Source organism: Silurus aristotelis (genome assembly GCF_946808225.1).
Source record: "Silurus aristotelis genome assembly, chromosome: 6".
NCBI classification, from domain to species: Eukaryota; Metazoa; Chordata; class Actinopteri; order Siluriformes; family Siluridae; genus Silurus; species Silurus aristotelis.
In genome coordinates, this window is record NC_139579.1 from 22,740,701 (window position 1) to 22,884,879 (window position 144,179).

General features: G+C 37.0%; 4 protein-coding genes and 2 long non-coding RNA genes across 18 annotated transcripts in view; 3 read left to right on the top strand and 3 right to left on the bottom strand.

Moving 5' to 3' along the window:
* The window catches only part of plcb4a (phospholipase C, beta 4a), a 37,217-nt gene extending 15,995 nt beyond the window's left edge, over positions 1-21,222 (top strand). For 3 of the 9 annotated variants that reach the window (XM_083545488.1, XM_083545490.1, XM_083545489.1), the window contains exons 15-37: positions 702-786; positions 953-1,043; positions 1,220-1,309; positions 1,564-1,661; positions 2,077-2,221; positions 3,257-3,341; positions 6,065-6,189; positions 7,045-7,096; positions 8,314-8,416; positions 8,798-8,962; positions 9,366-9,570; positions 9,731-9,819; positions 12,523-12,667; positions 14,389-14,447; positions 14,565-14,630; positions 14,818-14,933; positions 15,121-15,193; positions 15,296-15,471; positions 18,666-18,767; positions 19,207-19,279; positions 19,376-19,462; positions 19,579-19,615; positions 20,312-21,222. In XM_083545488.1, the coding sequence (XP_083401614.1) occupies positions 702-786; positions 953-1,043; positions 1,220-1,309; positions 1,564-1,661; positions 2,077-2,221; positions 3,257-3,341; positions 6,065-6,189; positions 7,045-7,096; positions 8,314-8,416; positions 8,798-8,962; positions 9,366-9,570; positions 9,731-9,819; positions 12,523-12,667; positions 14,389-14,447; positions 14,565-14,630; positions 14,818-14,933; positions 15,121-15,193; positions 15,296-15,471; positions 18,666-18,767; positions 19,207-19,279; positions 19,376-19,462; positions 19,579-19,615; positions 20,312-20,394 (2,350 nt within the window). In that variant the 3' untranslated portion in view covers positions 20,395-21,222. Of the gene's footprint in view, positions 1-701; positions 787-952; positions 1,044-1,219; positions 1,310-1,563; positions 1,662-2,076; positions 2,222-3,256; positions 3,342-6,064; positions 6,190-7,044; positions 7,097-8,313; positions 8,417-8,797; positions 8,963-9,365; positions 9,571-9,730; positions 9,820-12,522; positions 12,668-14,388; positions 14,448-14,564; positions 14,631-14,817; positions 14,934-15,120; positions 15,194-15,295; positions 15,472-18,665; positions 18,780-19,206; positions 19,280-19,375; positions 19,463-19,578; positions 19,616-20,311 lie in introns of those variants that run through there. The other 6 variants (XM_083545491.1, XR_014534223.1, XR_014534224.1 and 3 more) reach the window with 6 other exon arrangements.
* A 28,367-nt stretch (positions 21,223-49,589) lies between these two features.
* On the bottom strand, positions 49,590-62,670 carry tpo (thyroid peroxidase). The gene is made up of 11 exons (XM_083545535.1): positions 62,230-62,670; positions 61,168-61,258; positions 60,926-61,083; positions 59,600-59,732; positions 58,594-58,723; positions 57,051-57,254; positions 54,727-55,239; positions 52,218-52,476; positions 50,521-50,691; positions 50,142-50,379; positions 49,590-49,849 (listed from the first exon to the last, which is right to left on the bottom strand). Exons 1-11 carry the CDS (start codon positions 62,306-62,308, stop codon positions 49,627-49,629), a joined length of 2,199 nt encoding a protein of 732 aa, XP_083401661.1. The 5' UTR covers positions 62,309-62,670; the 3' UTR covers positions 49,590-49,626.
* Positions 62,671-64,203: 1,533 nt separating this feature from the next.
* Positions 64,204-101,733, bottom strand: sntg2 (syntrophin, gamma 2). Of its 5 annotated transcripts, none has more exons than XM_083545564.1 (17): positions 100,921-101,733; positions 92,876-93,013; positions 91,911-91,967; positions 90,137-90,194; positions 89,159-89,202; positions 88,533-88,574; positions 85,144-85,231; positions 84,690-84,781; positions 80,654-80,781; positions 77,661-77,790; positions 75,795-75,833; positions 74,450-74,587; positions 73,616-73,687; positions 73,277-73,486; positions 67,263-67,355; positions 66,206-66,316; positions 64,204-65,167 (listed from the first exon to the last, which is right to left on the bottom strand). In XM_083545564.1, exons 1-17 carry the CDS (start codon positions 100,987-100,989, stop codon positions 65,036-65,038), a joined length of 1,641 nt encoding a protein of 546 aa, XP_083401690.1. In that variant the 5' UTR covers positions 100,990-101,733; the 3' UTR covers positions 64,204-65,035. The 5 variants fall into 5 exon arrangements, with proteins under 5 accessions (XP_083401690.1, XP_083401692.1, XP_083401691.1 ...); XM_083545566.1 differs by having other exon boundaries at positions 91,911-91,962; positions 100,921-101,605; XM_083545565.1 differs by having other exon boundaries at positions 74,471-74,587; positions 100,921-101,605.
* Positions 75,996-79,820, top strand: LOC310728301. The gene is made up of 2 exons (XR_014534233.1): positions 75,996-77,807; positions 77,899-79,820. It is a non-coding gene; the product is annotated as an uncharacterized lncRNA (long non-coding RNA).
* Positions 101,734-129,632: 27,899 nt separating the features above from the next.
* On the top strand, positions 129,633-133,883 carry tmem151bb (transmembrane protein 151Bb). Its single transcript, XM_083545636.1, has 2 exons — positions 129,633-130,349; positions 130,830-133,883. The coding sequence occupies exons 1-2, from the start codon at positions 130,263-130,265 to the stop codon at positions 132,225-132,227; spliced, it is 1,485 nt and encodes a 494-aa protein (XP_083401762.1). The 5' UTR covers positions 129,633-130,262; the 3' UTR covers positions 132,228-133,883.
* Positions 133,884-140,217: 6,334 nt separating this feature from the next.
* The window catches only part of LOC310728300, a 48,538-nt gene continuing 44,576 nt past the window's right edge, over positions 140,218-144,179 (bottom strand). Inside the window, exons 2-3 of the long non-coding RNA XR_014534232.1 lie at positions 141,730-141,774; positions 140,218-140,314 (exon numbers count right to left, since the gene is read on the bottom strand). This is a non-coding gene — a long non-coding RNA (uncharacterized lncRNA). The remainder of the gene's footprint in view (positions 140,315-141,729; positions 141,775-144,179) is intronic.

Sequence of the window (144,179 nt, forward strand, 5' to 3'; positions counted from 1 at the left end):
GTAGCAGCTCTGCAGGTGGACATGTTTTTTTGGTCATAGCTGACAACTAGGCTATGGTAACAAAAAACTACTGTTTACCACAAAAGTTGTCTGTTGATGAACGATGTCCAGTTTGGGTGATCTTGTGTTTAGGACTGCCTTAAATTCCTGTTTCTGGCTGACTAAAATATACCCTTATCCATTTGGTCTTACATTGTTATAGCCTATGCTCCTGGATGCTGATCACCACAGTTGTAAAGAGGAGTTATTTATGTTACCATAGCCTTCCTCTTTCATCATCAAGGTGTTTTTGCCCTCAGAATTGCCCTTTTACTGAATGTTTTTGGCATCTTTCTGTGTAAACACTAAAGATTCTATGTGTGAAAATCCCCCAGAGATCAACAGTTTCTGAAATGAAACATATTAAGTCAGTCATTAAGATCACATTCGAAACTTTGTGTTGATGTTTGAGCATAAACTCTTGACCTGCATCTGGATAATTTTTATGTGTTGCATTGCACTACTTCCACATTCTTGGCTGATTAGATAATTGCATGAATAAGCAGGTGTATAAGTGCTCCTATCAAAGAAAGTGTATATTTTAATCTATTTACATTTAGATACCAATGCATACCAAAATCTCATCATATCCACATGCATACTTTAAAAATAGTTTTGTCATGTTTGATTTATAATGCAAACTTTTCCTCCATGTTTCATAGGAGGCATCAACAATATAAGTTGGCCCGATACTGTGAGGATATTTTTGGAGATATACTCCTCAAGCAACCCTTAGAAGACTTCCCAGTATGTGTTTTAGAGTGAAGAGTGATGATTAGTAATTACAGCTAATAGCTTTCTTTAGAAGTGAATTTATATATATATATATATATATATATATATATATATATATATATATATATATATATATATATATATATATATATATACAATTATATAATCTATTTTTTAGATGGTGCCTGGACAGCCTTTGCCTTCACCGAATGATCTTAAAGGAAAAATCCTTATTAAGAACAGAAGGTTAAAGCCTGAAGTTGAAAAGAGTATGTTTTTGTTTTATGTTTTCAATATTTGGTTTTTATAAATTGCAGAAAATGCACTTAATAGTCTTATTTGATTGAATTATATTTTATTTATTTTGTATAATGTAATTATTTTTTTTTTTTTAACTGATGTCTTGCAACAATATTTCTAAATATGTATGATTGCTGTTTGGTAGAGCAACTGGAGCACTTCAAGAAGCATATGGAATCTGGAGAGACAAACACTGTTATGTCAGAGGATGAGAATGAGGAAGATCCTGCCTCTGGTCTGGAAACTGCTGGTTCTCCAGCTGTTTAAATGCACAGCACATACTCTCATTATAAAGTACACTAGACTACCCTAGATACAGTAAGACCATTAGCCAAATGCAGGGAAATATAATGGTATGTTGAAACTTTAAGTCTCTCTGTTGGTCCACTTTGAGAAAAATGAAGCCTCCTGTGTAGTGCTAATGAATAATAGTTTTTGATGGCTTTATTTACTGAAGAAAATATTTCTGTTATCTTTTTATGTGTGCAGCAGAGCTTGTGGATGAGGCTCATCCTGAACGGATATGTGGAAGTCTCGTCATTAACCAGACAAATAATAGTGAAGGAAATATGCTTGGGGCTAGAAAGGTTATTCTCTGTTTTTTACTGCATATTGTTTCTTCCAATTTGTGACTTACATAGAGCCAACTTCAGAATTTTTGCAAATAATGACTAAAGGTATTACATGTAATGAACATTACACACTATAAATCAAAATTTCCATGTAAACATTGTCATTGTCTAATATAATAGTTTTAAAATTGTTCATGATTTTCTCTCAATTCCACTTTTATTTTTATATATATATATATATATATATATATATATATATATATATATATATATATATATATATATATATATATCAATCAACATTTAATATGATTTGATATGCACTGAAGTCCAAATGTGCTTTGTTGGTGTCTTTTATGCTCTTATTTTGCCATTGAAATTATATATGATTTTTACTTGTCTGAAATCTGAATTCCATTCTCTCATGCAGGCTGGTGAAACAAATGTGGCTGATGAGCAAGCATTGATCCAATCATACACTTACGTTGCAGCGACCACAAATATTCACCCCTACCTGTCTAGTGTTATAAACTATGCTCAGGCTGTGAAATTCCTAGGTTTTGAGGAAGCTGAAGGCAAGTTTTGCGTTATTATACAAGAATATGCATATTTACTGCATTTTAGCAGGAACTTGTTTTTTGTTGTTTACAACCTGAAATTGAAATGGACTAAAATGCGAAACACACTATGTCTGTTAACATTTAAAGGTGCAAAATTGTTTTACCACCTTTGTGCTTAGCTTTGTGCTTGCACATCTGGATCCTGATCACTTTGTCCAATCTTATAGGCAAATTTGCCAAACACCTTCAGTTTGGTTCTGAACTTATCTAGTGAAGTTTTGACCATATGGTTAGTGTTATCATCATGTTAGAAGGAGCTCATTTAATCCAGACTGGAACAGTTTCCTTCTAGGATTGTTTTGTATTTGTCCGCCCACTCTAAATAGTTTCCTAGCTCCTGTTAACACAAAGTAGCCTTTGCAAGTTGCAATATTATGATACTACCACCATGCTTTACAGCAGGAATGGTGTACTTAGGATGATAAGTAGTGTTGGGTTTCTGCCAAATGTAGCACTTGGTGCCAGTGAAAAAAAGTTCAGTTTTCATCTTAAAAGACCAAAAATAGTTACACATATTTGCTAGGTCTCCAGCATGCTTTTAGCTCCAGGCAGCTCATTGCTTCCTTCTTGTTGCTCTTATAGAAATTCCAGCTTCAAAAGTGTTACTTTTGGTTACTTGTTTGACTAATGAAAACAAAATTATATATCATGAAATATTTTAAGGTTGCTTCTTAAGAGTAATCTGTGGAATGTTTTCCACAAAAAGAATTGTAATTATTGTGTGTATATGTATATATGTACTAATATATGATGTCTTAACATTTCAAGATAAATGTTATGAGCTTAATATGCATCATAGTTTATGACTTATTTCAGAATCGAAATGTGCATATTTGATAAATAGTTAAAGCTTGAAGAAAAGCCTCCGGTTATTCACTCATGAAACTGGTCGATAAGATGGCAAAAGTGGAATGTTTTTATTTCTTTAACACTGTTATTGGTATTTAAAGTGTACCCTAAAGCTATACTATTTCTTATCATTTTCTGCAGAGAAGAACATCTACTACAACATGTCTTCCTTCAATGAGTCAGTAGGACTGGGATACTTACGGACCAACGCTATTGAATTTGTCAAGTATCCTTGCCTTTTTTTTCCCCTGCTAACAGCTTGTCCACTAATGATAGTCTCTGGGTAATAATTTGTGGAAATTGTGGTTTCAAGTGTATAATGAAAACCCGTTTTCAATTAAAGCTCTTAAACCAAAATAGACAATCCCCCATGCCACATGAGATGAATTACCATTGGTCAGCTGCAAGCATGCTTATAAATTATTTATTTCAGGACTCACTTTAATATTCCGTTAGCAGGAGACAGTTTTGAGAATGTTTTATTTAAAAACATTCCTAAATAATCACTCGGTAAAACTAGACCACATAATTAGACCACATAGCTATTATTTTAATCAAAGAATTGCAACAAAAACATTTAGTTAATGACGACAACTACCTTCTGCATAACGAAGGTATCTTAATGATATACATTATCCAGTATTGCCAGTTGTGCAAATTCATTCAATAGAATTTAAATTTGAACAAATATGTGGTTACATTCTGTGCAACATTCCACTCATAACAAGGGTACATGTGTGTAAGTGCCAATATTGAAGATGTGGCATAGAATGTAACAGTCCAGTAGTGTCCATTTCAGCCTCTGGTACTGAGCAACAGAGCAGGAAAGTAGACTTGAGGAAGAGAGTCTTGGATTTCAAAACATGTATAGAATTTATTGAAAACTATTAATCAAAGAGAACTGTGTATAGCAATTGGTTTATTACAATGACAGCCATGTTAACTTACATTTTTCTAAATTATTGTGTGTCTTACATACGCCAGTATGGTGTTAGATTGATGTCCACACATGACAAGAAAACTAACCAGAACATTGACTATAATTGGCTCAGCAATTAATCAGAAAGTCAGTTCTCATTAGGCAAGTACTTTCAGTGATCAGCAGCATATTGCACTTTTCAGCAACTGAATAATTGAATTACTAATAGTAAAATATGAATTGCTGCTCACCAAATAATAAGTCAAGTTGAATCTGCTAAAGAGACAAAGAGCCTATCTTAGATATAATTTTTTTTTTCTTTCTGTAACACTGCAAAATACTCTTATTTAACATGTTTGGGGCATTTAATTACAGAGGAAAGTGTTGTATTCGAGAAAAACATGATAGTTTAGCTAGAAAACCATAATTTGTGCACATTTTAGCATATTTTTGTTGTATAAATGGTAGGTTTTTATATAAACTGTTATATATATTTAGTGTGTGTGTGTGTGTGTGTGTGTGTGTGTGTGTGTGTGTGTGTGTGTGTGTGTGTGTAATTATCAAATTACATTTTTTTTATTTTATTTATTAAATCATTAATAAACAAGGTTTGACAATGCACTTCAAATGAAATGGAAAATTATAAGTTAATATTTACTCTAGGAAAAATAAATTACTTACTTATTACTGCCTTGGGTATTAATTGTAGCCATCAGTTCTGTATTCATACATTTTCAGCAGAGATGTTGTGAATTAAGTAGAATTTTAACAGAATTAATGATAGAATGTTTGTTTTACATGCACCTACATAAATTTTTTGCTAACCATAATCAATCTAGCAGGGTGCTTGACACATAATCTGAATCACCCATAAGATTCACAAGCACTGTAATCACTGAATGTATGTTTTTCCAAACTGCCAGCTAGTTTGAGTCTATTATTTGCCAGTTTGTACTTCATACACTGAATTGCATGCTGGCATACATTTAGTTAGCATACATATGCAAGAGCTTAGCAGCACCCTCTACTCCCTGGTTCTTGCCAACTCTGCTTATACTCTTGTGAGTATTTTTTTAAGTCAACCCCATGCAGATGCTGGACTGTGTAGATTGTAGCACATCTGTTAGTGATGGTTGTTCTATACGAGTTTCTGTGTCATTCCTTTTACACAGGCTACAGCAAATTATGGTTTATTTGAGGAACAGCTTGTCATGGTTTGCTTGAAGATTGGCAACTTTAGAGATCTGTTGCCTGTTTCTCAAAAGACAGTTGTGTGCGACTGACTTATTGGTTTTGTCTGAACCTTGTGTTCCCATTACAGATTATGAAACTCAAGAAAGATATCATGTCCTATGGTGAATTGGTAGTTTTAATAAAAAAAAAAAAAAAAAAATAGTCAGAATGTTGAGCAAATTACTTTCTTATATTGATTAATATGACCTGTCCACATTGGGATTAGTGTACTGTGAAGAAAATATTCCTTTGGGTTTCCTTTGATTTAAATCTACTCATTGGTGTGTTTACAAAAGTTTGCTTGTGACTTAAAATATATTATCTTATCACCAAGAGGCACGAGTGCTCAATGAATGGTTGCTTGTTATATAAATGAGACAAGTCATTTACCTTAAGGGTTGTTTGTCTATCTAAAGCATTTAAAATTATTGAAGAGGAAATGAAAGACACAATGGATTTTTTTTTTTTTTTTCTTTTGGCCATTGGAGTAAAGAAATGTTATGACAATAAATGCCCATTGTCCTCTAAAACATGTAAGAATGGCTTACAAAAGAAAGACTGCATCAATTGGAAAAAGTATCACTAAAAAAAGTTCACAATAGTTCTTTCTACTCGTGTTCAAAAATAAGAATTTAAACTGAGGATACTTGTGGTCTATAAAACAAAAGCCTTTAGTGTGAATGTGCCCCGTGGCATTTACTCTTTTTTTCCAAAAGTGTTTTGATCTACAAACAATCCACAGATTCTACTTTAATTCTGCAAAACCTTCATGTTTTTCCCCTGACTGAGATCCACAGTTACAACAAGCGCCAGATGAGTCGGATCTACCCCAAAGGAGGCAGAGTGGACTCTAGTAATTATATGCCTCAGATATTTTGGAACGCCGGGTGCCAGATGGTTGCACTGAACTTCCAGACCCCAGGTAATGCGAATAGCACCACTGTCACTTGGTGTAACAACCCCCTCAGTACACATACTGTCAGAGATTTAAAACCACTTCCATTATTTTCCACAGCATGCCAGAATGGGCCTGACTGCTCCAGTGCCTTAAGCTTGCTGTAGTTGTACAACATTGTTATACCTTCTATTTCTAGAACCAGTGGCAAAGCAATTAACAGTCAGGTATATTTCCAATCATGAAGGTTTTTTCCAAAATGTGATTTTAGTTTAATCAGCTAAACCGCTATAGCAATATTTAGATGGTTGTTGTTTTGGTCAAATTTGTGCAACCAGAGTGCTTTTGCTGTGTACTTGTTTTTTAACATATCACTAGTCAGTGACTACAGTAGTTTGTGGAGAAGCCATGGTTTTGCATATTCACACATGCTCACAGTAGTCATTCCAAGACATCTGGAGCGGTCACATTTCCGAGTTACTTCAGAAGCCCAGTGCGGAGCTGAAGCCCAGATGAATGCCCTCTGCAATCAGAAACCTGTTTGTACTACTGTGGTCTTCTGAGACTTAATATGCCAGATTGTGTTTGAGAGTCAGGAAGTAATCGGGTTTGGGAAATCACTGGAAATGTCACGAAGCCTGAGCTAAACCAAATTTTGAAACTGTTGAGCTAAAGGAACCCAGTCCCATTGAGGCAATGTCTTGTGTCCAAATACATCATAGAAGACCACTGTTTTAAAGCATTGTATCAGATTTCAAGAGTTTAGCTTCGTATATTTTTATATATTTGCATTCAGTGCAATCTTCTAGCAACTAGGATATGAAGAAAATTATTTTACTGTTCTGTTAAGTTTCTGACAAAATTTCTGCCTTTCTTTTTTAGATTTGGCTATGCAGTTGAACCAAGGAAAGTTTGAGTACAATGGGTCATGTGGGTATGTGACAAAATCATTTGTCAAATTTAAAGAAAATTGTGTGGAAGTTAAAATAATTCTTCTTTTGTTTACTTTTAATTCCGGGCCTAAAATATTTACTTTACTTACTAATTGCATTAAGCCCTGTAAACCAAAAATGTTGGGTTTTCTGTCTAATTGTGAGGTATTTTATTTGCTGTGTTTTACTATCACAGTGCATTTATTAAAAACTCTGATGTCTGTAGACACCTGACCAATTGTACCCATATGTGCTTGCTGAACATCTCATTATACACTTTGTCCCAGAAGTCTTTGAAAAGTCTGAAAATGTTTACCAAAAAACTTGCTTCTCAACAAATTCAAGACTGAAAGTATTATGGAAACCTAAGTGAACCTCCACACACAACATATTTCCTTATGTATGATAATTTTTTTGGACACGTTGTATATTTATTGTCCTTCTGCTGTTAAAATTACCTCTATTTTCCTAGGAATGTTTTTTTTACAACATTGTAATGCACCTGAGTGAATTTGTACCAAGTCAGACATTAGCACATTGGCACTGATAGCTGGCCAGTAGGAAGAAGTTGCTGTTCCAATTTCTTTCAAAAGTCTTTAGGGCTCTGTGCTGGCAACTCCCATTCTTTCACACCAAACTTAGCAAATCATTTCATTATAAACCTCACTTTGTGCACAGGGGTATCATCCTGCATGAACATTTAGTTTGGGCCTTTAGTTTTAGTGAATATGAATTCTTTATAGTACTGCATAAAAATAAAAATGTTTACACAGTTGTAGGAATTGTTTGGGAAAGAATCGTGTGTGAATCCAGGCGTCCACATACTTTGGGATACTCTATATTTTGTGTAGTGGCCATTGGTTGTGTTTTTTTGTTTTGTTTTGTTTTTTTATCAGGCAAGTGATTAATGTGAATTAATTATTGTGCTATTAATATGTGAATACATGTTATAATATGATCATTACATAAAAGAATAGTATTACAAAAGTTTTAATGTCATGGTATTGTGTAACCTTCAACATTAAACACATTTATCAAGGCAAAGTAGTATAATATTGGTAAGTGTTTCACATCTGTATGCACTATATATTGAATATGAGACAAGGCTGAACTAATTAAAAGGCTCATTGCTTTAAGGGGACTAGAACTAATGGCTCAATTGAACTATAATGGAAATAAACTGGGTTTTGACAGGTTACTTAATGTTTTGTCCTTGCAGTTATTTGCTGAAACCAGATTTCATGCGTCGGCCAGATCGAACATTTGACCCTTTCTCTGAAACCCCTGTGGATGGAGTGATAGCAGCCACTTGCAGTGTCCAGGTTAATCTATTTAAAATATTGTGTTTTTAAATCTTAGTTTATTCAAGACCAGATTAACAAAACTCCAATAAAAGTTGGCAAAAAGTTTTGACTAGGCAAGACAAGACATCCTGAACATATTTGAGCTGAACTGCGTAGGTTCATGATGACAGAGTTTGAAGAAAAGACATGAAAGAGTCAGATTTTAGAGGAAAGGCATGAAAGAATCTGAATTTAGAGGAAAGACATAAAAGTACCAGCTCTCCTCAGGTTCTGCATCCAGGTGTCATGTTCTTTTAGATTCATTTATTAGATTATTTTGCTCCTGGTGTGAAGCCTGAACCATCTTCATTAAATGTCTGAGAATAATTCTTCCCTGTTTACCATTTATTTTTGATGTAGGTAATTTCAGGCCAGTTTTTGTCTGACAAAAAGATTGGCACATATGTGGAGGTGGATATGTATGGCCTGCCCACAGATACCATTCGCAAGGAGTTTCGCACGAGGATGGTCCTGAACAATGGCCTAAACCCTGTATACAATGAAGAACCATTCGTTTTTAGAAAGGTAATATCTGTTTATGTCCAGATTTATGAATTTAGATATCTGTAATATCTGGATTTATTTCAGCCATCTCTTTTCCACATACTGTAGTCTTGGGCTAGGCTTCAGGGCATTGCTTCATTTTAAAATCTTTACGGTATCATTAAACTTAATCTACAGAAAGCTTTAAGACTTCAGGCAGGAAAGCAACTGTGTGAGTTACTCTGCCACTCTGACTTGCTGTCCTCATATCTTTGCTCCACTGCATGTTGAATTTCTGCTTATCAGTGAAATTCCTCATGCGTCAACATACACACACACACACACACACACACACACACACACACACACACACACACACACACACACACACACACTACCCCATCACACCCACCCAGTGAATATTATACTTTCCACCAACCCAAAGGTAATCCTTCCGGACCTCGCAGTGCTCAGAATAGCGGTGTATGATGACAACAATAAGCTGATTGGTCAGAGGATTCTCCCCCTGGACGGTCTACAGGCTGGCTATAGACACATCTCCCTAAGAAATGAGGGCAACAATCCTCTTTCCTTACCCACCATCTTCTGCAACATTATCCTCAAAACATACGTACCTGATGGATTTGGAGGTAATTTGGGTTTGGTGTAGGAGGCATATTCAACACTTCTTGTTGCTAAAGTACAATTAACCATCCTCATATAATCCATATTTTGTTTGTTAGCTTTAATTATATTTTTTTTTATTAAATTGTCAGGTGTGCAGTTCCATTCATTCTTTTTCTTCTGTAGCTATTGTGGATGCCCTGTCTGACCCGAAAAAGTTCTTATCCATTTGTGAAAAGAGAACAGACCAAATGAGAGCTATGGGCATTGAGACGGTGAGCATCTTCATAAATACTGCATGAATTTCAGCCATGCTTATTAATTATTACTCTACATTTAGGGTGCACTTTTTGACTCTAAATTATAAGCATATATTTTCTCATTATTAATATATTTTGCAAATTTGTTATTATTTTTAAATATAGAAAAATAATTTAATTAATTAAATTAATACATTTAATTTAACTAAATAAATTAACATTGGACCAGAAGAAAATAAGACCAGGCGTTGTTGTTGTTGTTGTTGTTGTTTTTTTTTTTTTTTTTTTTTTTTTTTATTGTTTGTACTATAGAGGCAATTGGTGTGAGAATGAATTAAACAACCTAGATTTTTTTTTCACCGCAATGTTGTTTTTGCACATATCCATCCTAATCAAGGAGAAATAATTTATTTATCTGACAGTACACATTGTGCTTGAACATTATGAGTAAATAATTGAGCAACAATGCCATGCTCAATTATAAAATGATACTTGTTTGCTATTACCTCAATACTCTTGCACATTGGATTTAAAATGAAACAATAAGTGTCTGTAATATGATATATATAGTACAGACCAAAGGTTTGGACACACCTTCTCATTCAAAGAGTTTTCTTTATTTTCATGACTATGAAAATTGTAGATTCACACTGAAGGCATCAAAACTATGAATTAACACATGTGGAATTATATATGGATCTATATACATAACAAAAAAGTGTGAAACAACTGAAAAATATATATTCTAGGTTCTTCAAAGTAGCCACCTTTTGCTTTGATTACTGCTTTGCACACTCTTGGCATTCTCTTGATGAGCTTCAAGAGATAGTCACCTGAAATGGTCTTCCAACAGTCTTGAAGGAGTTCCCCGAGAGATGCTTGGCACTTGTTGGCCCTTTGGCCTTCACTCTGCGGTCCAGCTCACCCCTAAACCATCTCGATTGGGTTCAGGTCCGGTGACTGTGGAGGCCAGGTCATCTGGCGCAGCACCCCATCACTCTCCTTCTTGGTCAAATAGCCCTTGATGCCTTCAGTGTGACTCTACAATTTTCATAGTCATGAAAATAAAGAAAACTCTTTGAATGAGAAGGTGTGTCCAAACTTTTGGTCTGTACTGTGTGTGTGTGTGTGTGTGTGTATGTGTGTGTGTGTATATATATATATATATATATATATATATATACACACTATTGGCTGATACATTTTGGAATTATGGCACTGTTTACAAAAATGTATATATGACTATATATCTATAACCTACTCTCATCTGTTCTTTCCCTTTATTTGTATGTTCATATGTAGATAATAAAACCACAATCTGTATAAGCTCACATCCATTTCTATAGCAATAATAAATTTGGGTCATATTTTAGGCCATGTTTTTAAGATAGTTATTATTTGTTGCTGTTGAAGAACATTTGGTTAATAATGTTTGTATAGTGTCTAGACTGACCCCCATTTTAGGCACTGTGATACAGCAGCAACACTACTGTACAGTATGTACGTTTGTGGCATTTGGCAGAAGCCCGTATGCAGAGAGACTTACAAAGTCTCCATCATTAAATACATTCTAAAACTGGTTGATTAAGACACAGACTAAGAATACCATCTGTGTAAAACTTTGTTGGGAGAGAAAATGGTTGGAAAGCAAAGTTTAAAAAATGCTCATTTAAGAAACTCTGGAAGAGGAATGTATTTAGACATAATTTTGAGGATTGCAAGTGACTCAGCTTCACCACCTTGGTGCCAAAACAGAAAAGAGTATTGAAGCATTTTTCTTCTAGTACCTTGAGATATGGGGTAAGTGGAAGCTCAGTGGGTAAGGTGCTGGGTTACTGATCAGTATCACCAAGCTGCCACTCTTGGGCCCTTGAGCAAGGCCTTTAACCCTCTGTGCTCCAGGGCCACCGTATAATGACTGACCCTGCGCTTTGACCCCAGCTTCCAAGCATGCTGGGATATGCGAAGAAAATCATTTTGCTGTGTTGTAATGTATATGTGACAAATAAAGGCTGTTCTATTCTATTCAATTCTATGGAGGGACCAATTGAGCAGTGGTTATAGATCAGAGGGTGCGTGATGCTGGCCTGTTTTTGGCACATCCAGAAAGCTAATGTTGGGAACATAGCAGAGGGGTGGTTTTGCAGAACATAGGAAGGTTGAAAACTAATTTTGTGGCTGCATTCTGGATCAGTTGCATAGTCAAATGTTTTTTTAGTGGCAGACTTTTCCAGGAACAAGTTGCAGTAGGTCAGTCTTGAGACTGAACACTAGTTTGTGTGGACAGAAACAAACAATTTCTATTGTAAAGGAAATCGACATAAGCTTGTTAGATTAGTTTAAGTATTGCAAGTCTTCTTTGTTTGTTTTTCTTGTTTTTTATACATATTCTCTCTGTGTTGGTCTTCACTGACCACTAAAGAAGGTCATTACAAGGCCGAGGTGTTTTGTTCATTTCATTAGGTGTATGATCCTCTGTAAGAATAATACTATATAAGTATAAGAGCCATGGAGACTATATTATTCATAGTGCATTTATTTTAATCTCACTCAATTCATAAGCAGCATTTGTCATGCAAAAAATTATTTGTCACTGAATTCTGTTTAAGAAAATGCTCTGAATGAATTTAGTATATGTTGATGTGATAGACATTAAAAACTTTATTTGCTACAAAGTGTAATCATTGATGAGACTGATTCCTGTGCTTGTGTGTACAGTGGGAGATAGCTGAGGTGCCAAATGACAGCCCAAAAAAGTCTAAGAGAGGAAAGACAAATCATCCAAAGGCCATGTCACCTCAGAAAGTTTCTGAGCGACACCCAACATCATCAGGACAGAATCCGAGCATTCCCTCAAGAATGGGTAAAATTTATATTCATTTATTATAATTTTTTTTTTATCTATATTTCTTTAACTGCTTTTTATTATTATTACTTTCAGAATTACATGAACTGACTTTTATGTGTTTTACTCTGTAATGCACTAGGTGTTTGTTGGTGGTTCATTTGGTCCAAAAATACATTTTCCAGATTATGGGCAATAATATACAGTCATAAGCCACTTTATTAGGGACACCTGTACCCTTGCTCTTTCGTTCATTTATGTAAGAAGTCATTTATCTGGCAGTAGTGCAGGGCAACCCATAACATCATAACATCATGCAGGTACAAGTCAAAAGCTTCAGCTAATGCTCACATCAAACAGCAGTATGAGGAAAATGTGAATATCAGTGGCTTGTGGCATGGTTGTTGGTGCCAGATGGCTGGTTTGAGTATGTAAAAAAGAGTTGATCTCTTGGGAATTTTATACACAACAGGGTCGTTTTAAACAAACAAGAAAAAACTTCAAAGAGCCATGTGTGGTGAGCAAAAACATTTACATTTATGGCATTTGCCAGACGCACTTATCCAGACATACAAAAGTGGTTCGAAGTCTCTATCACTAAACACATTCTAAAACAGTTTTATTAGGACACAGACTAATAATACATCAGTCATTACATCTACATTAATTACATACATCAAGGAGAAGTGCTAATTTAAAAACCAATAAGGGAGGTTTAAAGTTTCTCAGCTGCTTGGACATCAAGTGAAAGTTTGTTCCACTACTTAGTTGCCAGGACAGACAAGAGTCTTGAAGCATGTCTCTTCTGTACATTGAGAAATGGTGAAAAATGGTGAGAACTATACTGGCTCCAATTCAACAGAATTGGAGCCAGTATAGTGTAGTGCAGGGTGCAGTAAGAGCTGTGAGGTGGGGGTGCTGGTATTGTTTTTTGGCTTTGTAGTTGAGAATCACCGTTTTGAATTTAATGCAGGCAGCTACAAGAAGCTAGTCGAGGAAATGTAGCTGTAGGGTTGAGGAGGATGAGCTTCAACAGCTAAAGACAATTTCGAATTCAACTCTTGACTACCAAGAACACCAAGGCTCACCTAATCCGGACAGTTGGAAATTGGAAAAACATTGCCTGATTTTTTTTTTCTTTCTTTTCAATATAATTAGTTTAAAAAAAAAAAAAAACATTGTCTGTCTCCTTTACTCATGTCCTTTCTCGGTCGTTGTTTTCTCTCTGTTTTCTCTCTAAAACACATATACACACAATCTCCCACCTCTTTCTTTTCTTCTATCTGTGTATTTTTTGTTATTGTTACAATTTGCATAATTATTTAGAAATCTAATCCATGACCTTACTATTATAGAGTTCTATCTAAGTTAAGGTTGAATGGCAGATTTAGAGCATTTAATGTGTTGAAGAAGTTTGACATGACAGCGCATACACAGAATAATCCAGGTCACTGACTCAAGGTCAGGTATCCATGCTAACCCAGGGACAGCTTTGCAGCTTGTAAATCCAGAGATACATTTCTGTGGGATAAAAGCTGGCTTCTTGATACCAAAGCTCACTTTTTATTTTATTCTCTACATTTACACAATTTAATGGGGTGTGAATTATGGGCTACATTTTAAGAGGAATAGTGAAGTAAATGTAAATGTATAGTAAATGTGAACTAAAGGTATTTGCTGACACATTGAGTGTACTTTTATGTAAAACTATTCACTTTTATTTACTTGTATCTTAACAGTGTCCTCTAAACCTTTAAACATGCCTCAAGTTACCATTGATGACCTGAAACAGATGAAGGTACAAAAAATTAACTTGCCGCTAGACAGTTTGCTTCTTGTTTGTGTTAATTATTGAATTAACTTAACTGAAACCTATGATTTATTTAATGTTTGCATTCCACCTTTTAAATTCCAGGCATATATGAAACTAGAAAAGAAACAGCTGAAGGAGGTGAATGCGTTGGAGAGAAAGCATGCAGAGGTGACTAAAGACCTTGGTTTCTTTTTCCAACACTTGTAGTAATTGGATTATGGGTTCTTTTACGGACACGTTTTACTTAAATTTGTAATATTTATTCACTAAATGTGCCATCAGGGACATGAGTACACAAAGTCCTGAATGTTTCAAATGTGATGATTCTTTTTTTTTTTTTTTTAACCTGTTTCAGGCATACACTGCCTTGCAGAGATCTCATTATACTCAGACGGAAAAGATGGCGACACAACATGAAAAAGAAAAGAGGGCCCTGGAAAAGCAATTAGAAAAAAGTAGCAAGAGAGTCAGGTAGATCTATATAAGCAGCAGCATCCTGCATTGGACAACACTATCCTAGATGCATATAGTTTGGGTTATATGATAATTACCAATCAGTCTGATTATTTATTATAATAGGACAGCACAGAATGTATTTTAATGATGGTATGTTCACAAAACAAAACTGCAGTCTTTTTCATTTTTCATACTCCCTTAGTGAATGTAACTGGGAAACCAGAGGGGAACTGGAGAAGAGGATAAAGATTGTGACCACAGACCACAAAACAAAGGTGCTGAATTCTGTTTGTTCCTGTCTTTCCAAAGCAGTTTGCTCTTCGCTTTGCAAAGCACTTGCCTGCTCAGTGAGCTAGTGGTTTGTCCTGCTGTGACAGGTGAAGAACATTATTGCTGCTCAAGCAGAGGAACTAGCTGAGATGACGAAAACCCACAATGCTGAGAACCAGGACCTCAGTGACCAGCATATGCTACAGCAGTGTGAACTGCTCAGAAAGTTGATGCTTATAACACAGGAAACGCAGACACAGCAGCTTGCGTACCTCCATGAGCGGTGAGCCATTCATGTCAATAAGTTTACCTGGATTGTGGATCCTTCTTCAAAAGAAGTACTATTCCAGGGTCATTATGATAACTTTAACATTTGAGATATTCTGTAATGAGATAAATGTGGATTTTTACTGAAGTTTCTCATGCAAGTTGAATATCAGTGCTGTGATGAACTAGAAAAAGTTCATCACAACAAACTTTGATGTTGGCTTAACAAAGTCAGCCTAAAAGTTAAAAACTGTTTTGTAAGCTTGGAGATTTGGAGCTTGAAGTTAAAAGACATCATAAAATAAAGGATGAGGAACAGACAGTTACTGGTGAAAAGAAAGGTGACGGAGTGATACAGCTAGAATGTCAGATGGTGTGAGAGAGTAGGTAGGTGGAGAGAGGGTTATTATTAGAATGATATGAGGACTGAAAAGTGATATAGGCATATAGAGTGATGGAAAGAAATGTGAAGAGAAAGTAAAAGAGTGTGTTTGTACTACTGGTAGGTTGATAGAGAGGTGAATGAAGAGATGGTTGAAGTGAGAGTCAATGTTACAGGTGCATTGACCGAGTAGGAGGGAGAGCAGAGGGGCTTCAGGAATTGTGGATGAAGGTGTGCAAGAGTTTTGACAGTTGGAGAGAAATCTTGCACATTCCAGTCAGGCTCTGATGTACGTTTATGGGTGTGTTGGGGGGATATTTGATTGTACACAATGGGAAACCCAAAAGTCTCTGTCTAGAAAAAAAATGTTCAAAGGTTGAGGCATTATAACAGCCTACAAATTAAGGTAAAGTTTTTACTTGTCACATGTAAATTAAAGCACAGTGAAATTCTTTTATCATATATACCAGGGATGTTAGGAATCTGGGGTCAAAGCACAGGTCAGCCATGATACAGCACCTCTGAAGCACAGAGGGACAAGGGCCTTGTGCAAGGGCCCAAGAATGGCAGCTTGGCAATGATTAGGATTGAACCTCTGACCTGGTCCTTAACCCAGAGTCTTAACCACTGAGCTACCACCTCCCTTGAGCTCCTGTAATGGGAAAACTGTCACTCTGATCAGCCAGAAAAGTCAAAGCACACGCCTGACTTTGGTTCATGTAGTTTAAAAACTCTAGGAGGAGTAGTGTTTAGACTTTCAAGGTATCAAAATAATAATAATAATAATAGTCAAGTCAAGTTTATTTTTATAGCACTTTTCACAACAGACATTCACAACACACAACACAACAGACAAGCAGCTTTACAAATTTTAAGAGTTAAGGTGAATGGTGTGCATTTATCCCTGATGGTGACTGTGGCAAGGAAAAACTCCTTTGTTATGAGGAAGAAACCGTGAGAGGAACCAGACTTAAAAGGGGAACCTATCCTCATTTGGGTGACATCAAGAGTGTGATTATAGTCTTTAAACAATACAGAACAATTAAGAGTGATAACTAACATGAGCACTGGAATGTAAGATTATGAGTGATGTAAAAGACTGTAGAACAGTCATTTGTACTTATAAAACTAGGAGCTACTGAGCAACTCATAAAATAGCTCAACATTTGCGATCATCATAGATCCAACACCAGCTTCTCCATGCCAGAGCCTTGAAACACTTAAGGAGGTCCAGTGTCCAAACTCCACATGAAGTGGGATCCAATTGGCGCTGCTACGTCTCTAGATGGTTCGGGATGTTTGTGAGTTCGGCATCTACTTCTTTAAACGTCCACAATCTTCATGAGGTGGGACGTGACTGGGGCTGGAGCAACCTCAGGATGCCTCAGGATGGTAGAGAAAGAGAAGCAGTGGAGAGGAATTAGCATAGCTGCTGTTCATGATATTAACAGCACAAGATGATAAGGTTGTACTGGAGCACAAGGTAATGATGTGATGTGTGCTAAAAAGATACGTTTTTAATCTGCAGTTAAACTGGGGGAGTGTGTCTGAGCCACGAACACTGTCAGGAAGACTATTCCAAAGTTTAGGAGCTAAATGTGAGAATGCTCTACAACCTTTAGTGGACTTTGCTATTCTAGGAACTACTAGAAGTCCAGAGTTTTGAGACCATGACGGATTGTAACGTTTTACAAGGCTGGAACGATACATGGGAGCCAAACCATTTAGTGTTTTGTAAGTAGCAGTAGTTTGTAGTTTATTTGAAACCTAACAGGTAGCCAGTGTAGGGATGATAAGTTGGGGTTATATGGTCATATTTTCTCGACCTTGTGAGAACTGTTGCTGCTCCTTCTGGACTAACTGTAGCTTGTTTTTTAAAGATGCAGGACAACCACCCAGTAATGCATTACAATAGTCCAGTCTGGAGGTCATGAATGCGTGGACGAGCTTCTCTGCATCAGATATAGACAACATGTTTCTTAGCTTAGCAATATTTTTAAAGTGGAAGAAGGCTGTTGTTGTAACATGGTTGATATGATTTTTAAAAGACAATTTGCTGTCTAAAAAAAACTCCCAGGTCTTTTACTGTTGAACTAGTAGTTACAGTACATCTTTCTAAATGCATGTTGAAATGCTAGAGCTTCTGTGTACTGGTTTTTGGGCCGATGAGCAAAATCCCTGTCTTATCAGAATTTATTAATAGAAAGTTATGTCATCCAATCTTTTAATTCTTTGACACACTCAGTTATCCATTCAACATTCCTCAGTTAATCAAAGTCTGAAGATACTGCAGATTTGTGCATGTACCTCATGTACAATGTGTCCCTGGGTTACTTCATTTATTCACAAACTTGGCGATGGCCTCATGCTTTCCTACAGTTCCAGATAATAGCCTCAGGTCAGCCTCTTTACTTTGAGTTCCTTTTCTGCTCATGCTGCCTGTAGGTGTTTTTTTCACAAATCAAGTCTGTCGTCTATAAGGTGACTCTAAACCTCAGGATTTTGCTATTCTCTCTCTCTAGGGATGTAGTTTATTAAAACATCACGCTGCAACACTGAAATAGATGGCAGCTCTGATTTATCATGTTGTATGAATCTTCTTAAGTTGTCTTGCCAATTTAATATATTAAGCTTTTATGGTCCGTACACCTCTTCCCCCTCACTGCAGACTTGTTTATTATGGGACAGGGTAGAAAATATTATCCATAAAACGCAGCATGGGATGTTAATGGAAACTGGATGTCCTGCAGCAAGTTGGTATTATATTTTGATATTACTCCTGATCTAACAAACGGCTCCATTTATTACTTGTTTATGTTTTCTTTCAGACAGAGTAAGGAGATGAGAGCTAACCAAGCAAAGTCATCAATGGAGAACAGTAAAGCTATCAGTCAAGACAAAAGCATCAAAAACAAGGCTGAAAGAGAACGGTAATGATCCTGGTAATGAGAAAGTCCAAGCAGCCACGTGTAGTCACAAAAAGTTCATTTGTGCCAAACTTGTGATTTAGTGCATTTCAGTGTCTATTAATGGTTAGCATTCAAGATGTCTGCTGCTTAAATGTATACATAGTGCATGTGTTAGGAATTGGATAGAAATAATCAGTTATAGAATAGATTATTTTCTTATAATATTGTATAATATAATGTCTGTTTTGCAAATGAGTTCCTGTTACTATAGTCTTTTTTAATTCATACTCTCTTTTTTCCCTCTTTCAAAAAATTTTCCATTATAGTTCTAATATTGGAGACTCCTTCTGTAAATTTCAAACATCTCTGGACAGCAATTCAACAATGACACATTTTTTAGCAATATATATTCTGTTTATTATCAGCCTTAGATTTGTTTTGGGGTATTTTGTGTCTGCAGGAGAGTTCGAGAACTGAACAGCAACAACACAAGAAAATTTCTAATAGAAAGGAAAAAGGTATATTTTAGCCTTGTGAGTCAAATGGATGAATCTTTAAAATAAAATATTAACATTTTTTAATGCTTGTTTTAAATGGTCTTACATGACATTTATAATGTGTATGAATAGCTCTCCTTGAGCCAGTCCAAAGAGCTTGATCAGCTCCAGACAGTCCAGCATGAACAGCTGGAGCAGCTGGATAAATATCATGCTAAGGTATTGCAGATTATGTTGATCATCCAAAATTAGCTGATCATTCCCAACTAATTGACACTATTATCTATTCACCAATTCTTTCATTGGTTTTATTACTGTTTTATTTTTCACCCTAGCTCTTGAAGTCTCACCTTTCAACATCTCCGTGCCACAGTAGGTACTTGCATTCACAAATCAATTTTACAATACTTCTCCTCGCTCATGATTCTTTTATTTCTGTCTATAAAAGTGCAATACATCATGCCTATGAAGTTTTTACTGCATCCCTCACACTCTCTCAGACTGCTGAACCAATCAAGCTGATCATAGAGAGAAAGCGGTTCTCCTGTAAATGTCGTGATTATTGAAGGTGTCAGAAATCATAAAATCAATCAGTAAAAGGCTCCCAGTGAATATATTGTGCAATGTGCAGCCATAAAGGAGTTCAGTAAGGAGGAGAGAATTACACAGGTTTTGTGTTTACACAGACATACCCGTCATGCTCATGCTAAATTGTTGCTAAGACAAACGTCTGTGATTCATTTGCATCTTTTAATGTGCTTTCTTTGAAGGAAAGTCATTTTGGCTTTAAGCAAATTGGCTAAAGTGTTTTTCACATTTTAGACATTTCAGCCCTAGTGTGAGCAGCCCCTGATTAAAAACTTGTGGAGAATTAAGTGTTAAGAAACTCACACTTTTAGGAATCTGATACTAATATAAATCAAAAGGCCAGTGACTTGGGTTCCTTTTGAATGCTTTAAATAAAAATTACATTTTGTCATATGAATGATGCAAAGGCTACTGAAACATTTTATAGGGTTATGTGCACATCTGTTGTTTGTGCTAATGCTGCATGATGTTCCTTTTTAGGCCAAAATTACACAGCACATGCACAAGAAGAACCGAGAAGTGAAAAAGGTCCCAGTAGTGCCCTAAACTCCCTTAACACATGAGACAACAGCAGCTCTGTAAACAAAAAAACATGACGCACAAACAGCTGCAGATGTGTAAAACAAATAAACATACAAATATTTTTTCTGTATTCTGCATTGTATTCTGCATATATTTTCTACATATAAGCATGTTTGTGGTGAGTGGGTCTTTTTACTTCATAAAACATTTTGTATACATTTTATATAAATATATTTTACTAATGTATATTATCTAAATGCATTTATATGTTTTTGTTGTGTACCATTTTATTAATATGCACCCCTTGTACTTGAAAGGTTGTTTTTATTTTCATTTCTGGATTTCTTGTTTTTTTTTATTTTGTATTTTTTTTTATAGGTGATCTGTAATTCTCTTAGGGTGAGGGATTGGTGACACTGGGCACAGTTTTTTTTTTTTGTTTGTTTCTTTTTAGCTGAATGTCTCATTTTATTATTGTATATAATACAATTAAAATATTATAAATATGAATGACGGAGAATCGGCCAGTAAAAAGTGGGGAAAAAAAACTATAAAGGAAAATCGAGTGACAGGCAGTAAAGTGATCTACTCTATTCTACTCAGAATTATAATTGTACATTAGAAAATGTAAAACAAATGAGAAAATATATTCCTGGTTCCGCATGTATTTTTTTAATAACAACCCAAATTTTCAGCCTACTCTTCTACCCTTACTCTTCTACATGCACTTCAGTTTTTCTTTAATAATACAGATTTTTTTTTTTTAGCCTTTAGAATCCTGTTTCCCCAGTTTTGCGTCTGGTGGGTTTCCATTGTTCGACATGTCATTGTCAATGTCTCATTCTTTAAATACAATGATTCAGCATGCACATCTGAAAATAAGTGTTTCGAAATGTGTGGGGGGGAGGGGGCACAGCAGTGATTTATGAATATTTATGAGAACACTTGCAGCATTTTAAGAGCTCTTGAAGAAAAATGTGTTCAGAAATACCCAAGATCTTTGAGGTACCAAGAGGTTTTTGGAGTTGAATTAATTGTTTTGGTCATTTAAGTTTGAATCTATTGCTGACCAACATCAGTTGCTGAAAGACTGAAACTGGAGAGTACCTAGAGTGTATTACAAAGTTTGCTGCCAGACCAGAGCAGGTAGTGATTATATTTTGTGTTGGAGAGCATTAATAAAAAATAGGTAATAAAAGAATAATAGCATAGTAGTCCTTATGCTATAGACTACTATCTAGTCGGCTATTTAGCCGGGTTTTCCAGTCATTTACACAAAGCGCCAGAGTTGGTGCAGGTTCTCATTCCAACCAAACAAGGACCACACCTGTTAGTCCATTTAAAGTGAAGATCTAAACAGGTGGAATCGGGTGTGACTTGCCTGGAATGAAAACCTGCACCCTCACCGGTCCTTTGTGGAAAATATTGGACACCCCTGATTTAGAGTAACCGTGTTTTAGGTTATTAGTTGACAACATAAAATCATTCAAAATGCACTTGTTTTGAGCAGTTTACACTGTTGGTTAACTGTGTTCACTAAAGCAAATGAAAAAACCTGAATTATGTGTGCATTGGCACAGGGAGCCACATTATTCTTTTTTCATCTGTGTGCTTTCTTTCTTTTTCTGTTTGGGGAAACAAAGTCACTGTGGTCCACACACATTTTTTTTTTTTTTTTTACATACGGACATTATCCATATAATTCCCCTTTGTCTTTCACAATCTCAGCAATGTACAGTATCTAGTAAAAATTGTACTGCACTGCATAGACACTGTACTTACACAAAGCCTTTTCTTTTAAGAAATGTATTAGATTTAACACTGCTTGCTTTAAAACAAGAGCTTGGTGGCCACAGACCCTGTTCACACCTGGTGTTAACATCCCCAGTGATCCGATCATGGAGCTTGTCTAGTGGACAGCTGAAACGCATAGCTATTTACACCTGGCATTTTGAATCTCTCTCCAGTGACCACTCGTAATCAGATCACATGCATGATTTATTACATCAGTCTTCTTTTGTTTTCAGGCAAAAATGTTCAGAGAAACCTTTCTCATGTCAGATACAGGCTGTTTCAAACATCCTTACCTTCCAACAAAACTTCTAAAAATAGATGAGGCGGTAGAAAAAAGCTACACAAACAAAAACAGCTTCCTTCGCTTCTATAGCATTGCCTTTAGCTATTAGTCTAGTGGTGAAAAAAGTTACCACCATTTTCAAACACTATTACAATGATGGCATTAACACATTGAAATGCTTTTGAATTTGCATTAATAATGTTACATGGACATGTGCATACCAAATCCCCAAGAGTCTGATAAAGCATTTTCTCCCATACTTAATGTAGTCCACTTAAAGATCGATCACCCAGGATGCATATTAATGCAAGATGTGAATTGGATCATGGGGTATTTTTAAACTAGCTTTATCTGGCACCCCAGTCATAAACTACCTTGTTTGTATCCATGTCTTAGTGAGTACTTGATGAAAATTTATATTTGTTGAACTGCTGATAATATATGTTCCTTCTCAGACAAACCACCGCTGCTTCCAGGCTAGTTTATATTCATGCAATCTTTTAATTAATTTGTTCACGTTTTTGATTTAGTTCATATGGCTGGAATGATTTCATCTTGTTATTGTTTAGCCCAATTTATTTGCTTTATCTATTGAAATATCCAAAAGCCACCAATAGATAAAGAAATATTTTCTGACCATACTGCTTTTTCTGCTTATGACAAAACCAAAATGATGTAGATGTTTATTTTGCTTTATAGCCTTGCCTATGCTTTCAGTCTAACTTGCCAGCCAAGCTTTTGATCATTTTTAAGTGTAATAGCTTCAGTTTGTAACTGATATAAATGCAAGCTATGAAATTACCCTTTTTTTCAGAAAGTGTGCTGTCTGTCAGTGGAACCGGAATTGAATATTTAAATGCAATTCTCCTATTTCACTTTCAAGGGACTTTATAATGCAGACTTTAAAAGCTACAAATGTACTCGTGATTGAGATACATCCAAAAGTAAAATGCTTCAGTTGAAGGAAATTGCACATAGTAGAAAATGTCATAATTTCAACATCTGAAGGTTTTTCCCAAGCAACCACATAACACAATGAACCCATAAGTAACCTTTTAAAATAATGTAACTACACTTATGAGGCATTATTAAAAAATTTTGTGAATATTTTCAATAGCATTTTTTTTATAAAAGTAATGTGCACTGTAATTGGGTGACAAAACATTGCAATAGTGAATCTGATTATGTCGTCTTGTGGATGATGAAACTACCATTGAATGAGTTAATGCATCTTTTCAGAAAGGCTGCTTTTATATCTTTCCATGATAGACAGAGTGTGATATTAGCATATATTTTTCAGATGTTTAAGTAATTAAAAAGTAGTTTTAAACCATATCACATTACAGGTAATTAAAAGCATGAAAAAAAAATTTTTTTGTTCTTTTATTTTTTGATTTTTAGATTTTTTTTCTTTCTATTTTTTGGACTCAACATTCTACGGTTGGTCTAATCAGCCTTCTGTCCCGAGGGCATTTCGTTTATTCTAATCAGCTGATTGCCTTCAATTTCATCATTCCTTTAGATCTGAATATATGCTTTTCTCTTCTTTATGATTCTTTTTTGTCGTTTCTCTGCTCATTTGTAAATGCGAATTCCCCTTGATTTTTCTTGTGTTCCGGTCAAATTTGTCTGATTTACTGTTTTTATTGGATAACATTCTTTTTTGTTTTTCAGTAACTCACATAAAGCTTAATAAGTTTGTCTAGACTGAGCATCTGAAGACACAAAATTTAACGATGTTGGATTTCTACATGTCATGTTCCAGGGTTAAGAGTATAAGGAAAAAAATAAAGTTGTCTCTCAACCACACACACTGTTTTCTTTTCTCTTGTTCTTCACTGTACTGTATGTTCTCCCTTACACACCATGTTCAACCTCAAAGGCCATGTTCTCCCTTACCCTGTTCTCCCTCACACTTCATACTGTACGCTCACTCACACCTTTCTCCCATAATCTCTTCTCCTTCAAGTCAAGAGGCTTTTATTGTCATTTCTACTATACACAGAACTATGAACAATGAGTATATGTGAACAAACACAAAGCAGTGCAAAAACAGCAGTAGCAGCAGTCGAGAGGCGCAAAAGAAACCAGCATGTAAACGGTATAATATGGTTAAGTATAAATAATAAATAAATACCGTAATTTCCGGACTATTAAGCACACCCACTGAATTTTACAAAGATGTTTATTTTGAACATAAATACGCCACACCTGTCTATAAGCCGCAGGTTCCTACTTTGAAACTAATGAACTTTACACAGGCTTTAATGAAAGACAGTGCCTGTTACACGGTTTGTATCTAAACAGTAGCCTACCAAGATAGTCATTTTTCACTGTCTTCCTCCTTCCTTTCACAACAATTTCTCTCGGAAGTTTATCTATTGGCATCGTCATGCGTTTAAAAATCACCATCGGTGAAGCTTTTCTCCCGATGCCGTGCAGCTTAGAACACAGGTGAAGTGTGTTTTTTCATGCCCGGTTGTTTTCAGCATGACGAATGATTCGCTTTGCCTGCTGACAGTCCGAGTGAGCGGCAGGTCAAACATCAGAGGAACCTCATCCATATTTATTTATGATGTGGTGCGGCCTGATTCAGTGGGAGCGCATCTGATTTAATATAAAGAGTTTCATTGGTTCACCTAAACCGGTTCAGCAATTTCATTGGTCTAATGTTTTGGGGCTCAGTTTTTTTTGGCTTGAAGCTTGTGAACCCGTGAAAAACCCAGGAAAAATCCATAAATTAGCCGCTTCGTTGTTTAAGCCGCAGAACCCAGCCATTATCGATGCACAAGCCAGTGCACTCTTAGTGCCGGTCCCAAGCCCGGGTAAATGGGGAGGGTTGCGTTAGGAAGGGCATCCAGCGTAAAACGTGCCAAATCAAATATGCGGATCACAAATGAGAATTTCATACCGGATCGGTCGAGGCCCGGGTTAACAACGACCGCCACAGGTATCGTTAGCCGACAGGGTACCGGTGGAAATTGGGCTACTGTTGGCCGAAGGAGGAGGAGGAGAGGAGGAAGACGTCTACGAAGACGGCAGGGAAAGGAGAAGTGGAGGAGAGTGGAGGTTCGGGTTGGTACTTTAAATGTTGGTACTATGACGGGTAAAGGGAGAGAGGTAGCTGATATGATGGAGAGGAGAAAGGTAGATCTGTTGTGTGTTCAGGAGACCAAGTGGAAAGGGAGTAAGGCCAGGAACATTGGAGGTGGGTTTAAACTGTTTTATCATGGTGTGGATGGAAAGAGAAATGGTGTAGGGGTGATTATAAAGGAAGAGTACAGTAAGAGTGTAGTGGAGGTGAAGAGAGTTTCTGATAGGGTGATGATCGTGAAGGTGGAAGTTGAAGGGATGATGATAAATGTCATCAGTGCCTATGCTCCCCAAGTTGGCTGTGAGATGGAGGAGTAAGGAAAAATTCTGGAGTGAATTAGATGAAGTGGTAGATGGTGTACCTAGGAAAGAACGAATGGTGATTAGGGCAGACTTTAATGGGCATGTAGGTGAAGGGAACAGAGGTGATGAGGAGGTGATGGGTAGGTTTGGTTTTAAGGAGAGGAATGTGGAAGGGCAAATAGTGATAGATTTTGCTAAAAGGATGGAAATGGCAGTGGTGAACACTTATTTTAAAAAGAAGGAGAATCATAGGGTGACGTATAAGAGTGGAGGAAGGTGCACACAGGTGGACTATAAGCTATGCAGGGGATACAACCTGAAGGAGATTGGAGACTGTAAGGTGTTGGCAGGGGACAGTGTAGCTAGACAGCATCGGATGGTGGTCTGTAGGATGGTTTTGGAGGCGAAGAAGAAGAGGAGGAGAGTGAGGACTGGAAGAAGAATAAGATGGTGGAAACTTAAGGAGGAAGAGTGTAGTGTGAGGTTCAGGGAAGAGGTCAGACAGAGGCTCGGTGGTGAAGAGGTGTTGGATGATTGGGCAACTACTGCAGGAGTGATGAGGGAGGCAGCTAGAAAAGTACTTGGTGTGACATCTGGAAATAGAAAGCAAGACAAGGAGACGTGGTGGTGGAATGAGGAAGTGCAGGAGAGCATAAGGAGAAAGAGGTTGGCAAAACAGAAGTGGGATAGACAGAGTGATGAGAAAAGTAGGCAGGAGTACAAGGAGATGCAGCAGCAGGTAAAGAAGGATGTGGCAAAAGCCAAGGAAAAGGCATATGAGGAGCTGTATGAGAGGTTGAACACTGAGGAAGGAGAAAAGGATTTATACCGATTGGCCAGGCAGAGGGACCGAGCTGGGAAGGATGTACTGCAAGTTAGAGCAGTAAAGGATGGAGAGGGAAATGTCTTGACTAGTGAGGAGAGTGTGTTGAGAAGGTGGAGGGAGTATTTTGAGCAGCTGATGAATGAGGAAAATCAGAGAGAGAGAAGGTTGGACGATGTGGAGTTGGTGAAGCAGGATGTAGATAGGATTAGTAAGGAGGAAGTGAGAGCAGCGATTAAGAGGATGAAGAGTGGAAAGTCGGTTGGACCAGATGACATACCGGTAGAAGCGTGGAGATGTTTAAGAGAGATGGCAGTGGAGTTTTTGACCAGGTTGTTTAACAGGATTTTGGAAGGTGAGAAGATGCCTGAGGAATAGAGAAGAAGTGTGCTGGTACCGATCTTTAAGCATAAAGGAGATGTGCAGTCTTGCAGTAACTACAGGGGAATTAAGTTGATCAGTCACACAATGAAGTTATGGGAAAGAGTAGTGGAAGCCAGGCTGAGAGAAGAGGTGACCATCTGTGAGCAACAGTATAGTTTCATGCCGAGGAAGAGCACCACAGATGCATTCTTTGCTTTGAGGATGTTGATGGAGAAGTATAGAGAAGGACAGAAGGAATTGCATTGTGTATTTGTGGATTTAGAGAAAGCATACGACAGAGTGCCAAGAGAGGAGTTGTGGTATTGTATGAGGAAGTCAGGTGTGTCAGAAAAGTATGTGAGGGTGGTGCAGGACATGTATGAGGACAGTGTGACGGCAGTGAAGTGTGCAGTAGGTACGACAGACTGGTTCAGGGTGAAGGTTGGACTGCATCAAGGATCGGCCCTGAGCCCTTTCCTGTTTGCAGTGGTGATGGACAGGTTGACGGACGAGGTCAGACAGGAGTCTCCCTGGACTATGATGTTTGCGGATGATATTGTCATTTGTGGTGAGAGTAGGGAGCAGGTTGAGAAGAGCCTGGAGAGGTGGAGATATGCGTTGGAGAGAAGAGGAATGAGAGTCAGTAGGAGTAAGACAGAGTACATGTGTGTGAATGAGAGGGAGGGCAGTGAAGTGATGCGGTTGCAGGGAGAAGAGCTGGAGAAGGTGGAGGAATTCAGGTACCTGGGGTCAACAGTGCAAATTAATGGAGAGTGTGTTAGAGAAGTAAAGAAAAGAGTGCAGGCAGGGTGGAGTGGGTGGAGAAGAGTGACAGGAGTGATTTGTGATAGTAGGGTATCTGCAAGAATGAAAGGGAAAGTTTATAGGACTGTGGTGAGACCTGCGATGTTGTATGGATTAGAGACAGTGGCATTGAGTAAAAGACAGGAGATGGAGCTGGAGGTGGCAGAGCTGAAGATGTTAAGGTTTTCGTTGGGAGTGACGAGGATGGACAAGATTAGAAATGAGTTTATTAGAGGGACAGCGCATGTAGGCTGTTTTGGTGACAAGGTGAGGGAGGCGAGATTGAGATGGTTTGGACATGTGCAAAGGAGGGACATGAATTATATTGGTAGAAGAATGCTGAGGATGGAGCCACCAGGTAGGAGGAAAAGAGGAAGGCCAAGGAGGAGGTTCATGGATGTGGTGAGGGAAGACATGCAGGTAGTTGGTGTGAAAGAGGCAGATGTAGAGGACAGGGTGGTATGGAGACGGATGATCCGCTGTGGCGACCCCTAATGGGAGCAAGGAAGAAGAAGATTGTTTAAGCCGCAGGGTTCAAAAAGTGGGAAAAAAGTAGCGGCTTATATTCCGGAAAATACGGTAAATGGTGGAATGGAATTGAGATGAGTAATGGGTGTGTGTTGAGTTCAGGTTGTACTGTTCAGTAACACACAGTTGAGTGAGTGAGTGTGAGTTTCGGTTTAGTTCTTTATGTTGAGGAGCTTAAATGGCTTGTTGCACAGTCTGGATGCGAAGGCCTTAATGCTTCAGAACCGCTTCCCAGATGGTAGGATGGTAAAGAGTGTGTGTGTGGGGTGTGTTTGTTTGGTCGTCCACAATGCTGTTGGATTTGCGGATGCAGTGTGTGGTGTAAATGTCTGTGATAGAGAGGAGAGAGCCTTCAATGATCATCTCAGCTGTCTTCACTACCCTCTGTAGGGTCTTGCGATCCGAGACGGTGCAGTTCCCAAACCAGGCATTAATGCATCTGTTTAAAATACTCTTGATGGTCCCTCTGTAGAACATAATCAGGATTGCGGGAGGGAGATGTGCTTTCCTCAGCCTTCTCAGGAAGTAGAGATGCTGATGGGCTTTCTTAGTGATTGAGCTGGTGTTGAGTGGCAAGGTGAGGCTATCCGCCAAATGGAAGACCAAGAAATTTGATGCTCTTGACGATCTCCACTGAGAATCCTTTAATGATCAGTGGAGAATTGCCATTCTGTGCTCTCCTGAAGTCCACAACCATCTCTTTGGTTTTGTCAATGTTCAGAGACAGGTTGTTCGCTCCACACCAGGCTGTTAACACTTTCACCTCCTCTCTGTATGCTGACTTGTCGTTCTTGGTGATGAGACCCATCACAGTCGTGTCATTGGCAAACTTGATGTGTTTTAAGCTGTGCATTTCTACACAGTCGTGAACCAGCAGAGTAACCAGCAGTGGGCTGAGCACACAGCCCTGAGGGGCCCTAGTTCTCAGTGTGGTGGTGCTGGAGATGCTGTTTCCGATCTGGCCTGACTGAGATCTCCCAGTCAGGAAGTCCAGGATCCAGTTGCAGAGGGAGGTGTTCAGGCCCAGTAGGCTCAGCTTGTCGTCACTGTGTTCCTCCTAATCCTGTTCTTACTCAACATGTTTTCTCTTACACACCAAGATCTCCCTCTTTATTTTCTCCCTCACAAAACATGTTCTTTCTCACCTTGTTCTTCCCCACACACCACATTCTCCTTCACTCAGTTTTATCTCACTGTGTTCTCCCTTACTAAACTATTCCTCTCCACCAATTTTCTTGTCAATGAATTTTTTTTCACCACACTCTTTTTTCCTGTTTCATCCATCAGAATGTTCTACCTCACATGTGCCCTCACACAATGATCCTTATTGTTCTATTTTCATCGTACGTTTCTCGAATTATATTTTCCTTCACATAATCTCTTTTACTGTTTATAAATAGGATGTTTTGCGCTATAGCATAATCCTATCTTTGCAAGACTGGTGAAGCTTGGGTCATTGTGTGGTGACTTTTTAACCAGACATTTTAATGCTTAATTATAATGCCAAACTCTGATCCATCACTGTAGCCTATAAATTTTTAATACTCACTCAACAACGTTGTTCACTGGGCTCTAGATTACAGTGCTTAAAATATAACATAATTTTTTCTATTTTTTGATATATATATATATATATATATATATATATATATATATATATATATATATAAATAAAAAAATATATATATATATTTTTACAATTAATTAAATGAGTGTAAAAGAAGTGTAAGTTTATACTAAAGGATACATTAGTTTTTATTATTAAATTAGATTACATTAAATTAAACTCCCCCAAATACCCAAGCTTTTTTAAACATTTAGTAATTTGACAATTACTTATCCAACACCAGCTGATAATTTATCAGAACCCCATAAACATCTTGAAAATGAAAAATCTTAGCAATAATAATAATAAAAAAAACTATTCTCTCACAACATGTAGACATGTCTGTAAAAATCTTCTCTTTTTTTGTGCCTCGAAGATAAAAAATAATAGCACATTGTGTTTTTGTTTTCACCAGCACTTTGTGAATTCTGGGTATCGTTGTTATTAAATAGCAGGTCATCTTAAATGGTACTTTTCTCTTCAGAACTTTCGTACATATGCTCTTTTAACTTCTTTGAACTACATGTTCCCCTACTACAGAGAAAAGTGAAAAGAGCAGGGATGTAATTGTACTCAACAGGATGTCTATACTAGTACTAAACATATTCTCTATAATTGTTATGCTGTATGTGTAACTAGGCTTTTAGGAATTACTGGGCTTCCTGCCAGAACTTGTTTCTTTGGTATTGAGCAGTGAAGGTTATAGATGTTTGGTTAGCAGCTATACTGTTGTGTGCAACTGAAAGATAATTTGTGAAAAATTCCTGATCCTTGCAGAAAAAAGGGGGAAAAAAATGGATCCTGGCATAAAATAAATCCATTTATGTCTATCACTGCTCCTAAGGAGTCTACTATTCCTGCTAAGGAAATCATGCAGTCTCCCACAGTAAGCAATGTTTGTAGTAAACTTTAAGCAGCACAGAATGTGAGTCTTGATCCTGTGTGTGTTTCATGGACAGACTGTGATTAGTTGCACTTCCCTCATGGTTTGTTTTATGAAGATGAAGCATTCTACAGTCAGAAATCCTACAACATTGCAATTAATTATACCACAGCCAATGACTTTATCTTCTGGTTGCAGCACAGAGAAGTCCATGTTTTATATATATATATATATATATATATATATATATATATATATATATATATATATATATATATATATATATATATATATATATATATATATATAATTTTTTTTTTATTAAATAACATCCTCAAAAGATAATACTAAGAGTTCTTTATATCTTTCTAAATCTCCCTGAACTCAAAACTTCATTACTTTTCAATAGAAATATAATGCAGATGCTTTTACTGACACCTGAGCTGGAGTTGTACTATAGTACTGTGCAGCATTGCTTGCACAAACATGGTATGCATGGAGTCATCAAAAAGAAACCCTACCTAGAACCTATCACAAACTTAAAATATAGTTTTGATAGATGATCCAAAGGCATTTTGTAAACCAGTGCTGTCCACAAATGTAGTACAAATAGGACTATTTGGCCACAATCACCAAAAGTGTTTGAAGAAAATAAAGTAGTAGTGTTTGAGAAAAAGAACACCACCCTTAATGTTGGGGTATGTTTGTGTGGCACAGGAAACATTGCACAGGTAGATGGAGGATGGTTTTAAGTAAATATGAGCAAACTTTGGGAGCAAATATAATGCAGACATTCAAGAAACTAAAGCTGAAAAGAGATTGGTTAGTAAAACAGGTTAGTTATTCAAAACATACCTCAAAAAATCCTGTTGTTTTTTTTTTACAGTGGCCCTCACAGCTACTTGACTTGCAAGATGGCTTAATAATAGATTAGAATTGGAATTGTTCTGCAAGAAAGGGGAAGGGTGGAATGGTCCTAAAACAGCAATAGGAAAACTCTAGCTCACTGTAAAATGTGTTTGCAAACTGCCAGATGAGGGTGTTAATAAATACCGATTTTAGTAATCAGTGTTTCACAATCACAATTTCTTTCTTTAATTTTTCTATTTATTTATCTATTTATTAGTGATTTATTTATATATTAAATCAAGTTATAATATCAAGTAAATATGTATTAATATTTACAAGGGAAAAAAACTGTTTTTAAAACAGTTTGCACAGATCTTTGATTCTTTGCACCTCAAAAACAATTAAATTATATAATGCACTTTAAGAAAATTCAGATGTTCTCAGAATAATCAATTTTGTGTATGTGCAAACTAACAGCAGTAGCAGGCAATAGATAATCCCCCCCAGACAAAACATTATTTTGCATGTGTCTTTTGTTTTTCAATTCACCTTCCATTGCTATGCTAATCCTCTCAAGTAACTCCCTTGGTGTCTTGTCAGTTTTAGTCCACTATTTCACTAAAACACTAACTAACCGTTGTGTAGTCTATTTAAAGTTTGACTATGATACTTTCAGTATTTTACAGTATGTTCTGTATAATCCCACAGGTTTTGTAAGAGATTGCGATTGCAGGCCAGTCAATGTGTCTTCATGTTTCATCATGCTGACTGAATAAGTAACACACAGATTTGGTCCTGTGCACCTTACATTTGGGAGTGTCAGCATTGTGCTCTGTTTGGACATAAAAACACAATCAATCTGGCCAGCACCTGAGCATCTGCTTTAATGCCAAGATGCATTTGTTGGTTGCACAACCTAACGTTGTACAGTGCCGTTATTAGTGGATATGACTTAGTTGTCTGTCCAGAAAGCTTTTAAAACTGGAAGACATTTGAATCACTCTGTAAGTAAAATTGGTAATATTCTGAAAAGGGATGTGAAAATGAAACTGACTAAAAACCTTTGCGTTCAGAAATGCAGAACATTTATTTAGTGCAAACAGAAGAACTGACAGATTCTTCCTCCAGCTGTAATGCCTCTGAAAACAAAATGTCCTCTATGTACAGGTAAGTTTTTTCTTCCTTTTAATTGCTTCAGAGCAAATTGGTTCCAGGCTGGAAGGTACTGTGCATTGCAGCTTTACAACTGAGGGGTCCATGGCTCACTACTGAGCTCAGGTCACTCTGTGTGTAGTTTCACATTTTCTACTCATGTCTCTGGGTTTATTTCCCCTCATTTCTTCTAAAACCTACACATATGTGGACTATGCAAAATTGCATTTAACAATGTGTGTACTGGAGATGTAGGTACATCCCATTTAAAGTTTATTACAGTCTCCTGCCCAGTGTTCAGGATTCAGAAACCAGCACCAGATCCTCTCAGTTACAGAAGATGAATATATAAAAATAGTTGCATGCTAGCGAAATACAGTCATTTTGCAGGTAAATAAAAAGCTTTTATCAGACCTCAGAGTATAATCTTATATTTAGCAATAACATCAGCCTCTGGTGTTAGACTGTACAATATATCTATTTTTTTATGCTTAATTTGGTGCCTTTGGAAATACTAATAAACATGATTATATAATGTAACATATTAGGTAAAATGGTGTGCTTGCATGCTGTCTAATTTTGAACTGAAGTAAAGAAAAATATATTAGTTTTTGAAAATAACTTTCGAAATTGCTTCTCACAACAGCTTCCTCATTTATAATAAATGATGCAGACTATTTCTATGTCTATGTTTTTCTCATTTGTGTATTCGACTAGCTGATTTCTTTTAACAATTATTATTCATACTATTACTATTTAGGTTTTTAAACTTAAATGCCACTATCAGTGTTCCCTCTAAAGCCACACCCCCTGACAGACAAGAGTTGACTCTTTTCCTGACTCTAGTGCATTCATTAATTTACAAGTTCTGAGCATTTTTAATCATCACATTTTACAAAACATTTTTTTTTTAACTTTAGTCCAAACTTTACTGATACAACTCCAACTCGAGTATGTCTAGGTTACCTGAATAAAACATATCTGTCCAGCAGTTCCTAAGGTTAAGTAGGTTACCCTGACACACACTCTGAGTGCTGCAAATATTTTATAAGTCAGTAATATTATCACTGTGAATAATAAAATAGATAAGCAACAGGAAGACTGTGTGAAGTATTACTGAGAGGAGAGCGAGTGTCTCAGCTCTGAACCATTCACTTCTTCACTTAATGCTGTTTGAATTGGGATTATTTAGGCAATCAGCAGGGTGAATGGTGGAGACCTGATGTCATTTTTTGGCTGTCTCTTTCTCTCCCTCTCTCTTACTCTCACTTTGCCCCTCAGAGGTGTATGCTTGGAGAAAAAAGAGAAGTGAACTCATTTGTCTAGGCAAGGTGGTGGAAGAGCCAGAACTGAAGAACTAAGGTGCTCTAAAATTACAGCATGCGCACCACTCACAGGAAAAGAAACTTCAATTAGGTTCAAAGCACTTCATCATTATTTCTTTTTGCCTGGTGATTAAAGTTTGACATTTTAACTCATGCAAACATGAAGATATATATTCTGCCAGTTCCCTTTGGGGTAGGCGGCAAGCTAATGTACAATTATCACTTCAGCTATGGCACATTTAAGTGTTGAACCTTTTTTCTTTCTTTTTTTGTGTGAGATAAATTTGACTCCGCTGTAAGTAGAATAAAAAATAATGTGCTTTAAAAATGAAAACTATTGGTGATGAAATGGATGAGAAGAGATCACAGGATGATTGTGAAATGCAAATGTCATAAAGTGCTTTGACAGGCATTAGGGTGCTTTTGAAGGAATGAGAGTGCTTGTTATAATCATTATTTCAAGGAAATTTGCACCTGTGGCACACATCTCTTGTGCAGCTATAAATTTTAGTAGAACTTTTCGGTCAATCAAAATGATTATCCAGGGTGTATAATTGCCTCAAGCCCAGTGTTTTTGTGATAGACTCCTTATTCACCAAAACCCTGAACAAGAATATGTGCTTACAGAAACTGAATGAATGTCTGAACAAATGACAGAAACCCTTGAAGAAAAACTTTTAAAGCAATGATCTAAACAACCTTGTGACATAAGCCTCTTTACTTCACATGCACAAGCTGTGATAAGATCATTATACACGGACATCACATTAGAAAATAATAATACATTTTATTTTAAATGTTCATAAAGCCCTGGGCTGTTCTGCATACATGAGCTGATTCATGACTTCTGAATTTAGTTTAGACAGGCCAGCACAGCCAGATCATTCTTTTGTAAGCAAAAATAATGATGTGCTTTGATGAAACATAACAACACAAAATCCAATAAAACCAGAATAAACATTTACACTATATAGCCAAATATATGTGGGTACCTGAGCACAACACCTATATATGAGTAAGCATTTTATTTCAAAAGCATGGCATTAATATGGAGTTGCCCTTGTTACACTTTCTTTGCTACTGTAACGGCCCTAACTCTCCTTGGAAGGCTTTCTACTAGATTTTGGAATATTACCGTGGGGATTTGTGCCAATTCAGCCACAACAGTGTTAGTGAGCTTGGGGGAAGGTGGTTGGGAGTGCAGTAAGTGTTCCAAATCATCTCAAAGGTGCTTTGGGGGTTTGTGGTCAGAACTCTTTCCAGGCTAGTTCAGTGCTTCCAAATCAACCTTGGTAAACTAGGCCTCTATGGACCTTGATTTGTGCACAGGGGCACAATCATGCTGGAGGTTTGGGCCCCAAAATTCAAAAGAAATTTTTATTGTAAGAGCATTCAGTCTCATTTCAAATAATTATGTGCCTCTAACATTTATTGGAAAATTTAGGAAAGAGCCACATATGTTTGTTAAGGGTGGGTGTCCAAATACTTTTGGCAAAATAGTGTATATGATAAAGATAATATATCTCATAATTCTGTATATAGTTTACTACTTTTTAAAGTCTTATAATGTAACTTGGCAGTTCAAGCTGGTGAAAATCTGTCATGATGGTCCTTGCTAAGACTAACTATGATTAAAACACTGTAGGTTCTGGCAGAAGGCACTAAATATATTGTATATATATATCTAATTGTAACAAGTCTTGCATAATACTCCTTAAAGTAAATAATGTATTAAGACCTGCAAATGCCAAACACACTCGGGATTAATTCATAACATTATCTGGTATGATGCATGTATGCATATGTTCATGAGTTCTACAGTATGTCTATAATACACACAAAATAACATATTCTAAAGTAAATCATTGTGGGTTCTTTAGATCGTTGCTCTGGTTGGATATTTCTTCATTTATTTGCAGAAGTTGCTTTATTTTGGTCAGAGTTATAGTAGATCCAGCGACTATTCCAGAAACCTTAGCCGTAAGGCAGGTAAACACAGGATTAGATGTTAGTCTATTGCCAGGGGCCATGCAAACACACATTCACACACTCATTTAAACCTAGGGGCTATATACTGTAGAATATTCACCTTCTGGCATGTTTTGGGACCAAAACAAAGGACATGTGGAGAGCATGAGATTTTTACTCCTCTACATATAGCTCTTAAAAAAAAAAATACAGAACTCAAAAAAAATTTTTATATCCAAACTTTAGGATGTATATACACCATATGCACCACAAGTGCCTAAAATGTCTCACTGAGGGTTTTTGCTACTTTTTTGTGCTGGTGTTCTCCTTAAGAAGCAACAGATCTGCTCTATTTACTACATAAATAGACTGTGATGATTTTTGGCTTTCAGTATTGCTTTATTCATTATCATACCTTCTCACTTAGAGTCTTTCATAAACAATTACCCTTTATAAAGTAAACTATACAGAAAGGTTTCACAGAAATCTCCTTCTTCATTTAAACAGCAGATTGTTGAGCGCACACAGTTTTATGTTTGCCTTTTACAGATTTGTATTGTATATAGAACAGACAATATGAGAAGTCAAAAGAGACATGACATGAATTTGTCCTTGATATGTAGTAAGCTATGAAAAAATATTACACTTTATAAAGGCAGACTGTTAAGTAGTATTTGTAAACTGTAGAGGGCTATAAGCAACTGAGCATTTTTCCTTTGAGTTTATTGCTTTCAAACGTATTCATAGCTTTGCGTAAATAATTATGAGATATAAATAATAAAAGTTATGAAGTTTAAATATTTTCCATATATATGGAATATACCTTCGAGAACATTTCTTTGCCACCGTTAAATTATATGCAGACATGAGAATAAGTTTTAATACTAAGTTTCAGTGATTTGTGGTAAAAGTTTATTTGTCATCTATCTTAAAACATAAATTAACTAATTAATAAATAAATATCACTACGAAATGTGTAAATAAATTAATGCATTTTCAAAGTTTACATGAACTGTGCAGCACTGACAATTTTCTAGTCAGGTAAGAGGCTTGTATTTGTATAGCGTATCATACATGGAATTAGTCCAGCTAGTGCAAGATTCCACGTAATTCAGAGAATCCTAAAAGAAACTGTCAGATACTTTACTTCAACTGCATCCTATTATAGCATAGTCTTAGAATCTGACAAAAAAACCCATCAAGATATCACTTTTTGTATATAAGCCTGTTGTGTCCATTTGTCAAAACTTAAGACTTTGCATTTTAACATGACTTGTCTCTAGGTTGTGATGTAAATGTAGCCTGCATATCTTTGAATATATCCATGCAGAATTTTCAGCTAGCAATGAGAAAAGGCAATGTTTTGTATTTAGATGATTTGATCCATTTGGACTCATGCTCACTCATTGGAGTATAGAGCTGTCAATTCAATTCAATTCAATTCATTTTTATTTGTATAGCGCTTTTAACAGTGAACATTGTCTCAAAGCAGCTTTACACAGATAATGCGGTGATTAAAAATGAATATGTTCTTTATGAGTAAGTTTGTCCCTGATGAGCAAGCCGGTGGCGACTGGCGACTGTGGCAAGGAAAAACTCCCCGAGATGGCATAAGGAAGAAACCTTGAGAGGAACCAGACTCAAGAGGGAACCCATCCTCATCTGGGTTACACCAAAAGTCCATTTGTGGCGGGTATACAATGTTGCGGGGTGCAGTGATGATGATCAAAAGCGAAGTGTATTTCTGAGTCAGTGTAGGAGACTGTTGACATCAACTACAGTCCAATCCAGGCAGGCCTGGATGAAGTGGGAAGATCCACGGGGGGGAGAGGGGCAGGAACAGTGGTCACTGGAGCCTCAGGAGCATGTTTAACTCGACCGAGAGAGAGAGAGAGAGAGAGAGAGAGAGAGAGAGAGAGAGAGAGAGAGAGAGAGAGAGAGAGAAGAGGGTGACAGGAAGAGAAGGATATGGATTATTAAGTGTACCTATTGTTGCATGAGAGTTAAAGTCACTGTGCAGTTTGGACTCCGGCAAGACTCGCTATAGCAGCATAACTAAAAGGGAGAACCAGAAGGCAACACAGACATGAGGGATCTCTGGGATAAGAGACGGCCCACCACACCACCATCAACAAACTTGAGTGAACACGTGAATGTGAGGGGACGACAGCGTACAAATATCCCAGTTCACCAAACACTCTATATCAATGTTCCCTCCAGATCTGAGCCTTTACCTGAGAAAAAATCTACTGATTAAAGGCTTGACTGAATAAATATGTTTTCAACCTCGACTTGAACACTGAGACTGTGTCTGAGTCCCGAACACTGGTTGGAAGGCTGTTTCATAACTGCGGGGCTTTATAAGAGAAAGATCTGCCCCCTGCTGTAATCTTCATTATTGGAGGAACCAACAGATAGCCTGCACCTTTTGATCTAAGTAGGCGTGGAGGATCATACTGGTACAGAAGTTCACTCAGATATGGTGGTGCGAGACCATTAAGTGCTTTATATGTCAGTAGTAGAATTTTATAATCAATGCGAGATTTGATTGGAAGCCAGTGTAGACTGATTAATACAGGGGTGATGTGGTCATATTTCCTAGATCTAGTGAGGACTCTTGCTGCTGCATTCTGAACTAACTGAAGCTTATTTATGCACCTACTCGCACACCCAGACAGTAAAGCGTTACAGTAGTCTAATCTAGAAGTAACAAAAGCATGAACTAGTTTTTCTGCATCCTGTAACGACATCATATTTCTAATTTTAGCAATATTTCTAAGGTGAAAGAAGGCAATCCTGGTAATATTATTCATGTGAGCCTCAAAGGAAAGACTCGAGTCAATAATCACACCAAGGTCTTTGACAGCCGTACACGCTGAAACAGAAACACCATCCAGAGATGTTAGGTAATCGGAAAGTTTGCTTTTAGCTGCATGTGGTCCTAGTAAAAGTACTTCCGTCTTATCTGAGTTTAGCAGAAGAAAGTTATCGAGCATCCACTGTCTAATGTCCTTTACACATTTTTCAACATTGTTAAGCTGATCTCTCTCATCTGGCTTTGCTGAAATATATAGCTGTGTATCATCAGCATAGCAATGGAATCTAATACCATGTTTATGAATAATTTCTCCAAGAGGCAGCATATATAAAGAGAAAAGCAGAGGGCCTAAGACAGATCCTTGAGGAACACCAAACTTTACCTCAGAGAGTGTGGAGAACTCACCATTAACATCAACAAACTGATAGCGATCAGTCAAATAAGACCTGAGCCAAGAGAGAGCCGTTCCCTTTATTCCAACAACGTTCTCAAGTCTAGCAAGTAGTATAGTGTGATCAATGGTGTCAAAAGCTGCACTAAGGTCGAGCAAAACAAGTAAGGAGACAAAACCCTGATCAGAGGCCAATAACAGGTCATTTACCACCTTAACTAGCGCCGTCTCTGTGCTATGATGAGGCCGAAATCCTGACTGATACATTTCAAAAATATTATTCATAAGTAGGTGTGAGCATAACTGCTGTGCTACAACCTTTTCTAAAATTTTGGCTATGAAGGGGAGATTTGATATTGGTCTGTAGTTGGACAGCTGACATAGGTCAAGGTCAGGTTTCTTAATTAGGGGGTGGATAACTGCCAGTTTGAAGGAACAATTTGTCACAATTCTGTACCGCTGTGCATCTGCTGCAGATTTGAGTATCTAGGCATAGACCATGATCTAAAACAAGGAGCAGTCACTCATGAAGACAATTCAGCCATCTCTAATAGTGATTTGTTCTCAATTGTCAAATTCCAAGAAAGTGTATTTTGTGAAGAAAAAAAAATCCAATAAATAAAAATAAGTCTTTAGAATTCTTACACTTTATTTATTTATTTATTTAAACTTTGGTTGTTGCATGTCTTTGCTCTGACATCAGCCCTGAGTAAACACAGCTGAGGCATCCTCAGTTCTCTGTGATGATGACACCATTGGACAGTCAGATAAACCCCATCATGCATGCCTTTCTGTGCTGTCTAAATCATTTATGTCTACAGAAAGGGGGGAAAATCACACAAACAACACTCACCAATTATACTAAACAAATATAGAGTCTTCTAAGGAGTAATCAGTTTAAGCCAAATACACTTTCCATTACTTAATTACATTAACTGTACAGACTGTGATCTTGTAATTGGGTGTATTTAGTTTGCTCAGGCAGAATCTTAAAGCACATTTCTCAGCCGTTTATTGAAGCATGTAGATTTACATTCAATACGTTGAACCTATAATATAAATTTATATAGAATGTATTTATATAGAGCATATACAATAGGGTCCGAAATTCTTTACCAATTTACAATGAATAAGATGAATTTCAGAATTTCTCTGTATTTGGTCCCACATTTGCTTTAATGACAGCATGCACTCTCTGATGATCTGATGATCACTTTTACATTAAATACATCCGTGTGAGTGCTGTCCTCTCCTTGAACTGCCACCTTAACGTGGTGGAGGGGTTTGAGTACTCGAATGACCCTAGGAGCTATGTTGTCCGGGGCTATATGCCCCTGGTAGGGTCTCCCAAGGCAAACAGGTCCTGGGCGACGGGTCAGACTAAGAGCGGTTCAAAACCCCTTATGAGAGATACTACATCAGGGACCGTGACGTCGCCCGGTATGGCGCAGCCGGGGCCCCACCCTGGAGCCAGGCCCGGGGTTGGGGCTCGTATGCGAGCGCCTGGTGGCCGGGCCTTCCCCCACAGGGTCCGGCCGGGCTCAGCCCGAAGGAGCGACGTGGGGCCGCCTTCCAGTGGGCTCACCACCTGCAGGAGGGACCGTAAGGGGCCGGTGCTAAGAGGATCGGGCAGCAGTCGAAGGTGGAGGCCTCGACAACCCGATCCCTGGACACGGAAGCTAGCTCTAGGGACGTGGAATGTCACCTCGCTGGCGGGGAAGGAGCCTGAGATTGTGCGTGAGGTTGAGAGGTTCCGACTAGAGATAGTCGGGATCACCTCTACGCACGGCCTGGGCTCTGGAACCACACTCCTCGAGAGAGGATGGACTCTTTACAACTCTGGAGCTGCCCATGGTGAAAGGCGTCGGGCTGGTGTGGGTTTGCTTATAGCCCCCCAGCTCAGCCGCCATGTGTTGGAGTTTACCCCGGTGAACGAGAGGGTCGTTTCCCTGCGCCTACGGGTCGGGGATAGGTCTCTCACTGTCGTGTGTGCCTACGGGCCAAACGGCAGTATAGAGTACCCGGCCTTCTTGGGGTCTCTGGGAGGGGTGCTGGACAGTGCTCCGACTGGGGACTCCGTCGTTCTACTAGGAGACTTCAATGCACACGTGGGCAGCGACAGTGACACCTGGAGGGGCGTGATTGGGAGGAACGGCCCCCCTGATCTGAACCCGAGCGGTGTTCAGTTATTGGACTTCTGTGCTAGTTACAGTTTGTCCATAACGAACACCATGTTCAAGCATAAGGGTGTCCATCAGTACACGTGGCACCAGGACACCCTAGGCCGCAGGTCGATGATCGACTTTGTGGTCGTTTCATCTGACCTGCGGCCGTATGTCTTGGACACTCGGGTAAAGAGAGGGGCGGAGCTGTCAACTGATCACCACCTGGTGGTGAGTTGGATCCGATGGCGGGGGAGGAAGCTGGACAGACTCGGCAGACCCAAGCGTACTGTGAGGGTCTGCTGGGAACGTTTGGCCGAGCCTCCTGTCAGAGAGATCTTCAACTCCCACCTCCGGCAGAGCTTTGACCAGATCCCGAGGGAGGCCGGAGATATTGAGTCCGAGTGGACCATGTTCTCCACCTCCATTGTCGAAGCGGCCGCTCGGAGCTGTGGCAGTAAGGTCTCCGGTGCCTGTCGAGGCGGCAATCCCCGAACCCGGTGGTGGAAACCGGAAGTAAGGGATGCCGTCAAGCTGAAGAAGGAGTCCTACCTGGCCTGGTTGGCTTGTGGGACTCCTGAGGCAGCTGACGGGTACCGGCAGGCCAAGCGAACTGCAGCCCGGGTGGTTATCGAGGCAAAAACTCGGGCCTGGGAGGAGCTCGGTGAGGCCATGGAGAAGGACTATCGGCTGGCCTCGAAGAGATTCTGGCAAACCGTCCGGCGCCTCAGGAGGGGAAAGCAGTGCCCCACCAATGCTGTTTACAGTAGAGGTGGGGAGCTGTTGACCTCAACTGGGGATGTCGTTGGACGGTGGAAGGAATACTTCGAGGATCTCCTCAATCCCGCCGTCACGTCTTCCATTGAGGAAGCAGAGGCTGAGGGCTCAGAGGCGGACTCGTCCATCACCCAAGCTGAAGTCACCGAGGTAGTAAAGAAACTCCTCGGTGGCAGGGCACCGGGGGTGGATGAGATCCGCCCTGAGTACCTCAAGTCTCTGGATGTTGTGGGGCTGTCTTGGCTGACACGCCTCTGCAGCATCGCGTGGCGGTCGGGGACAGTGCCTCTGGAATGGCAGACCGGGGTGGTGGTCCCTCTTTTTAAGAAGGGGGACCGGAGGGTGTGTTCCAACTATAGGGGGATCACACTTCTCAGCCTACCTGGGAAAGTCTATGCCAGGGTACTGGAGAGGAGAATACGGCCGATAGTAGAACCTCGGATTCAGGAGGAACAATGTGGTTTTCGTCCAGGCCGTGGAACACTGGACCAGCTCTATACCCTCTACAGGGTGCTGGAGGGTTCATGGGAGTTTGCCCAACCAGTCCACATGTGCTTTGTGGATTTGGAAAAGGCATTCGACTGTGTCCCTCGCGGCGGCCTGTGGAGGGTGCTCCGGGAGTATGGGGTCGGGGGCCCTTTACTAAGGGCTGTCCGGTCCCTGTATGACCGAAGCAGGAGCTTGGTTCGCATTGCCGGCAGTAAGTCAGACTTGTTCCCGGTGCATGTTGGACTCCGGCAGGGCTGCCCTTTGTCACCGGTTCTGTTCATAATTTTTATGGACAGAATTTCTAGGCGCAGCCAGGGGTCGGAGGGTGTCCGGTTTGGTGACGACACGATTTCGTCTTTGCTCTTTGCAGATGATGTTGTCGTGTTGGCTTCATCAGACCAGGACCTTCAGCATGCACTGGGACGGTTTGCAGCCGAGTGTGAAGCGGCTGGGATGAGAATCAGCACCTCCAAATCCGAGGCCATGGTCCTCAGTCGGAAAAGGGTGGCTTGCCCACTTCAGGTTGGTGGGGAGTTCCTGCCGCAAGTGGAGGAGTTTAAGTATCTTGGGGTTTTGTTCACGAGTGAGGGAAGGGTGGAACGGGAGATTGACAGACGGATCGGTGCAGCTTCTGCAGTAATGCGGTCGATGTACCGGTCTGTCGTGGTGAAGAAGGAGCTGAGCCGCAAGGCGAAACTTTCGATTTACCGGTCAATCTACGTTCCTACTCTCACCTATGGTCATGAGCTCTGGGTCATGACCGAAAGGACAAGATCCCGGATACAGGCGGCCGAAATGTGCTTCCTCCGCAGGGTGGCTGGGCGATCCCTTAGAGATAGGGTGAGAAGCTTAGTCACTCGGGAGGAGCTCGGAGTAGATCCGCTGCTCCTCCACATCGAGAGGGGTCAGCTGAGGTGGCTCGGGCATCTGTTCCGGATGCCTCCTGGACGCCTTCCTGGGAAGGTGTTCCGGGCGCGTCCCACTGGGAGGAGACCCCGGGGAAGACCTAGGACACGCTGGAGAGACTATGTCTCCCGGCTGGCCTGGGAACGCCTTGGTGTCCCCCCGGAAGAGCTGGAAGAAGTGTCTAGGGAGAGGGAAGTCTGGGCATCTTTGCTTAGACTGCTGCCCCCGCGACCCGGCATCGGATAAGCGGGAGAAGATGGATGGACATCCGTGTGAGTGCTGTGTGAACACATGTTTCAGTGGTAGAGATGAGACTCAAGCAATCTGACCTTTAACTTAATATGGTCGATAACAAAAATATTGCGTACATTGAACAGTTACTTAGAAATCTCAAACATAACATTTTCAGTATATTCAACATTTCTTTCCTTTTTTTTATAAATTCCTAAAAAAAACTTTCTTTCGGCTTCTCCCGTTAGGGGTCGCCACAGCGGATCATCCGCATGTTTGATTTGGCACATGTTTTTACGCTGGATGCCCTTCCCAACGCAACCCTCCCCATTTATCCGGGCTTGGGACCAGCACTAAGAGTGGCTTGGGTTGGCTTTTTTTATAAATTCCTACATTTTGTAAAATTCGCACTGTGATAGAACTTAATGTAAATGACATATAAGAACATTTTCCATGTTATGGTTATGTGTCTATTTCTCCTTAGGGAAGCAAGGATGAAACACAGCAGAGTGGAAACGAAGGATTAAAACTGCAAGCAGTATTTTCGGGGGCCATGGAGCCAGACTCAGTGAGATACTTACAGTTTTAAACTGTTGCATCAATCACGGGGAAGTAGAGCGAAATTTTTCTCCAGAATTAAGTAATAGGATTTAAGGGTAATTTGTAATCTCATTCATGTTATGTATTTTTAAAACTCAGGCACTGGTATGACGATGATGTGAGCCTAATTAAAATGGAGGAAAACCCGTCTGGTTTTTAAATAACAGACACCCAAATCAAAAGTTTAAAAATCACCACGAATATCATTCCAATTGGGGCCTAAATGTTATTTAATTTTGGTGCTAGAGTGTTGGCAACACATCTGTCCCAAATTTGGTCAGAATATTCCTTACTCAATATGTACAGTTCACATTTTATTAAATGTTCTATGGGCTTCTATAGACACCCTAGCCAAAAGAAGAAAACAACAGAGATTAGGTAGAATAAAAATAGGGTGCCAATGCAATTTTTAATGCTTGGGCCCCTGTTTATATACAGTATTCTAAATTGTGTCCAGATAATGAATAACTTAAATAGCTATATAACAAACTAGCATAATATTTTTTTAATTGATTTAGCAAAGTGGACCCTATAGAGCCCCATGATAATGCAGAAAAAAGAACAGATATTTTGAGATTTCACCAGAATAGCAATAGTATGGGATGTCAGTTTTGTTTTGTTGTTATTAAATTATTATACGATTATGTGTGTATTATCAAATTGTTTACTTTCTGTTTTTTGCTTTGCAGATATTTTCTCACCCTCTTGTAGTTAGAACCTCTGCATAATTATTACTTACAGTGAGGAAAATAAGTATTTGTACACCCTGCTATTTTGCAAGCTCTCCCACTTAGAAATCATGGAGGGGTTTAAAATTGTCATTGTAGGTGCATGTCCACTGTGAAAGACATAATCTAAAAAACAAAAAATCCAGAAATCACAATGTATGATTTTTTAACTATTTATTTGTATGATACAGCTGCAAATAAGTATTTGAACACCTGAGAAATTAATGTTAATATTTGGTACAGTAGCCTTTGTTTCCAATTACAGAGGTCAAACGTTTCCTGTAGTTTTTCACCAGGTTTGCACACACTGCAGGAGGGATTTTGGCCCACTCCTCCACACAGATCTTCTCCAGATCAGTCAGGTTTCTGGCCTGTCACTGAGAAACACGGAGTTTGAGCTCCCTCCAAAGATTCTCTATTGGGTTTAGGTCTGGAGACTGGCTAGGCCATGCCAGAACCTTGATATGCTTCTTACAGAGCCACTCCTTGGTTATCCTGGCTGTGTGCTTCGGTTCATTGTCATGTTGGAAGACCCAGCCTCGACCCATCTTCAATGCTCTAACTGAGGGAAGGAGGTTGTTCCCCAAAATCTCGCAATACATGGCCCCGGTCATCCTCTCCTTAATACAGTGCAGTCGCCCTGTCCCATGTGCAGAAAAACACCCCCAAAGCATGATGCTACCACCCCCCATGCTTCACAGCAGGGATGGTGTTCTTGGGATGGTACTCATCATTCTTCTTCCTCCAAACACATTTAGTGGAATTATGACCCAAAAGTTCTATTTTGGTCTCATCTGACCAAATGACTTTCTCCCATGACTCCTCTGGATCATCCAAATGGTCATTGGCAAACTTAAGACGTGCCTGGACATGGGCTGGTTTAAGCAGGGGAACCTTCCGTGCCATGCATGATTTCAAACCATGACGTCTTAGTGTATTACCAACAGTAACCTTGAAAACGGTGGTCCCAGCTCTTCAGGTCATTGACCAGCTCCTCCTGTGTAGTTCTGGGCTGATTTCTCACCTTCCTTAGGATCATTGAGACCCTACGAGGTGAGATCTTGCATGGATCTCCCCAGTCCGTGGGAGATTGACAGTCATGTTTAGCTTCTTCCATTTTCTAATGATTGCGCATACAGTGGACCTTTTTTCACCAAGCTGCTTGGCAATTTCCGTAGCCCTTTCCAACCTTTTGGGGGTGTACAATTTTGTCTCTAGTGTCTTTGGACAGCTCTTTGGTCTTGGCCATGTTAGTAGTTGGATTCTTACTGATTGTATGGGGTGGACAGGTGTCTTTATGCAGCTAACGACCTCAAACAGGTGCATCTAATTTAGGATAATAAATGTAGTGGAGGTGGACATTTTAAAGGCAGACTAACAGGTCTTTGAGGGTCAGAATTCTAGCTGATAGACAGGTGTTCAAATACTTATTTGCAGCTGTATCATACAAATAAATAGTTTAAAAATCATATATTGTGATTTCTGGATTTTTTTTTTTTAGATTATGTCTCTCACAGTGGTCATGCACCTACGATGACAATTTCAGACCCATCCATGATTTCTAAGTGGGAGAACTTGCAAAATAGCAGGGTGTTCAAATACTTATTTTCCTCACTGTAAGTAATAATTATGCAGAGGTTTTAACTACAAGAGGGTGAGAAAATATCTGCAAAGCAAAAAACAGAAAGTAAACAATTTGATAATACACACATAATCGTATAATAATTTAATAACAACAAAACAAAACTGTTAAAATTGTAAATTCATTATTAACAAATATTAATTGGAATGCAGCACATAGACACATATGGGAAAATATCCATACTGGTCAGGGTCAGAAAAATTAATCCTTAATGGGACAAAAGACTCAAGAATGACTAATACATAATGCTTTATGTAATATATTTGAAACTTCTGCTTGGAGCTTTTTTTAATTCATTTTAGAGCACAGTAAGCAGTTAAACCCTGGTATTTGGATTCACAGGCATACAACGAATTTTCTCTTAGTTTTGAATTCAACAGATGCACTTCTATTCAGTGGTTAAGCCTCCCAAAAAAGATGAAATGACTGAACAGAATGTTGGTAAGAAAAGGCTCTCTGGGTGTGATATGCCATGATATTTGCTGAATACCTTTCGCTGGCAATCACACAGGAGGAAAGAGATATTTTGTCAGTGAAGAGCCCTTCATTTTTGGGAGATTTGTATGTGTGCCTTTAGTGGCCTGAGGACTGCAATGCTGTGTGCAGTGACATCCATTTCCTCCCTCTCTTTTTTCCCCAAGGACAATATCTCAGTTCTCAGCATTGCAGTGGCAGCCTATTTCATAGCCTGGTTTTAGAGGTAGATTGAATAAACACTAAAGATATGGCTAGAGCATGTCATGACCTTTAAGGTCCCAGCACCAGCCTAAAGTAAACCTGTCTCTCATTTCATATCTGGATCTAAGGGGAATGACAAGTGCTGCAGCTTGTACAAACAAAATACAGACTAAACTGAGATTCCGATCTTATAAATCAAATGCTTCATAGGCAAATGCCTGTATAGTGCTCTAGGCTTTAAATTATAATCTATTTGCAGATAACTGTTTATTTACTCATTATAAAAATTCATTTCTGTGTGCAACAAGTGTAAATATGTTCATTGTTCTGGCAGAGCTACATTTCTCTAACGGATCAATATTTGTCATCAGGCAGAACTCCATAGTTGAAAAGATTGCCAGCCCATGAAAAACTCATTTAGAGTGCACACTGAGAATCTTGGGAACTGTTTGTAATCGAGCTGCTCAATAACGATCTAGTGTACGCATTATAGAACTTGTCAAGGTCATACTCGAAAGCTTTAGACTTTGTTCATCCAGAAAGCCTCCAACAACCTTCCATTATTGTGTACAAATATTATTGATCATGATATTTGGCACATGGTAAGCTAGGATTCATGAATGGGTGCTGGTATAATCCTCAGTTTGCTTCATTTCAGCTTTTGGTTTTGTTCTGTTTCAGGGCTGTTAAGCAAAAGTTCCATCTTGGTTTCATAATTGTTTCTGGCTCAGTCAGTGTTCAGGATTAACAAACCTGCTTAAAGTCCAAACAAAGTAACACTCTGTGTGTTGATTTGCAATTAACTGCTCATTCTCTATCTCACCTAAAAGCTGGCAAGATTTTTAACACTGCTGATTGAAGTCATCCTCTACAGTTCAGACAAAAAATTAAATTATCCCAGTTATCTCTTTCCTGCCAAATGCAGTCCATCATCTAGGACATGTTTGGTGTTCGCCTCTTTAGTTTAACATTATAGCTATACGGATAAGGGAATCTTCAGGACAACAAATGTCAATAACAGTCAACTCACTGACGCAGAAATAGACAATATATTACAAACAACAATATCAAATACAGCATTAAAAATTCAAGCATCCACAGAGCCAATACAAGATATAAAAAATGTTAGATGAACCACTTCTATATAAACTATAATTTAATATTTTTGTCAACTTTCTGCTTTTAAGTCAAAGAAAACGTTTAGTTACTTTATCTATGTTGTTTTTACATCAGAGCTAATCATAAGTGATTGACTACTACTATTGAAGATAATTATCATCAGAGACTCACTAGTTCTGTAGCTATGGCTCATTTCAAAGTATTACAGAACAATTATTTCCCAGCTGGTAATTTTTGGACTATAGAGGCAATCTTTATTGTGTCAAAACTTTTTGAAATAACATTAACATATGCACTTCAAATAAACATTGAAAATATTCCTAAAATAGAGGCGGACAAAGACTTTGAGGTAGACAAAACACTTGATTACTTTAGTCTACAATGGACCAATCATATGCTCTAATCATAATCATATATACTCTAATCAGTCATAAAGATCTGGGTATAAAAAAAATGCACAACCAGTTTAACAATGTATGAATATGCATGTGTTTATCTCACACTTGCCTTGAAACACATTGCTGAGCTTCGTACAGGCCTTTATACATATACAATGAAATATTCCTTTTTCAAATATTGGAAATCTGAAAGCTATGCATATCAGACTCAAGATGACAGAGTTGTAGCTAAAAGGTTGTCTTTCATTAAAACTTGAGTACATTAAGAAAAATTTAACTAGTTTTTATTAAACAATAAGTTGACCCTTCATTCAGTCAAACACTGAACAATACAAGTGATGACTTGTACTGTATTGATAAACCATAGTTGCATTATATTAAAACCTCACTCTTAGCTTTGCAGACCTAAATCAATGTATCTAATAGAGGTGGTTGTAAGCTTAAATCCTAATGTTTATTTTGACCTTTTGTTGAGAAAATAGTCCTCATACCTGTTTCCATCTCCTCATGTATATACATCAGATTTTTTTTCAGAATTCTTGTACTATTTAATTTCTCAGTTAACATGTACCACCTTTGTCAGGATCCTCCCTCCATGCGTCCAGTTTCATTAAAGTTATACTTGTGCATGGAAGAAAGTGTTCAGGATACATTCCTATACTGAAGGGATCATTGGGAACCTCTGTCAGCCCACTGTTGTCACATAAGACTCGAGACAGTGAATGTCTCTGTAGCTCTTGTCTCTGCTGCTGGGAAAACACATCTGGCTTTTCCCACCAAAACCTGAAACACATACAGTGTGACTGTTTGTGACTTAGACCATCACATCATTTTTGTGACAACTTTACCAAAGGCAATTTCTAATTCTCTATTAAAGTCTTAATTGAATGATAGATTTCTATATTTTGCTGCATAAAGAAAAATAAAATGTTTTTTCTTTTGAATTGATCTGTAAAAAAGGGAACTTCATCTATGACAACACTTTTAAGAGTTTTTTATTTTCTCATGATGATTTGACAAGGCTTCCAGACTGACCTACTCACTGGTTACAACAACAATGGACTAAACAAGTTACCTGTCACCTTCTCGAAGCATCTTCATCTGTTTTCCGATCAAGCATGTAAATAGAGGGCCTGTCCTAGAACCAGGCACTAAATCCTCTACCATACCTGCCAGCCACACATCAATATTATCAGGATGTCCATACAGATCCATTATCTTTTCCACCAAAGCATTGTCATGTATCACATCCTTCAGATCTGCTTCAGTTTGTACTCTGTCATATCCACAGAACACCCTCCAGTCATTGTAACCTGAAACGCATTTAAAAAGTAGGATATTTGGCCTTAAGTATTGTTTGTAGCATGTCTGTACAGTCACTGTCATTTATCTAACAATACAACAATACGACTGTAATTTACAGCGTTTATACTTTCATTTTTAAGTGCAGTCACCTGGCAGGCCATGATCTCGTCCTCTTTGGAGGTTTAGAGCTGCCAGATCGAGTGCCTCTGGAATAGTCAGCACCATGAGTTTCTCCCTCAGCTCCTCATTCATCAGACGATGTTGGTTTTGTGTGGCAGCTGGTTGGCTTATGAGACCTCTCAATATTGGATCCAAGCCTCCTGTAGTGAGGAATTGGTCAGAGAGTTTATACTTGAAATTTTACATGCAGTTATAAGCAAGATATATGTTCAGCTAAATTAGCCTAAACTGTTTTATATTTATCTACTCAAAATATAAGTAAAATACTTCCACACCAACACACCATTATACTTTCACACCAACACCTGTAATACTAATGCCCTTTCTAATTAAATACATTACTTTAATAATAAGATATAAAGGTATATATATATATATATATATATATATATATATATATATATATATATATATATATATATATATATATATATATATATATATTTATTTATTTATTTATTTATTAAACCAGCAAATGGAACAGCATTTTTTTATTTACTGTTTTATAGTCTCTGTAATTGCAGTGGAGCTCACAGCTCCAGGGTCCCAGCTGACCTCAGGTCGCTATTGATTTTTCTGTGTTCTCCCCATGTCTGGTTTCCTCTAATTTCCCCCCAAAATTTGAAAACACACCGACTGTACGGTCATTCTAAACTAAGTGATTATTATAGAAATTATAATTTCTCAAGGAAAGTTGGTCAAGTTTTCAAATGTCTTGACTGGTTGTATGCCTGTGTATGTCTAAGACTGCACAGTTTGATCATCAGAAGAAAATAGATTTAATTTATAAAATGACCAATATTTTGCTAGACTTCGACTTGCTGCCTAGCCAATATAATCTGTTCTAGTCTAGCACATTATAAAACAGGATAAATTATGTATGTGTTTAATATGAGCAAAATAGCGAAACAGGCTGCCATTTTTTCAATTTGGATGAAAATCCTCAAGTAAAATAATAATTCCAATGAAGCACATTCACACAAGTATTTTTCACCACTGAGATTAGTAACAATAAATGTTAAACTTAAACATTTGTTTTATGTTTTATCAATACTTCAGGGACCAGCCCATAGCTTAATAATTTACATTTATTTTCTGTTTTAAATTTCCAGAATCATGTCACATGAACTGTACCTCTAAAGTTTGCATGGTAGCCCAGGGAAGTTTTTGTGAGCTCAGTAGGTCTGTTCATTATTAAACTGCGATTCTTTCCATATTCATTAAACTGCATTCCAAATGGCCTCTATCAACCTCTATAGGAGAACCTTCAGAGTTCTCACTGTTATATACTGTAATACTTCTGTAGTCAGGAAAATACCTTCTATGTGGAAGTGAGAAACATATCTTCTTCTGATAATACATCCATGAGTCACTTTCCAGAGTGGAGACACATCATACAGTACTTCCTCTAATTAGTCTACTATGACTTGAGGGTTGGCTGTTTATGAGCATGTGAGCAATAAATATTTGACATTAATATATAAAAAAATACAGTCTTCTACTTTATTTGTTTAAATCAACATAATAATAAATGAAGAGAGTGCCTTTCTACTTTTTATTTTCTGACTTTTCTTTGAAGTAGATTTGGTTTTTTGAATAAAAAAAAAATCCCAGTGACAGGGATAACCCTAATGTCGAAGAATCGGCAAACAATACAAATATGTACCTTCTCTGATTATTCTCCATGGACTGAAAAATGTTTGATGCAGTTTTAAGGAAGGAAAATGTTCATGCTCTTGGAAGCTCTCATTCAGTCTCCTGATGTGTGTCGAGATGGTGGCATGACCGAAGCGGAATGCAGCAGTCGAAAACACATTGGAGATGGAAGGATTTATAGTATCATCGTAACCCTCATAAGGTCCAATGATTTGATCAAATGCTTTTTCTCCTATGATTTTTGGAATATAATCCCTCATGGTGATGATCTGTAAAGAGAGAGCACACAGCCTTAGATTCATATCTAAGGTATACTTTGGCAGAAGTTGAGGAAAAGCGATAATACACTTTAATCGATAAGACCTAAGTCTTCCCGGGTTTTAAAATGTATAGGTGTTCCAAGTGACATGAGATAAATAAAAAAAAAATGCAAAAATTCCAGATGACCTTATAGTGATTCATTTGAGTAGTTCAGGTCTGGGTATGCTCACTGAATTCATCATAATACTTTGCTATCTAGGATGCTGTGTATGTGCTCAACTGGAAATCTGTGTATAAGATGGCAATTTGGGACATGCTGAAGTGTGAGATTAGATAAGATTGTGTATTTCTTTCCCCTGTGCCATCACACAACGAAATTCATCTGGCCTTATCACACGTTATGCACGTTTACTTAAAAAAAAGAAAGAAAAAGAAAAACCAAATAGCTAAGCTGACCTCCACAATCCTGCAGATGTTTAAATGGAGTCTACTATGTCTGTCCTGAAGCGTTTCCCTTCACTGTCTCTTTAGCAGCAGGGTTGGGTATATTGAAACTTACTGTTCATTAAGCTATAATGTAACTACCTCACCACCAGGGACCGGAAACCATTTTTTTTTCTGAAGTCAGTCCCTCTGGGACTTCTGGGACTTTGTTAAAACAGTGCACACTCTGCTTGATGCATCTCATCTACTTCTGTCTCATAGCACTTCAGGAGTCTTTTTCTCTGCCACTTTAATTTAAGAGGCATGAGCAGCATTCAACCTTATAGATCCTTCTGTAGGCAATGAAATATTTCTTCGATCCAGCACAGACTGCTCAAAAGGACATTAGATTTGTGGCTTACAGCCTTTAATCCATAAATGTATTCTCTTCTGCGTGTGGTGAACCATCGTTCTGTTTGCCATGGAAGGTTGGTCGTGATATTAGGTCTAATATAATTTGTGCTTTTTCATTGATGAAGATTGTTTTAGCAACTGAGCCGATACAGTTATCCCAAACTCTGTGTAATCACCTTACACGACTTTCACTGGTATGTTGCATGGGCTAGAAAGAATCAGCCCCAGTCTTGCTTCTAATGCCACTTTGTGTTTTTATGACCATTGGTGGTACTGTTAAGCTTGGGTCCAAAAAAGGATCCGAAATAATATGCTTTAAGATGTAATGGCAAATACTCTGATGTGGATGCCAAAAACGGATCATTAAACTGATTTTTATCTTTAAAAGAGAGGGAAAGGGCTTAGCCCTGCTAGTCCATTTATACCAGCTGCCCCTGCTGTTTGCACTCTGAATCATTAGAAATTCTGCAGTGGTCTAAATGGAACAATGCATTTAGAAAGGAAAAATAGCTTCAGCATCCATTATGGAAATGATTTTGCTAATTATACGGTCGTTAATTTTCCTGGGTACTGTTATAATACATATAAAAGAATGAGAACACTGGCAGCAGAGAAGCAGCAATATTGCAGTCTCAGGATGGGTTACAGAGCATGTGAGGACTGTTGAAATCTCTAGAGAAGGATTTAAAGCTGCACAACCAAAGTTTTAGGTCTACTTTCCTCCCAAACTGCTGTCAATAAAGCTGGCCAACTGTCTAGAATGAGATTTTTACTACATTCATCTATCAGCTTGTGCAATATTATAGCTGTAAACAAGCTGTATCTTTCAAGTGTTTTGGAATGAATGCATGATGCCATACTCTAATGCCATATTGTAAAATGTGTTGTTACTGTAATTAGCATTTGAGTGATATGTGCAATGTACCAGGCATATGGATGAATTCGTTTGCCTTTTTCTGTAAAGCTAAGGCATGTACTTTTAGAATAGGACCCAAATATGCAGACCTACATCATTAGTAATCAGTAGTTAGAGGTCAAGTTTGTGAAGCATAAGTAATTTATGGAATATATTTTACATAAATTAACTTGAGAAGTCATGTTTCATTGCAGTCATTGTTCAACTTCAGCAGTGAGATAATTTAGATTTAATTACACCCAAGGGCTTTTCTTGTTCTGAGCAATAGTGCTTAAACTTCACCCCTATCTTAAATTATTACTCAATCAATGTTAAATTGATATTAATGTTGGTGATTTCTGCTATAATTAATGTATTGTAAGATTTGCCAGTTCAACCATACGAACAGGGAGTTTCCCTCTGCCTGCCACAGCACGATGCAGATATGATCAACTATTTCTCAACACCAGTCCAGCTGTTTGCCTCTCTGACATGAATGGAAGATAATGCTGTAAATTTCTCATACCTGATGCAAAGCTCCAACAATTTTCCGGCTCTCTTGATAGATTGTATTGGAGCTCCAGTGTGTGTTCAGTTGTTTCAGTCGTGTGGCAATGCGATTGTGCTCCCGCACCCAGAGAGTGTGAAGAGCAATAAGAGGCAGAATCTCGTTTACCCTGCTATCTCCAGCCAGAAAACACTCCAGGCGGTTTCTTGGGCCTGTACCTGGCTCTTGGAAGCATGGAGATGTGGGGTTATTGACAAACGGCAGGTAAGCATGACCTGCAGCATCAGTGTGTTCACTGTTAACTGCAAGTAAGCCCTCAGAGCTTGAGAGGTTCCTGAGCATTTTCTCTAATTCAACAACGTGTCCGTAGACAGTAGATGCGTCGAGGAAGGAAGTGATTGAATTCATCTGCTGTCTTTGCAGCATCTGTTGTGGGAGCAGAGTGTGTGTCGGGCCATTTAGGCATGCTGGTGCAGAGCGGAAAAATGGGAGACAGCTTTTACTTCCAAATAGTTTATCATGCAGAGGAATCTGTGATGCGCACACACACACACACACACATACACACACACACACACACACACACACACACACACACACACACACACACACACACACACACACACACACACACATACAGAGAGAGATAAATACAAGGACACAGAGAATACATTATGTTTTGAAAGAAACCTTCTTAGTGTCTAATTTTCTTGTCACTAAACATCTGTCCATCCTAGCCCTTCAACTATGTAAACAATGCTTTATCTAATTCTCCATCATCCTTTGAAGTGAATTAAATTGCCATTAAAATATCCCTTATATCTGCACTTGTTAAATGAAGCAGCTAAGGGATTGTGCTCTTAAGCATGCCATTTGAATATTTTTAATCTGCTATTTAAATAAAAAAAAAAATAAAATACTTGCAAATGTTATAATAAGATGCAGGTGTACTGTAGCTTGACCAGAAATAAATAAATGCAATGAGCACCACACAGCAGTGTTATTAGTGCCAATTTAGAGCACTGTAAAACTGTGTGTTGACAGTATCAGCTCCTTAAATGCAGCTTTCACTAAATCTTTTTTTTGTATTCTTCTAAAACGCTTAATCCTCTCTGGTTTCAGAGCTGAGGTTTCTGCAAATGAGCTCCCAACTCACAGCTAATTTAGCATAACTCCAGCCTAGAGGTTCAGGGCAACACTTCTGACAAAGGGTCATTTCCAGTCAGAGATTACTGGCCAGTCACATTCGTTACATTTTCACTCTATAGTTTGCTGTGAAGTCGTTCTCTGGAACACAGTTTGCGCACAGTTCTTAAAATAGCTCTGCTGCTCAAGGGCAGTTCTCGGTGCTGTAGGCTAGCACACTGAGGATGTGCTTGGTTTTGATCTCCACATGATCAGAGAAATACATCAGTGATGTACAATGAGTTTTATTTGTATTCTGCACACTGGCATCGTTTTAAAAATGTGTTAGCATACTGTAGATTGATTATTTGTTTTGAGCTGTGCCATTGGTTTACAAATTGTATTTTCTGCACTATTTGGATGGCCGTTGCTGGGGACCAGCAGGAGACTTACATCCTACTGTGCCCTTCATGACCATATGTATCAGCAATGTGTTTTTTATTTGCTTCTTATTGATCATTTATCGTGAAGAATATCATAAAATCTGTGTTATAAAGTCTGGTGTGTGCACAAGGTCAGCATGAATGCAAATAAACTTTACTTTTTGGTGTATCTTTAGTGCTCCCCTCTTGCCTCTGGCTGGGGATACTGAGATTAGTTACAAATAAGACTGCTCTGTAATTTCCCACTCTATTTTTATGAGCGGTCATTGCCCTAAAGGAGTTTGAAATGTATCCCTGTCTAAAAAGAGTCACCCCAGCAGCTTGCAATTTTCACCAGTGTTTGTGGTTTGACAGAGATAAAAAAGCAATCAATGAGATATATACTTTTTAATTTGTGGCCCCTTTTACAGATACTGATTATACTCTAACTAAGCACATCTCAAATGACCTTCCCTGATCTGTGGCATATACATTCATACCTTACAGTAGGAGGCTGAAATTGACAATAAACATTGTTCTACATTTTGTAACATTGAAATTATAAGGCTCATTTAACTGTTTTTTGTTTTTATAAGGATATTTATATATATTACATTAAAACCATGTGACCTAAGTTTTATTTCTAAATTATTTGATAGTCATTATTATAATTCACAGACCACTTTGAGAACTATTGCTCCAAAATACATTGCACTTTATTTTGAAAATTGATGCTAAACCACCTTGTGGCATTTTTTGCTTGTCTGATTGCTGGCATTTGTGTGTGCTTGTTACCTGAATCGGAAAGCAAGGATTGAAATTTCCACACGTGTGTAAGCAGTTGAGTCCCTCCAAAAAGGCAGCTTTGCTTGTGCTTTGAGGAGTGAAGGAGATGTCATGGACCATATATTGACCCCAGTCCACCAGCATCTGGGAATACGCCTCATCTAAGCGGTACTGACTGGAGATTTGCATAATTTTGTTGCTGACTTCTCGAACCTTAAAATATGATTGATGTGATGTTTAAATCAGACAAGACTTATGTGATTAATGCCCTCAGCTCCTAGACCAAAAAATGCTTTAGTAATTTTCTGTGTTGTTTTTCTAGCCTCTCTGTTCAGCTGTCAGGCCTCTGCCCATATCTAAATAAATAATTCTTCCTGTCTCATACATTTTAATGTGGACACTAAGACTTCCATTAAGTTAAGAGAAGACCAAGAAAAGAAGAAAAGCCAGTGAGAGTTTTTTTTTTTTTTTCCAAGGCTGAAACACTTCAAATGTATGAATGTAAGGAAGATTGAATTTTGTGTAATCCTAAATCCTAAATACTATATTCTACAGGATTGAGGCAAAACCCTCCTATTTTAGGTTTTACTTTTGTAAAAAATAAATGAATAATAACCAATAACTAAATAATGCAAATAACAATAAAAAGTGCAATCAGACAACACTTTTCACTGGGTTCATATGAGAAATAGTCTTTCTTGGTATGTGATCAAAGTTGAATGTTTCTTAAGCACATCACAGAAGACAGTTGCATTCTTTCATAGCAGATATCAAGAAATCCTAATACTCGTTCAACTTAAATGTTTTGATTTTATTCTAATTAAAGTCCATATACATATATATACTGTAATTCCCTAATCTCACATCACAACACAATCTCACATCACATAAAAAATGCAGCACGTTTTTTACTTCCTGAGTCATCCATTTCAGACATACACCCACGTTTATCTATTATAATCATAACATGCACAATTTATCTCACAAACCCACATATAGAGCAAGTTTTTGGCAAGTCTTAATCTCTCTGAACAGGTTCTGAGCAAATCTTGTTCTGAATATTTCTGTTTTGTTTTATTTTTGATCACCCTATCTAAGAAATGTCTAATTAACAGCCATCAAGACATGAGTATGTATTTTGACTACCTAATCTGTCTGATGTAATACAATTGGCCCAGTGGGATGTATTTTCGGGGATATATTAAATTTTCGTTTGCAGGGTGTTCCTCAGGGGGACACATTATACAAAATTGATGGCAGACGCCAGGTGCCAAAAGTGATAGAACAGCTGGAGTAGAAACTTTAAGGATAAAGTGTCAGAAAACCCAGAGAAGAGTAAAAATGCTTGTGTTGATAAATTGGTGTCAGTGACAACAAGGTAAAGCAAAGTGAAATGCTGAGGCTTACAATTACAGTTTAATCAACAGCTCTTATAAATGTCTTGCTGAAATTTGTTTGTGATATTTGTAAATATTTTAATACTCTTAAATATTAATAAACTTTTTCATGTTTCTTTTTCATGATTAAGTAAGCATGAGTGTGTCTAGCTTACAGGGGGAAGATGAAAGCCGCTGTACTGGTGCCCAATGTTCCAGCCTTTTGGTTGGCTTTCTCCATCCTCGTACTCTGCTGGGAGCCATCTGGCCAAAACCGTGTTGGCTGCTCCCCAAAGAGGTTTATTTCTGAATAACATAGTGCATTTGTATGTTACATTCGAAATGCTTCATGACATATCATGCACAACATTGTTTTGAGGAGAAACAAAATGTATTTGCATATTGTGCTGCAAAGAGAGACACCATCAGTCATGTATTATTTAAATAGCTGTGGAGTGACATAAAACATACATACAATTCCATATATACATAAGGCCCTTTAAAGTTATTTTTGTAAAAACAATTTAATATTTACTTGTAGAAGTCCACTTCAGCAATTATGTATAATCACATTGCTAGGATGGGATGAGTAATTATTCTATTTGGAGGCCTAATTTTGGGCTTGTATAGAAATAATAATTATAATCATACATACAAGTATGTGATTACAGCTGGACCACTTTGCACTCTCATAGATAATTTTATTCAAGTGAAGAAAAAGGGAAAGGGGCATATTTTCTCTAATAAACCTAGTTTTTAAATAATGATACAATGCATACATTTTATGCATACAATGTGTTCTGTATTATTGAGAACCCAAGCCTGAACTATGTAATCCCACACACCAAAGAAGCAGCTTTAAATATTGATTTCAAGCATTTCTCTGTGAGCTGGACACATTTGGTGCAGAAATGGGTGATTCTCATGCTGCTTAGTGTTTTGCTATAGCTGCTCTCACATTCACGCTGCAAATAAAATACCCTCTATCTGCTCCACAAGCCCTGACCTATCCTATCTGTCATGGCTCATCTTATCAACTTGGCCCTGTTGCTTCAACAAAATGCCAGGGTCCGGTTATCATGAGAGCAAGCACAGGGCTGATTAATATGGTTTCAAAACAGCCTGAGAGACGAGCATTGTAAAGTGTGTTATGGATGAATTATTAAGAGTGTAGCCAGCTACCTGTTATTGCACACTCCGGAGATGGTGCGGTATTTCTCTGAATCTCCTCCTATGGGACAGCTGGCTGGCTGTAGGGGTGGAGGACATCCAGACAGATTTGCTATTAGTTCCACTTCCTCCAGGGAAAGAAGCTCTAAAAATATTGAGTTAATTAATCAACTCATTTAAATTCAATTTGTTTTTGAGTAAATGGTCTTTTTTTATTTAAGCAACATGCATTAGTATGCTCAATAATTAAAGTTACACTCCATAAATCTGACCTTTCACTTCTGCTAAATAAAGCTAGTACAATAAATATGTTATGCTGCACTTATACACGAGTCTGACACATAGTTTTGGCAATAATTCAAATATGATATGCACTGTTTTTATACATTATCATTTTTACAGTAACAGCTCTTTGACAGGGGCTTCTATAGCAGATGTCACATAATATTAGTGAAATAAGAAATATGTTTTTTTAAACTAGAGGTTATTAAAAAAAACAACAACAACAACATCATCTAACTATTGATTTGGTCAACTTTCCATTAAGGAGACATTGACTTAACATCTATAGAATGAATCTTCAATGTTTTGCAGCAGTCGGTAGATTTTTTGCCATGTGTAATTCTTAAGGCTAGAGGATTCTCCAGTTAGAGAAACTTGACAAACTGCATTTTGTCTAATCAAGTTAAAAAGATTAAAGAATAGCTGTTATAAGCAATAACTGGATCTAGTCTCGCATAACATTAACTGTGATTATAAACTGTCCATTATTAACAAATTGAAAATTTTATTCACTGGTAAATTGCTGTGAAATTAGACACTTCAGGACATTATAATATTGAAACCTTTCCCCATTGTGCTGTCTCACATCACACTATCACTGATTTTTTTTCTGTTCCAGTCAGCCATGTCATATTTTTTTCCTTACTTACGTGATTTAAACACTGAATTAAAAAAAATAAAAAAATAATGGCAACAAAATACTATATATCTCAATATAATGATGACCAACTTGGAGATCTGCTTTCCTAATTATTTTTAGTCCTAATCCAAAACAACAGCTCCAGCTAGTTTGTTCTCTTTATTGGAAAGAGCAGGTCAGTTGGAATAGCAGCAGCAACTGTTCTTCATAAAGTAGTAGGATTAGGAATGACAGTGACACAGGGAGAAGTCAGTTGATATTGGATGCATTATAAGTGACTTTATTATCATCATAGGATTGTGATGGGATAAGGCACAGAAATTCTTAAGGTACAAAATGTCTCCTATAATAGCTGAATTTAGCCTACAACATAAACACATTAAATAATTTTATATATTCTTAAAACAGAATCTTACCTGAAACAGAAACAGATCTTTTTTGCCTCCTACTTTCCTTTTTCTTTAATAATAACACAGTGGTTTGAAAGACCTCTGCTGCATTTGATATTTCATAACTTGCTGCTGCTTGTCTGGAAAAAGCAAACATCTGCATGTAATATGGCTGGGAGTGATTCCTGCTGTTTAGAAAAAAAAATCAATTTATTTCATAAATCACAAATTATAATAAGCATTTACTTCAAAACACGCTGTTTGTTTACCCTTTTCTTGTCAGATGCAATGCACTGTCAACCATCTGAAGACTCTCTTTTATTGAGGATAGTAGCAAAGTTTCAGACTTGTGTTGTTTTTCTGAGAAATGCAAAGATTTATGCTGAAGATACAAATCCAGTTACATACAATGAAATAGTTCACTTATTATGATTTAGTTATAATACATAAATAATCTGATATTCAGTTGTTTAGGTATTTATATATATATATATATATATATATATATATATATATATATATATATATATATATATATATATATATATATATATATATATATATATATATATATATATTCTTTCATTCATTTTTTCCCGCTTATCCGCAATTCGGGTCGCGGGGGCAGCAGTCCAAGCAGGCCCCCGCCTTCGACTGCCGCCCAAATCCTCACAGCACCGTCCCTTACGGTCCCTCCTGCAGGTGGTGAGCCCACGGGAAGTATATATATATATATATATATATATATATATATATATATATATATATATATATATATATATATATATAATCTTTTAAATGTATACTGTACAATAGCCACTATCAAAAATTAAGAAGTATATGAAAACTGTGTTTATGTGTATATATATATATATATATATATATATATATATATATATATATATATATATATATATAAACAAACACAGTTTTCATATACTTCTTAATTTTTATAATTTATTATAAAAATTATTTATTATTTATTTTATATTTTTATACAAACATATAATTTGTCCTGCCTGTTCCAGTGTATATAACTAATAACCGTAGGAATTTCTTCTAGATTATTTTTAACTCAATCTCTTATTGAATGTGAATGTGCAAAGCCCAAATAATCCATAATACATCAGGTTGAAGATGAATAATGATCTCAGCAATAACCATCAAGCACTTTTTATCACGCAGGTTACAGAGAACTTTTCTGTACCCCATGTGATTATTTATGATGCTGCTGTTGCATATAAGCTGCAGTGTTAATATGTAAAATAAACAGAGATGTATAATATAAACAAATTAGGTATATACAAAGAGGTGAATAAAACATGACCTACGTTCAGATGAAGTTATCTCTGCAGATATATATAAAAGCAAAATGCAGCAAAGTAGCTGCCTGGGTGTAGAGTTCAGCATTGGTAGAGAGCTAAAACAAAACAAAAAAAACCCACCTTATACTAAAATTTTAAATAAACAAACAAATAAATAAAAAGTCTGGGAGCATACTGCATGTTATGATTATTGCTAAAGTTCTACTATTGTTTTTACAATTCACACAGGTAAACCTAATTCCTAAACTTGAAATTAAAATTTCTGCTATAATAGTTTTTGCATCACATGTAGACTAAACTATTCAACATCAATGAAAATCTAACACAGAATATTTGACTACACAATCCATGTTATGAATAAGCAGAAATAAGGCTCTCCTTACTGCATGTCTCTTGGTGTGATAGCCTGCTCTCTGTATGTACTCACTCATCTCTCTGTTTTAGAGTTTTCTCCTCCTGAGCAGAACATAGTCATACCCTGCTGACTCCACACAAAAGCAACTTGATTTTGTAGTCATTTCAGTTGCTTTTCAAGTGTACAGCTTACGTAGGTAGAAGCCTTAACAAGTACAGTATACACACTTCACTGCCATGCACGTCACATTTGCCACTAGGTTAACGTTGTGTTTGCATGTGGAAAAGTTACTTTTATTTTAAAAGCAACTTAAATCTATGAGTACCAAATTCAGGTTATCAATATTAGTCCATGCTAGGCTAGACCAAGCTCGATAAGTATGGCCAGGTTAATTAGTTAAATATTACCAGTTAATATTATTATAATGTCAGCAAAACTTTGCTCAACATGCTTTTTAAAATTAGATGCCGTTCATACCAAGGAGTCTTTGCTTACAAAAGCATATTGAAGGATTTTACTGAGAGTGAGGTGGGATGAGGGGTTTTTATCGACAAGGTCAACACTATAGTCTGGTTACTTATTAACCTTTGGCTGCACATGGATATCTATAATACTAGAACGAAAAGATCACTGCAGATGATGTCTGAATTCTTGGTCTTTTTTTTTACACTCATGAATTTGATTGGATTCCTAAGTGAGATTTGACTGATATATACAGTAGCAATTGCTTGCTGAATACAAGAATAAGAGACTTTGACTTGTAATGGGTTCTTTCAAGATATTTTTCACCTATGCATAAATCAATCCATTCATCCAAAACTTTGACAAGATTTCCCTTTAAAATCCAAGTATTTACATCCTTTTTCAGCTGTTGTTAAAGGCAACCGGAACTATGGTTACTCTGCACCAGTGCCACTGCTGTCATTTGTACACCTTAACATCACAAAGCGTGCATCATATGACATAAAGCCTGAAAAGTGGATTGCAAGCTCTTTAGTCAGAAGCGTTTCCTGTGTGAAGGTGTGTGCATAATTTAACAGTAAAGGACTTGTGTTGAAGTGCTCCACCTAGTATGGTCTTGTCATTTCTTTTGAGGTTAAAATGCAAATGAAAAATGCAGTTTTCTTTTTAACACATCTCATTTAAGCCTTTTTCTGTTCAGAAAAATTTCACTTTGTAGTAATCTTCCAAGTTTTGCCTAGTAGTCTGCAGGAGTTTCTTCAATTCCTTAAAGTACTGCTGCTTTAGTATTCACTCTGTAAAGAATCTGCTTTACACTAAAATGCTTTAGATGATCCTTTTATTCCCAGCATGCAATGCCAACTTAAATCTAAGAAATAGGATCAATTACACAGAATTTGTTTTTTTAATGATGCACATTATATCTCAGAAATTTTGAATCAGTTCAAGAGGCAATTCAGAGGCAGAACAATTAATGTAGCCTAGTTTTAATTTCACGTTGCATGGGACATTACTGTTTATCGTCTGTAATTGCCCTAATTATCAGCATAGCAATGAACAATGAGCAGAGACAGTACAAAGAGACCTGTCAGTTTTAAACATCTAAAAGTTTTATCAGTTCTCCGGACACAAAAGAAATCCGAGCACAAAAGAGATCATACACCTTTTTGTCAACAGTTAATTAACTGCTCCTTTATTTGGAAAGGTACTGAATAACACCATAAAGAACAATGTGGCAAATTATGGGCCTTCAATTTGATCATAGATTAGAAAGAGAAAAAAACTTTTGTATGAACGTAGTTGGCGACCTTACGAGATCTAATTTCTATTTTAATCAAATGCCTATACTACAAATCTACGAAATGTGTCCTCATCAAGGAATTTTAAATTGAAAAGGTGAAAATAATGGACACTTCGAATACAAAATTATGTGACTTTCACTTCATGCTAAACTTGATAGAAGTTGAGGCTTTGTTGCAGTTACTGTGCAGCAGTTTGATAAAAACAAGATCAAAGTATAATAATGGAGATTGTAATCATGAAAAAAATATAGGGATTTTAACAGTTAAATCTGTACACTGATTTAGGGATAATTATCTATCGGTCAATAGTTTTAGATAAAAACACAAGGACAGAAGTTTATATTACAGTATTAACCTCTTACGAGGTTCACCCGTAATGGTCTGTAAAGTGTTGAATGCAATGCATGCATTTACAAACCCATAATGCCATGTAGTAAATGTGAACATTTGCTTTGCTACATGAATCAACATAATTTTTTAAGCAGACCAGTGAAGATTGAATAATCAAGTACCAAACCATTGATCAGTGCATGTCAAAATATCATCTAATCCAAAAGTTCTTTTTCTCTCAATATTTAGTTTAGAAGAGTCATACAAAAATACCAAGAACTAGATATATTCATAGATATTGTGCATAAAATAGTAGATGAAACCACAGACAGGATGGTACATGTTCCTTACAACATTTGTGTTTCTAGCTGTTGTACATGTACTTTCGCGTAATGCTTTGATTGTTGACAAAGAGTGGATCCACTGAGGCCACCTTGGCAGCAATGAAGGAGTGGATACAGTGAAGAACAGCTGTCAGGTTAGCAAACTCCAGTTCCTGATTAGATCATCGAAAAAGAAGAAAGTCAGCATATCTTCAAAAATACAACTGCATATATGAAATCAAGAATCAATTACAATGTAACAATGCAGTGTAATCAAATTGTAGTAAATATTTTAATTATACACAATATTCCCATATTACTTATGTGTGCAAAATTTCTGGTAAAGCAAGTATTCTTGCTTTAACAGAAAAAAGAAAAAAATTAAATAAAATTAATTGAATGGACAAAACACCAATCAAACAAAATGAGGTACCAAAAATCATAATACCTTTATTATTAGTTAGAAATGGAAAAAGTATGAGCAAATGTCATTGACATCAAAATCAGATAATCAACACAGAAACTAAACATTCCTTTTTTTAAATCGTTACTTCAATTGAATGCACCTGAGGTTTAAACTTGGATACTATAAAGTCTTGTGTTAGGTTGTTATTGCTCAGGGCCAGCAACCATGTAACTTTAAAACTCTATAACTAGTGCTTGAACCTTACAGATCTCTTAAGAAAATGGTGATATGCTTCATCAGCAGGTTATGATCATAAATGCCTTGTTTCAGCCACAGGTTTAGTGTTGCTTGGCTGTAATGCTGGCCATGGCCCATACATGCTAGGCTTGTCCAACATAGATTTTTTTTCCCTGCTTGCACTTTACCATAAAGCACACATTCAACTATTTAATTGTCTAGAACACAAGCTGACAAAATTAAAAGAAACCATGTTTTTTTTAAACAATTTTAGGCTTAAGGAGAGTATGTGAAGGTGAAATAATATCAGCTGTGTGGTCAGGAACTGCTTGACAGTAGCAAGAGTGAGAGAGTGAGAGAGTGTGAGAGTGAGAGAGTCAGCTGGATGGTAGATCTGAGATGATTCACCAGTATTGCACAGTAAAACAAAAATAAAAAAAGGTCCACATGACCAACTTTTTGTTTCATTTATAACCAAACTCTTTACACATTTCTTCTGCACATATTATTTTATTTTGTAGGTCTTAAGGCACTAATAGCAATTCTGACCTGCAAACACAAGACTTACCTTCATTTCTATCTGTTGGTTTTCTGAATTTTTAAATAAAAGTTTTACTCTTGTCTTCCCATCATCTGAAGAACCCTTCAGTTGGGAAAATTTATATCTCCAAATGATGTTCTGTGGATGACAAGACTAAAATAAATCAAACAAAACAGACCAAAAATGATAAAGCTGAGATTAAGATGTCAAATGTCTTGAAATAACTTTGTGTGCCGGATCGTGAATTGCTGTTGTATTTCTGAGACTGATAAACTCACAAAGGCCCAATTCTGACCCCAGTTCCTGAAATCTGTCTATGACTGTGTGGAATTGTATATTCAGTAAAAAAACAAAAAGTGGAAGCCATTAACAGCTGAAATGGATAAAGGTGATGTTTCTTCAGGCAGTAATATTTCGATGTTATATGCAAAATAAATATGTACTTATGCTTGCCTCAGCTGCTACTGGATACTAACTGTATTCACATTTTTCCCTTTACATCCTCGTTTTATTATTCAAAATGGATTGTATTAATCGCCTGGCTCATATAGAGGGACTTTACAAATGGACTAATGTACCAGCCCATGAGCATAGATCTCTTCTAAGTCCTAAACAAAGATGGACATCTGGAGTCTGTAGAGAAAGCAGCTCATTAAGAGCTGCTGAAAAGCCCGATCGGGCCTCGTTTGCATATTCGTCATCGCCAGTCTTTGTGGCCGCCTTTTAGAGCAAAACCAATCAGCTAGCACACGCTTACTCTTATGCAAATTAGTTTCAAACCATTAACAATGTAGGCCAGATTTAGAACAGCCTGTCAGACTGGTATATAAGTAAAGCTTATAATAATCCAGATCTAATATAAGTCATTTCATTCAACCATGTTTTGATAATAAGGTTAATGTTGCCTGGAAATGTATTTTAATTAGACATTACTCTCAACACAAGCTGATGGATATGAAAACTTTGAAGGTTCTTTCTTTTTTTGGTCAAAATTAGCACATGTTAAACCCTGAAGTCGCACATAGGCCTGTGTCACCCGAAGTAAAGATGGAGTCAAGACCAGCATATTTTTAGTCCTTATTACCTTTGAAATGCTCTCAGAGCAGGAGAAGCCAGATTCAAAGTCGACTGTAAAGCACAGTATTTTCCCTTGGCTACTGCACATGTAGATTTTTGACTGTAAAGTAAAAAAAAGTTAGCAGTTAATGTTAAGCATTGAAGATTTGAAACACAGCATATAAAAAAAAAGCACTTCAGTCACTAGGTCATTACTGCCTGCCCATATTATCTAAGTGTTTCATTCATGCTGATGTAAATAGGTGAATATTTGTCACTTTTCCCAGGAGGAGGACAGGTAGACTTTAGTCGCTATGGCAACAGCTGCCCAGAACTTGTCTCTTTAGCAGAGAGGGAAATGAGAAAAATCAACGGGTTTGAAATCTAATGAATATATTATGAAGTCAATAGAGAATGATTTAGTTATTGTTCTTACTGAACAATTTAGTTATAATCTGTCTTAGAGGACACACTGCCAGAGGGTGTTGCTTTATTTGAGACATTCCTCTTGTATTCCAGCAATGACATGCTAATGGCAATGGAAGGAAACGGACTCAATATAGCTGGAAAAACCCTGATTTATTATTATTTTTTGTTGACTAGTAACATCTCACTCCATAATTACTGTAGTCAGAGTAATGGACAGTTTTTGTTTAGCCAAAACGATTAATATGCATAGTGCTAGAATTCTATAAGCACGTTTTATTGCCTCCAACTGTCCTACTTCAGTTGTAAATAAACATCACATCCTTCACTGAGAGGAAACATTTGTATGCATGAAATTTGTGACTATGGTGTTAGTGGCCAGGTTGAATCCATTAGGTGTCAGCAGGGGAGTTTCTATGGTCTCTCAGTGATCTGGTCATCCGGTAACAGAAACAAATCCGTTAAATTTAAAGTAAAGTCTTTAAAATGTACAAGCCTGATGTTGCTTCATTTCATTTACTAATGGGATTTGTGTGGCTTTATTACACATTTACCTGGACTCCTGTCACTTTTCATTTTAATATCATAGATAAAAACTAATAAAGCATATGCCACACTGGCAGTAGTCTATTATAGTTGCAGGTTTCTAAAAGCATTTGTCCACTACTGAAACCTTTTCAGCTCTCTTCTGCTGCATATTTGACGCTCCCCACCCCAATGGTTTTATTCCTTTGCAAATGGAAAGCAATCATCGTGAATGTCAAAACACCTACATCTCCATCAGTACAGGCATGTTAGCATTCTGAAATCCAGCATCTTATTTTGCATGCTGTATATGGGTGCACTTCATATTCAAGTTTTCCTATGCACAGGGGTGGACTGCTAATGGCCTTGATCGCTGTGCCCGTCAGCAAAAACTGAAGCGTGCTTCATTCCCAGATGCCACTGCCATGCTTTACAAGGCAAGAGACATTCATCTGACAGGAAAAGCCTGATGTCGCCTTGTGTGAGCATGTGTGACATGCAAAGTGCAGACTATACAGAGCTAATTGCAGAGCTTCCTCTGGGAATTCAAAAAACACATAGTGAGGAGTGCTTTAGGATTTACCCGTCAGCTTGACTGAGGCTTAGATCTGATCTGTATAAAAACACTGTATTCTTAATGCTGAAGACTAAGAGCCATGCATGTTTGTTACTGCAGTAACCTCCTTGAACCTCATCTGACTTTAGCTAGAGACAGAGAAACAAGAAAAAGTGCACTGATGGACTTTTTGTGTAATGTGCTGACCCTAAAACCAGAGAGCGCATCATGTTTGAAATGAGCTGGATGAAAAAACAGTGGTCTTTTATTTCCTTGCTGCTCATGTTTATTTTACACTGTACCTTTTTGTATTGCAGCCTAAGCTGTATATGTATGAACTGCTGAGCATTTATTACAGACCACAGGAGGTTTGACTAATTGGCTAGAGAACAGAGGATAAACCACTAATTGAAATTCTCCATCACATTCACTAGCCCCATACAGGGCAATGCCTCAAGTTTGCAACAATAAGCCTGGAATACTTTTTCCTTCTCTAATGTTTCTCATTTTGTGTAATGCACTAAGAAACCCACAAGCCTTCTCTGAAAAATATAATAAATACCTAGGGATTATCCTTACACTGGGCATGCTCAAACTTGCAGAATAAACTCATCAACATCTCAAGTATCTATGATGACTATCAGAAACCAAACCACATTTTGCTCTTTAAGTCAGCCATGAAATTAAGCGGAATGAAATAATTACACTGAGTAACATGTTTGTGACATGATGAAAGTGGTAGATTTACAAAAGCAGCCTCATGCATTGTTCAGCAATGTCCTTAGACACATGTATATCCAAATAGGGACACTACGTGCAGCTGAGCCGCTGAAGACTCTAGTTTTGCATACTGATAAAAGGGATTTCCTTGGTTGGATTAAGGGCACCAAGTGTTTAATCTCAATTAATACAGTCTGAAAGAGCAGCTTCTTCCTCATTCAACTTTTAATTCTAATGTGAACTTTTCAACTGCAATACTTTGGAGCTGGCCTTGCAATCTATTCACACATTTAAAGGGGAAGGAAAGAGAACTTGAAGAGATCATGCTCCTGAACTCACTGTGGAACTTGAAAACCCCACAGAACATAATGTGATTATTATATCTGTCATGCTTTTTCAAAAACCTCTAGTACTACCTTCTTGCAGACGTACCAAGCTGCAAAAAACACTGTTTTACAGAGAAGGAGGCAGACAATCTCTTGGGGTTTGTAAAGCACATTGGTGCGAAGCCACAGTAAGGAATATGCAAGGATTTACACATGCTGTATTTGTGTTTGTGCTATATTATATGGATTTAAATCTTTTCTGACAGCTTATTTTCTTTGTATTATTTATAAATGTCTCTAGTTAAGGGTACTGAGCATCATAGCCCTCAGGCTTCGAGCTGCCTTTTCTCAACCTCTATTTCTATTCCAAGAATAAGGAATATTATATCATGCACTGCTGGCCATTTTTTAAATCCTTGACCTGACATCTGAAGATGTACTTTAATAAGCATGCCGGATAAAAATGGATGAACATAAACTATGATAATATGCAACTTGGTTGACTAGTTTAAAAAATCTTTTCGATTTATGTTCACATAACACGTTATGATGTTAATATTTTCTAAGTGCCATGTGCTCGTTTGGTAGACAGCTTAAGTGGCTTTCCTCTGAAGCCTGAAAAAGAAAAGACCATTCATTACTGTCCATGTGAGACCTGTGATATCTCAATAAAAGACTATTAACACCAGAAAGCCGCCGTATATTCTTTCACACAACCTTGTAGTTCTTGTAGTTCTGTACGCTCAGTTATTCACATCTTGTAAAGTGCCGTCATGTGAAAGAAATGCGAATTACCCATTTAGCACAGGTCTTTACTAGAAGTTCTTTACATAGTGGAAGGTTTAACATTATCAATTAATTTTAAATGTGCAGTCTATCCTTTAAAGCAGGTCTTTGTTTAGGTTCAGGGTTTGCCCTTTAGTGGCCTTAAAGAGCACTGTTCTTAATGAATGGTTAAGGATTACATCCTTCACCTCCCGAAGTCTAGGCAGCTCACACTTTACAAAAGTTATCCTGCTGGAGTTTGTCAGTAAACCGACGCTACCGCCAGCCATTGTGCAGCAAAGGCAATTTAACGGCTCAGTGAGGGTAAGTCTTACAAAACAGTTTCTTTAGTGAAATTTAATTAAAGCAATAATAATGTTCAAAAAGGAAAAAATCACAAGGGGAAAGCAGGCTTGCCTCCAGTTTCAGACTTCTGTTCTGGACTGCCAGGATAATGAAAAGCAATGGTTCACTTGTAAATGGAAAAACTGTATCATTTATTCTGAATGATTGTGTTGTGGCACTGGTAATACAAATGTTTTTTATGTTATGAGGTCGTTGCACCTAAAATAGCATGACAGACCATATAAATCAAAAGGAAAAAAGCTGTAATTATTGCCTAGGTTAATCAAAGGCCTTACTTTAATTAGATTTGTCACAACTGACAAATATACACATACTGTACACAGACATTTATCGGCATCCAAGTAAATAAGCTTCCTGTCTGCTTCTCACTGCAAAAAGAAAACCTCACACATAGTAACATCAATATAACAAACATTACCAAAACACATTGAAGTTTCCTAATTGTATCATGTTTATTAACCATTAAAATGGTTTATTGTTCACCATCAACTCTGAGAGTGAAATGATTTGATATCAAGAAACTGAAAATTAATATCACATTTAATAAACATATGCTTACAGTTTAGAATGAATTATAATGAATCTGAATATTGTGATTATGTCATAATCGATCTACCTAAAAATATTAGCTTTGATCATCAATGTTGGCCTTTCATTGGTGTCATGTGTGTGGTGTATTCTGTTGAGTCAGTATTGGTTAATAAATAATAATAAAAAAAACTAGACTGCAAAACAAATAAAATGTGTCGGAATCTTTAAGAGGAAGAATGTAAATTTTGTTTATTGGTATATTTGTTGAAGCAATCAAATAATTTATGCATTTATTGTTCGTTAATTTGATTCTATATCATTTGGTCTTTGTTTTAATTTGTGAATACAGTCAGCCCCCGACCTACGAACGCCCGACTTACGAATTCAAACTTACAAACGGAGATACGCACATGGCCACAGCCACAGCCACCCAAAAAACACAAACAAACAAAGAACATCTAAATATATTCAAAATTGCCGCAAACAGATGGAGAAGAAAAAGAATGCCTGGCAGGCAATACCTCTTTCTTCTGCACAAAGTCCTCATTGTGCGAAGATGTATTCCATACAGTAATCTTACAGTTTGTTGTGATTTTTGCGTTGTGATTTTAGTTTTTGCTCATTTTTACCATGGCAGAAAAATACAAAAATAGTGCTCCAGCTGGTAGACATCAAGGTCAGTAAAATATTTATATACATCTTTGTAATATAGATTTAGCATTGACTGCATTTATCTTAAAAAAAAAATGTAAAATTTATCACTTGGTATACCTATCTCGGGGTTCCTCGGAATGCATCATAGAGTCTCACTCTTCTCGACTTACAAACACTTTTTCGGTCCCTATCTGTTTTGTAAGTCAGGGGCTACCTGTTCTCAAGTACACACACAAGATCTATTTTGTGACATTCATCATAATCTATTACTAAATAAAATTATGATTAAAATTAGTTTACAAAATTCCAGCATGAAACTGTTTCAGGGCAATATAGTTCTTCTTCTTTCGGCTGCTCCCTTTAGGGGTCGCCACAGCGGATCATCCCTTTCCATACTACTCTGTCCTCTACATGTTCTTCTTTCAAACCTCTTTCTTTTCCTTCTTCCTGGCAGCTTCATCCTCAGCATTCTCCTAACTATATACCCTATGTCCCTCCTCTGCACATGTCCAAACCATCTCAATCGTGCCTCCCTCACATTCTCCAAAACGTCTTATATATGCGCTGTCCCGCTAATAAACTCATTTCTAATCCTATCCATCCTCGTTACTCCCAGCAAAAATCTCAGCATCTGTAAATTCACCACAGTCCTATAAACTTTCCCTTTCACTCTTGCAGATACCATCCTATCACAAATCACTTCTGCTATCACTCTTCTCCACCCATTCCACCCTGCCTGCACTCTTTTTTTCATTTCTTTAACACACTCTTCATTACTTTGTACAGTTGACCCTCGGGTACTTAAACTCATCCACCTTCACCACCTCTTTACTGCTGTCACACTGTCCTCATACATGTCCTGCACCACCCTCACATACTTCTTTTCCACACCCGAGTTCCTCATACAATACCACAACTGCTCTCTTGGAACCCTCTCATACACATACTCTAGATCCACTCAGGGCAAAATACTAATAATCAGTATTATTTATTGTCCTTGTATGCAGCTACACTCTTTTTATATAGAAGCATGACTTTTCTATGTTGAAGGTCTATTAATAGTTCTCTGTTTATTTCAGACATTCTACACCAAAGTCCCCCAAGCATTTACACAAAATACATATCATTAAACAACAGCTTGAGATTTCTTTGCACAAACTCCATGGCACTCACCCCTGTTCTCTGCACCTCCATGAAAACGGCTCTCTGAAAGGCTTTTTCCCAGAGTGCCAGCTCTGTACCCAGCTCCACACTGAAGCAGAAGCTCTGTCCGTGACCCACCAGCACACTAAAGCTGAACCCCTCGCTGTCCCGCAGATCACAGTCCTGCTGCAGGCCCACGCACAGCTTCGGTTGAATCCAGCAGTCCTCTGCTATCCACAGCTATACAGAGAAACACGGTCAACTTATTATACACTACATGATAATTTATGATGATCCTGTTGCTCACGAACAGAACAGCTATTATCACATAGTGCTGCTGGCATAAAATACTAATAATAAACATTGTACCTTATGAACTTTAAAGAGAACCTCACAGAGGTTAAATGTGGCCTCAGCTTGAGCCCATTCTGACGCACCAGCCTGTGGAAGAAAAAAAAGCAAAAAAAAAAAAAGCGCAACATTGCACTGTGTTCTTATCCAAAATTCACAGTACAGTAAAATAAAATTTTGCACTGTGGTGCTTAGCGGTTTCAGGTTTTAGACCTTTTTGATATTTTGTGGAACTGTAGCTCAGCAAATCTGCAAATTTGCATTTTGGTTCAATATCTTTCTGCATGACCCACAGAGCTGAAACGGTTACATAACAATTTATTCTGTGTGTGTACTAAGAATTTAACTGACACAGATATACTGATTTATCATTAAACTTAATAAATTACTAACTATTTTTTTATAATCCAGATCCATCCATATGTTTATCATCTAATAATAATATTAATATTAAATAAGTTAATATAGTTAATAATAAATCTGAACAATAATTATTTGCCAAACCAGCTTTTTTATACTGTATTACTGAAGTAGAGAGTTTTAGAACACAAAAGCAATGCAAGACTGCATTTCAGTGGAAGAAACGAAATGATAAAACATTTGCCACAAATAACTTATGTCCTATTATGAGTGTTGGTAATAGCTTTTCTTCTCTACAATTCATTAAAACTAATGGACTCATTATATATGACTATGAAGGATCTGCAAGGGACCAGAGCTGCCTAAAAGATGTTTATAGAAGGAACAGAGCCAAACACATGATTGACTGCCCTATCCCTTTGGCTTAAAAGTGTCCTTGGGTGGGGCTGTACTCTTTATGATTTATAATTGGTGCAGTGTTTGGACTTTTACTTCACAGAGTTCTGGACATACAGGAGGGCCCCTGAGAATGTAGAGAGAGGAGCCTTTCAATGCCAGGAACTTGTAGCTTTGAACCCGGTTGGCATCATTCCTGTGAAGATGCTCACACACCCAACCCATATGGATGATCTGCACAGAGAAACATTTGCAGGCTGAAAATCAATCTCCACAAACAGCATAGAGACTTTTGCACATTGAGCAATGCAGGCACATCAACATCTTCCCCATCAGCTTTTGTATATATATATATATATGAACTAGCTGAAAGTACCCGTGCTTCGCTACGGAAGGCAGAACGCTAAGCAATATGGCAATAAGCAGTAAGCACTGAGCAGGACTGGATGATCAGAGATCAGAACGTAACGTCAACAAATAACGTACTACCCCTTTGTAGTACGGATACAGGGCAAACTACTTTAAAAATAATTTTTATTGTGCATCTAACATGTAATAAGAAACAATGTAGTAAGTTTCATGAGGATCCGTAATGTTATTTTGAAGAGTTTACAATGTGTGAGAAATCGCGTTTTTCGCGAGTTAGCCACGATCCAGGGCGAATTTTTCAAAACCCTTTCTTAGCACCTAAGACCCAAGAGGAAGGTATGTTCCAAATTTCATTGCAATCCGTTCAGTGGTTTTTGAGATTTCGTGATGAGTGACTTAGTCAGTCAGCGGTATTTGAGCTTTATATATATATAGATATATAAGTTTTGCTTTTTATCTGCAACTGAAAATAATATCATGTTCACAGATTCATATACAAAAACAACAAACACCACAAACATAATAAAAAAGTTATTTAATTAAAACTTTTAAATAATATATTACAATGTAAAAGTGATTTTCTTTTGTGATCATGAAAACATATATTATAAGGGAGGTGGTAGCTTAGTGGTTAAGGTATTGAACTTTGGATCCGAGCTCAAATCCCAGCCACACCAAGCTACCACTTCTGTGCCCCTAAAACAAGGCCCTTAACCTCATAGGTGTTGTATGAATGAGAAAATGTAAGTGGCTCTGGATAAGAGTAAATATGTAAATATATATACAGTATATAAATATTTTAATACAAGAGTATTACATATAACCCTATTCTTACTTGCCATTCTATCAATGCTCTTCACAGGAACAAATTATACAATTAGAGTGAAAGTTCAAAGGAGCAAAATTTTTCAGAATAATCGCATGCATTACAGTTCTAACATAATAGGTGTTTTATACTTGAAAGCATTTTTTATGAATTCTAGTTGTGCCATAGTGAAGGATGAACAGGTTTTTTTTACTTTGACCCACATGTTGGACACAGAATGTGTATTGAGTAAGTAAAAACACGTACCTGCTCATCAGCAGAATAGTACTTGTTTGCAGTTTTTATCTGAAAATAAAAATAAAAACATGTCTACTATTTATTCTGACTCACACAGCTATTCTTAATTAGTTAGTCACTTAGTTAACTTAATGTACACTGATCAGTAACTACTATAAAATAGCCATTAACTAAAATAAAATGTATATGAAAAGATTATACAGTAACAAAGAATCCTTAAGGTTTATTGAGGTCAGTTATATTATGAGCAAATATACTTTTATATTACTCATAGGTTTGGCCATGCTCATTTGAGTAAATGATTTTTATTTATTATTTAATAATAATAAATCATAAAAATCATCATAAATAATCATAATCAGGAAAATCAGCCATTAATCTAGATTATTTGTAATAGCGTGGAGTCAAAGGGAGTTTTCTCAGAGATGACAGCAAAATATTTTTTTCTCAATTTTTTCTCTATTTTCTACCATTTCAATATCTCTCTTTATTCAACAGTGGTGTTGAATTCTCAATTCTGATTGGTCAGAAGGTGATGCTGATTCTGATTCAGTTATTTTCTGCAGCAGCAGCCCTCTTTTAATGAGTTTGTTCTGATAAATTATTAAATATTATGCCACATTATTTATTACTGAATTCAAAATTGTAACCATTTGCAAGTTGCAGTGTTACAAGTGGAATAAAGCACTGCTGCAACACATGTCACGCCCATGTTTTTTAGATGATCCGTTAGAAAGAAGGCTCAATTTTAGGATACTTGATTAAAAGCCAGTTTTGCAGAAGATTTTGCGTACACTACAATGATACCTTTTGGAATTAGGTGAAAAAAAAACTTTTTTTTTTTTTTTTTTCGTTTTTACAAAAAAATCAAATAGGTTAAACCCCAGGACCTTTTTTATTTTCATAAAATCTTTTACATTATTCCACTGAAAACATTTGCAACTCTAAAACCTGTCTGATTAACACCATCCCATTTTTTTGCATGGGAAACTATGCAGATATTAACAAAGCAAATTTCTCATGTAATAATTTAAGCATCATTGAACTGTTGGTCAGGGTCACTAACCTCTTTTTAATCCCACAAAGCCAGAAGTAAAAAGCCGATCTTCATACACTCTATTTATGGGTTATAGGTCACCAAAGTCAGAGTTCCGTTTCCCACTTGCATATACAATCATCACTTAATTGAACATTTAGCAATCAGTGTTTGGATCCATAATTAGCTGACGTAAGGGCAGTAATTGCATGTAAGCCAGGCAGCTGTGTGGCAGTAAATCAGAACATGTTTGAGCGCAGCTATAGAAAAGGCCCACTAGATCATCAGTGCTCTAATTAACACGTTACACAGGAAATGAGATCATTAGGCAACATTCTTGTAGGATTTTAGTTCTAGGTTTTGAACACTGCAACAGGGGAATTCGGCACAAGCACACAAGATTGTGAAAAACGGCATAGAGAATAAAGTTTGTATGCCATGGAACTGTGTATTATTTGTAGAAATGTTGGCATTTCTGCTGTCTAGTAGCACTAGAAGGGGACCACATAGAAATGGCTGTAATGTTGAAATTTTGCCCTTTCAATGTTATTGCTCACTTCCTGTGTCTAAGGTTCGGCACAAACAGAATAATGGACTGCTTTTACCTTTTCTGTCTGCTATAATCGACAATTTCTCTCACCACCAGCCTCTACCACATGCCAGTGAGTGGAAAAAGAGAATTAGCTGTAATTGTCTGGTATGAGAGAATGTCTGTTATATTCACCCCACTGAGCTGCCACTGTCTAATACTAATATTTTCAGGAGAAAGCATATTTGTGCAGATTTTCTCTATCCAATAAGCATACTCATCAGTGTTGTATATGCTACAGAATACTCACACACTCCTGGGTCAGATCATTAATATTGGTTGATATTGCTTGAAGCCAATCTGTACTTTCTGCTGCAGTGCAAAACTGTAGAACATTGGTGCATGCTCCATCTAAGGCAAATACTTCAAAACTGTTTGACCTGGTTGAAAAAAGAGAGTGAACGAGAGAATGAGAGAATGAGAGAGAGAGAGAGAGAGAGAGAGAGAGAGAGAGAGAGAGAGAGAGAGAGAGAAAGCATAGGGAAAAGAGTGAAATTGAATATATTTCCTGATATAAAGCACAGAAAGATCCACTGGTCTCAGATGAGCAGGTCTCTGTTGCAAACCGAGAAACAGTCATAAGTAGGCAGATGATAATGTGGCATATGAGATGAGCACAGATACCACAGTAATAGTTTTTTAAGGAAATTAAGATAATTAAATTAAAATAATAATATATGCTATGTATATAAATAAATGTCCTCAGATGGTCTCATATCGAATAGTCAACACATAAATTGTGTTCATATCTGTTGTATTTAACAAAATAAGTGAAGTAAGTATATTGGCAAAAAATATTTAGGTGTGTGTATGAATGTACACCACAGTAACAATGATCAGTCTAACAGTTAATGAGAATAAAGGAATAAGTGAAATAACTTTTCAGTTGTAATTATTCTCAATCTATGGATTTTATCCAGAATCTGTATTGTCATGGAGCATTTTTACATAACAACATATTATACATAATCCCCACAGAACATTGTGTAACAAAGCAAGATACTGAAAGTCACCAGGACAAAAATCTGTCAAATTTCAAAATTAATAATAAATTAAAATAATTTCTAGTTCTAATAAGTACACCCCGTTGCTTAGCAGCTCAAAGTCTCTAATGCTGCCTCTATTTCAAAGACTTCTTCCTCCTTTACATTCGCCTCTAAAGTCCTGGCATTAGCGTTACAAAGATAAAAAAAAATGTATAATAATGTCAATATCCATTCAAATTTATGGGAAAAGCTAATATAATAATAAGTAAAGAGCTTTACTCTTAATTCTATGTCATACACATATCCAATAGCATTTTCCTCTTGTAATATAGTATTTAAAACAGTAAGCATAAGATAATAATCGAAATTAGATATGGTACAGTGTAATGACTGTGGCAACACTTACTGTTTATTTTTAGAACATTCTAATGACATTATCCACAAAATAACAGGAATGAAACTTATGGTCATTAAGAAATAAGAAATAATCCACAAAACTAGAGCTGCCAGTTATGAGAATAGTTAGAACATAAGTTCTAAGAACTTTTTATCACCTTTTGCGAAGGTTTAGATAGTTTTAAATAAACAGAGCATACAAGTTATTTATTTTTAGTATTTGTTGGTCAGAGAATCAAAGAAATTGAGAACGATGAGTTTAATGTTTCTCATTTATTAGTATGTTTATATTGTAAAAAATAAGGTTTATATTTGTTGTTTGGTTCAGTGAAACATAATACCACATAATTCCATACATATATATACATTTAAGAAATTATTTTTTCAGACTTCATATTTCCACAACCAAATGCCATTATGTGTCATTAAAATGGACTAATATATTCATATGCTCTTCAGAAAATTGTTGTTCAATGTGCCAAAATTAATACTGGTCATGAGTACAGTAGATTGATTCTCTGCTTGGTCTGGTTCTGATAGAAATTGCCTGGAGAATGTAATGTTCTGCTTGAACTAGCAGGAGTCTGCAGTCAAGTCCTTTGAAACCAAGAAACTGTCTGTGTGAGTGACAGAACACAATAAAAAATCCATTAGTCAGGAGAAATGCATTTTTATTGGGCTTTGCCATGCATTGTGAAAGGGCTCTAACAGAGGAATGAATGACAGAATGAGTGGAAACAAATAAGATGGGAATAGGTGTAGGAAGGCATAAGAATGCTGGTCTAAAAAATAAAGGGAGATGTGAACTCTCTATGGAGCCTCGAAAAGGAGTTTTCAAATGATAAAAATCAATAAAACACACTTATCAGATGATAGGCCACTGTTTAGAAATGAAAGTATGAGAAGGATCTAAAGCAAACTAATACATCTACTGTATTTCTGATCTACTGAACATAATAGTGATGAAGTGAATCTGCATGGATATTAGAATTTAAGCCAAATCTAGCTAGGGGCAAAAAAAAAAGAAATATATGCATTATACAGCCTGGGGCAATGATCAACAACCTATTCCAACAGACCAGATTCATGCAATTATGTAGTCTGATTATGAGGAGCAGGTGTGTGTTAGATTTGGATATAAAAAAGATTTTCAAAAGAGGGGTTGCTGATTGGTATCCAGTGTCATGAAAAAAAAAAAATGAAAAAATGTCCTCATAAGAAATAATTGAAAGCATTGAGCGTTATTCCCTTGCTAATTTAAATCATTACATAAATAATTGATTATGATTATATACGCTTGTATATTTGCAAGTTTGTGAAGCCCACAAGTCACATTCATTTCAAGCTAACTATTTGGTGTCAAACAGTAGGGACAAAGGCATCCAGCGCACCAAATGCTTGGAGCAAAGCGATAACAATAAAAGATTACTTTTTGGAGGGAGTGAGGTCTAAATAAAATTAGTTCATGATAACAATATAAATATACTCAGAGGCTTCAGTCCTAATTATAATTGGTGCTTACAGTGCATATATTGACACTATGCTCTTAAAACATTAATGCAATCTTTTGAAATATTTATTTTTCTGCTTAATTAATTGGGAGAGCTACTTCAATAGAAATAATATGGTGTTTTCATAAAATCCAACAGCAGTTTATCAAAGTTAGAGCTACTTCTTATAAACCTCAGTGCCCCTCTATTCGTGATCTGCATCAGTGACCTTTTCAGACACAGCATGCCTCTGCATAGATATTGGACTTAACGCTTGCTCACTTAGATGTAAAAATGCCTGCAAAACCAACAAACCGACCAGGTTGTGCCACACGATAGATGTGGAATTGCATCACAACGGATTACTGCACCTTAATTTATCGCTTCCAGCTTTGTGTTTAGAGACTCGAGCCATGGACAGGGGGAGGGAGACGGCGTCCAGCCAACGCTTCTCGTACTTTGGTTCATTAGCCGAGGGTGAGGAGGGTGAAGACGGAGCCTAGATAGAATAAATGAGAGAAATAAGAAGTGGAAAGACAGGCAAAAGGATGAGCATGAGAGGAGGGGCAGTTCATCTTCGCCCCTCTTCAGTGCACTTTGATCAGTGCAAAACAACAACTGGGTCGCACGCTCCAGTAGCATCGCTGAAGCCGCATGCAGCCTTTAGATAATAAACCTTGCCTTCTTTCTGTACCACCATCTTAGAGTATTTGCTAAATGAGAACATTTTTGACACTTTGAAAGCAGGCCAGCACTTTATATATTTACTGCAAATTTGCTAATAGCATGAGATCTCTGAAGCATTTCAAGATAAATAAGAGAAGAAAGATTGGTACAAATTGGCATGTGCTATGCTATTTAAATATCTAGCCATTTAAAACAGCTATAACAAATGATCAAAATATGACTAAAGCCATGAAGAATGCAGGGTTTGTGTTAAAAACCCCTTAATGGACAGCCACTTAATAACAGTCACAGGTTATTTTATAGGTAATTATATGCAACTTCATATTTAGTTTTGCTGGTTTGTATGATTTGTATGATAATCATCCAGTCTAGTTTTCCTCCATGAAAAAGGTCTGTGTTTGCTTTTTGAGACATCACTTACATTTTTCTTAAAACCACCAATAAATTGTGGCTCTGTGCAAACCTCTAGCACTTTAACTTGACTCAAAAGCGGAGATTGTCTAGTCCTCGAATGATTACTTTCACAGAGCACAATTCTCTGCTTCAACACAATCACAGAGGAGGAAAGAGAAGGGTTGTTCTCAAGCTGAAGTACTATTACTTTAGAAATCATCTACAAGGAAAGAAAACAAATTTAAAACCATAAAATTGTAGATTACACTATTACTATTACTACAAAGTAGTAATATACTGTAACTACTACAAATTTACCAGAACAGCTGAACAGTGCTAGAGTACTGTGCGAGTAGAGCAACCAAACAAACTAATGCTAATGGGGTATTTGGTTGCCAAAATGAAAACGTTTAGAAGTTGAGAAAGTACTGTATATTAAGGTAAATAGGTGAAAAAAAAACACGCCTTTAAAGTCCATCACTTCTCTCTGGTACATTGTGGAACAGTTCTTGCTGGTAAGTTTTTTCCCAAGCATATTGAAGAGCCTGCCACAGTTCTGCAGGTTCTGGCTGTCACATTTGCTTCTGGCTTCAGACAACCTTTTCTATTGCACAGTGATGCAAATAATGAGGAATATGAGTCAGAGGTTCTGATTGGTTCAGAAAGTTCAAAGGGTTAAAAAAAACAACAACGTTAAGACAGTTCTACAATTTATTGACGATAAATTGCAAATTAAAGTCTAAGAAAATACATCCAGAACCCAAAAACCTTAAATTTTGCTCTGGCTTATGCATAGAGCATGGTTACATTCATAAACTGCGATAGAACAAAATGTTGTGTTGTGAGTTGAAAATGCTCCAACAAAGTAGATCATTCTCATTGGATCCCACTAGTGAGCCATACATATGGGTGTATTTTAAATTGAACAACACCATGAAATGAAATGTTATAGATTACAGATTGCAGTTCCACCAGACCCAAATATAAACATGTTAGTAAGGAAATGTGATTATATATGCAGTTGTATATAAATCTTTAAATCAGTTGTGTAAAAGATTTCATCACTTTACATCACTACATTTATGAGGGATGTCTAAGTGAATTCCGACACTGGTTATCAAATCAAAAGTTTGGTGCTATTTCTAATTAGGCAAACATCTTAGGCGCATTTTCATGCGAGATACACTGTTGATGAACACCAAGGCTTGATAATTAAACCTGATTTGACTTTCATGTTGAGCTATGCTAAAGTCCAAGATGACAAGGAATAAAATATAGTCACCATGTCATGATGAATTATGGTGACAGAGTGTCTGCTCTCTAGCATGGACCAAATTCCAGCACCACTGACATTGTTGTCCTTCATATCAGGCTGCCTGCCATACCACAAGATATGTCTGAGGCAACGAGAGATGAAACACTAATTATTGGAAGGCATGTAAATGAATCAGTGCTCATCCCCGGGTGCTGTGAAAGCAAAACAGTGTCAATCAACTCAATGTCGGAGACGCATACTGGGAATGACAAGCTCTGCGAATTCTAATCACCTGCAGGGAAGCAAGCATCAAGAGTAAAGCAGGATTAACAAAAAAACCTAATTTAGAGAACGCTTTTGTTGATTCAGCAATTAGACAACCACAGCTCATGTTTTAATACAATTGTTCTTTGAACACAAAACTAGTGAAAACAAGAAAAAGGGAAAAGAGGCAGCATCAATAGAAGAGATGCATTCAACTCTATACCCATCAGGCTCGCTACCTGGCTACAGTGACAGTTTAATAATGGTGTAGCCCAGCTGTGCAGATTTTTTTAAGCATTTGTCTTGTATGAAAAGAGAAACAAGAAAACAAGCTTGCCATCCATTCATTCTTCTTCATCTGTCATAACTAGCATATTTCATCCAGATGGTTTCATTAAAACACACACCCTCATGCTCTCAAAGGGATGCTCGTACAGTACCTCTAAAGAACAGAGCTGATGGAGCTGATTAATACATATTCAACATGTTCATTCATGTGTTCCTGCTCATGTGGATGAATCGTTTGTTTCTTTGAGGCACTGAGTCATGTAGGCTTGGCATGTTCATCTTCAAGTGACACTGTTTGTTTGATAATAAACTGCTTGATAAGCTGTCACCTACTTGCCCTGCCCTATAGCAATGCCAACACAGCAATCCCTATGGCCTGCTGATTTTAGGCGATAGTAGGTCACTTGTCTAATTCCATTTGAAAAACAAAGATGAAAAGAACTCACATGGTAAGGGCACTGAGATTTACATAACATTAGTATGTGACATTATGGGATAGATGAGGTGTCTGGTCCCACAGCTAAAACCTTGAAGAGCCTTGGTAGATCATAGTCTTCTGAGATACTGTACATGTGATAATTCCTCTCGCATCTCAGCAAGCTATCATATTCACACCTCTCAACAATGGGGAAAAAAATAATGCATGGAATGCTGGCCAACAACAGCCCGTGATTTTTCACTGCTATTTATTAAAGCCATAAAAAAGTCAGATGGTATAAATAGAACATGGCATAATGGCAGTGGTAATAATGCTTATTGACTAATCTGACTGCACATGAAATATATGATATGTTTAGTGATTTTGGTGGTAATTTGTTTGTTTGGTGCTGTATAGCATTTGTCTGCCATACTGGCATCTTGCACTGGTAGTGCATTTATGTTATTATTATGTTTATATTATGTGTAATAGAAGAAAATACTTAAATGATCTGAAACACAAGAGATAATGATCAGTTTCTAGCTCCAGCAGAATTTAGTGTCATATTAATGAGAAATGCAGTAATGCACTGTAGCTAGACGGTGCAGTCAGACTAATTTATGTCAGAGACTTGGCTCAGCTGGTTAGAGATCTAGAAAATGACAAGGACAATGACAGTGGGAATGGCATTCGCATAGCTTTGGATCCTATTGTGTTTGTGCAGAGTGTACAGATTAGGAGAGGAAATATTAAAAATCTATAGCGCTGTTGCATTGGTCACTTTAGTTAAAAACTTAAACTAATTCTCACTGGCACTATTATCAACAGCTAGTCAAACAACATTGTGAGTAGGGTAGAAAATAAACCAACATGGTGACAAAAATCCAGGAGTCAGAATTTCATTTAATTTAATGACATTCAATTAATATCAGACTAAGTGTGATATGATAATTCTTGAATAATATGCAAGTTTCTAATGGTGGAGTTTTCTTTTAATGCTGTATTTACATCCTGACATTTCTGCAACCTTTTTTCACTGTTTTGCATTTGATCAATTATATAGAACCTACTGCCAGAACACTGTAAAGAGAGATGCACTTACTGTGTTGCTCAAATTCCCATTTAAATGTAAGCCACTGTCAAAAAGTGGCGAGGATGCTCTGCTACTCTGATCACTGGACGGTCCTGGAGAGCCTAAAAAAAAATCAATACATAACCCACTGCTTGTGTGCATGATCTAGATTTACTACTGTAATCAGTTGTGATTGGTAAACTAGCAGCTTAACCAGTAAATCTAACCAAATGGACACATTTTTATTTTTTTAATAATGGGTAAGCAATAAAACCATTCTTGCATGTCAAAATTTTTGTAACAGCTCTGAATTATTATAAAAGACCCATTAGTATAAACTGTAGGTGAACACAGTTTGATTTGGTTGCCAAATCCAAAGCAGCACTATATTTTCCTTAAGGACTTTGCTGTACATCAGCTTAGAGCTGTTGTAACCCCCTGCAGAGCTTGCGAATGCTTGTGAAGGCACGCAGTATGAACTCACCTAATGGGAGCTTTAAAAAGGCTGGTGCCTCCCTGAGGTACCTCACAGTGATTGTAACTTCATCTCCAGCAGTTCGCAAGAGATGAACCTGCCCAGGAAACAAAAGTAAGTGAGAGACGAAAAGAGAAGGGAGGCAATGAGAGCACTGTGGGAGACGGATATAGAGAATAATATCCTCTTAACACTGCAGGACAGTGGACATGACAAAAGGTTGACATTGGTGAAGGAAATGCATAAAATGAAACTGTTTTTTTTTAAAAGGACTTCAACATTTGAATAAATTCATTTATTAAAATCAAAACGCAAGCTCATGAATTTTCTCATGAAGTTTCAGATTTGAATATGACTTATTTTAATTATTACAGAGTTCTGTACCCTCAGCTAAGCTTTCGTGTGATCTGAGAGGGAGTTAACTGCTTAGACATGTAATTACCCCCACAGTCTCTGGTAGCTTCACTATGCACATGAAAACTACTGTCCAAAAATATGAAAAGTCTGAGTTTGAGTAGTTCACACTGCTCCCTTTTATCCAAACAACCCCCTAATGCTTTTCAGAATGTGCCGATACACTTGGTCCTCTTTGGCGAAACTTCTTAAGTCTTTGATCAAAAACATAGAAAAATTATTAAATCTAGTCAAGTCAATTTTTCAGTCTATGATTAATAAGAAGTGGTTTGTCAAGCAGTTTTACAAAGGGCTCACCCCAAATCACACTGACTATAAAGTCATGCTTCTGACATTTAAAGCCCTTAATGGCATTGCTACGGCATATCTTGTGATATCTTGAAGCATTATAGCAGCTCCCAACCACTTTGCACAGCTGATGCAGGCTTACTTCTAATCCCTAGGATCACTTTCAACCTGGTGGAAGAGCTTTTTTCTTTTTTTTTAAGAGAATATTGGGAATCCAAGACCTCTATTAGAGTTTGTAAAATTAATGTTTAAACAGGCCTATGCTTCATTCCTATTTAGGTTGCTTGATTGCATGGTTGTTACTGATATTCTGTTACTATTATTTTTATACTTAATAATTCAATGTATACAAATCATTTATAATAAATTCATTTAAAAACTTTGTGAAAAGCTTAATGTAGCATCCTTACCTAATTTGAAACTACATAAGACCTTTTTTAATGCTTAATAATAATAATAAATAATAATTAGTTTGATTAATCCATGATGAATTAATTTGACCTCATGCTTAGAATAAATCTATCTATCTATCTATCTATCTATCTATCTATCTATCTATCTATCTATCTATCTATCTATCTATATATATATATATATATATATATATATATATATAAGATCTTAAGATCTTGTGACAGTGAAGGACAAAGGTCATGGCTTAGAATTGCAGTAAACTTGTGAATATGAATTTGCAAGTGTGTGTATATATATATATATATATATATATATATATATATATATATATATATATATATATATATATATATATATATATATATATATACACTGCAATTCTAAGCCATGACTTTTATCCTTGTTGTTTTCTAGCTGTTTTCTAGTTCCACTTTCTCCAAGATGTGTTTCTGCTGTCTTCAGGTTTTTCACTCTGTGCTGTCTGACTGTATTAAGATTTATGGATTCTCCTGCATTTTGACTCTGGCTATAGAACTGTACCTTGGTTTTTTACCTTTGCACATACTTACTTATCCCATCTTGGACTCCTGTGTTACATAATCGGGGTTTTGGGGAAAAAAAAGAAAACTGATGCTGCTATTTGAGTACTTTTTTTTTCCAAACAAAATTGACAACTGGAAAACCACAATTTTAACCAATTAGTTCTCATTCATGAAATGCTACGAATAAGCTGTTGATAATAAAATATACAGACACTTAATATTTTGAAACGGAATGTTTAAATATCACATATGGGTGTATATGTGTTATTTAAATATTTCCTTTTTGTTATAATGATCACTCTTCTGGGAAGGCTTTCAACTAGATCTTGGAATTGCAGCTGTGAGGATTTTTTCACTGAGCATTAGGGAAGTCAGACTTGATGTCTTGCGAGCAAGCCTGACACAAAGTCAGCATGCATAATCTTCCCAAAGATGTTCAGTGGGGTTTAGTTTTTTGTAAGAACACATAAGATCTTTCACATCCACCTAAAAAATCTATTTATTCAGTGAGCTCGCTATGTGCACAAGGGCAATGTTGTGCTGGAACAGGTTTTGTCCCTTTCCAAAAGAAATCTTAAACCTACAACATTCCAAATAACTGTGTGCTTGCAACAGTTTTGAGAAGACCCAAATACATTCAGCCATAAATTTTCAGACTAGAAATAAAAGTACCTACAGAGTCTTAGTAAGGTGTTGAGCCACAATCCTCCAGAACAATTTTAATGAGCATAGATTCAACAACACTCAAGAAATGTACCTGAGACTTGGCACCATTCTTCCTAAAAGATTTACCGTTGATTAGTGTTATGTCAATGGCAATGAAGAACACTGTCCAAAATTTAGTTCTAACTCTCCCATAGATATTTAAAGAATTTAAGATCTTGTGACTGTGAAGGCTATAGCATATGTTTTACATTCTTTTCATCTTTAACAGATATATCAGTGGCTTCTCATGGACTGTGGATGGAGGTGGAGTCTAGAAGAGACTACTGGCATCAGGATGAAACTGTATCATCACAAGATAAAGGTGATCAGTCAGAATAACTTTCTATTGATTTGCAGTGACTTTACCCTTTAAGCAGTCAAGTGGAGCCACACCAAGACAGCCAAAGTGCCTCCCTCAGTATAGCCACCATTTTTAACTTTAATTTGTTGCCTGTCTGTACATCTGAGTGGCAACTAATTTATTTACAACACAAAACTATATTTTAGTGTGTCAATCATGGATTCCCTCAAGCTTAATATATACTTAATATAAATGCTTAGAATCTGACACTGTCTCTTCTTTATCATTCAGTCACACATAATAATCAGCTGTTAATCCTTCAAATATCAGTGGTCAATCTATGACACAGAAATCGTTAAGAGCTGAAACAGCTTGGATATGTTAGCCTGTGGTTTCTGAGAATAAGATCATTAATCATGTCTTTGACTTCCTGAATGTGAAAAGAGAGACCAGCCGTTTGTAGTGAGAGAAAAAAAAAAGAGAAAGAGAAAGAGAAAGAGAGAGAGAGAGAGAGAGAGAGAGAGAGAGAGAGAGAGAGAGAGAGAGAGAGAGAGATTAAGTTATTACATTCTTCCTAAAGGAGATATGGTATATGCTCAGACTGAAAAAGATAAATATTTCTTAGATATTAAAAGATTGAACATGGTTAAGTCAGGCACTTCGGATCAATGCTCGATCACTGTTATTTCAGAACCACAGGCAGGAATAATGATACATGATGAGTGAATACTTACAACCTCTTCATGTGTGCACTTTTCCACGTTGATGCCATTGATCTGCATGAGACAACATTTTCATTAAAAACACAGTTTAATTATTTTTTTAATTGTTATAGTCAAAGCAGCAAACTGTAGTCTACAATATGATATAGAGTAAGAGTAGTAAGAGTAGTAGTTTGTCTACACACAATTCATTCTTTTTTTGGTTCATAAATGTGTAAAGTACATAATACCCTCAAAAAACCTCTATGTGTTTTTATGTCCTTTCAGTGATTGCAGATAGGTAAGATTAGATCACTGTTTATTTAATAGAGCTCTACATATCATATCTATCAACAGAACACAGCTTAATACGATTAGCCTAGAGCAGAATAGGACATGGATACAAGAACAAATGGTATAACATTTCAATAAATGTCTTCTTTTTCTGTTGTGGTAGTAAGAGGGCACTTGACAAAAGTCTCATTACTTTTATTCTTCAGATTCATATAATGAGATCAAAGGTTAAACCTGCAGCTGACCTTGAGAAAATGAATCAGGGGGAAACATCATCAGGATGCAGAGAGCACCTTGCTCTGACATGCACCTTTGGCCCTGGGCATTGTGGAGAATAAAAGTAAGCTAACACTCGCTCCACTAACCTGTAACACAGCGTCGCCGATAAACAGCATCCCCGTCTGATCAGCTGCAGGCCAGACACAAGGTGCCAAAGGTTAATGGAGACATTAGGATACAATTAGTCATTTCAAATGTGCTAATGTAAAGGAAATGCCAATCAGCCCCAGTGACTGAGAAGTCTGCCAATGTAGCCCTTAGCAGAGTGCTATACAAAATAGGCTTTAATCCAAAATGCATACACCTCTGAAATGTATCATTTTGTTCCGTCATAAATAACAAATACATTTGAGCTTTCTGAAATTAAATACACAGCTCAGTTAGACTACATTCCGACTGGGTATATCATCTTAGCAGAAGTCATTGAAGTGTAGGTTTCAATAATCTTCATCAAGACTTTGAGTTAGGTTTGCAAATGTGACTAAGTAATAGCATGTTAGTATGACTGAAACAATGCATACAGCGTCATGCTGATCTGATGCTCTGGGTAATCGTTTTGCTCATTGCTTTATATTCTTTCTTCTGATTGATGAGTCTGAACAGCTTACTCAGTCCCTCAATAGGGTTCCTATTGTGAGCCATACTGTACATGATACTTTATATATGCCCGCCCAATCTACTTTTAAGGCACAAGGATAGTTTTTGATTCTGTGTATGAGACAGAGCTGACTCAGAAAATAAATGAAAAAGACATGGACAATATCATATCTGGGTTGAGAAAACTAATGTTGCATGCTTATATATGAGGCAATTCATGGCTCAGAGATCATATGGTCCACAACTTGGCACATGCATCAGTATAAGCATATGGACTCTAATTACACACTTATTAAACAGTCTCTCTCAAGAGATTAAGCGGGTTTTGGCTTTAGACTGCAGACTCTCGAAATTATATACACGAAAAAAAAAATTATCAGTGTTGATAGTGGGAGGGTAACATATAGTAATCACTTTTGAACATTAACCAATTTAGCAGTACAATAATTGGAATAATAGTGTCTTACCTACTTGATCTTTGAAAATCTTCGAAATGACCACAGGCACTTTATGCTCAGCTCCTCCCTAAAATGAATAAAACTCCCTCCAGGTGATTTAGTATTCCTACAACCCACTAATTATACAAGCTACACTTCATAACCGAGCGAATCATTCAACTCTGTTGACGTATCCAAGTTTCTTCTGGAAGGAATAATGAATTTTAATCTCTACTACAGCATTCTCTTTCATCTCCAAAATTCCATGCATACATAACACCATGTGTCTTGTATGTAACTAGTGATTATTTCCAAAATTTCATCTCAACGTTCAATCTCTAGGTCTAAACAAAGTGTTTATGTCATACACTAAATAACCAATGTACAATCACTTATAGCTTATACATCTCTAATACTTATTATGGCAAATTTCAATTCAAGCATATTTGAAAGTAAACTCAGTACTAAAAACAGACTCAGTTAAACATTTTTTTTTTTTTATACAAAACATATACACATATAGGGCTGTATTCAAAGTTGAAAGTCAAAAACTTAAAACAGCATTTAAAATGTACACTGATATTTACTTCGGGACAATGTTAAAATGTTAAAAGTTAAAAGTTAAACAAAGTTTTCTGTACTCAGAAGCAGCTTACACAGATGCTTATGTTAAAACATTTCTATGAATATAAAGGCCTTCATGCCTCCAATATTTCTTGAGTAGAAATGTCAATAGTCATGGTTTTTAATAAAGTCTAAGCCACCAGCTCTAAAAACAAAAAAAACTTTATTTCAAACCCCTCTAAAATGCAGTAGAGTAAAACATATCGCATTTTTGTTTCTAACTGCAGTAAATGTAACAAATAAAAAATACATAAAGTGAAAAAACTGGAAATTTGTCTTAATATTTTCCACTAGTTATTCCTCCCCCTCAACTTAGAAAACAGCCCTTCATCCAGTACATCCCCCAGAAAGTAAAAAGCTTAGGCAGGCTGAAAACACTAAATGTCATGTTAAAGGTTGCATCAACTAAGACATGTTAAAGCATCAAAAACATCTTTTCAAGCTGCTGTAACACACTCCTCTTCCACAGACATGAGCTCACAGATGCCCACGAATGTCACTTTGATTGACAGGAGAAACTACGTATGCCATCCCTCCCACTCCAAAAGCATGGCCAACTTAATTGCCTCTCTGCCATGGATGGCTGTGGCATCAGTGATTTGATTTTAGGATCTACTGCCTATAGGGTAAACACTTTTTTTGCTGAGCCACTTGGAAGCAACGAAAAAGTTTTTTTTTGTTAATTTAATAAATACAAACCTCTGAGTTAGAAAATGCTATACTTTCAGCATATCAAGCATAAATGCTTTCAAGTCTATATTATAGGTTTATTAATATACATTTCATTCCTCAAAAAAAAAAAAAAAAAAGATGCATCTCATTTAGTCTCCATGTGAATACAGCAATACAATAAATTATTGTTATTTATATATTTAATATAAATTCTATTTTATCATTTCCATATATTTGGAGTGCATTTATTTCCCAAAACATACATTTCAATTTAACTTTTAACCAAAGCTGTAAAAGAGTTGTGATGGACTGCTCAATTGAGCATATAAAATCCAAGAAATATTTCAAGGTCAGAATCTACTGTACTTGTATGTCTTGAGTTCAGATACTACAGTGCACAATTTCAATATCAACCCCACACTATGTATTTGCAACTGTGAATACAGCCCAAAGTAAAAATTATTTTTATTTAACTATTTATTCTAAAAACAGACAGAAGTGAACCTACTTTGATACTCAAACCAAGGCCTCCAGTTGCCTGTCTTCGGAGTACAACAGTTCTGTGCTTTAAAAAAGGGGAATTTAGTTGGTAGGATTATAAAGGTAACATGATATTTAGAATTTAATGTTTAACAAAGGCTTCAATAACTGTAGCATGTTATGCACGTCTTATTCACAATATCAGACTAATAATACTTTTTTTTTTTTTTTAGTATATTGCTGTCATCCCATACAAATATACAGTAAAAAGAGAAGCTTGTTCCTCTAGGTCCGTGGTGCAATAGCAATAACAGCACTACTGATAGGACTATATACTGTGCAGTGTGTAACTAATATAAGCCAGATGTGTACAATAAATAAAAACTCAGCACAGAACATAACAGGACAGCACAACAGTCCATTTCCAATATACAGCACAACCACAGTATTGTGAGGGGGGCAAGTATAAAAAAAGTGGCCTGCACAGCAGAACAAAACAAGACAGATTTGAACCATGAACCATCCTAAGTGGCAGCAAATTTTTGGAAAGAAAAAAAGTACATTAATATTCTTTGAAGAGATTGCTATATATAATTGTGTGGATGTAAATACTGTAGAAGTGGTGAGGTTTGAATTTTTGTTACTAACTCAGTATACAAACTGCATAATAAATTGTGTTTCTGTCACCTTACATATACAGGGAGAATGGCATACAGAATAAACCAACTGGTGTGTGGTTTAAAAAGACAGTGTGAGCTATGCGTACAAACGCACACATAGGAATATTTTTGACAGAAAAATTCTAATGCCTCTTCTTCTGCTGATCTTCTGTAATCTGTCTATAGCACAATCATCCTGCCATTAAATTGTACTGGTCCTGAAAAGTGTTAAAAAAGCTGAAAATGTGAAAATTGCCCGGAGAAATAATTTAAAATCAGCTCAAGCATCTGTGAAATTAAATCTTTTTGTTTAGTTCAAGGCCTCAGTACTTACATTTAAGTGATGTGCACCACCACCTATGCAGACCACATCCTGTTTCTGTATGGTCAATATCTCTTTAGTTAACTTTAAACGGATGTCATAGGTATTACTGGTCTTTTCATCATACAAAAGGGCGAGTCCAGTTTTTGTCTGTAAACAGAAAGGAAAGGAAAACTCAATGTTAGTTGAATGATTTTGAATGAGTCTGTGTGTATAACTGTGTATAAATGGGCTTTTCTCATATCTGAAACCCGCCTTGCAACATTCTAAATTGTATTAGTCTCAATAGCTGCTGATCCCACGTTTTTCAGCAGCGGTATTTTTCTAATTTCAGAAGCAAACAAAGGACATTTGACAGCTGCAACGCCTCAATCGACTCTGAAATATGTCTTAATTCAGTGAGAATGGCATTTGTAAATAAGAATATCTTTCATAAAACAAACATGTTTACAAGTTTCGTCTCTGGAAAAGTTCCAGCCTTGGGATTGATTTTATGTTTCTGATAAGAAACAGCTCTTTCGAAGGATTAACTGAACATATACTAAATAAAAAATGCTTTCAGGTCTTTACCACTTAAAGAAAAAGAAGGTGCTAAGGATAGATAGCATAAAGCTTTCGAGTTAATTTACTTAGACTCAGAAATTAATCCCAAGCGCACATTCCTGTAGCTGGTAAATTGAAAAATATTCCTTAATACGTGAGCAAAATACAAACAGGTCTGTACCAAACAGGTCTGTACTGGTCATGAAAGTAGATTTTCAGTCCTGAATCTATAATATTTATGAGGGTAAATTTAGGGAGTACAATGTCAAAAGCAAATAGAGTCTGTATAGAGGAATATGACTATGTATAGAAATATATGACTCAATATAAAAAATCATGTTCTGTCATTGATTTCCTCTTCTTCTTTAGTGACCTTGCTTAAAAAATACAATACAAAATGCCTGAGTTATTAAAAAGTAGTGTGTAAAGTAAACAATAAGGGATTAACTATTAGCAGACACATTGTCTGCATATTTTTGACTCATGTAAGGGTGACATTAATTGGTGTAGGTCTACAGTTACACTGTCCTGGCCTAGTTCTCCGCCCAGCACTCGGGCCTTTTCTCCCAAGAGACTCGCACATTTAGGTCGAGTAGCTTCACCTCTAATTCCAGCGGGACAAGATAATTAATCAATGTTTAGAATCTGAGCCTGAATCTATGAGTACCCTGAAATATTATGTGCTTTGGGATCTGCACCAGACTTCGTTAGCCTCCTGAGATTTACATTGTATGGCTAGCGTAACTAAGACACGAGTACAGTACATTAGTGCATGATTCAATGATGATGAACTACCGGTACCCTTCTGCCCCGCTGACCCATACACATGTATCACAACTAACAAATGTGTCCAATTAACAGGCTGTATTAATTTTAGTAATGATATCAGAAGATTTGCCAAGCTGCAAATGCAGGTTGCGAATGGAACATTTTGCAGCATTGGTCAGGTTTGATATATCTATGTTTCACTTAAAAGTTTATAAAGTATAAAAAATGCAGGATCAGGACCCAAGAGAAAAGACCATGCTGTGTTCTCTGTGCTGATGCATAGCGTGCACACTATTTTTCATTACTACACATTTCAATAGCTGTGAAATGCAGCATGGGAAGCATGAGAGTTGATGAGGGGTGGATGTGGTAAAATCAACCAAGCGAAAAATGCATGCATCTATTGACATTTTCTGCTCCTGCTTTTATCTCTGTAGTCCTGCCTGAGGGTTTCATGATTTCATTACTGAAAAGTAGAAGGTCTGACCCGCTTAAAAAAATGAAAACAACATACAGCCCTTTGACTTTTGTAGGAAAGTTTCTTTCAGGTTTGTCAAAAGTGGTTCTCTTCCAAGAAAGAGAGAGAGAGAGAGAGAGAGAGAGAGAGAGAGAGAGAGAGAGAGAGAGAGAGAGAGAGAGAGAGAGAATCTGATGGCAGGGCTACCTCAATTAAAGCATTACTGCGAAGGAGACTGGAGGTCAGCTGCTGCCTGGAGATCAGCAGTGATAATTTTCTACTCCTCCAAGTCGGCTTCTCACAGATCCTTAGCCAATAATATTGCCTTTTTCTAACAGCAGGGACAGATGATAAATAGTCAATATAACATGTACTGCAAGATTAAAAACCCTCCTTTTAATCCATAAAGTCACTGATAGTGAAAGGTAGTTACAGCATGAAGTGCATCGCACCTACTTCACCTTTTTAAACTTGATTTCTTTCACAGATAAAAGATACAGTCACTTAAAACTAGTTGGTGTAAATCTGTTCAGCATCTGCTGTACAACTGTACAACAAGATGTTAATCACAGAATAGAGAGAATCAGCTTGAACTTGGAATTAGATGGTAGGCTTTCTAGGAAAACTGCATTAGAGATTTTTCAAAGTGATGGGAAAAGGAATTGATCTATCTCAACTCTTCCATTCTGGTCTAATTCTAATAAAAAAAATGGTCAGCAGAGATCATTTAAAATCTAAAAAAAAAAACTTGTGCCAAATGGTACTGGAAGCACAGTTATCACCTGAATGAAGTTAGAATATTGAAACACTTAAAATTGGCTATATAACAAACTAGAATTTACAAGTTTTCTCAAAAGCATTATTCCTAATGTGATTTCAATAGAACTGTCATTTAAGACATGCTACATTGCTTATGAGAAACATAACCCATCTTTAACTTTGCAAAGTTGTCAGAGATGATACATCAGTAATTAGCACTGAATCAGTTTGTAAGTTAAAAGGAACTTTCTTCATTATCCAATATACTGAATTAAAGACAACAAAAAAAAAATCTAGCCATCCTGCCTCATGTGCAAAACCTAATCATCCAAGACTCGGCGCTATCCAAATGATATCCTGACAAAGACAAATTATATGCATACTTCACATAATTAAATGGCATCATCGCCATTTTCATAATATCAGCCTCAGAAACAAATAAATGTCATACTAATCACCAGCATTCTCAATATTCACTACTGTTTTTCTTAATTAAAAAAAATAATCTCTCATTTAAAACTTTTTCAAAAGAGATGGCACAATAAAGCTTAAAATATATCAGTGGGTATTAAAATTTCAAACACACAGTCGAAAAAAATTAAATAGTAAGTGGGGGAAAAATTATGCAGGAGTGGAGCCTTTGCATTGGGTCTGTAAACTACATTAATAGAGCTGATCTTTATCATCTGAATTATTAGCAAGCTTAGAAAGTACTGTGACAAGTCTGCATCTGAAATTGTCAAATTAACAGTCACTGAAGATAATTTGGGCAAACCAGTGAAACAGCACACTTAATGATCTACTGTTTACATTTGGCATGGGCTATTAATCTGCTAGACAATTTATTATAATGTGAACACTTCCAAATATCATTACTGTTTGACAAACAATAATATGTGTACGTCAACTTGCGGACAAGCTCTAGGGTCACAAGTTTGATCCTGAGCTCAAACTGTGTGCACTTTTGTAATATGTGTAATGTTGTAATTACATGTTGTAACATGTTGTAATACACACATGTGTAAGATTCCTCTAAGGTTTCCTCCCACCTTCCAAAATCAAGTATATCCACTATGCCCTAGCTGTGAAAAAGGGTGTGAATGTGTATATATGCATGATAAACTGTGCTGCTTCACACCCATGATTACGGGATGAGTTAATTAATGAATAAATTATTTAATGAATAAATATGTCATAGTTTTATGTTTTTGATAATATTTCATAGTTTATGTTATGTTCTATCTGTAAACATATCCCCATATGAACATATTATACTGTTATAACCTGTTATAATGCATGTAAAAACTACTATAATCAACTTGGGGGTTTTTTTTCTATCTGGTTTAGAAATGTCATTTTGGCATTGGACTCTTCTTCTCAGCTTGGTTCTGCTTGGAGGAAACCAATTAATTTTTTTATTTCTTAGCCCTGTTGCAGGGTAAGTGTTGACCAGCTTTATTCAGGGAGCTAATTTGCTAGTATCTAAGACTATATCATTATGTTTCGAGATATGCCAATACACCAGCAGCAATTAATATTAGCATAATTTATACCACATCACTGTTTAATTCTCAATTAATTTTCAGTAACAGTAGGGATCTGACAATAGTAATCTTAAAAGATTCAAACTCACTTAAATAGTGTATAGTATGCAGAGATGTATAGCTTTTATATCTAAAAAAAAAAATATCACAGATGATACACATAATCTAAAGCAAATAGTACACTGATCTTTTTCTATGGATGTTTTATGGTAAAAACATTGAATATGAAAAACATATATTTAACATTTATTGAAGGAGACTGTATAAGTGCCTTTGAAGCAAAGCAATTCCTTTAAGATTTTAGCTGTAGGAGTGGCTTGAGGGCAGAGAATGTTTAGCTTTGTGTTTATCAGTCAGTTGACAAACTACATTTCTTGCTCTATTAAAATTCAAAAGAGAGAAAAAAATATGAAAAGGAAAGATTGTTTACAACTCTTATAAATTGATAAGATATTTAATATAATTATGGACAGATAAGAAAATTAAATGTGCCATGTGTCTAAAATAATCACTGCGGAGTGGCAACATAGCAAAGCATACAGTACCCAAGCTCTGGATAATGGTGAGTGGTGCTGTCTCAAAGAGTACCTATCCCATGATCCCATCATCTAGCTTATCTGGTTTTCTCCCACCTCCCAAAACATGTTCCCAAAACAAGTAATAGCCAAAATAAATTGCCTCAATGTGTGAATGTGTGTGCATGGTGCTCTGTGATAGCCTGCCTGTATTTTCCCACCTCAGGCTTCAAATTCACTGCAACCCTGACCAGGATAAAAAAAAGTTATAATTAGGGTTAGTAAAAGTGTGATGAAATGATTGAGTGCAATTTTGGGAAACGCATGTGTTATACAAGAAATATATCATTTTAGGACAAGCTAAAGGAAAATTATCACCTCTGTGAAGGTAAAGACGCTCTGGACAAGGTCATCTGCTAAATGCCACAAATGTAAATGTAAAGACACACCACCCTGGCACTGATTACTACATAACTTACAATCCTGGCTCTATTTCTGGCAAGATGTGCATGCACAAGTCATATTATGTGGTTTGATTCTAATATCAAAATAAGGCCAGTACAATACTTAAGACCTTTGATTTATAAAATGTAATTTCAGACAAAATAGACTTGTCTAAAAAAAGTAAAAAAAAAAAAAAAACATGGACTAAGATCGTGATTAAATATTAGTCAGTATTTAAATTAGTGAAAAGGCAGCTGTGTCGAAATGATGATAAAATAACATTGAAAATAATCCTGTTTGCTCAAACACTGTCCAAGACCATTGTGATGAATGTCAAATAAGACTAATGCAATACACAATCCATCCAAACATTTAGAGTGAAAGTAAAGAAATTAATATTAAGAAGCAATGTTATTTCTATTAATGTAAGTCATTTAGTATAGTCTGTTGGTTTTTATACTTCTGCAAAGCTAGAATTTGCTTGTGAATAAAGCCAGAGAGTGTTCTGTTCTATTTTTACGGAGTACCAGTAGATGCTTCACATTTTCTACAATCCGGCAGATTGTAAAAGAGATAGAAGCTCAAATAAGTAGAAACATTTTCAGGCAGAAGTCCTGCATCAGCTGTGCAAGCAAAGTGCTTCTGAGACTACAGGAGGTACAATCAGTTGATGTTGTTTTATTTTTATTTTTTTTGCCAGTGGTATGATTCATCAAACTGCTCACAGAAAACTTGTCTAGAACCTCTGAGATGAGGTTACAGTGCTCAGAGAACACAATACAAAAATTATAGTTTGGATGTGTGCCATTTTGCATATTACAAGCTGTTGCAGTTTTAGGACCACAAAGGCCACTATTATAAAAAAAGATCAACAAACGATAGAATGTACAATCCTATCCATATTGGTTGCTCATCTACTGTTATATTTGTCATGCTTCTGTATCTTTGTATATTTATTATGTGCATCAGACTTGCATGGCATAATCAAAATTTTGCTGAAGCTATATGCCATCATATGATTAATATCTGAAAATAAAAAATTTGCATGTTTTTCTGGAAGAACAGTATGTGACGGATGTAAAATTTGCTTGAATAAAAAATTTTCATAGAAAGATGATTTCTGATGTGTTATTACACGTTGCTGCCCATTACACAGATGCTTGTGTTTTAATCAGCATGGTAGATAATAAAAAGCTGAAAAACTGAAATATAAACCATGTGTCTACATCACAAAACACAAATCTAATTCACTCATGTTCACAAATTCTTTTTTTCTTATGGAATCTATGCACTAGTCTTATGAATTGCTGTCTTGCAATATCTTGCTGTTTCAGCCACATTGTAAATAACAATGAGTCACCCTTTACACAAGAGCTAAAACCTTAGCTCAGATAAAAAATTAATATGACAGAAGTCAATTACTCAAACCTTTTAGCATTTCAGACACATATTAGACATCTCCATTATAAACTGAATAGCCATTTACAGAAAAGTCTGTATAGCAACACCAACTTGTTCAATAAGTGTCATCAAACAGTACAGATCTAATAAACTAGTAAGGGTTTATGGAGAAATGGCATCGTGAGAAATGTGTGTAATTAGCGAGTCTAATCTGAGCGATTGCTACATTAACATGACCTGAAATTAACACATTTCTGAGTTTTGGAACATCTATCTGAGTTTTTCCTGAGCAGTAGCACCATGAGAAAATAAGTATATTTATGGCTGTGTATTTTAAATTAATTAACATTGCAATGTTTTAAGAACATACATATGAGAGAAGCATTACACATAAAGGTCTATACAAAGAGTTTGACATTTTTACGCATTAATGGTTTCTGTTCTTCCTGGGTCAAGGCCTATAAAGGTATCTTGTTAGATCCTATGACATTCATGTAAACCTCTGCAACATCTCACTTCCTTTCCATGCACAGCTGTCAGGAGAAATTAGCACAGATAAGGTTCATGAGCAATTAGCTGCTTTGGCTTTTTCTGAAGTTTCTGACATTTAAATGTTAAAGCTCAGAGCTTATTATCACCACTGTCAGATGTATTATAAGCTAACAAAAAACTGACAAAAAAACAAAAAAATAATGAAAATTGAGGATGTTTTTAAAAGAATACAGGAAATTATACAAGCTATGACAAAATAATGAAATCTTCAATACTCACTTACCTGCTCAACACTAACAGCATACCTGATCAGCAAAAAAAACATCCCTAACACAGACAATCCGATTCCATAATATGACTAAGACAATTTTTATGATGTGGTTTTCTTCTTTGTAGGGAAACTTCATGATTACTACAAACGTTACGCTATATAATGACTTTAGGAATTGGAAAAAGAGAAATAGTCAATACTCTGTCACATCTGATCTTTCAAAGAGATGAAAATGAAAACCAAAAAGCAATCCAACACAAAATGCTGTGCTCTGCATCTATTCTGCATGATAGCGAGGTGTGAAATTACATATCCAGATCACACACACATTATATATATAGAGAAGATCATGATTAAACACCCACAGCACTAGCAACAGAAATACCAGGCTGATTAAAAAACAAACAAATAGCTGTACACTAGTCCTAATCATACTGTGTAACAAATAATAACTGATAGAACAGTCATTGCTTTTTACTTTTTAATTACATGATGTAACTTCTACATGATAAAAAATCATTTTGCCTTATAGGTCATTCTAGATAATTGCATTAAGTGCATGAGAAGTGCAAAAGTGTACAAGGCATGAACTGAATGTGGTTATATGTTGCACAAATAATCACTCAAAAGCAACGCTTTTTTTATAACGCGAATAAAACGAATGGCATTGAAGGTATGAACGCGTTTCGGTTCCCTCTGCATTACAAAGTTGCATTATGTGTGAGTACAGGGAGCTGCAATACCGATCCTATATTTCTCTCATGTTTACCGAGCCCTTACATCAGCCTCATCAACGAGCATGCTGAGTGATCAGTAGCTCTTGCTCCAGCGTGTTTGAAGGAACAGAGCCCAGGTTTCCTCACCCATGTGGGGAGCCAGAGGCTGCCGGGGCGCTCGAGCGGATCGGCTCGCCGTTTGCCGGCCGCGTTCATTTCCCGCGCAGCCGCTGCACCGAGCCGAAAGCACGTCGCTCACACATCTATCCAGATGAAAGACGGAGACACGGCGAGAGGAAACACGGGCTTCAGGCTCGCTCACTTTCCCCCGGAGCCGAGCATCGCACTCATTTATAAACGATTCAGCCTCGTCCAAGTTGGGCACAGGTTGAGAAATATCCTCTCAGAGCGCGGTCTGTACAGTTCCTGCTCCAGCCAGAAGTAGTGGCATTGCCTAGACCGAAACCAGAACTTCCACCTTTAATGACAGAGCGAGAGACAGAGACATAGTTCCGAGAAGACAGGAAGTCTGAGACGAGGCGTCTGTGTCCTTAGTTGCGCGCGCGTAACAGAGTTCGAGATGGATACAGGGGGCACGAGGAGGATATGGCAGCTCGTTTAACAACGCTGCGACTCTCACCGCGCGCTCAAAACGCGTGCGTGACGTCGGACTGCCCTGTAAGTCGAAACTCGTCGTAAGTGGAACATTTCCCTGGATGCATTACCAAGCCGCGAATTTGGGCTGCATACTGGAGTCGTAGCCTGTTCTTCTTTATAGCCGGAGTAATTCGTTGAGTCGTCTCGTCGGTTTGGATGCTTTCTGAGGTGGTGCATCAGGTCTCGTGACACGATGCCCTTTAAGAAGGCAGTGAATGAGCGAAGAGAATGACGGGTATTGCTAGAGAACACAAGCAATTTCTATACTAGACAGCTATCAAATGAAGTGCGTTAAATGCTGTGATTAAGCAGCACGATACATCAGTGCTGTTTTCTTTTTTTTCTTTTTTTTGTTTTTAATATTGTAAAACTAAGACAAAGAGATGCTGTGCGTAAATAAGGCATCCACGATTTAAAGTGCACTGTGACCATCCTGAACAATTTCAGATGTTCTGTAAGTGTCTGTAGTAATTCATGTTTGGATGAATTATGGCATTGACCTTCAACATGATGATAATTGCAAATAATAAATGATGTGAGCCAACTTTTCAGCAAGGTTTTGCAATATTGCAAGGTCAAATCGAGTACAAGTGGCAATTTTTTTTTAAATTCTTTACACTTTAAACAGTAGCTGGCAGAATCTTAATGCAGACAATTAGACAATTTACCTACTTCAAGCTCATTCAGCTTAATCTAATTCCAGCATATTTGGTTACTGCTGTGTGTAAAATAAATAATAATATGGGTGTCCAAGTTTTACTGTTGATTGGAAAAAAAATAAAAATAATCAATGCTCACCATCCACCTCATTTCTCTGAAGACCTTTAACAAGTGTCAAATGTTGCAATGTACATGCTGAGCTGTAAAAGTGCATTTCAGCGCCTTCTGTGTGTGATGTGAAGTGGAATGCAAAGCGTGGCTGGGAACAAGGCCAAAGGCAGATCCAGCGGCCCTGGCTTCAGAAAGAGCCGGTCACTGCTGCTTAGACAGCCTGACTGATAAACATTCATTTCACATGGGCTGACTAACAGAAGGGCCTGTGCACACCACACAGGCTCAAGTTTGGCAAGGGCGAAGGAGGCATGCGGGGTCTAAATTTGCACCACGCTCATCCTGATATGCTCGGTGGAACGCAGCATGACAGAGCGGTTAACTGAAATGGTGGGAGACACCTTCGCTTGAGCCTGTGAGGCAGCTTTGTTCACCTCCTCCGCAATGGTTGTTATTCCTTGCATGTCAGGATGCGAGTCACCCTGGGGAAGATATTTCACATTTTTAGGGAACGCCGCATCAACAGTTTAGCATGAAAGCATAATTTTTTTTTTCCCTCCCTCCAAGCCCTGTCTCTTGCTCCCAACTCATTTACACTGATAAAAACACTTGACTCGCATAGAGAGATGGACATCAATAGAATATTTATGTGTCTTTAACAGCAGTGAAAATATCAAGCAACATTGCTTTGCTCTTAAAGACTCAAAAAAGTGTTTTATTAAGATGCATATTACAATTCAATAATTAAGATTGCTATTTGGCTTTTTTTATATCTATGAAACATTTTATAGAATGTAAAACTTATTATTTTTACACATTTATTAGCTTATTTTTTCCTTCTGTAAAGAGCAGGACATATCATAAATCTGACCTCAAAACCTTGAAAAAGCTTTACCAGTGCCAAGGAGTACTTTCTAAAAATGTGCATCATTTCACTTGGAGAGCATATTCTTGCTTTCAAACTCTCCTGTAGATCTTTGTAGAGTTTGCAACATACCCCTGAGGTTAAAGCTTGTGAAATGCAGCAGAGAAACTTAATACTCTTTTCACGTTTTCTTCAAATGCTGATTTTTTTTCTCCATTTCTTCTGGCCTCATTGTTGTCTTTTATATATTGTGCTTATTTCAAGCAATATAGATGTGGCTTGGTGGGGATTCAGAACAGCCTCTCAAAACCAGGGGCTGTGGGATGTGACCTGGGCTTTGCCAAGCAGGTTCTCATTTACACTGTCAGCAGGGGTCTGTTTGTGAAAGACCACCAATTTCATCTGGGATAAAAAAATATTGTTGCTTGGGGAGGAAAGGTTGTGTGCATTTAATATTTAGCGAACTGTGGCTCTTGTTTTGAGTCTGTGAGAATAAAGGACAAATTGCCAAGAGCATTCCTGATAAAGGAAACAAATAAACAATCAGTAAAAAAAAAAATCAGAAGTGTGTTTTCAAGTAAATTATCTTTTTGTTCTGTATGATCAGTGGGGTGTGGCAGACAATTAAGAATATTTGTATCCAAATAACAACTCGCAGTCAAGAAAAGTTTTATTCATCACATTTAATTTGGGTCACAAGACACAGCCTTGGTTGTCTTAGCGATATGCTAATCAGCAATCACTTGACAGATGAATGAAATACTATACCCTTTAAAGACTGGCCACTAAAATATTGAATACAATGCAATGCCACACCTGATCAGCATGCCAAAGAGGTAATAAAGGAGTTTATTCTGGTATATTCAGTATACAGTTTCCTCAGTCTGGCTTTATTTTCAAAGTAAGTCTCTGTGCAAACAGTGATTTAAACATTAAGTAGGTATTTACCTTTGTTTACATTTTATATAATCAAACTGAAAAAAGCCCTCCATATTTTAACTAAGACGTACTATATAGACAAAATATACAATTGGGACACCTGACTTTTCCCAGCCTTATTTGGTTCTTTCAAAAAACTGTTACCACATATTTGGAGGCACACAAATATATAGGACGTCTTTTGACGCATTACATTTTCCCTTCACTTGAACTAGGAGACCAAAATCTATTTCAGCATGACAGTGCTCCTGTGCAGAAAGAAAACTCCCTGAAGAAATGGTTTACATGGTTTGGATGGGAAGATCTTGACTGGCCTGCTATAGAGCTTTGACCTCAATTCCACTGAACACCCTACATCAGGACCTTTAGATATCATTTTGTTCTTGTGACTAAATGTACACAAATATCAGCATCCACACTCCAAAATCCAGTGGTATGTTTGTCAAGATGAGTGGAGGTTATTATAACAGCAAATAGGAATTAAAAGTGGAATGGGTTGTTAATAAAGCACATATAAATGTTATGATCAGGCGTCCACAGACTATAAAGTACATATTGGTTTGGCTTACCGGTGACATACAGTGAGGAAAATAAGTATTTGAACACCCTGCTATTTTGCAAGTTCTCCCACTTAGAAATCATGGATGGGTCTGAAATTGTCATCGTTGGTGCATGTCCACTGTGAGAGACATAATCTAAAAAAAAAAAATCCAAAAAATAATTTTTAAACTATTTATTTGTATGATACAGCTGCAAATAAGTATTTGAACACCTGTCTATCAGCTAGAATTCTGACCCTCAAAGACCTGTTAGTCTCCCTTTAAAATTTCCACCTCCACTACATTTATTATCCTAAATTAGATGCACCTGTTTGAGATTGTTAGCTGCATAAAGACACCTGTCCACCCCATACAATCAGTAAGAATCCAACTACTAACATGGCCAAGACCAAAGAGCTGTCCAAAGACACTAGAGACAAAATTGTACACCTCCACAAGGCTGGAAAGGGCTACGGGGAAATTGCCAAGCAGCTTGGTGAAAAACGGTCCACTGTTGGAGCAATCATTAGAAAATGGAAGAAGCTAAACATGACTGTCAATTTCCCTCGGACTGGGGCTCCATGCAAGATCTCACCTCGTGGGGTCTCAATGATCCTAAGGAAGGTGAGAAATCAGCCCAGAACTACACGGGAGGAGCTGGTCAATGACCTGAAGAGAGCTGGAACCACCGTTTCCAAGGTTACTGTTGGTAATACACTAAGACGTCATGGTTTGAAATCATGCATGGCACGGAAGGTTCCCCTGCTTGAACCAGCACATGTCCAGACACGTCTTAAGTTTGCCAATGACCATTTGAATGACCCAGAGGAGCCATGGGAGAAAGTCATGTAGTCAGATGAGACCAAAATAGAACTTTTGGGTCATAATTCCACTAAACGTGTTTGGAGGAAGAAGAATGATGAGTACCATCCCAAGAACACCACCCTACTGTGAAGCATGGGGGTGGTAGCATCATGCTTTGGGGGTGTTTTTCTGCACATGGGACAGGGCGACTGCACTGTATTAAGGAGAGGATGACCGGGGCCATGTATTGCGAGATTTTGGGGAACAACCTCCTTCCCTCAGTTAGAGCATTGAAGATGGGTCGAGGCTGGGTCTTCCAACAATGACCCGAAGCACACAGCCAGGATAACCAAGGAGTGGCTCTGTAAGAAGCATATCAAGGTTCTGGTGTGGCCTAGCCAGTCTCCAGACCTAAAGCCAATAGAGAATCTTTGGAGGGAGCTCAAACTCAGTGTTTCTCAGCGACAGGCCAGAAACCTTATTGATCTAGAGAAGATCTGTGTGGAGGAGTGGGCCAAAATCCCTCCTGCAGTGTGTGCAAACCTGCTGAAAAACTACAGGAAACGTTTGACCTCTGTAATTGGAAACAAAGGCTACTGTACCAAATATTAACATTAATTTCTCAGGTGTTCAAATACTTATTTGCAGCTGTATCATACAAATAAATAGTTAAAAAATCATATATTGTGATTTCTGGATTTTTTGTTTTTTAGATTATGTCTTTCACAGTGGACATGCACCTACGATGACAATTTCAGACCCCTCCATGATTTCTAAGTGGGAGAACTTGCAAAATAGCAGGGTGTTCAAATACTTATTTTCCTCACTGTAAAATGAATGCAGCAAACCTGTCCTCTTCACAAGTCTGTAATTAATTTTAACCTAGTATTGTGTGCTAAGGCAGAAAAGTGCATTATGATTAGTCAGTGTGTATTGTAATGATGCTTCCTAATGTATGCATGAGAATGTGAGACTTTATAATGAGCAATGAGAAACTTCATGAAGAGCTTTAATGTACCTGCACAGTGCTCTCTTAATTAAATAGCCCCTGTAACCTTATTGTCATGCTTATATAAAGTGTCAGAGTTGCCACAGCATTTAAATTAGTTTGTCTAATGAGTCTATTAAGGTGTCTATACTGATAATAAAAAAAAAAAAAGAAAAGCATCATCTGAAAGCAGTATTAATATGAGGCATTCAAGCAGTGTTTACACGAAACAACACATTTTCTGTAATTGTTCCTGGATTATTTATTCAACTTATTATTCACCATTCAATTATTCCTTGTTAGTACAGACATTTTGTACCAAGAGGTCTCAATGCAGCTGATCTCAAGGGATTACAGAGCAGGAAAGAAAGTCACTCGTTTAATGATTGAATCAAAATTCAGTATCAATTGCATGGATGTGCCCAGACGGCATCCCACCTACGATAAAACAAAAAACTTTAGAAAGTGACATGCAATAACAAGACTAAATAAGTACACCTCTGCACTAATAAAATAAAATAAAAAAAGAATTTGTCATAGCATACTGTTGATTAGATGAGCAAACAGACTTGCTTATGCTCTTTGAGTGAACAGGCCTTCCTTTTACTCATTTTTAAACAATACCACATCAATGTTGTGAGAGTTTATTTAGGAAAGAAAACACAGGGTGGAGGAATACAGGAAGACAAAGATCTTCTATGGTTTAAAGGTTTAGAGATCATTACTGGAATGCTGCTGTGATCGTACACTGTCTTTCATAATCCACAGACATATCTGGGGCTGTCATGGCAAACAAAGAAAGATGCAAACGCCGACACTGCTAGATAAATAATGCTTTCGTCTGTACTCAGATATAGGAGGATACTGTGGTTCATCCTTTCTATTAGTGTCTGTCAGATACAAACCTGTACATTAATTTATATGCATGTATAAATTGTAGGAAATATTTTTCATAGCATACTAATGTGTCTATAGAAAGAATATTCTTTCCTCTATCTTTACCTTTAAAGAATCATAGCTATTGATTCAGGTTTAAGTTTTATCTGCCTCAAACTGAAAAACAGAACATCACTCAGGTACTTAAAGTTGATCGATTGAAAGTTGTGCAAGGATTGCTACTCTGTATGATAACACCATAGTAGTTCTGCCTGCAAGACAAAGCATTGGTTTATATTATTTCCTATTTAAATATGTTTTTCTAATATTTCTTTCTGGCTCTTCCAGAACATTTAATATATCTAAAAAACAATAAAAGCATGCTATTGCCAGGCTATTGTCAATTATTAACTGATTATTACAAGGTATAAGAAGGTATAGGTATAAGTAAAAGAAAATAGTTCTGTAAGTATCGGTATAGATGCATGTTACCAATCAGGATTGTAACAAATGCTATGATTTTCAATAGGTTACATCACAACAACAAGCTGCTGATTTATTAGCTACTTATTTTCCTATATGTGTAGAATATTTTAAGTTGTTACATAATACAAAGCACATTACAAAATATTGTTTCATATTAAAACATAATTGTGAAAGTCTTTTCTTATTATTTATTTGGGAGCTTAATATTCTGTTTGGGCTTTTTGAAAATAAAAAATATTTATCCTAAAGAGGTTCAACTTGGAACTGTATTGAGGTACTACCGCAGCCGAAAAAAACGTAAAAGTTCTATATTTGAATATTAACTTGCTTACTTTAACATTTAAAAGCTTTTTAATGTGACTTGGATCCCATGAAATGACATTTGAAATTACAAATGTACAATTATGAGATCATTGCCTAATATTATTGGTCTAAATAATATCAAAAAGACTGAGCAGGAGGATTTTCTTTCTTTTAAATGTGGCAGCAATTATCATAAAACACATTTTAATCTGCAAAGAAAGAACATATAAAAAGTGTATAATAATATTATTTCCCTGTGTTCTAGCATTCTTTTGCACAAGGCTAAAACAGTACAGTATATGGAACACAGTAGTTGGTGAAAAATTGGAACCCTTGCAGTCTTATTAATTCACTTTAAGTTCAGTCGTAGAGACTAGGATAAAATCCAAATGAATCTGTGTGCAGCTGCACACTCTGGACTCCTGTAAAATGTGGGGGGACTTTGGTAAAATATTTTAGTCATGGTGTATGATGTCCTTTTCATCTTAAACCCTGTCCTACACTTTTTTTTAATGGTGACATCCATTTTGCAAAGAGAACTGTTCTTCATGCATGATTTACTCCCAAAATGTCATTAAGAAATACATGGATGTGTAACCCGATGATCCTTGAGTATTACTGCAATTTCAAAGAAATCGTATGGTAAGAGCATGTAAGCAAGGCCTCAGAGGAATACGAAGAATACCTAATATATATGATCAGGATAGTTGGACCAGCATGCTATAATTTGAAAATGGTTCATTTGATTTTCAAAAAGAGACAGCAATTTCACTGATTCATCACAAAGGGAACATTGTTCAATCTACAATGGCTAATCAACATCTTGCTTTTTGCAGACTGTTTTTAGAGTGTTCACTACACAACACAGTCATTTATAAGCTCGTCTGTATACTTTCAGTATGGCAATTCTCAATGTTTAATTGTATACTTCAGCATAATACAAATCATTTTAAACTATTATTATTATTTTTTTATTATTACAACTGGACCACAATTAGTTAATCATAGCATATTTGCTATTTATCATCTGAATTGAAATCTCTACAGTCGATCAGTTTAAAATGATATCTTGATTTCTTTTTTTTTATTGTGCAACATTTTACTTCAATGGCCAATTCAAGATTTTTTTTTTTTTTTTTTAAATAGTTTTTTTAATGTATCAAAGTATTTTATATATTTTAAAGGTCAGAAATGTCCAGTTAATTTTTTATATCATGTCTTTCCTATTAAAAATTTAGAACTACTTTATTTAGAACAGTTTGGCTTTTTAGAACAGTTGTGCCCATTTTTTCTCAAGGCAGCTGTTAGGTCTTCAGTCATGGTTCCATAACAGTGTTTGTTTTTGTTTTGATTTTAAATGTTCAGTCACACTATGAGGGAATAGTAATATACCACTTTACTCTGTATTGCATTACACGTGGGAGGTGATTTCTGCATTTTAGACAGGCGTGAAGAGCTGCAAAAAACTGACAATAAAAATAAACCAATGTTTAATTGTACACAGTTATGAAAGCTTAATTTGTTCCAAAAGGCTCTAGCTTGTATTTATTTGGAAGTGAAACCTCTCTGATCTTCTTTCACCATGTCAGGCATTTCTGCAAGTTTTATATTTACTTGAGCCAACTTTTCTCTATTGTGGTGAACATTATCTCAGTTCTTTCATTGCTTTCAATGCTCTATATGTTTTTTCCTGACTGATCACAATCTGGAACTTTTGTTAAATAAAAAAGAGAATTCTCTGTAAAATAAAAAGTCAAGGCCTGTTATAGGCTGCTCTTTCATAACAATGATGAAATGGTGGAAAAAAAAAAAACGTATAATACAGTGGTACCCTGCTTATCGACCTTAATCCGTTCCTTAAAACCGGTCGAAATGCAAAAAGGTCGAAGAGCGAATGTACATGCAATATACAATATACACGCACTAAATTGTTGTATTGACCGCTAAATAACACTTTATTGTTCACAAACCGAAGTTTAGTTTACGATAGATGCTCTCTCCACGAAGGCTGAGGGGAGACTGGGAAGATCCTTTCCCTCGCTCCACGTGGGTCGGGGTAAAAAAAGGTCGATAAGCGGGCATTTGGTCGTTCAGCGGGCGCAAATTTCGGTCGAAAAACTGTTTGATAAACGAAAAGGTCGATGTCCGAGCCGGTCCATAAGCGGGGTACCACTGTACAATAATACTTAAATAATAATAATAAAACAATAAAACTTTCTTTCTTTTGGCTTCACCCATAAGGGGTCGCCACAGTGGATTATCCGCATATTTGATTTGTCACGTTTTTACGCTGGATGCCCTTCCTAACGCAACCCTCCCCATTTATCCGGGCTTGGGACCAGCACTAAGGCTTGTGAAACCCTAATCGAACCCGGGCCACAGCAGTGAGAGCGCCGCATCCTAACCACTAGACCACCAGGGAACCTTAAACAATAATACTTAAATATATAATATATGATGAATATATATAATATTACATTTTATTTTAATATACTGCACTATACTGCAAATCTTTAATCTACATACAACAACAGTGTTAAATTCTCAAATGTGGCTGGTCAGGAGTTTATTGACAGGGACCTGCATGGTGGATGCACTATGTACTCTAAGGCAAATAAATAGATTAAAAAACATTTTGTTAACAGTAATTTAAATTAGTGGTTAAGTTAAGAGCCATGCAGTAAGGCTAGGCCTTTAGTGGTGTTCTAAATGAGACAATCCACCTCTTAATACCATCATTATCACTCCATGGCTTTAGAAACCATCAATATTATACAGCAATGCAGTATAACAGAGCACTGCATCAAAGACAGGAGTGCAGCGAGAATGAATGACATTGCTAAACCAAGAAACACAATTAATACAATTCAAAAAGCCTCTTTTCACTCCAGCAACAACTGCACCGCCTGCAAACATGGACCTTAAACTACAAAAATTACCCCAATTCTTTCTGTGAATTACAGTTTTCCTGAAGATTTTAAATAAAAGCAGACCATGCCCCAAGATGTCCATCTTTTCTTGAAATTCAGTCTTGTAAATGTCTCTGTAAGGATATCTGTGACAGAATAAATTTATTTTCCTTTATCAGCCTTGGAGTCAGCAAATCGAAATCTGATTGGTTAAAGCAACAGCTTCAAGCAACATGGATTGTAGGCTACAGGATGCCCACAGTGTTCACAGTGTAAGCTCAAGGCAGACTTTAAAGTAAAAAAAAAATGTAACTTAAAGCCCCTGAGAAGAACGCTATAAAATTAAGACAGTAGAATGCTGGAAATAAATGTAATACATATTTATGAAAAAAGGATATATTAAACGTAAGTCTGTGATTCTGACACATTTTAGGGCATCAGTGAAGGCCTTGCGGGCCCTGGTGGCCTGATGCTAGTTTATTTAAATATGCATACTCATACTCTATATTAGGGTAATAACTGCTCATTCCCAGGGATGCACTAAATAATCTCTTTTTGCAAATAAGGATTATATATAAATTATAAAGATAATTTTTTAAAAATCATGAAAATGTTATGTAACAAAGAAGTGTCACTTATTTAATATTTATGAATTGACTACAACAATGCTGTGTCAGTGCTTTCTAAAGAGAGTGCAAAAGACTTTCTGTGTAGGGCAGAAGATTTTTAACATGACAAGCAGTGTTTTTATGTTTGTGGGCTTTTTACAGTATATTAAGAGATAATAAAGTTTGGTGAAGTAATGACTGTTTAAAGCTGCTATAACATAAGTGATAACAAAAACTAACTAGTCTTGTGAATGTTTTACAATAATAAATGGAATTACAAGTGGTTTAAATTATGCCATTGTTTATTAGTTAGTAGGAAAAAATGTAAAATTGGCAAACTGCTAAGTGGTATAAAACAATGCTGACTGTGATGTTTGTAAAAAAAAATATCTGAATATTACCTACAACATGGTTTAAAATAAATCCAACTAATTTATTTTCTCTGTCTAAAATTCTCCCATAAACTCAGAAACACCCCAAACACAACCTTTTGTTAACTTTGTAAATATTATAGAATTCTTGCAAAACAATAACAAAAACTAACCATAATTCCCATGCACAGGAGACTATACACAATATTTCCAGAAATAAGCTACAAAGTTTATTAAATTCCAGTATTGGCCTACCCAGAGAACTGTGCTTACCTCTGAGAGAACAGAAAGAATAAAGGCGAATGCAAATTCCCTTGCAGCGACTCTTTAATTAGTACACCTTGCTGATAATGGAGCCTTCGCATCTGAAACTTCCTCTGTGCATGGTGGTAACACCCTGTACATACAGTATGTAGCATCAAACAGCAGTGAGTAGGGGTAAAGAGAAAATTCTTTCAAAAAAGGCAAAAGCTTAGATCCTGAACTTATTTATTATAGATGAAGGAAACCACACATCTATACAGCCATGGGAAATCATTGTGCATCAGGCTGGCATTTGCTGCCATTGTAGCGTTAGTCAGGGTATCCACTGTGAAATTTCATTCACTGAATTTTAGAGAATATTAGCTGGAAGGAACTGACCCTAAAGAGCTGAATTTAAATCAGTCTAAATTCTCATATGGGCTTGATGAAAAACAGAAACTCTTTAATATGTCATTCATACACTATATGTCTTGCGCACAGGGCAGCTTTGAACAGACTGCGTTATTGCCTGAAACATAACATCTGAATGTGTACAGAACCCAATATGCTCTGTTTAGATCTTCTGTTTCTATTACTGCTCTACATGCCCTTAATGTGACAGGTCACAAATGGGTAGCCTCTTCCAAGAGAGCTTTTGCAATAGAAAGCTACACCTTTGCTCGCATATGGGGTATGACATTTCACAGACTAAAAATAAGTGTATTTGTTTTGTAGACAGGACTAATTTATTCTGTGTCTGTACCTTATTCCTGTCCAAAATGGGGACACACTATATTATATTCATTACACTTTTAAAAAGACTCCCTTCTTACAGAACACAAACATTTTTAGAGCTTTGTACTACTAAAAAGCTTGTTCAGTTGTTTGAGCACTATAGGAAATTCGAGTATTAATAGAGCTTTTGTTATGAAGGGGAGGGGGGTCAGGTTTTTGTGTGAGAGTTTACAAGAAATGGAGGTGTGCTTTTTCATTCACTAAATGTGTTTTATTTTCTGCGCTATTCCACATGAATGCCTTCGTAGGATCAATATACCCCACATGGCTGGATTGAAAAAAGATCAATGTGTGATCAGTGGGCCTACGGCAGTCATTACAATATAGTGCGTATATAATACACAATTAATAAAAAACTTATAAGAATTGCCATAATAAGCAAAAGGTGCCTCGTTTGATCCAGAGCCTGGTTTTCTTTTCTTTTTTTTTCTTTTTTTTTATTGTTTCTTTGTGACCTCCAGGTGCTTTGGTTTCCTCCCACCTCCCAAAGCATGCTAGGATGTGTGTGTGTAAATGGTGCCCTGCAATAGACAGCCCACCCTGGGTGTATTCCCATATTGAGCCCAGTGGTACTGAGACTTTGGGTACATTGTGACCCTGACCAGTTCAGTAACGCAGTGCAGTTTTTCATAGAGACAGTTTGGGAGCTAATTATCCACCTGTCGTGGGCTGCATCTGGTATGGTGAGAAAAAAGAAAACTGTTAGACAGTGGGTCAGCAGGGAACAGGGGCTATAGTGCACCATGCCCTTAAAGGTTATTTTTAATTGGCTGGTTTCATTATTGAGAGCATTATAAGTGCACTTGTATTCCTAACTCAGAGTTAATCAACTTTAATTTCAGGGTATTCACACCTACACTAAATGAATGATGTAGTGGTTAGAGCATATGACACATGCACTCCCCCTATTTCGGGGACCAAAAGTAATTGCAAAACACTAACAACCATAATTCATAATCATAAATAGGAAAATTAACACACTATTAGATATCTAATAAACAAACAAATCGTTTTGTCTATTTTGCCTAAAATGGTCAAATGGACTCCAGCTCGATCAATCCTAGTTTTATTTGTGTTTGTTATCAGGCCCTAGAGGAGTGAGCTCAGTTATGGCAGGTAACCAAATAATGACTAATCTCAATAAAAAAAACAAACAAGATATTTTTTGAAAATTACATCAAACATTTTAATAATCTTCATAATTCTACCTTTAAATACAAGAAAACTACGTATATCAGTTAATTTCCCTGCTTGTAGCTTTTACACAAACAGGATGGCTCAGGATTGCAATTGTTTAATTTTCTAACTAATGATTTGTTGTTTAAAAAAAGAAAATTAAAAGCTTAATATTTTGCCATGCTTTGGAGTACAAGTGTATATTAATCGTAAGACAAAATCTCAAGCCAGGTAACATCTGTCCATGGGTCACATTTGTTCTAAATAAACTAGAAATGTTTTGGATATGTGCATATTATTTAATTATTTAAATACTTGCCCCATCAAAGAGCAGACTACTTTTCAGCACAATGGGAAGACAAATATCACAGAAATTAGTAAATTATAATTTCAGTGAATGGTTTCTCCTTTCCTCATATTACAGAGGCAGATATTTTAGTTTTAATGGGGAAGAGCTGTACAGAGCACATAAAATATAAGGTACAAAGCCCATTCCTTTGTACAGACAAGTCATTTTCCACAATTACTTTAACTGGAGCCAAAAAGAGGAGCCCTAAGTAAATGCAGCTATTGGGCCATTTACAATAGCATGAGCTTGTCTTATTATTGCTACAAGAATTAGGTCAGATAAATTGTTTAGATGGAAAAACCTTAACATTAATTCAATGTAAGTGAATTTTAAGGGGCTTTTTGGGTTGTGAACAAAAAAGCATTTTCTAAAAAACAAATAATTCAATATAATAAGACTAGATGAATGTGTCTAGTACAGGATGAGGAGGAATGTCGATACAGCAACTTTTTGCATTTGTTGACAAGGTCTTTTGGCTGCCATGGCAAATTTGTAGTTTGATGGCAAAAATGAGTGCTACCAAAGACATTAAATAGGACCAAAACTAATCATGTTGCCAATGGAATTAGAAAACTAACAAATAAGAGGTGTCATGTAATGTACTGTATTTTTCGGACTATAAGCCGCTACTTCTTTACCACGGTTTCACAAACTTCAAGCCAAAAAACTGAACCCCATAATATTAGACCAATGAAATTTCCGAACGGAAACGAAAAAACGCACCTCACCTGTGTTCTGAGCTGCACGGCTTCGGGAGAAAAAACTTTCATCGAGTGATTTTTAAACGCACGACGATGCCAAAAGATAAACTCCCGAGAGAAATAGTTGTGAAAGAAAGGAGGAAGACAGTGAACAATGACTTTCTTGGTAGGCTACTGTTTAGATACAAGCCGTTGTAACGCGTTGAGTCTGGGTGAAGAGAGAGCTCGCTAACTCCAGTTGCAACAGAATTCATATAAGCACAGACAGGTTTACAAAACTCGTGCTTTTTTATTTTTCTTGGCAACAGCGTTAAGGGTTAGTCAAAGAAACTTAGAAATGAGCATCAGAAAATAATAAGGACTTAATCCTCGTCTTGCACACACGCAGTAATACCGGAAGAATGCAGTGGCATGCTATTCCCAAAATACCGCTATGCTCCTAAAGGAAGCGCAACATATTTCACCCGTTACACCGTGTGTAACGTGTCTTTCGTTAAAGCCTGTGTAAAGTACATTAGCGGCTTATAGACAGGTGCGGCTTATTTATGTTAAAAATAAAAAATATTTGTAAAATTCAGTAGTGCGGCTTATATATGGGTACGCTTTATAGTCCGGAAATTACGGTAGTCAAATTTACATTATCTAATGTTTATACTATGTTACTTCAAATTTTTGCTGAACCCTGTAAAAACATAAAGGTAGAAAAATGTTTGGTCAAACATTGAAATGAACCGTGGGGTAAAAGGCAGTTCTGCATCCCTTTCACTAAATTCATGTGACCCATTTATTAAAAGTGAAATTATTTGTTTTCTCTAGTCTTTCCATCTCTGTCACTACTTTCTGTCCTTACATGATAGCAATGATAGATGCAGTATTATAAAATTGTTTGTGCACACTTCTTGCCTTTTGCTTTCCTGAGACACTGAGAATAAAGAAAAAATAATTTTGTGCCATGTGGTGCAACCATGTGGATTTTTTGCTAGGCCAAGAGAAAGCTGCTGATGAGTCCATCTATTTAAATACATAGAGATGATTGGTTATTTGTGTACAATTTGTAAAAAAAAATAATAATAATAACAATAATAATAAAAAAAAAAAAAAACTGCTGTGCTCCAATGCTAGAGATAAATGTGAGTCAGTAGGTTATTAACTCTTACTGATTTGGTCAGTAATTTTAGTACTGCTATGAATATACAAAGTTGGGTCACAGTGTCATCTGTGTCTCTGTTTGGGATTTGATTGAAAAATGGTTGGGATCCAAATGTGAAAGAAAAAAAACAATAAACAGGTTGTTTCATGTTCATTTCTCCAGAAAGTTCTTAATGCTTAGAGCAAGGAATACAGGTTATTTAAACAAGTCAGATTAGTTGAATTTCCTTGCAACATTGATGGTAATTGATGGTTTTCATTAAACTGCAATTGCTGCAGAGGAGACAGTTGAAGAAGATAAAGTGAAGGATGAGTGAAAGCTTCTGGGCACAAGTTTTTAGCACCCAATTGGGAATCCTATCCAACAGTGCCACCCTGTTTGGCTTGCACCTGAGCAGCTGTAAATAGATGTCGTTCCTGGTTAGGAGCATGTTCAAATAGGGGCTGGAGCATCCAGGAAACTCTCACAGTCTGGTGAGAAATCTGAGGTGTCAAAAAGCATAAAGGTTGTTGAAATCTTCGCCAGAGGTAATGCATTCATGGTAGCTATGAGACCAACTGCACCATCCACTGTACCATAACTATGAAGAGGCATTGCTTTCAAGAGTATAATATTTGATTTTTAGGTCATGGAAGCATTATAATTCAGAATATGTGCATAGAATGCAAACCATTCGAACCTGGGCTATACATATGGCCAATTTGTCACATATTTTGAAGTGTACATTTCAGATAACTCTATTTCATCAATGAGTTAACATTTCATACAGCTCAAATATGTTCTAATATACAGCACAAAATGCAACAACAGCCACTATGATGTTTATACCATAGTAGAGCATATTAAAAAAATTAATAAACACTATCAAATAAAAAGCAATATTCTGCCTGAATTACAAAGAATTATATTAATCATTTCAAGTGATTTATTTACATATATCAGTATAACAATAACAATATAACCGATACATAAGGAAGGTCTCACAAAATCCTACTATTCTACAAATTTCAAGTAAAGATTTAGTAAATTATTTCACAACTGTGCTCCTTGTGTTCAATGATTGATCAATGCAGCACAAAAGCTATTAGTTCTATTATTCATTTCATGATGCTTGTGACTATCTGGCTTTACTAGCAGAAAGAATTATACCCTGAGACTGTTCCCATATTATAAAACGTGTTGAGATGTTTTACAAGAATTGTTCTGGCATATAAGACTTGTGGCTAATGGTAATTTTCAGTTAGCTCATTAAGAAGCATCTAAATCAGATCTTGTTACAGATCTTCCCCACGTCATCTTCATTCTACAAACCCTCATTAAATCAGTCATGTACGAAGAACAAAAGAGTAAGCACAGGGAAATCCTGGAAGACTGGACTGGAATTAATTCAGTGCATCATTCAAAACAAATTATTGGTTATTAAAAGACTGTAAATAAATGCCAATATGAAATCGTGCAATTACTCATGCGAATTGTGCCAAGCATCATGATAATTTCCAGCATCAGCAAGACAGCTTTTCTTTCCCCTTAAAATTACAAGGTGGGTTCTCCCTCTCCTGTTCTTCTTTATTTCATTGCATTTATGCTTCTCAGGGAGGTATTTATTCCCTCTGTAATTCAGTAGAGCTGTGTGAAGACTAATCACTTTCTTCCCCTACCTCAGGCACCTCATCATGGTCCATTGTGTGCATTACTATTCCCTCTATTGCTGCTCCTGCTATCAAACACCATGCAGACCGGATTCGTAAATGTTGGCAGTCACTTTAAATGAACATTGTTCATTTCATCATCTGATTTTCTTTAGTTCACTAATACAACACTCTATATAACACTGTGGAATAGATGATGTGGGACACATTAACAAGTGGCTAAAAAGTGGTGCTTGATTATGGTTGACAGGGTTTTTTATTTATTTATTTTAGGGGGATTTTAAAGGCCCATGAATGTGCTGTAAAAAAGCACTGTAGTCTGCCTTTACTCTTTTTAAGTGGATGTCTGCTTTGTAACATGTAACAGAGCTTTTAACTGAATAGAAATATAATGGTTCAAAACCAAAGATGGGCTCAGACTGTCTGAAGCTGAAGCAATATGCTGAGCATTGTTAGCCTTTTCACAAGGTCTGACAGGAAAAATATAAATCTGCTAAGGCAAAAAGGCTGCAAAAAGGACACCCTGCCAAATGGAACACCTATTAAAATGTGTCTGTGCAGGTCTGCACCTAGTTCATTTTCTTTTGTCACAGCCTGTCTATCTTTATCATTTTTTTTATTTTAAAAAGGTCTTTATCTACCTTACACTACAGTTTTCATTGTATTTTAATTATTTAAAATTACTTGTATGTGCAACAGTGCAGGAGCACTACTGCAGCGCCACTGCAGCTTTGTATTTGGAATATTGTTGCATTTATAGCAAGCAGGGTTTTTCCACATTTAAATAAGATCATATGAATGTCGACCATTCAATGGTCACAAAATTTACCATTCCGCAGAGCTCACTAAAGCAGGAGGGTACCACATTGCAATCACCATAAATGTATTTTTAAAATCCCAAATCAAATTATCCTCAATAAAATTGATCATTTTTTTCTGACATAACTGACATTCTGTTGAAGGATGAAGGTGGCTGTTTAGTACATTTTATACTTGATTGTGTCCAGAGCTGCTTATGTGACAGAGAATGCAAATGGACTGCATCATCTAAACCAGGGTCTGTAAATCCAACAGATTAGTCCTCAGTCTGAAATAATCTCAGAGCAGTTTTCAACAGTGGGCTGTGTGGCCATTAGCAGTGATTGGGATTTGATTGGTGTAGGAGCATGTGCAGTTTATCAGCTGCAGCAGGCTGTTCGAGTTAGTCCTATCTCAGCTGGAGCACCTTGCTACCTCAGGTCTCACCCGTGCCTTAGTCTTGCTGTCCATTTGCAGCTTTGTGCTCTGCTGCCAAGAGACCAATTTTGTGCCTTACTGGAGGTGTGCCTGAACACCATCACTTGTTGCTGGTTGGCTGCACCTTCTTTAATGAGCACATTCTTTCAAAAAATGGTAAATATCTTTTGGACTGATGATTTAGAATACTGAACATGTGCTTAGTGTCTTTTCATTAAACTGACAAGCTTAATTTTGTGTATCTCTGGCTGAGAATAAAGCCAAGTCAATTTCCTGTGAATAAAGTGAATATGCACAGTATAGTCATATACCTTTGTAGTTAAGTATAATTTTTGGTATATGGGTAAACATGGTGCATTAATGTTCAGGTGAATGTGAATGCTGGCATTTGTTGGAGACAGGGAAGTATAAACCAGCGTTCCCCAAACCTTTTTGCACCACGGACCGGTTTAATGTCAGACAATATTTGGTATTTCCTAAATATAATAATAAACGTGAATCCACTGTGTTGTTTTTTTGTTCATTTTGCTAGCTTGTGGGTTTTAATTTAGCGGTAATATATTATGTGTTAGCAGCCGGAGCAGTCCTTTCAAAAAGGTAGCGGATGGAGGTAAGACGTGACCGAGGCCAGCATCTTGACACGCATCAAGAGTGAGTCATAGACAGATGTGGTGAAGAGAATCAGGTAATTTTCCAAAATAAAACATCGTTCAGAATCAGAAAATAAATAAAACGGAAATAATGTAAATTATGTATTCTTTCTGTGCGGCCCGGTACCAATTGACCCACGTACCGGTTGGGGACCACTGGTGTAAACAATAAAGTTTTGCTTTACCAGCATTTTTCTGCTTTCATAGACTGTGGACACTGGGCACATGACCCCACTTAAACAGACTGACAAATCATTTCAGGGTCCTTCCCATTGGGCAAACCTTACACCCATATGCTAACAAAATGTCATCTATGGTGATTAACTATCTAGAGCAACTGTGCAAAAAGTTGCCCTGGAGTCCTTGAAATACCTGAGGTCTGAGTGTACTCTGCTATGCCAACAGCAAGTAACGAGCCAGAAAGAGTTCCTGATCTCACATATCAATGCACTTACAGTGAAATTCAATTTTAAGATAAACAACTCTAACAGAAAAGAGAATGGTCTTGATCATGAAGGCAGTCAAAATATTATTAGTAGCAACAAATCACACATACTGTATATAGACCTTTCTCATGGATGTTAACACGAGCAATCCCAGTGGTAAAAGTGGGTTGGGTTTAGAAAAAGCTGAAAGTAAAATGAAAATAAATGCTGCATATATGTATATAATCAGACAATGAGTGTGCTATCTTTCAGCACACCTATAGTCAGAGATTGGCAAATCCATAAAAAAGTGGTTCAGTTAATTTGGAACATTTACAGCAACGCCAAAGTCAATCTGTTTACAAACAAACAACTCGCCTAGTTTGGTTTAAGGTTTTGGACCAGAATTCTTTAGTTTTTTCATTGGTGCACGACAGATGTAGGCATTTTCACCACTGTCACTATTATGGATGACATGGCATCATGTTCAAATATGCAGAATTCTTTGCCAATTGCCCTCATTCTGGCCATGGTTTTGTCTCTGACAACCTGGAGCTTTATTGCCATAACCAGAGAATCAGGTTAGACCTAGTGTCTGTTAAACAGCAAGCTACTCACTTAGAAATTATGGGTATGACACCTGAGGAAACAGGTTTCCCACAATAATATGATAATATAAACCCTATATAGGATATAGCAGTCTAACGTTTTGGAGACAAGGTGAGGGAGGCGAGATTGAGTCGGTTTGGACATGTGCAGAGGTGGGACATGGGGTATATCGGTGGGAGAATGCTGAGAATGGAGAGACCAGGAAGGAGAAAAAGAGGAAGGCCAAGGAGGAGGTTTATTGATGTGGTGAGGGAAGACATGCAGGTAGTTGGGTTGAAAGAGGCAGATGTAGAGGACAGGGGTGTATGGAGGCGGATGATCCACTGTGGCGACCCCTAAAGGGAGAAGCCGAAAGAAGTGGAAGAAGAAGAAGGATATATGAGTCTTGCTAATATTATTTAGAGGATTAGAATTTTTGCAGAACAGTGATCTCAAAGAAGCTAGTAGCATGTGCAACTTGTAACAGGAACAAGTGGAAGTTGCAGACAAAAAGTGGCTTTCACGTAACAGCATTTTTTCCTGGCCATCATCTCAGCCAGCAAATGACATGCATTATCAGTAGTCACAGAGTTCAAACATGTCAAGCTGTGGTTGAAGCTGTCATGCAGTGGCATTCCTATCAAAATGTTGACACCATAGTATATCAATAAACCTATCAACCTATTCGCAGATGAATATGTGCTATATCCTGCCCAGCCCTGTTTCCAGTGAGGAAGTGAGCAGGCAGATCACTGACTAAATGTTTGTGTACTGTAGAGTAACAATGTGATTGTGCAAATGTTTTTTTTAAGGATTTTCTCAACAAAATATATGGTTCCAAAACAGGTGTAGATATTGTGTTTTTTAAAACAATATACAGTATAATAATCCATTACTGCCTCTTCAAAAGAATTTCAGTAATTGTCACATTATCTATATGAACAGTTTAGCTAATTAACTAACAAACAGAAAAACTAGTTGTTTTTATGAATTTATAAATATCTCTCATTTTCTCTCTCTCCATATATATATATATATATATATATATACACACACACACACACACACACACACACACACATATATATACACATCCTGATGTGGGAGCATGCATTTCCTTCTCACAAGAAGAGCTGCAGTTGAACATTTTTCTCCTTATTGCACTGCATATCAGCACTTTTGTGCTCATTATAATGCTGCATTTGCACAATGCCACATTTGCAGTTATATTAAAGAATTATATTCACAAAATTAATCTGAAATCAGTTGGCAGAAGAATAGTTGATGCACAGCAATACAGATATGCATGATGAGCTTTTTAGAGAACTGCTCATCATTCTGTCACTACACATCTAGATGCCATCCTTACCCATCAACTCCACTTTTAGCATATGCAAATATGCTCTAATTTAGAACTTACCATCCCTTATAGCTGGACATGGAAACATGACAAAGGGATGTTTTGACTCTATTAATTATTCAGATGTATATAGATAGCACTATGGCTTTTAACACATCATATATATATATATATATATATATATATATATATATATATATATATATATATATATATATATATATATATATATACACACACACACACACACACACACACACACACTATGCCACTGATTACATTTTAACCATACACTGATTATTGATCTCTTCTCCTGGAATGTGGGTTTTTTTTTTCTTATTTGTTTGTGTGTGAAGGTTTTTTCTTATTGGTGGAATTACATCAAATACACATAAATGACACTGCAGTTCAATTTCACACCAAACAAAGAAAGAGGTTCAGGCAGAAAGGGGTGACGAAGTGCTATTTGAACTTGGATTCCAAAAAAAAAAACATTCTGAAATTGTTACGAGTTAAGACTTATGGCAGCTGCACAATAGCTGGGAACTGAAAGACTCAACCAATATCAGTGGTTCTTATTACACGAGTGAGCAGCCAGTAAATAATGAAAACTCACTGCTGAGAGTGAGTCAGTATTGTTGCATTTAGTATAGTTGTATTGATTAGCTGCCTGGCATAGCAATTAAAACTGTGTGAAGAGGAAAAGACTAAGGCTTGGCTTGCTGTATACTGAAAAACCATCATTCTGCAGCAGAAATGGCCTTTCACTGAGAAATTCTCTGTCACTGCAAGTTAGTCAAAGATTAGGCTCAGTGTCTGTATAAAGAACTTTCCCTGACAGCTCAATAATATATTCTACAATTAGCTGAAAACTAGTTGTAAGCTATAGTTTGCTGTAGAAATCATATGAGAAAGGTGTTATTGCTGTAAAAGACCTAGACCTATATTCAAACAGTATGTACAGTGTTTTTCACTGCAGAAAATGTCACTATGTGGCATTTTCCTTCCTTGTTGTTTCTAGAGTCATTGTTCTCACTTGGGGATGCCATCACCTTTCAAGATCATTATTTTATAGTGTCAAGGAAAAGAAATAATAATAATAATTGGATTTATTTTTTTATAGATATTAAACAAAATAATTTATAAAAAAATGTATGCAAATGCAGGAATTCAATTTGAATAATACCAGAAATCTCAAGTGAGGTTTTTTTCTCTCATATGAAAAGTGAGTTCTGAATGTAATTTTTGCAAAGAACAAGGCTGTCACAGTCATAGTACCATCTTCAACTTACGATTTTATTTTACTTACGATGGAGTCGTCGTAATGTTTCTCGATCGTAAGTATTGGACTGTATATATCGAATTCCAAGAAGTAAACCATTTTACATTGGACCAGACTGCCATGTGCTTGAAAAGTTATTTTTGAAGAACTGCCATTTTCTACCATGAATTCATGCCTCTTCCCTTAACATGGACTTCAGAAATGGGTTTTCTTTGAACAATTTTCTTCCTGAGATTTGATCTCTCTGAACATTTAGTTCTTGCATGTGTAACAGATTGCTATCCATAGTTGAAAAACAAAAAATAGGTAGCTATAAAAATTGGTCATAGAAAGACTCAAGATCTGAACATCCCACCCAGAATTCCACATTTAAGGTTATCATAAAAATGTTAATGTTTATCTCAGATATCCTTAAGCCAATTTTCTTATGATTTAATTTAAGGACCCAACATTATCAGCTTGGTGGTACTGGCAATTAAACTCAGAATCTTATGTAGGCCCGTAGCCACCATGTTCTACATGAAAGAGTGGAACCCAATTCCTCTATAGATACCAACAAATTTGCTAGACATTACAGGCAGAAAATACAATGCTATACTTCTGTAGTAAGCAGGGATCACAAAATACTATTTATAAAAGTGTCAGTAATCTGGAAACATTGTGTTTTTGTTCCTCTGCCTTTTCTAGGTTTCCTCCAACTATTCAAAAATATACAGCTAGTGGGATTGGTCATGCTAAATTGGCCCAAGTATCAAAATATGTGTGAATGTTTGTGTGAAAGTGTGTGTGCATGATGCCTCATGATTGACATCCCATCTGAGTGAAAACTCTGGCTTTGCACCCAGTGTTGTCAGGATCGATTGCAAATTTACCATGACCCTGACCAGGATAATGAATAATGAATGAATTTTTTGCTCATTTTACATGAAGGCTGCCGACGTTTGAGTACGGCACTGTATTGGAGCTATAGCCATACTTATAAAAATCAGTCTCCCTAAATCCAAGGGACCAGCAATTTAATATTACTCATGAAAAATGAAAGCGACAATAGTCTAAACCTTTGATTTGATTATGGACTACAAAAATCAAAGAATGGGAAAAAAAAAAAAAAAAACACTTCCCAATTTGTTTAAAAATTTGTGCAATGTGTTATCGTCCAATCACAGGGCCAGTAAAACAGTTTATATGACAACAGACATACGTGAACAGGCGGTAAGTTTAATAGCTTTAATAATAACGTCAAGCACGGTGATGAGATCAAGCATGCAAATTTTGACAAATAAATCCTCACAGGACATGGTAAGGTCCACAGGAATAAATGAACTAAAAAATAAGCAAAAGCCAGCAATTGAGGATTCACTTAGAGAGGCCCTGGTCTTGGGTAAACACAAGAAAGCTTTCTCTGCAAATGAAATAATAAAAATTGTATGAGTAAAGTGATAGATGCCATGTTTGATGGAAAATAAAAAAGGTGCAATGGCAGAGAAAATACGTCTAAATCTCCATTCAGATTTCACTGCAGTGTGAACTGGAGCCTGGCTGAGACTTATGAACAACATACTATAGCAATACTATAACAAAAGCTAACACCACAGTTTAATTAAAGCTTATTTTAATCTAATCTTTGGTCAGTTTTATAATAAAAAAAAGTGACTTTTGTAAAGATGTTTTAAGGCTTATTAACCTTCGTGGTCACACAAGAGGGGAGATTCCTTTATGAATCCAAAATGCAGCTTCTGTTTTAGAAAGGTATTGATAAAAAAAAAAAAGCCACATCTATTCAAAAAATAATCCTAGTTAAAATTTCTTTGCCAATAATGTGACAGAAAGTCCAGTGGAACCACAGACAGTCTGCCAGTCGGCCAATACTGTTTCTGTGCAAACAGATTTGCTTAAACTTCATTAAATCTTGATCTACAGCAAACTCACCCTGTAACATTGCTGACAAAGATGAATACTCAAGCAAATGTTTATGTCCAGCAGAAGCCTGCCATTCACAAAGGTGTATGCTTTACCTCAAAATTAATATGGTGAAGTCTATTGGCAGGCCGCGCATTTGGTACCTGTTCCTTCAGTGGTGATTTACCCAACTTAATCCACCTCTTAATACCACCACTATCATGTCGCAGTTATAGAAACCATCAATAGTATACAAAAACGCAATATAAGAACGCGTAGCATTACAGAGAGAGAGAGAGAGAGAAGAGAGAGAGAGAGAGAGAGAGAGAGAGAGAGAGAGAGAGAGAGAGAGAGAGAGAGGCATTTTACATATGGAGGGTCAATACCATTTTTACTAAAACAAGCTTCAAACCTCTACACTACAACCACAACTGTACCACCTACATCATCTAGAGCAGTTCAGAATCAATATTTGTCTAATAACATGACAAAAACATAACAAATTTTAATAAAATCCAACCTACTCACCAGAGATGCATACTCATAATGCAAACTCACATAATTTGCACCGCTCCTCAGAGGCTGTAAGCCAGAGGTACGTCTCTTAGGCACTGGTCTGGAAGTGGCAAACACTTTCCCAGGCTGAGACAAGCTAGCTAGCTTCAGGGTTGGCCGACCTCTCCTCACAATGCCTAGCTTTTCTTGAAAATTAATTTTTAAGTATGTCCGAGACTAAATCAATTTATCTTTTACCGTCAGCCATTGTTGGGGTAAAAAAACTCTAAATCTGATGAATTGTTGTGTGCAGATCGCTACAGACGTGTTTTGCCAGTCGAATTTGGCTGTAACAGTTTCGCTCTGACCAACTAATCAGAGGACAGAATAATACTGACGCTATTCTGGATGCTAGCTGGCCCTGTGAGGCGAATTTGAAATCTGATTGGTTAAAGAAACAGACCCGTTGCTAATATAGTCTCAGGTACATCGGCCAGCACTACTGATTCTGAAGGCCTTGGGCAGATTAGATTGACATGGCAGCACATAGAGGCTGAAATCTGATTGAACAAAAAAATCTAACATCCACATACACGTACTGGAAGCAGTGCAGCCAAAAGAAACGCTAAAATGAAGAGAATAGACCGTTGGGAATAAATTAATACAATTTCATGAAACAAATATTATAGTTTAGGTTGTAAATGTAGGTTAGTGCTTTTGATAGTGTTTAGGCCAGCAGAGCACGCTTTGCTGGCCCTTATGGCCCACCACTGGTGAAGTCATACCACAGTCTAATATTTCGGTGACAGAAACATCATTGGAACTTTAAGAATTTTTAATTATCAAATGAATTAAATGTGTACTTTTATTTGTACAATAGCCTCAAATTGTGCTTAATGTAATACATTATATTTATCTTGCTAATTTGTCCTCTATGTACCTTTAGTTCTGTGGTACCAAATTATATATTTAAGGACTGAATAACTGACGACGGCTGTTATAGAGGGATACAAATAAAAATGAAGTGATGCTGCTACCTAGTGGACAATTATAGTATAATTTCAACTTCAGCATATGGCATTGGCCCGCAAGTTTTTTAATTGACTCATGAAACAAAAGTAACAGATAAACAACTCAGTAGTTATATTTGCTATTTTTTTGTGAAAACAAAACTTCTAAATACATCTCTCAATACTCTTTTTTTCCTCCCTTTACAATTTTTTTCTGGCATTTGTTTTAGTCATAAATATGTGCTGGACATTTAATTTGTATAATTAAATTCTTAGTGACCAAGCAAACTTACTGAAATAGATTCTAAAAATCTTTGCTGTTCACATATTCCTATTATTTGTGTTATTTTGCTGTGTTTTTGCAATTTTTTGCACCTGTCCTGTGTCTGTTTGTTCTACTTAGTTTTGTGTTATCTCATTAATTTATGATTTATATTCAGTGGTGGACAAAGTACACAAAGCATGTACTTGAGTAAAAGTAAAGGCACAGTAGGTAAAATATTACATACATAAGACTCTTGCTTAATTAACTCAGTTTATGTAAAAAGACTGTAATGTTACCCTTAGCACACCAATCTTTTAATAGAATGATATTAATAAATTAAACACTAATTGATATCTAATACATTATATCAACAATTTTTTTTTTAAATCATGCAAAGGGTGTTGTGGAAAATTTGAGTCAGGAGTTTTTTTTCATCATTTATTCCTCTCAAAATGTTTTGCTTTCTGTTGAACTTATGCTAAACTCTATGTTTGTGCTAAGTAGATACCTCCAAGCGCCAATGGCAGTTCTAGCTTAAATAATGCCCTGGGTGAACCGCTCCATGACCCAACATCTCCTCCGCTGATAAGTTTCAGCTCTGAAAAGCTCCTCTCTGCTTCAGCTACCATCACTGGTTGAGAAAGACATATTCTCAGAGCAGTCCACAAATTTGAATACAATTCTGAGAGCTCATGTATAAATATCACCCTGAATGCATAATACACAATTAAATTCACATCATTGAGCAAAATGTATCAAAGCATACAACTCCTTGGCTAATTGAAGCATAAGATACATACAACATCTACAGTATATCCTTGTATGTCTTTTACTTTTTTTTTTTTAAGCTGCACTGGAGATTCCTATTACTGAACTTAGTTCAGGAACTATTAAGTACAATCACAGAAAACCTTTATGACATCACCTAATCAAATCAAAAAGTGCTAGTTTAACTACAGTCCAACTAGACGAGTTAGGCTGTAATTGTTTTGTTGCAAGCTACACACATTATTATTAACTACATATTTTAAATTATAATGTCATGAAAACTAAAAGAAATATTGTTTCTCTATGCGTAAATGCATAGCAGGCAACATAGCATAACCTAAGTGAAGAAGTTATTAGCCAGTTTCATTGAATGCTTTCGCCTATACTATCATCATAACAAAAGATGAGTGATTGAGCTGCATACACACCTTTATCTTTTGCATGTTTCCCCCCATTCTTTTCCTCTTATTTTCTAAATTGGGCTCCTGAGGGTTTAGACCTTTTTTTGTCATCCATTATTTTAATTTGGATTCAGCTATTCTTACTGACATGACGTCACTCAACCCCCGCCTCCCCTTTCTGAGTGTATAAGTGAGGGATCTTCTCTGGGCGGTGGGTGCACACTACGGGTTCATTGACCGTGCCATGATATAATAATCCACGCGACCGTGCAAATGAGCGGTAAAAGAAAAAAGGAAAAAAATTCTTGCAGCGTCCCTCACGGCGGCGCCCATGTCGCCTAAAACCGCCAATCAAAGCAAGTTCAAAACAGAGCGCGCTCTACTCTGATTGGTGGCTTGCCGTGTGATTGACCAGTTACGTTTTTATCCGCTCCTAAATAAAAAGAAACGGCTGAGTTAGCAAAAAGTAGTTGAGTAAGAAGTGAGATGTTTAACTTTGAGATGTACATTTACATTTATTTATTCGCTAAACATACTTGAGTACCGAACATTTTTAAAATCTTAAATTATTTTTTATACAAGTATACACGTATGTCAAATGTGCAAAAACGTTTTTCTTTAAAAACGTACAAAATAGTAACTTGCTCGACAAGAATGAGGTTGTCATTAGGCCCGTCTAAGGGCTTCATCACGTGTAGCAGATAAACAGTCATAAATCCACATCAATAATATACTTTAATATGCCTGTTTCTTCCCCCCACCCCACGCCACGCCACCCCACCCCACGCCAAGCCTAATTCACTGAAAGTCAAGTTACATTTACTGTCATTTAAACCAAGGAGAGTTGAAAAATACAGCAAAAGTAAATGAGAAAATTGTGGCACAGAAAGTACATTTGTTTCATTTTCTTGTATAACTAGAAATTATTTTCATAAAACTGTACAAACTGTAATTCTGATTACAATTGATGCATTTTGAAGGCATTATAGATAATTATAAAGAAAATGTGTAATTGCCTTATTTTGAAGGCATCTTTTACAGTATATTTTACAGTATATTGACCTTGCACACTATGTTGAACGTTGAAACGTTGGCAAGGTTTAGTTTTGTTTAGATATCCTTTAATCATAATGCATTTAGATAACTACTAACTTTGAATGCAAACAATAGACAAAGTTTTATAATAGGTATGATGGGGTAAGATAGATGGTGATTTGGTGGCGATAATGAAGCGTTTTTGTTTTTCATTTGAGTTCAATAACATAACGGCTGCTTGATTATACCCAGCAATTCCTTTAATTGAATTTGGCCCAATTGTCGACATCTGCTGTCGGCTGAACGAGAAGAGTGAGTCCTCCACCCTCCATGCACAAGGTCGCGCTCCCCATCCTCCACCAACATCCGATTACCTAAGTATCTTATAACCCGAATAACCTTCGCTTGGTACGTATCAATCCTAGTAAATGAATACAAGTCGGTTAATAGGCTAATCTTTTGTCCGTCGTTTCTTTAATGGCGTCTGAAATCCGTCTTAACGCGTCTTCTCTGGCACACCGGAGGCATGGCGGCGCACTAATGCTGCATCCTGAATCCAACGCATCCTCCAGCCGAAACACGCATGGCTCAGGTCTGCGGCGCATGTTTACTCTGTCTGTGCAGTAATGCCCTTTAATGGGCTTCCTCTTATTTAATTTGTACCAGTTATTCGGTTGGAGATGAACTGGTAAATCAAGATCAGGCGAAGATCTGACACTGCTGGACGGCGGCACGAGACGCAAAAGGAAGCAGATAACCTTTTTTTTTTTACTTCATTAATACAGAATCGGGTGGCATTTACAAGAAACACTTGAGCACTTCGAATTTTTTGTTTATTTTTTATACAATTTTTGTGTGTGAACTGTAATCGGTGCTCCCCGGCGCATCCCTGCATCATGTCCCCGCCAGGTTCGGCTGCGACAGGCAGTGAGAGCAGCACTGCGACCGCGATAGAGGAGGAGGCAGACAGCCCGAGAGAGGAGGTAGGAAAACAAGACTCATGCACCACCATCATGCTGCACCAGTAGTAAGCAAATAGCACCATTTACTATTTCACACACCTGAACCAGTTTCATTCATGCACGATTAAGAATTTGGCCAGTCAGCCTGCATGGTTGGCTGATTCATGCTAAAGCCACTGCTGTAAACACATGAGCAAATACATGATCTTTGCATAAATGCATGATTTAGGCTCCATCCTTCAGCACACCTGTGTTTGTGTAATAGTTGATGTGATAATCCTTTAGTGCATCGAATGTATGCCACAATTTATGTTAATCTTGCAGAATTATTCTGAATCTGCCATGCAAAAATATATTATTAACAATTACAATTTATTGATTGTTTAATATCAGCATTGAACCTTGAGGCATTTTACAGCTCACTTAGTGAGCTCAGTGATTATCTGTTTTCAACTATGCAAATCAATGTGTGCTGTTTTCTGCCCCTGTGTTTTCATGCAGCAAAGGCCTTTGAAGCAGTCACTGAGCAAGTCCCTGTGCAGAGAAGTGTTCTGGAAATGCCTCTTGCTGTCCATGCTCATGTACGGGTGCATGGGAGCTATGGTGTGGTGCCATGTTACCAAGGTGACTCGGCTAAGCTTCGACAGTGCCTACAAAGGAAAGTCCATGATATACCATGACAGTCCATGCTCTGATGGTTACATTTACATCCCATTAGCATTCCTTGTCATGCTCTATGTGGTTTACTTGGTGGAGTGTTGGCACTGCCATGCACGTAACGAGCTGCAGTACAAAGTGGACGCAGAGGGAATCTATGAAAGGGTGCAGAAAATGCAACAGGCCAAGCCTTGTATTTGGTGGAAAGCCATCAGCTACCATTATGTCCGGCGAACACGACAAGTAACGCGCTACCGCAACGGCGATGCCTACACCACCACTCAGGTGTATCATGAGAGGGTGAACACCCATGTGGCTGAAGCAGAATTTGACTATGTTCATTGCGGGGTGAAGGATGTTTCCAAGCATTTAGTTGGCCTGGATAAATCACCTATCACCAAATTAAGGTTCACTAAGTGCTTTAGCTTTGCTAATGTGGAGTCTGAGAACTCCTATCTTACTCAGCGGGCCAGATTCTTTACTGACAATGAAGGTCTCGATGATTACATGGAGGCCCGGGAAGGAATGCACCTGAAGAATGTAGACTTCAAAGAGTATATGATTGCCTTCTCAAATCCAGACAACCACCCCTGGTACATCTCTAACTATGTCTTCTGGACAGCTGCCTTCCTCACATTCTCTTGGCCTTTGAGGGTGCTGACAGAGTACCGCACAGCTTACATTCACTACCGAGTGGAGAAGCTCTTTGGAACAGAGTACATCCCAATGACACCATGTGAAGAGCATCCATACTGCAGGCACATTCCTAGGGTCAATACCATTGACAGCACTGAGCTAGAATGGCACATCCGCTCCAACCAACAGCTTGTGCCCAGTTACTCAGAGGCAGGTCTGATGGATCTAGCCCAGCGCTCAGGAGGTTTTAGGCAGAACTGTGAACGCTGCCACAGAGCCATCAGCAGCTCTTCAGTCTTCTCTCGTAGTGCTCTGAGCATCTGCAATGCAAGCCCTCGCCTTCCGTTTAGCAGCAGCCGTTTCTCACTCGGTCGTCTGTATGGCTCACGCCGCAGCTGCTTCTGGAGGAGCGGCAGTCTGGATGAACCCGAGAGTCCCAGTGAGAACACGCGCTGTCTTTCTGGACACATCACCACAACTGAGGATGACCCTCCAGCCTACCAAGATGCTCTCTACTTCCCAGTTCTCATTGTCCACTGCAGTGAGAGCTGCCCCAATCACAGATCTTTCCACAGAAACAGCTCATGTGTAGAGACCTCCTTATGAGGCCCACTGATGCACCATTGAGGGATAGTAATAATGGATAGAACAAATGGATATGAACGAACCAACACTAAAGTCAAAATTGACCTGTCACTCAGGAATCAGTGTCCATGACCCAATATTTACAGGCCAGAGGCTGTTTTGGGATTGGTGCATTGTTATAAGACAGACTTTGTGTTTATATTAAACTAAGAATGTCCTCAGCACTATATTTACCAAAATGTAATCAAATATTCGGCAATTTGTCTACATCATCATCACATTCACAGCAATAATCAGTGTCCTATGTGAGAAGTAATAATTTTTCTATTACATGGTTCTAATTATAGCTGCAAGATTCTTATGTAATGTTGCAAGACAAGTGTTTCTTTGTCTTGTTAAATACAGAGGCATCATCCTTTACAAAGCAAATATCCTCTCAGTGTGCTTTTAACTTTGATCACAAAGTTATGTTTTACTGGACAACCTTTCTTCATAATCATATTGCACTCTAGATCATGTAAAAACCAAATTATGTGTATTGAACAAATTACTTTGAAAGATCAAGTTACATTGAAAGTTAAAGTGATGTACAGTATATTATCATATAAGACATTTATGGTTTACACTCATGTAAGACAATGTATTGTATACAAGAGGTATCTGTTGTGTGTAATTTCGGTGTGATGTAACTTGATAATATGCTATGGTATGCTAGTACAAACCTGTCATCTATTGTAAGTATAATACACAGGATATCTAAATCTGCAGAATTGACATTTCAGCCTATGCAACAATTAACCTCCAGTATAGTATGCCATTCAACTGTGTATATATATTATATATATACATATATATGTATATATATATAATATATATACACACACACACACACACACACACACACACACACACACAACTTTAAATGGAATGTATGACTGTTGTACCTTTTTTAATTGCTTGTAAGTAACAGACCAACCCAGGCTGAGGACTGAAATCACACGCTGGACAGGAACTTGTGGTACATTCATAAAGTGCTTGGGCAATGGTTGAATCCATTGGATAGTAATGTGTTGTTGGACATAAGTGCATTACAGAGCATGGCACAATGGGGGAACGGGATGGGCACTTCAAACATCCTGAACTTCAAACAGCTGATCATTTGGAGTACCCAGTCTCAACCAATGTCATCTACTTAAGGGTTGGATTTTATTAAGACTTTACTAGTTGTATCAGGTCCATGTTAAATGGATGAGGTACATCAAACCTGCTGACAAAAACATTTGCCCAAATTGAAATACCAGATTCAGATGTATCATCGGTGCTTTGACTGTTGTGTTTAGAAGGAAACTGTTAACACTAGTTATATGCTACATTTTATATTGCCTGAATACTTTAATCTAAACATCTATCTACAACATTCAGTAATGGTTAGACCTTTTTTGAACTTTTTGAAAGTTTGATGTATAATGATTTGCTTCACAAAGTTAGATTTATAAGAACCCTTCAGAAAAGTGTCTTCTAGCTACAAGTGCTGGCTGGGAACATATCACTGATTGGGTCTGTGGGAATCACACAATGTTGCCTTTATGTAGCACAAACACAATACACAATATAATCAAATACCAATATGACACATCAAGGTGACAGTAAAAACACTCAATAAATCACTTGTGTAAATCCAAATTGTGTGTTAGAAGAAATAAATGCTCAACATGGCATATAGCAATAAAGTAACATCTCAATTTCCGGAATCCATTGGGTGGGGGAAGTAGTAGAAAATGTTTATGTGAGTAAAAAAACAAATGAAATGAGTGTTATATATGTAACAAATGTACAATATCACTAACAATAAGGTATTGGTCTGTTTGCATGAGACTGTTTTTAACTACTTTCAAACACAAATGGAATATACAGTGAATGAGCAGATTAGGATGTTGTATAGAATTAGGATAAAGTTAGAATGTTAGGAAGAATTATATTCAATTTTGACAGCTGAGTATTAAATAATTCCAACATTAGCGAATACTCTACCAGATACTAACATGTTTAGTATGATATTGGCATAACGTTTCTGCAGGAAATAACACTGCTCCTTGCTGCAGCACCCCCTTCTGGCAAGGAAGAAGAGTTATGAAAAAATTGTATAAAGATATAATTAGGCAATAAAGATTGAATTGGGCAAACCGTAACTGAATGTTAGAAAACCTTTATTCGTTTTTGCACCATATCTAAATTAGCTACTAATAACTTTAATGCCAAAAATATTGTGTATTTATTATTACTCATACCTTTTTACCAACATTACATTGATTTAATGTTTCTCATATACTGACCTGTTTATCATTTTACATACATTGTTTAGGTTGAACACAAACAATGAATAATGAATGTGATATTATAGGGAAAATTGTTACATGACGTTTTTATCAACGTAACTGTCAAATCACCAATTTATTGACTTAGTTAAATGTATTATAACTTATTTAAAAGCTGACTATAAAATCGTAACCATCTATGGCATTTAATTAATTACATAACCACAGTAGAGAATAATGAGAATCCTTATGTTTTATTTATATGCAAACATCAGTTTAAATCTTTCAATCTTAGTCTTGCACTTAAAATCAACCTTTCGTCTGGGTTAAGGATTCTCATACTGTGCAGTTCTAGTGCTCACACTGGTCACATTAAATATCTTTCTGTTAAAGAGAACTCAGCAGAGAAATATCTACAGCAGGAGCACTATAGAGCAAAGGCCAAGTGTAGCATCATTCATCATTCATTCAACCTTTTAGGTGATTGGTAAAAAAGATTTTTCATTCTGTCAACCCACTTACAACAGCAAAGTGTAGAGCAAAAGGTTTAAATCTAGTGTAATAATATCTCAAGAGAATAAAGTGAAAAATCAATAGAGATTTAAAACAACTGAGTGACCTTGAAAGCATCACTTAATAAAGATTTGAGTTTTTCCTAGAACAGGGCAGTGTTATTAAATAGTAAGGTTAAATTTAATTTAACTAATAAAGAGATACCATGCCAATTATCATGAATGCTATATACTGTAACTATCAGAAGTACATTTTAAAAAGTTAATTATATGAAGATTTATGTAAGAGATTTAATTTAAGAGAACTAAATCAATCATCTATATTATTATTATTATTATTATTATTATTATTATTATTATTATTATAATACCACATTTGGCACATCATCTTTTGTTTGTATTTATGTTTTAGCAGTGGACATGGCATTTTAATGTGAATTATTGAACCTTCACAAACTCTTGTTTTATAGGGCAGATTGGTGAGCTGCTTGTTCTGCCAAGCCCCAATGGAGTTGGATGATGTTCAATGATCAGTGCCCAAACTGCTTTAGACCAAAACATATTTGAGGACAGAGCCTGGCCCTATATGCAGCCTAATATCACTGTGTGGTCCCAGCAAGAAGTGAAACAAACAGAAGAGATGGTTGCATACTCCTTTATAATGTGAAAGGTTGTTTAGTAAGATGTTGATTGTAGTTTAGGACAGTTGCAGTTAGGCCTACCTAAAAACAAATACAGAATGTGAACAGTAGCTTTAGATAAGTTTAATTTTTTGTTTGGGTTTTTTCTTAAATAATGATTGTCTTGTTTGTTATGCATTAATATTTTCAGATAGTTTTTTATAGTATTTAGAGAGATGTTTGTTCGGGTGTTACTCAATATTATTTGTGTGGAATGTAACCACTGCATTATATAAAAAAAAAAAAAAGAATAGTAATGGGCTTAAATAAAAGATAATACTAGTCCAAAGTGTAGCACTCTGTATTTCCCTTTATTGTATCTCAAACACATCTCCAGCAGGTGGCGGTGTGTGCAAAGATTCCCAAAAAAACCCAAATAAAATCATGCAAGTTTAATGAAAGATTTGTGTTGACAGAAGCCCTGATTGAGGTCAGCCTACAAAAGATTATTATTATTATTAATGTTTACAGCCATGATTAAGAAAGCAAAGGCTACATTTAGTACTACTACTACTACTACTACTACTACTACTACTAACCCAGCCATTAGGGAGGCACACGCCAGTGCACTCTTAGTGCCGGTCCCAAGCCCGGATAAATGGGGAGGGAGGAAGGTAAAGCTTAAAACGTGCCAAATCGAATATGCGGATCACAAATAAGAATTTCATACCGGATCGGTCGAGGCCCGGGTTAACAACGACCCACAGGTATCATTAGCCGATAGGGTACCGGTGGAAATTGGGCTACTGTTGGCCAAAGGAGAAGAAGGAAAGGAGGAAGACGTTTACATAGTTAGCAGGAAAAGGAATAGTGTAGGAGAGTGGAGGTTAGAGTGGGAACTTTAAATGTTGGTACTATGACGGGTAAAGGGAGAGAGGTAGCTGATATGATGGAGAGGAGAAAGGTAGATGTGTTGTGTGATCAGGAGACAAAGTGGAAAGAGAGTAAGGCGTTAAACATTGAAGGTGGGTGTAAACTGTTCTACCATGGTGTGGGTGGAAAGAGAATGGTGTAGGTGTGATCCTGAAGGAGGACTACAGAAGGAGTGGAGTGGAGGTGTAGTGGAGGTGAAGAGAGTTTGTGATGTTGAAGGGGTCATAATAAATGTCATTAAGTCAAGTCAAGAGGCTTTTATTGTCATTTCTACTATACACAGTGGTACACATTGAAAATGAGACAACGTTCCTCCAGAACCCTGGTGCTACACATAAACTAAAGCTACATAAAGTGCATCGAGTCCAACCTAGTGCAAACAGTGCAGACAGACAACCCAAGACATTGTGGGACAATACACACAACACAAGATAGCGCTGATCAGTAAACCTACTGTATTCCATGAACAATGAGTACATGTAAACAAACACAAAGCAGTGTAAAAACAGCAGTAGCAGCAGCCGAGAGGCGCAAAAAAACCACCATGTAAACAGTATAATATGTTTGAGTATAAATAATAAATAAATGGTGGTGGTATGGATTGAGATGAGTAATGAGTGCGTGTTGAGTTCAGGTTGTAAAGTTCAGTAACACACAGTTGAGTGAGTGTATGTGTGTGTGTAAGTTTCAGTTTCTGTGTTGAGAAGCCTGATGGCTTGCGGGAAAAAGCTTTTGCACAGTCTGGATGTGAGGACCGAATGCTTCGGAACCGATTCCCTGATGGCAGGAGGGTGAAGAGTGTGTGTGAGGGGTGTGTGGGGTCGTCCACAATGCTGTTGGCTTGGAGGGGAGAGAGCCTGTGATGGAGGGGAGAGAGCCTGTGATGATATTCTCAGCTGTCTTCACTACCCTCTGTAGGGTCTTGCGATCCGAGACGGTGCAGTTCCCAAACCACATGTAATGCTATGGCCTACCTGATAAAGACACTGCTGGTCTTTCTTGGTGATAGAGCTGGTGTTGAGTGACCAGGTGAAGTTATCAGTGCCTATGCTCCACAAGTGGGTTGTAAGAAAAAATCTGGAGTGAGATGAAGTGGTAGAAGGTGTACATAGTTAAGAAAGATTAGTGATTGGGGCAGACTTTAATGGGCATGTAGGTGAAGGGAACAGAGGTAATGAGGAGATGATGGGTAGGTATGGCCTTATGGAGAGGAATGTGGAAGAGCAGTTGTTGGTAGATTTTGCTAAAAGGATAGAAATGGCTGTAGTGAATAAAAAAAAGGCATATGAGGAGCTGTATGAAAAGTTGGACACCAAGGAAGGAGAAAAGGATTTGTACCGATTGGTCAGGCAGAAGGATGTGCTGCAAGTAGGAGCAATAAAGGAAGGAGATGAAAATGTGTTGACTAGCAAGAAGGTGGAAGGAGGTGGTATTTTGAGCAGCTGATGAACGAGGAAAATTAGAGAGAGAGGGTTGGATGATGTGGAGATGGTGAAGCAGGAAGTGGATAGGATTAGTAAGGAGGAAGTGAGAGCAGAGATTAAGAGGATGAAGAGTAGGACCAGATGGCATAGACCGGTAGAACCGTGGAGATATTTTCAGGAGAGATGGCACTGGCGTTTTTAACCAGATTGTTTAACAAGATTATGAAAGGTGAAAGGATGCCTGAGGAATGGAGAAGGAGTGTGCTGGTACCAGTTTTTAAGCATAAAGGAGATGTGCAGTCTTGCAGTAACTACAGAGGAATTAAGTTGATCAGTCACACCATGAAGTTATGGGAAAGAGTAGTGGAAGCCAGGCTGAGAGAAGAGGTGACCATCTGTGAGCAGCAGTATGGTTTCATGCCGAGGAAGAGCACCACAGACGCATTATTTGCTTTGAGAATGTTGATGGAGAAGTATAGAGAGGGTCAGAAGGAGTTGCATTGTTTGTTTGTGGATTTAGAGAAAGCGTACAACAGGGTGCCAAGAGAAGAGTTGTGGTATTGTATGAGGAAGTCAGGTGTGTCAGAGAAGTATGTGAGGGTGGTGCAGGACATGTATAAGGACAGTGTGATAGCAGTGAAGTGTGCAGTAGAAATGACAGACTGGTTCAAGGTGGGACATGGGGTATATTGATAGAAGAATGCTGAGGATAGAACCGCCAGGTATGAGGAAAAGAGGAAGGCCAAGGAGGAGGTTTATGGATGTGGTGAGGGAAGACATGTAGGTAGTTGGTTTGAAAGAGGCAGATGTAAAGGACAGGGGGGTATGGAGATGGATGATCTGCTGTGGCGACCCCTAATGGGAGAAACTGAAAGTAGTAGATGATTGCAATAATCATAGGCATGTGTGAGATCATGCAATCCAAAGGGGATGGATAATGCTTTTCTCTGGGCATGATCCACATGTTCGCCCTATGAACACTGTCAATGAAGAAGAAGCACACAGTTAATTATGGTGTTGCATGACTGGGCTAGACTAAAATGGCCCATGGCTGCTAAGATAGTGTTTTATAGCACGTAATCAGAAGTAAATGTAATACAAATCTGCAAAGTGCAGACTATTGTGTACAGAACCATTTTCTTTTATAGGATACAGTATAAGATATTATGCAATGATTTGATGAATATTTAGTTGGAGGCTATGTCATGCTATGGGCTGCCATTCCTGCCAAAATCTATGGTTACAAACACTGATGGATTTTGTGTCTGATATGTGGAGGTTATTTTCTTGTTATATTTGTTCTTTTTGCCTCTTTCTTATTGTTAATAAAGCTTAATTCTAGATCTAAGCACACCACTGCCCTGGCATCCAAATAAAAAGTGTTTTCCTCCTTTTGACTCTGGTTTTAAAGATGTTAGGGAAAATAGGGAACCTTTGTTGTATTATGCTAAGACTGAACACTTGCAAATGTGTTTGATTGTTTGCTTTCTTGCATCCTTGCTTTTGCTTGCTGGCTGGGGAGACTGGTAATATTTCCAGGTGTTCTTTGCCATATTTGTTTCTTATTGTATTTACAGAAAGAGAGGGTATGAGGGAGATAAGAGACAATAACAGATGATAAAAAGGGTTTCAATTGGTTTGTTCTCAGACACATTAGTATAATATGTTCATTCCAATCTTCTGTATAACATACAAGATTGTACATCGTAGAAATATCCTGAATTAATGCTGATGCTATATATATCCTTGAAATATAATACAACCGAAAACACAACTCTCATCACAACTTTCTGTAATCATTTAAATTCACAATATTAAACACGACATTTATTACAGTATATAGTCAAGTTATATTAGGTGCAAATCATTTTGCACTACTGGAAAAGTAAGGCTGGCATTGTTTATGTCTATAGTCAGTACATTACATTGCAATAAAAGCTCAGAACAGATGCTTTGGTTTAGCAGATCCACCGTAAAGTTAAACTGCCACTGAGAGATTTCAGTTTTAAGAAGTCATTTTTCTTTGTGATGCTACAGCTTGCTAAACACCCAAGTGCATCAGTGTGACAGTTACGATGTTTGATTTATTCAGCACGCATCTGTCTGCTGACGCTGTATCAAGTTCGGTAAGCAAGTTGTCTGGTTAGCCTTCCATGGCGTATGTGCTCTGTGCTCCAGTTACTGGGCATCCCCATCTAATGTCTAAAAATGTGCTGTGTTGGACAAACCATGTGCTGGGTCAGACGATGAGGAGAAGTCCTATGCCCTGGTCAGCGCTCCTGCTCACAGAACTGCATCTGGTAGCTTTACAGCATGATTAATGAACATCAATACTTTACTACGACCACAGAAACTGCAACTGGTAATCTTTTCACAAAAGCTAAAACAATCTAATTCATTCCATATAAACAGCACTACCCCTGGCTTCTTATGTACTAAACACATTACATAGAAGAAAAACATCAGCAATAAATAAATATACAGGTGGCTGACAAATTAAAGAGAAATCCAGTGGTATTGTTACGCTGTGAGGAAAATTGGTTTGTGTCCTTTGCTCCATGAGTAATGCAAATCAACACAAAATTAAGATCACCTCCATGATCATGAGTGGTGTGGTCTTTTCCAAGGTGACTTAATTAACAAAAAAGAGGGCTCATTGAAGGCTTTGAAAAATATCAAAATGATGCAATATGCTTTGACCTTAAATAGCATGAAAGGCAGCATGCTTATATTGTTTCATGTTCATTTCTAGTCTGCACAATGATCTTTCTATCTATCTGCACACAAATTTTATTTCTGCAATCTTGTACTTTGCAGAGTCAGTTGAGTTACATTTGTAATGCAACAAACTTTACATATGTTTTCCAGAAATTCTTCACCCCACCAGCAGAGGTCACAATTGCAGTCACCTGATTACTGATCAGTCACTAGGTATACAATTGTTACTCAACACAAGCATTTCACAGTCAGCACATAATAATAACTAGTATTTGTACACATTTCAGGCAGTCCTGATTTGGTTTTCTCTACTATGATCTGTGATTTTCAGTATTGCACTTATATATTGCCAATAATATCTTCATGAGATATGATGAAGATATAAATAAAAGCATGGCTTGCAGCTTGATGGATTCTTATAACAGTGGCTTAATACAGGTTGACTGCTCACCTAATGAAGTCAGTTAACTGAACACTTTACTGTATTTTTACATTTAGGCTCAAAACATCTGGATTTTAGTCTTACCTTATATTTTATATTGAAATATTAATTAAATAATAATATTATATAATATTATTATTTAATTAATATTTCATATATATTATATATAAGGGGGAGTGGTGGCTCCAGCGGTTAAGGCGCTGGGTTGCCGATCGGAAGGTCTGGGGTTCAAGCCCCGGTATCGCCAAGCTGCCACTCTTGGGCCCTTGAGCAAGGCCCTTAACCCTCTATGCTCCGGGGGTCCCTTACGAGGGAAATATCAAGGTCCGTGACGTCGGGCCGCCTTCCCGTGGGCTCACCACCTGCAGGAGGGACCGTAAGGGACGGTGCTGTGTGGATTGGGCAGCAGTTGAAGGCGGGGGCCTGCTTAGACTGCTGCCCCCGCGACCCGAATTACGGATAAGCGGGAGAAAATGAATGAATGAATGAATATTATATAATTAATAATTCAAGGAATTAAAGCATTATATAGCAAAAAGTCTGTAGATTTGTTTATTACCTTGTATATTGTTCACGATTCCTGTTATAAAGCGGTGTGTGGACTCTGTGGATGACACATTTCATGAGAGCTTCTATTCTTGGCCAGGTATCAAAAATGTGTTTAGACACAATGTCACTGGAATTACAGCAACAACTTAAAAACCTTGTGTGCTTCACTTAGACACAATGATTAAATGTTACCAACTGTTACATGCAGTATATAACTTTACAATCAATAAGATAACAATCAAAAGACAACATCTGCTTGTATCCCATTAAATCAACACAGAAACAGAAATAAAAAATATTCAGTTATTTAATTAAGTTATTCAGCATTCTGGGGAAAAAGCTGTTGAGCAGAAGATTTATCATAATGTATTAGGCTAACTAAGTGCTGTAAAATGTAGCAGATTGAGAGCTACAGTACTGCTCTTTTCCAGGAATTCCAGGTTTAGCTCGACTGTGTGTGTAGGCAGCTTTCTACTTTTTTACACCAGCTATATTCTAATGACTGCAGTCTTTTTTTCCCCCTCCACATCTCCAAAATGATAAAATGAATGTTGCATGCTTCATGAAAAATCTTGCCTAAAAAAATAAAGCTACTAAAATTATACATGAAGATTTAGTTCTGTTCTGTCTACACAGACATGCTTTATATATAATTATAGCTCTCTCATTAAGCTAGAAACTTTTACAAATCCATAACATGTCCATCTCTGAGACTGAACCTTTCAAACTTTTAGTGACATAAAAAAATCCTGCTGAAACTTTGCAGCAGAAGGTAAGTCCATATGGACACCTGCTTCATTGACATTAAGTTTTCCAAATGCATACAAGCAAAGCAAATTGAATATTTATTTACTCGGTTATCTTGCTCAGCCATTATGGTGTTCTCTCCCTGGCTGTTCACAGGTCTTATGAGCATTGACATGCTAAATTAAGCAGCCCTTATATGCTTCAAGCAAATAAATTGCTTTATCCACAGATGTTTGATGATGTTTTATAGACTTTGAACACAGCTGTGTTTCAGAAATTGAGCAGAGGAAAGAGAAGTGCAGTGAAAACAAGACTGTGTTTAAAACAAACAGGCAGTACACCGCTCTAGTGGCACACAGTAAGCTCAAATACAGGATAGGACAAATCTCAGCTCCTCTGGGATCTATCACATTGATTTAATTTATTCTGGTAAGAAAAGCAATGCATTGGGGACGGCCTGTGTGTTTCCCCTTTTTGTTTTGTTCTGTTTTTTCCAAAGATTTGCCCATGTTATGAATCTAAAAATAGATTTTCAAAAGGCTCAGTGAGCTTGTATTTGTTGCAAATATACAGTATTATCACTGTGTGCTATAGACAGTTCTCTTTTCACAAATGAGTAAGAGAATGTCAAGAAAGAATGCAGTAAATGCGCCTATATAGGAATTATTTAAAGTCCACAGTGCAACAAATGGATTTTGATTTAGCCAGATGAGCCAGCCTTAAGAATGTCATTACAGTGACTGCTGTGGTATTAGCTGTATAAATAGCTTTCTCTCAGGAGCATGAGCAGAAAGGAGAGAAAAGCACAGGCAACGCAGGACAGAAACAGTGACTGTGCGGAGGCAGAGAGCGCCTGCTGCAGCCGCATCCTTCCAGATGTCTGCGTGTGATCTGTCCTCCCCGCTGCATCATACTGACGAGTGGTGTCATCTCGTTGACATTTCCACAGCTATCAAATTTCATCACCACCATAATTAATCATCCCTCTATCATTGAGCTGGTCCGAGCCAGTCAGGCTGCTGTGACTGGAAAAGTACATGCTCTGCCAGGCCTTGCTCCAACATGGAACTTGCTAAACCTAGCTTAATCTCACCACAGCTCAGGTACAGTTCACCATCCTTAGATTTACTGTACATTAAACATGTTCCCAATGTGGCCCAGCTAGCAGTCTAAATTTGATTATTTTCTCACTCATGCGCTCTTTTCCCATCTCAAGTAAGTCATGTTGCAAAAATGAATAATAACAATAAATCAAATTTTAATTTTAGATCAAAATATTCTACAGATTGCTTGTCTTACTGGGTCTTTTCTGATTCATTACAATGCCCTATTATACATGCTTGTGTGATCACAATGATTACTATTTAATCTGTTTTGCTGTTTCACTTTCATTCTAGAAGAATTAGATGTACAATGTTTTGTTTTTTTTTTGTGAAAAATTTCAGACTTTCCTTGCTGCCTCGCAACACTGTCATTGTGCCCTTTTCAGGTGTTCCATTCAGATGCATAATGAAGCCACTGTGCCTGCTTGTATCAACATCCACAAAGCTATTAGTGTCAAAACGTCTGTCACTTAATGTTTGTTGGGACTGGAGATTCTTTAGCCGAGAAAGCTTGTCGCCTAAGGACATGTTAGACAGGGACTGACTAGAAGCAAACCTCAGCCCAGAAATGTTAAAAATGCCCCTACACTTTTGTCCAAAATAAGAAATG

Excerpts from the sequence above, each read along its gene's own strand:
- tpo (XM_083545535.1), bottom strand. The coding sequence starts at position 62,308 with ATGCTGAACTCTACACCCAGGCAGCTACTTTGCTGCATTTTGCTTTTA. Across the intron at positions 61,259-62,229 it reads AGAGATAACTTCATCTGAAC|AAAAACAACACAAGTCTGAA; the intron begins GTAGGTCATGTT and ends TGCATTTCTCAG. Across the intron at positions 57,255-58,593 it reads GCGGCTTTCATCTTCCCCCT|GTTCGAGAAGTCAGCAACAA; the intron begins GTAAGCTAGACA and ends TCATATTTTAAG.
- tmem151bb (XM_083545636.1), top strand. The coding sequence starts at position 130,263 with ATGTCCCCGCCAGGTTCGGCTGCGACAGGCAGTGAGAGCAGCACTGCG. Across the intron at positions 130,350-130,829 it reads CAGACAGCCCGAGAGAGGAG|CAAAGGCCTTTGAAGCAGTC; the intron begins GTAGGAAAACAA and ends GTTTTCATGCAG.
- sntg2 (XM_083545564.1), bottom strand. The coding sequence starts at position 100,989 with ATGAACGCGGCCGGCAAACGGCGAGCCGATCCGCTCGAGCGCCCCGGC. Across the intron at positions 90,195-91,910 it reads GCCTTGGTTTGAGTATCAAA|GGAGGAGCTGAGCATAAAGT; the intron begins GTAGGTTCACTT and ends TATTCATTTTAG. Across the intron at positions 67,356-73,276 it reads TGGAGGTGCAGAGAACAGGG|TCAAAAATCTACATGTGCAG; the intron begins GTGAGTGCCATG and ends TTTACTTTACAG.